This window comes from Thalassophryne amazonica, chromosome 13, assembly GCF_902500255.1.
Source record: "Thalassophryne amazonica chromosome 13, fThaAma1.1, whole genome shotgun sequence".
Lineage (NCBI taxonomy): Eukaryota > Metazoa > Chordata > Actinopteri > Batrachoidiformes > Batrachoididae > Thalassophryne > Thalassophryne amazonica.
The window spans coordinates 72,115,595-72,259,773 of record NC_047115.1 but is presented as its reverse complement, the minus strand read 5'-3'; the positions used below and the strand labels follow the sequence as shown (position 1 = coordinate 72,259,773).

The 144,179-nt window shown below is 41.9% G+C and overlaps 1 protein-coding gene across 1 annotated transcript; it reads left to right on the top strand.

Annotated features, from left to right (window-relative positions):
* Positions 1 to 64,983: 64,983 nt before the first annotated feature.
* Positions 64,984 to 143,592, top strand: pik3ap1 (phosphoinositide-3-kinase adaptor protein 1). Its single transcript, XM_034185179.1, has 18 exons — positions 64,984 to 65,222; positions 69,255 to 69,668; positions 81,545 to 81,732; positions 83,410 to 83,554; positions 83,653 to 83,795; positions 85,358 to 85,490; positions 100,262 to 100,458; positions 100,564 to 100,741; positions 100,887 to 100,955; positions 101,037 to 101,297; positions 101,403 to 101,459; positions 104,570 to 104,775; positions 104,857 to 104,929; positions 107,182 to 107,349; positions 120,127 to 120,294; positions 126,493 to 126,563; positions 135,440 to 135,543; positions 142,530 to 143,592. Exons 1-18 carry the CDS (start codon positions 65,195 to 65,197, stop codon positions 142,645 to 142,647), a joined length of 2,721 nt encoding a protein of 906 aa, XP_034041070.1. The 5' UTR covers positions 64,984 to 65,194; the 3' UTR covers positions 142,648 to 143,592.
* The last annotated feature ends 587 nt before the right edge of the window (positions 143,593 to 144,179 follow it).

Below are 144,179 nucleotides of genomic sequence, written 5' to 3'. Positions count from 1 at the left end.
GTCTTACAGACCACTTACACACATACACACATATAGCTGAACACCACAAAGTAGCCTACATTAATATTTTTATTGCATATGGCTGCATGCAGCATGTGACACTTTCTCACTGCAGTTCATACAAATAAAGTGGTCAGCTCGAACAACCCTCTCTCACACAGTCACGCAGCCATACCAATGCACATTGCACACACAGACAGACAGACCACACACACCTTAATCAAACATGGTGTAACGTCACAAAATTTCAGACGCATCAGTGCCCTCTTCTTCCCAATAAAGAAAACCTGTCTAAGTTATACAAGTTAATATCATGCGTGGACACTGCTTTACATTTACCCAGTTTAAAATGGGTGATGGACTTCTTCCTCACATTAGACCCTGACCACTGGACACAAATTTGTAAAAACACATTTTCAGTGACAAAAAGTACCAACCTTCAGCTCATCCAACACAAAATTCTTCATAGAACACACATTACACAATATAAGATGTATAAAATGGGCTTCTCAGACTCTGATGTTTGCTCCCAGTGTAAGCTAAATGCCACTGATACCTATGTTCATGTCCTTTGGCTTTGCTCACCTGTCCAGTTTTTTTTGGTCAAAAGTCGGTGAAAAATTGTCCTCCATCTCGGGATATAGAATTCCCTTATCTCCTAATTTATGTTTACTTGGAGACACTAGTTATTGAACTGCCAACTAAACAATCTAACTCTATACTTGTAGCACTGACTATTGTCAAAAAAAAAAAAAACAGTGTTGCTGACACGGACGTGTTTTTTGTTGTGCGCCATTGGCAGCTCCATCCCGACGCGCGAATTCCTCCGCACGTCTTTCATTACAAAATCTCCTGTAACAGTGGAATGTGCCACAAAAATGCTGATGTACACCTCTTCCACAATTTCTCTGGTAGTCAGACGACGTCCCGGATCAACACAGACTTCACTTTGGAAATGATCTGGTCGTTTCAGCCTGTCGACGGCCGCTCAGAGCGCGGCGTGCCCTGCGCCGCTGTCGGCCGTCTTTAATCCGGTTGGAATGATCCTTAATCTGTGTGACGCCCAGAGTATCTTCACCGAAAGCCGTCTGAATATTCCAAATGGTTTCCACCTGGCTGTCCTCTCACAGTTTCTGGAAAAATTTGATTCAGTGCTGCTCCAATCGCTCAGCCATTTTCCTGACAATGAAAATCCGATGAGGGGGGTGGACCAGTGCTCACTCAAAGCCTGCCCACAGGCGAATGACGCAACCGACAGGCGTGAAAAAACTCACGCATGCGCACGAAGGTTCAAGCTTGGCTGAGGCAAGCGCACATGATTCAAATCCATATAGGTTTTAAAAAAAATAAAAAGGTCGGATAGTTTTCTAACAGACCTCGTATTATACTCAACAAAAATATAAACGCAACACTTTTGGTTTTGCTCCCATTTTGTATGAGATGAACTCAAAGATCTAAAACTTTTTCCACATACACCAATATCACCATTTCCCTCAAATATTGTTCACAACCAGTCTAAATCTGTGATAGTGAGCACTTCTCCTTTGCTGAGATAATCCATCCCACCTCACAGGTGTGCCATACCAAGATGCTGATTAGACACCATGATTAGTGCACAGGTGTGCCTTAGACTGCCCACAATAAAAGGCCACTCTGAAAGGTGCAGTTTTGTTTTATTGGGGTGGATACCAATCAGTATCTGGTGTGACCACCATTTTGGCCTCATGCAGTGCAACACATCTCCTTTGCATAAAGTTGATCAGGTTGTCAATTGTGGCCTGTGGAATGTTGGTCCACTCCCCTTCAATGGCTGTGCGAAGTTGCTGGATATTGGCAGGAACTGGTACACGCTGTCGTATACGCCGGTCCAGAGCATCCCAAACATGCTCAATGGGTGACATGTCCAGTGAGTATGCCAGCCATGCAAGAACTGGGACATTTTCAGCTTCCAAGAATTGTGTACAGATCCTTGCAATATGGGGCCGTGCATTATCCTGCTGCAACGAGGTGGTGTTCTTGGATGTATGGCACAACAATGGGCCTCAGGATCTCGTCACGGTATCTCTGTGCATTCAAAATGCCATCAATAAAATGCACCTGTGTTCTTCATCCATAACAGACGCCTGCCCATACCATAACCCCACCGCCACCATGGGCCACTCGATCCACAACATTGACATCAGAAACCGCTCACCCACATGACGCCACACACGCTGTCTGCCATCTGCCCTGGACAGTGTGAACCGGGATTCATCCGTGAAGAGAACACCTCTCCAAGCGAATGTGAGCATTGCCCACTCAGGTCGGTTACGACGACAAACTGGAGTCAGGTTTGGACCCCGATGAGGACGACGAGCATGCAGATGAGCTTCCCTGAGACGGTTCTGACAGTCTTGTGCAGAAATTCTTTGGTTATGCAAACCGATTGTTTCAGCAGCTGTCTGAGTGGCTGGTCTCAGACGATCTTGGAGGTGAACATGCTGGAATGTGGAGGTCCTGGGCTGGTGTGGTACACGTGGTCTGCGGTTGTGAGGTTTGGTTGGATGTACTGCCAATTTCTCTGAAACGCCTTTGGAGACGGCCTTATGGTAGAGAAATGAACATTCAATACACGAGCTAAACAGCTCTGGTTACCCTTCTGCTATCAGCATGCCAATTGCACGCTCCCTCAAATCTTGCGACATCTGTGGCATTGTGCTGTGTGATATAAAACTGCACCTTTTCAGAGTGGCCTTTTATTGTGGGCAGTCTAAGGCACACCTGTGCACTAATCATGGTGTCTAATCAGCATCTTGCTATGGCACACCTGTGAGGTGGGATGGATTATCTCAGCAAAGGAGAAGTGCTCACTATCACAGATTTAGACTGGTTTTGTGACAATATTTGAGGGAAATGGTGATATTGTGTATGTGGAAAAAGTTTTAGATCTTTGAGTTCATCTCATAGAAAATGGGAGCAAAAACCAAGTGTTGCATTTATATTTTTGTTGAGTGTATTTATGATTTCATTAAAAACTTCCAAGTACCCTTAATGTTTGTTTTATTTTTTTCCAATAATCACCATAATACTGCCTTTTACAAGATCGCACTAATGTTCATTTGTTTTTATATGTCTTATATCTTTTCTCAGCATCAAATGTTCTTAGTTTTAAGAAATGCTTGTATAGAAAATTCTTCTTTTACATGCATTTTGCAGTCCTTAGTAATCCAAGGGTTTGTCAACATTTTGCTTATTTCCAGCTTTTAACACCAAAGGGCAATGTTTGTCATATAAATTGGAAATAACACAAATAAATGATTCATAAGACTGATCAATGTCCTTAATATAAATGTCACTCCAGTTTTGATTCCTTAAATCCATTCTAAAATTTTCCCAAAGTTTCCTCTGTTATTTTCCTTTTGAAATTTGTTATTTCAGTATGGTCAATTTTATCAAGAATTGAAACTACAAAAGCTGGCAAATGATCACTGATGTCACTAATAAGTATTCCCCCCTCTAAATTCCCCATGGTAATGTTGTCAATCAATTAGTGTCAGTGTGTTTGCAGTTATCCTAGCTGGATGGGTTACAATGAAATTACCCATCTAAGTAGGATGTGAATGGATACATTCCCATACAAAATGCAGAATTCATAAGTTTTATTTATTTGACCATGAGGATTTAAGAAGTCTATGTTGAAGTCTCCACAAACAAATAAAAGCTTATTATGTTTAATAAAGTTGTACATCTCAGTCAGCTTTTCCCACAACATTTTTTTATGTTTGATGGTGGTGCTCTGTAGACACAGCTTATAATTATATATATTTTTTTTTTATTTTTTGTATTTAATTTCCACAGTAATGCATTCCATATTTTTCCAAGAAAAACACATATTCTGACAACTCACAGTGATAAGTAGAACTAACATAAAGTGCCACACCACCACCCTGTTTGTTCATCCTCTTCATAGCAAAAAAAAAAAAAAAAAATCAGAACCCTCAAATGGACAATGTCAATGTGCTCATCTTTTAACCACGTCTCAGAAATCGCAATAACTGAAAATGTTTATTTGCATTATTTAAACAATCCTGAATTTTTGATGAGTTCATGGAAACACTTCTGCTATTAAAATGTATCATGGAGAATGCCCCATTTAACACAGAAAATTCTTAAATTGTTCTTCAGAAAAATAATTGCAATGACGAGTAATATTTTAAGAAAAAAGCAATCCGGATCTATATTATATTCGATATTATGAAATCTATGTTCAGTGTAATCAAGTTGAGCTCCTGTGCAGGAGTAAATTGGTAAGAATCAGATGACATAAAAAAAAAAAAATGTCAGAATCCACAAACCAAAGATGAGGCTAAATACAGTCTAACTGCTAGATATAATTAAATACGTTTATGCAAAAATTTGTTCCATAACAAAGAAGAAAGACCAAACAAAAGCAGCAATCATAACAGAAATCACCCCAAATAAGCAAAAAAGAACCAATGATGAGCATTGTCCTCCGTAAGAAGCAGTCACTTAAAATTATCCAAATCCGAGAGCTCTCTTATCATCATGAATTTTGCTTCCTCCGAAGATCCATTTAATTTAATCAACAGTTTACAGTTTCTAGTCCAAGTTGATTGTATTTTTTTTCTGTTTTCTTAGAGCTCTGGCTTCTCTTTGCAATATCTGCATTTTTCTTTGTCAAATGTTCCTTTACATAAACCTCAGTTCCTCTCAACTTTTGTGTTTGCCTTAACAAATCGTCTTAAATTTCCTGTTTGCAAAACCGGATGATAATAGTAGGTTTAGACTTTTTGTGTTTTTTTTTTTGAATGGAATGGCAATCTGCAATATTATTACTGTTAAGTTGCGAATGTAGCCGGCAGCGTTGAGCCACTAAAGCTAAAGCCGCTAATACCCTACCTGGTGTTAGCTGATTAGCCACCGCTGAAGTGCCACCCACGGGCCCGATATTAGCTGGTTAGCCCCCACTGGAGGCCGGACTTGGCCCAATGTTAGATAGTAAGCCACCACTGAAGACCGGTCCCTGCCCGAAGTTAGCTAGTAAGCCACCGCCGAAAGCCGGTCTCAGCCCGATGTTAGCTGGTAAGCCGCCGCAGGAGGCCAGGCTCAGCCTGATGCTAGCTGGTTAGCTGCAGCATTAGGCCGGTCTAGGCCTGAAGCTAGCTGGCTGGCTGCTGAAGCCTGATCCCAGCCCGGTGGGGGGCGACAACCAGACCACGACACAGGCAAACAAACAGCACCACGGCGCTGATCCAGTCGAACACAGTGGCGCTGCCCCGTACGTTCTCCTCAGTCACTGACACTGTGCTCAGTCTCTGATGCGCTGCTTAGTGGTTAGCACAGCTGCCTTTCAGCAAGAAGGTCATGGGTTCAGTTCCCACCTGAGGCCTTTCTGTCATCAGGGAGAGACATTAATCCTCCTGTCTGGTTCAGGGACTATGTTCCTAAGTAGAACAGTAAATCTTCCTTGACATATAAAAAAGAAGTAGGGAGGAAAAAAGAGGGTAATGTTGTAAAAGATATGTAAATGTTTTTTCTGAAAGATAGTGGTACCAAAGAATTGCAATAAGCAGCCATAAGTATTTTTTATGCATGTTTTGGTTGTGGACACTGCGGTGAGTATTTTCATTTTCAATAAGGACTGATCTTGTTTAAAGCTTTAACATATTGGGGGAGATGTGATGTATTTGTGCCAGTTCTCACATTATCCACTGGGGGTCCCTGTTACACTGAGCATTTGCTAGAAGTGCTGATGATGTTAGAAGAAGAACTGCTAGACTAATAGCTGAGCATGTCATTCTGGAGTTTATATGTGTTTGAAAAGGTTAATAAAACCAGTTTAACTGAACAAAGTCTGGGTAGTTCATGACAACACCATTCTAATCTTCAACCAAAAAAAATGTCCTTATGGCCACGGCCATAGTGGGGTTCAAACACCAGAGGATTCACACTTGAGACCAAGGCTCTACCAGATCAGCCAAAGGGGGAATTCCCCACTAGCAGGAACATTTTTTCAGTCTGGGCTTTACCTTGTTACATATTTTCCCAACATTTCTTACCACACCCCCAGGTGACAGGTGCATTTAAGCATGTTCTGTCACTACCCGATCACCTGCCACATGCTGCCAACACCGGTGGTTTGAAAGCAGATGGCAAATCCTTGTAGCCATGGCCACAATGGGGTGTGAACACCAGCTTGTTTGCACTTGAGACCAAGGCTGTGCCAGGTCTTGTTTACGGAGTGGATCAGGTTTAAATCTTACTCTTGTAGCACTCTTGGGCAAATTATAATTCTGTTTTGTATAAATAAATTCAATTGAGGATCAGTTGCATTGTGAGGGAGTGTCAATGCCATTTTGGCCATGTGATGCATTTGTCTGCGCATGACCCCGCACACAGTGCTGAGGACCCAAGTGGCTGGAAATGCACAAGAGGACGCCCACATGTCACCTGGCTGTGGCAGATACCGTTACTATCAAAAGGCGGGGATGGATCGGGTATCAGGCTGGGTGGTTGGATATGGGAACTCACAGCCTTAGCACATACTGCAAGACCTGACCTATGGAAATATAATCACTTTTGTAAATTGTAAGAGTGTTCCATGATGCATAAAACAAAATGGCTGACGCACATCCAAAATGTCCTTGTAACTATCTGATCTTAACCTAACTGTTTTTCAAAATCGCTGACGCACAAAATGTCCTTGTATTTGATAAAATACAAATAATATAAATAATAATAAATAATACAAAATACTACTGGTGGTTGGCTCTCACTGCGGTATTGTATTACTTCCTGTTCCGGAGCACAGCGGTGTTCTGCTGTATCTGTTAGCTGTTTAATCTGCGCAGTTAGATTGATCTAGTTATCTAGATTACGATTTGTTTCCCAGTCTAATCTTCACGTGCCTTAACTAAAGCACTCCTTCTGCTGAATCACCTCTAAATTATTTACACATTATTCACTTTGCGTGTTTTTAGGAATCCGCTAGCTTAGCGCAGCTACTAGCTCTTAGCCGATTTAGCATGGCGGCTTCTCCTGTCACTCCCGCACTTTTCTGCTCTGGGTGTGAAATGTTTAGTTATTCCTCGGCCTCCTTTAGCAGTAACGGTACTTGTAATAAGTGTAGCTTATTCATAGCTTTGGAGGCCAGGCTGGGCGAATTGGAGACTCGGCTCCGCACCGTGGAAAATTCTACAGCTAGCCAGGCCCCTGTAGTCGGTGCGGACCAAGGTAGCTTAGCCGCCGTTAGTTCCCCTCTGGCAGATCCCGAGCAGCCGGGAAAGCAGGCCGACTGGGTGACTGTGAGGAGGAAGCGTAGTGTTGTGAAAGTGACGTGACACGGACCCACAACAGGGGGCGTTAATGAACGGACAATGGATAAGCCAAAAGTAACAATTTAATGTTGTGAATCGCACAACAACGTACAGACAATAACAATATGGTGGACTGTCAATCATACACCAGGTGACGTGTGGGCAGGCTCGACGATAGAAGACGCCTGGAGAGAGAAGAGCTGGATCCCCACACAGCTTCCACCACCAACGGAGCTGAAGAACACTGGAGCCGCCAAGCCCTGCGCCCCAGGTGGCCGCTGTCTTCAGCAGTCAGACCCGGTACTGCTGGCAGAAAACAGAGACAGTCCAGATGAGTGTGAGTTCGCACACTCAGTAATCCCACAGTCTGTATTAAGTAAAGGAGGGAGAACCTCCACCTCCAATCACACACACTCGTGCAGCTCCTGGTCAACCACTTATCTGAGTTGGGATGTGAGGCGAAGCCGTCGCTGTCACACCAAACGCCAATCCTCCAGATAAGGAAACACTCCAGGAAAACGGCTGCAATAGAAGTTCAGGTTAAACACACAGTGTCAGGCAGCAGAGAAATTACCTGAATGGTAGTTGATTTCTCGGCGGGGAGGTGGAGTTGCAGTCTGGCCTTTATGGTGGTGGTGATGAGAAGTGAATGAGTGACAGCTGGTATGGATGATGAGTGACAGCTGTCACTCCTGGTTGCTCCGACGCCCTCTTGTGCTTGAAGCCCGCACTTCAAGCAGGGCGCCATCTTGTGGTGGTGGGCCAGCAGTACCTCCTCTTCAGTGGCCCACACAACACGTAGTCCTAAACAGAAGCCCCGTGTACACCGCCAACCCGTTCACATTTCTAACCGTTTTTCCCCACTCGACGACACACCCGCCGAGGATCAAACTCTGGTTATTGGCGACTCTGTTTTGAGAAATGTGAAATTAGCGACACCAGCAACCATAGTCAATTGTCTTCCGGGGGCCAGAGCAGGCGACATTGAAGGAAATTTGAAACTGCTGGCTAAGGCTAAGTGTAAATTTGGTAAGATTGTAATTCAAGTCGGCAGTAATGACACCCGGTTACGCCAATCGGAGGTCACTAAAATTAACATTGAATCGGTGTGTAACTTTGCAAAAACAATGTTGGACTCTGTAGTTTTCTCTGGGCCCCTCCCCAATCGGACCGGGAGTGACATGTTTAGCCGCATGTTCTCCTTGAATTGCTGGCTGTCTGAGTGGTGTCCAAAAAATGAGGTGGGCTTCATAGATAATTGGCAAAGCTTCTGGGGAAAACCTGGTCTTGTTAGGAGAGACGGCATCCATCCCACTTTGGATGGAGCAGCTCTCATTTCTAGAAATCTGGCCAATTTTCTTAAATCCTCCAAACCGTGACTATCCAGGGTTGGGACCAGGAAGCAGAGTTGTAGTCTTACACACCTCTCTGCAGCTTCTCTCCCCCTGCCATCCCCTCATTACCCCATCCCCGTAGAGACGGTGTCTGCTCCCAGACCACCAATAACCAGCAAAAATCTATTTAAGCATAAAAATTCAAAAAGAAAAAATAATATAGCACCTTCAACTGCACCACAGACTAAAACAGTTAAATGTGGTCTATTAAACATTAGGTCTCTCTCTTCTAAGTCCCTGTTGGTAAATGATATAATAATTGATCAACATATTGATTTATTCTGCCTTACAGAAACCTGGTTACAGCAGGATGAATATGTTAGTTTAAATGAGTCAACACCCCCGAGTCACACTAACTGCCAGAATGCTCGTAGCACAGGCCGGGGCGGAGGATTAGCAGCAATTCATTTGAAAGCTTGACTCTTAGTCTTGTCCATCCAATTTGGAAGTCCCAAAAACCAGTTTTATTTGTTATTATCTATCGTCCACCTGGTCGTTACTGTGAGTTTCTCTGTGAATTTTCAGACCTTTTGTCTGACTTAGTGCTTAGCTCAGATAAGATAATTATAGTGGGCGATTTTAACATCCACACAGATGCTGAGAATGACAGCCTCAACACTGCATTTAATCTATTATTAGACTCTATTGGCTTTGCTCAAAATGTAAATGAGTCCACCCACCACTTTAATCATATCTTAGATCTTGTTCTGACTTATGGTATGGAAATAGAAGACTTAACAGTATTCCCTGAAAACTCCCTTCTGTCTGATCATTTCTTAATAACATTTACATTTACTCTGATGGACTACCCAGCAGTGGGGAATAAGTTTCATTACACTAGAAGTCTTTCAGAAAGCGCTGTAACTAGGTTTAAGGATATGATTCCTTCTTTATGTTCTCTAATGCCATATACCAACACAGTGCAGAGTAGCTACCTAAACTCTGTAAGTGAGATAGAGTATCTCGTCAATAGTTTACATCCTCATTGAAGACAACTTTGGATGCTGTAGCTCCTCTGAAAAAGAGAGCTTTAAATCAGAAGTGCCTGACTCCGTGGTATAACTCACAAACTCGCAGCTTAAAGCAGATAACCCGTAAGTTGGAGAGGAAATGGCATCTCACTAATTTAGAAGATCTTCACTTAGCCTGGAAAAAGAGTCTGTTGCTCTATAAAAAAGCCCTCCGTAAAGCTAGGACATCTTACTACTCATCACTAATTGAAGAAAATAAGAACAACCCCAGGTTTCTTTTCAGCACTGTAGCCAGGCTGACAAAGAGTCAGAGCTCTATTGAGCCGAGTATTCCTTTAACTTTAACTAGTAATGACTTCATGACTTTCTTTGCTAACAAAATTTTAACTATTAGAGAAAAAATTACTCATAACCATCCCAAAGACGTATCGTTAGCTTTGGCTGCTTTCAGTGATGCCGGTATTTGGTTAGACTCTTTCTCTCCGATTGTTCTGTCTGAGTTATTTTCATTAGTTACTTCATCCAAACCATCAACATGTTTATTAGACCCCATTCCTACCAGGCTGCTCAAGGAAGCCCTACCATTATTTAATGCTTCGATCTTAAATATGATCAATCTATCTTTGTTAGTTGGCTATGTACCACAGGCTTTTAAGGTGGCAGTAATTAAACCATTACTTAAAAAGCCATCACTTGACCCAGCTATCTTAGCTAATTATAGGCCAATCTCCAACCTTCCTTTCTCTCAAAAATTCTTGAAAGGGTAGTTGTAAAACAGCTAACTGATCATCTGCAGAGGAATGGTCTATTTGAAGAGTTTCAGTCAGGTTTTAGAATTCATCATAGTACAGAAACAGCATTAGTGAAGGTTACAAATGATCTTCTTATGGCCTCGGACAGTGGACTCATCTCTGTGCTTGTTCTGTTAGACCTCAGTGCTGCTTTTGATACTGTTGACCATAAAATTTTATTACAGAGATTAGAGCATGCCATAGGTATTAAAGGCACTGCGCTGCGGTGGTTTGAATCATATTTGTCTAATAGATTACAATTTGTTCATGTAAATGGGGAATCTTCTTCACAGACTAAAGTTAATTGTGGAGTTCCACAAGGTTCTGTGCTAGGACCAATTTTATTCACTTTATACATGCTTCCCTTAGGCAGTATTATTAGACGGTATTGCTTAAATTTTCATTGTTACGCAGATGATACCCAGCTTTATCTATCCATGAAGCCAGAGGACACACACCAATTAGCTAAACTGCAGGATTGTCTTACAGACATAAAGACATGGATGACCTCTAATTTCCTGCTTTTAAACTCAGATAATACTGAAGTTATTGTACTTGGCACCACAAATCTTAGAAACATGGTGTCTAACCAGATCCTTACTCTGGATGGCATTACCCTGACCTCTAGTAATACTGTGAGAAATCTTGGAGTCATTTTTGATCAGGATATGTCATTAAAAGCGCATATTAAACAAATATGTAGGACTGCTTTTTTGCATTTACGCAATATCTCTAAAATTAGAAAGGTCTTGTCTCAGAGTGATGCTGAAAAACTAATTCATGCATTTATTTCCTCTAGGCTGGACTATTGTAATTCATTATTATCAGGTTGTCCTAAAAGTTCCCTAAAAAGTCTTAATTTAATTCAAAATGCTGCAGCTAGAGTACTAACGGGGACTAGAAGGAGAGAGCATATCTCACCCATATTGGCCTCTCTTCATTGGCTTCCTGTTAATTCTAGAATAGAATTTAAAATTCTTCTTCTTACTTATAAGGTTTTGAATAATCAGGTCCCATCTTATCTTAGGGACCTCGTAGTACCATATCACCCCAATAGAGCGCTTCACTCTCAGACTGCAGGCTTACTTGTAGTTCCTAGGGTTTGTAAGAGTAGAATGGGAGGCAGAGCCTTCAGCTTTCAGGCTCCTCTCCTGTGGAACCAGCTCCCAATTCAGATCAGGGAGACAGACACCCTCTCTACTTTTAAGATTAGGCTTAAAACTTTCCTTTTTGCTAAAGCTTATAGTTAGGGCTGGATCAGGTGACCCTGAACCATCCCTTAGTTATGCTGCTATAGACGTAGACTGCTGGGGGGTTCCCATGATGCATTGTTTCTTTCTCTTTTTGCTCTGTATGCACCACTCTGCATTTAATCATTAGTGATCGATCTCTGCTCCCCTCCACAGCATGTCTTTTTCCTGGTTCTCTCCCTCAGCCCCAACCAGTCCCAGCAGAAGATTGCCCCTCCCTGAGCCTGGTTCTGCTGGAGGTTTCTTCCTGTTAAAAGGGAGTTTTTCCTTCCCACTGTAGCCAAGTGCTTGCTCACAGGGGGTCGTTTTGACCGTTGGGGTTTTACATAATTATTGTATGGCCTTGCCTTACAATATAAAGCGCCTTGGGGCAACTGTTTGTTGTGATTTGGCGCTATATAAAAAAAAAAAAAGATTGAATTGATTGATTGATAAAACTATCTGATCTTTTTACAACTGTCTAATTGATAAAACCATCTGATGTTTTTATAGATGTTTAATTGATACAACCAATCAGCTTGATGGAACACTGTTTTATTGTTACTATATTGTTACTATATTATTACTATATTACAGACATAAACACACACTATAAGACTTTTACAAGATTTTTTGAACGCAACGTGAACAGACGTCCGCCTATTTTCACCTCACGTTGCAGCCATCTCACATAGCCGCTGATTCAAGCCAGGTTAAGGACTGACCATATGGGGGTGGCTTAGGCTGAAGGAACAAAAGGTAGTGTAGAGTGGAAATCTGGGCTCTTTTTCTGTGTGATCTGTTCTATGATTTCCTGTATCAGTGTAACAACGCTTTACAATACAACATCTAAACTTTGAAGTCCGTTTCCTGTCCAATTCTTTGAAGATCACTCACCGTGATAAAAGAACCTAACAGAATCCTCTGATTTCAAAATTCTGTCAAGTTACAATTTGGGCAAAACAGTTCACACATTATAATTCAAAGTCGACTCTCAGAAACATTTTGTTAAATGCTGATTAAACTGTTTATCAGTTACAGATGGAGTAGTTGGATTTACAAAAGAACATTCCACACTGCTCCACATTATTGTCAAAGTAGGTTTGAAAAGTTTTGGAGTTCATTTCTTACAAAAAGAATACAATACAAATGACTTTCAGATGCTGCAAAATGGGTTCGACTCCACTGTGATTGGGTCTTTGACTTGATTCTACATTATTATCTGTACTTTGTGGAGGTCTGTTTGACATGTTACCTCAATAGTCGTCTGTGTGTAACTCTGGTACTGCTTTATGAAACAGTCTTCTAACTGCAGAGCTAAATTGGAAACTGCGGCGAGACGGTTCTCCTGTTCCTGGGCATTTGTTATCACGCTTCATAAATCTGTATAACGGTCTGATCATTTAGTGCAGCGCTGCTTTGAAGATCCGTTTTCTGCTTTGTTATTGTGAAATTTAAAAGCTTGACTGTCACATCATTAAGATGACCAGGATCATATATGTGGAGCTTGAGAGCAAACATCGGGCTTTGAAACGATCCTTCTGCACTGCTGCTTCAAAACCTCTATGGTTCACCACCAGCTCTTAAACTCCTCATAACCAAGCCACAATTTGGTTTTCCTTATTTATGATAATGAAATGTAATTCTCCTCTTTATTGACATGCCGCGCTTGAGTAAATTATTTTCTTCTTACCATTGCTTCCATATTTTAAAACCATTACTTAATCACATTGTCAAAATCCCCATTTCCTTTCATCAGTCCTACACTGAGCTTTATTTGCAATCCTCTTTTGATTTTGCCCCCACCTCTTTTATACACTCCATTTCTCTCGTTCAATTTCTTCCACGCCAGTGTTTATTTTCCTGAGCATGAATGGATTACCCTTACTGAAATAGCTGTGACTCAGATTTTAGGTCATCTACCAAATCCATTAGGGGGGAAATATACAAATAACCCCACTTTTCTGTGCCATCTTTAGTGGCTTGCCGTCTCCCATCTTGCAGCCGCGGAGCCTTACGGTGCTAATAATAGGAGGTAATCTGTAATAGTTTGCACCTATTGTGCAAAGTAAATGCTTCTCAATGCCAGTGTAACGACAAAAATGTTAATTCATGGAGAAAATAATGTACAAGGCCACTGTTTGCCATCAACACTTCAAATAAAATCAGCAAAAAAAAAAAAGTGTGTGATTTGAAGAATCATACACTCTAAAAACCGTTACTGTGTTCTACTCTTTTTTTGTGAAACATTTTTACACTAAAAAATACAGAGTAAATTAAAAAGCTGTGAAATCGTATAAATATACTTGATGATCTTGGTAAATCCAAGTAAAAATATTAAATTATATTAGTCCTTTCCAAATATTCTGAATTAAATTTACCAAACAAATTAAGTATATTTCAAAAAAATATAATTTGTTAAGCAAATGCCAATTTATTTCAATGACATTAACTGAAATAAAAAAAATGTAAAGTAATAATAAAATTAACTGTTAAATCTTTAGGCATTTCATTTGGTATATCCAACTCAAACAATCAACAGAATGTGTTTCAGAGATTTTATTAAGTCAGCGTAGTTGTTTCTTACATTGATATATGCAAAGCCATTGAAATACTTCTTAGAGTAGCTGCTTGTACTTGGATGATTGCTGAGTCACAGTATGATTAACTGCAGCAAGTCTCATAAAATATAATATGTTAATTAATAATTTTAATGACATTGATAATGCAGTATTAGTTATTAGGTGTCCAGTTTTAGCAGAAACAAACCTGCACATTCAGTACAATAAAAGTAGCCACATGAAAGAAATAAAGTGAAGAAGCAAAGAGCATTGAAGCTAACGAAGTGTATTACACACTTATTAAAGTAATTTTCACTTTGCCTTCCAGACCTGGCCAAAAACACTTTCATATTCACATTGTCCTCCCAGTTAGGCTATGTGGAGCTTTTTTTGCCCCCCGCTTGTTAACTTTGAAGTAAGCTGGAACACGTATAGGTAGACAGGGGTGGCATCAAATAATCAGCAACTTCAAAAAGCATGCTGCCACTTAGCACTCCTAAAGCTAATATCCCCGAGACATCCGGGATGGAAATTATTCAAACTCATTTAGTGGCAGCAAATTGGTCGAAGTTCAATCAGAAAACAGACTGACACTGAACAAGAAGTGCAGCCTAATTATAGTTGTTTGTCAAATGAAAATTTCATTTGGGCAGAAATGAAACCTTCAAGCAACTTCTTTTAAGGTGAGCAGCTAGTTGTATTATCAGCTAAATGCAGTAAAATCCATAATCATACGATGATAATGAAAATGGAGCCAATGTTAACATTCAGGCTTCCACTGCCCCGGGCGCATGGCGATAAAAATTAAGTACCCATAGTCCTCTGCCAGGCACGCTGATACCCGGGCTGGTCTTTAGCCTCTTAGATGCGTTTTTGCATTTTAAAAACTTTATCAAAGCACTGTTGCAATGTGGAAAATGTCAACGTGAAATGCACTGAAGGCAAAATGGAATTTCATTAATAGTAAAATTATTGCTTTTGACTGATGTATTACTATGCTTGTTAAGAGTCGGAGAGTGGAACGCTTGTCTGTCTGGTTGGCAGTCTTGCCTCCTCTTGTGCCGTGCCATTTGCTGAAAGTTACAGATCTATTTTACAGCTGAAAATGGAAATATGAAGTCGTTAAAGTAGTAGAAAGTGGCGAATATCTGGTTGAAAATATTCATTTATAATATAGTATGGGCATTAACTCTCACAGCTGGAATTCATGAAAAGCTTATTAAACAGAAAACGGCAAGATGGACAGGATAACAAGGGTTCTTTTAAATTCGATAACATCAACAGCGTCAACTGCTGAGTCATAGTGGCTGTACCTCTTACTTCTTTAACACAGAGGTTAAATAAGATTTCAGTGGACATACAACTAACTGTACACAAGCTATTATTTCACTCACACCCATGCTATAGTGTTTTGACTTTGTTGTAGTCTGTCTCTGTGCGAATGGTGTCAAATGGAGGACATTTGGTGACAGCCAAGCTAACAGAAGACTATCTTTAACAGGGTATATTTATTGTTGCTCTCATGTGGCCTTTGGACAGGGTTTTATATTTGCTCTTGTCTGATTCTTGGGAAGAATTAAAAAACTGTTGGGCCAATGGGATGCTCTTTATCATTGTCCAAATTAGTGAATTCTTGATGTTCTCCGCACAGAAGTAAGTTACAGAGACGGTTCCATTGTACATCTGATATTAACATCTAACAACAAAGCAACTTGATGCTCAACTTTCTTCAGGAATCTTTGGGACATTCCTCTAGAAGACAAGAGACAACTCCTATACTGAGGTAATTATGAAACTATTGATTGATTATGCACTCACACTGCCAATCTGAAGATGGAATTTGGTCAAAATTTGGGCTACGTCCGAGGCTAGCAGCGGCTACGTTCGAGGCTAGCAGCGGCTACATCCGAGGCTGGCGGCGGAGGCATTGGTGGAGGCGGTTCATCCAGGCCGAGGCATCGGTGGCGGCGATACATCCAGGCCCGAGGCGTCGGCTACGTCCGAGGCTAGCAGCGGAGGCATCGGTGGAGGCGGTTCATTCAGGCCCGAGGCATCGGTGGCGGCGATACATCCAGGCCCGAGGCGTCGGCTACATCCGCGGCTAGCAGCGGCTACATCCGCGGCTAGCGGCGGCTACATCCGCGGCTAGCGGCGGCTACATCCGCGGCTAGCGGCGGCTACATCCGCGGCTAGCGGCGGCTACATCCGCGGCTAGCGGCGGCTACATCCGCCGCTAGCGGCGGCTACATCCGCGGCTAGCGGCGGCTACATCCGCGGCTAGCGGCGGCTACATCCGCGGCTAGCGGCGGCTACATCCGCGGCTAGCGGCGGCTACATCCGCGGCTAGCGGCGGCTACATCCAGGGCTGGCGGCGGCTACGACCGTGGCTGGGGCGGCTGTGAACGAGGTTAGCAACGGGGAGGGTTGGGGTGCGGCTACCGGACCTGTGGTGGTGGAGGCTACTGGTGAGAATTGTTTTTGTAATCAATAGTGGCCATACTGAGCCACGACAGTCGGCATGGCACCACCCAGGAAAACAGATAAACTCGAGCAAGATATAGAGGAGATAAAGACCTCATTAAACCATATATCAAAAGACATGTCTAATCTAGACAAACTGATGGTGGAAATTAAAGAACTCCAAAATCTGGTTAAAGAGAAGGACAAGATCATTAAGAAACTTGAGCAACGTGTAGATGAACTTGAACAATTTACTAGAAAAGATGACGTTATAATATCTGGACTAGAAACAAGGCATCGGACATATGCAAGGGTGGTGGATTCTGGTGGAACCAGTGGGGAGAATGCACCACCTGAAGAAAGACAATCATTGGAACAACAAGTTACAAACTTTTTATATCAAAAAGGTGTTGTCATCCATCAAGATACAATATCAGACTGTTATACTATTCCAACTAAAGATAGAAAAAATAAACTATCTAACATTGTTATACGATTTACAAGCAGAAAATATAAATATGAGTTATTAAGACAGGCAAAGAATTTGAAAGGAACGAGTGTCTATATAAATGAGCATCTAACAAAAAAAAATGCAGATATTGCTAGGGAAGCAAGACTACTAAGAAAACAGAAACATATTGTTGCTACATGGGTCTGGAATTGTAGGGTGTGGATTAGAGTGAAAGAAGGAACAAACGGTATCCAAATCAAAAACATGGAGGACCTTACGAAATACAGACCTGAATAGACAATCAAATATAACATCTGTTGGTAATTGGACCAACAAAAAATCAGATCAAACATGGAAACAGAGGATAAAATATATGACATAGACACTAATATTGATGAAAGTATATTTGACTTAAAAACGATTGGTTGTGAGTATTATACAGTAGAACAGCTGAATAGTGAAAAAATTGCAGAAGATACCCTGTCACTCATACATATAAACAGTCGAAGCTTGTATTGTAAAATGTCACAAATAAAAGATTATTTAAATCAGTTTAAAAATAGATTTAGTATTGTTGCAATCACTGAATCTTGGCTTAATGATGATCTCATGGATGAAGTTCAAATGGAGGGATATGAGCTGTATTTTGTAAACAGAAGATATAAAAAAGGCGGTGGTATTGCTCTGTATACAAAAACAGATCTGATGTGTACAATTGTTGAAGAAATGACAATTATGAATGATGTCATAGAAATTGTAACAGTGGAACTTGTACATGAAACATCTAAGAATATTTTAGTTAGTTGTGTATACAGAGCACCAGATTCTTGTGTTGTGAAATTTACAGATAAAATAATTGAATTATTCCATCAAATTAAAAACAAAACGCTTTTTATGTGTGGGGACTTTAATATTAACATAGAAAGCTCCAGCTGCCAAAGATCAAGTGATTTTGTGAATACAATGTATAGTTTGGGGTTATTCCCCTTGATAACAAAACCAACCAGAATTACATCGCAAAGTGCAACGGTAATTGATAATATATTTACAAACAGAACAGATGAAATTATCAAGAATGGGATCTTCATGACAGATATTAGCGACCATTTACCAATTTTTTCAATATTTAAATATAAAAATAGGTACAACAAAAAAACTGATATAAACTTTAAAAGAGATAAGTCAGTAAAAGCCTTAGAGGCATTAAAATATGACCTTAAAAATCAAAACTGGGAAGAAGTTTATGTCAGTGATGTTAATGTAGCATATAACTCATTTATGAAAATATTGATGAAATCATACAATAAAAATTGTAAATTAATTGAAATTAGTAAGAAAAGAGTAAATAAACCATGGCTGACAAAGGGAATAAAAAATGCTTGTGCAAAGAAAAACTATTTATACAGGTGCTTTTTAAAATTGCAAACAAAGGAATCAGAACATAAATACAAAAAATATAAAAATAAACTATTAACAATAATTAGGAAACAAAAAAAAGATTATTACAGTGAAAAACTAAATAAGAGTAAAGATAATATGAGGGTAACATGGGGAATTATAAAAAGTGTGATTGATAGTGATGGAACGAAAGAAACTATTCCAAATTACTTTGTTAAGGAAAATAAAGAGATATATGATATAAAAGAAGTTGCAAATGGGTTTAATGATTATTTTTCAAATGTAGGGTCAAGTCTGGTGGGAAATAAACCAATAATAGAAGATAAATTATGTACATTGGTAAATACGGTCAATAGTATTTTCCTGGACAATGTGGAAAAAGATGAAATAAGAAATATTGTAAAAAACTGTGTAAGCAAAAGATCAACTGACCATGAAGATTTAGACATGATGACTGTAAAAAGTATAATAGAAATTGTTATTGAACCATTTACTTATATTTGTAATCTGTCTCTGTCAACTGGGGTTTTTCCAGATGAAATGAAAATTGCTAAGGTAGTCCCATTATATAAAAATGGAGACAAACATAATTTTTCTAATTACAGGCCAGTATCATTGCTTCCACAGTTTTCTAAAATTATGGAAAAAGTTTTTGTAACAAGATTGGATAAATTTATTGAGAAACATCATATTTTAAATAATGCTCAGTATGGATTCAGAACAAAACATTCGACAGCTATGGCAATTATGGAACTAATAGAGAAAATATCAACAACAATAGATAATAAGGATTATTTTGTAAGTATTTTTATTGACCTGAAAAAGGCTTTTGATGTTATAGACCACTCAAGATTGCTCCACAAGTTACAACAATATGGAATAAGAGGTGTTGCACATCAGTGGGTAAAAAGCTACTTAGAAAATAGAAAACAGTTTGTTCAGATAAATAATACCAAATCAGAATTGTGTAACATTATTTATGGAGTACCACAAGGATCGGTACTTGGACCCAAACTGTTTATTTTGTATATCAATGATTTTGTGAATGTATCCAATGTGCTTGGCAGCATTTTATTTGCTGATGATACAACGCTGTTTTACTCTGGATCAGATATACAGGAAGTAGCACAAGTGATAAATACAGAGTTGGAAAAAGTTAAACATTGGTTTGATATAAACAGATTGTCACTAAATATTAATAAGACAAATTTCATATTGTTTAATGATAGAGCGAAAGAAAATAATGTGTCATTACAAATAGATGGAATGGATATACAAAGGGTAAAAGAAATGAAATTTTTAGGAGTCATGATTGATGAAGATCTTACATGGAAGTCACACATAAATTACATAAAAGGAAAAATAGCGAAAGCCATTGCTGTTTTGCATAAAGTAAAATATTCATTAAATAGTTATGGTTTATTAACATTGTACAATTCATTGATTGTCCCATATTTAACTTACTGTGTAGAAATCTGGGGATCAACATATACAACCTATATACAACCTTTATTTATTTTGCAGAAAAGAGCTTTAAAAGTGATTAGTAACAGTGGTTTTAGAGATTCATCTAATCCATTGTTTATTAAGTATAGGGTACTTAAATTTCATGATTTAGTTGATTTGAAAATATTACAAACGATGTACCAAGTTAATAAAAATACTTTACCAACAAACATTCAAAATATGTTTGAAAAAAGAGTAAGTAGTTATAAATTGAAAGGAATAGAAGTCTTTAAAAAACCAAGATTTAGAACCAAAGTAAAGGAAAGGAGTATTGCAGTAAATGGTGTCAAATTATGGAACAATCTTAATAAAGAAATTAAAGAATTAAGGTCGCTTAAATTATTTAAAAAACATATTAAATTAGATGTATTAAGTAAGTATGAAACTATGAAGTAAGTCAGTGGGCTGCAAGAAAGTCAAAAAAAAAAAAAAAGTAAACTGTTAATAATGTTTGGAGTGTCTTAAGTTTAAATGTAACCTGTCAGTGATGTAATCTATTAATTAATGGTCATAATTATGAAATGGGTCAGTGGTATGTGACAAGTTAAAGAAATGCAATCTGTTAAATAATGTTGACTATGATGCTGTATATTGAAAGATTGTATTGTTAAAAGGGGCAGAAATCATAAGACTTGTTCTTCTTTCTGCTCCTTTTCATTCTGGTATTGTGGTGCTTTTGTTTTTTGCTTTTCTGTTTTTCTTTTAAATGAATGAAATAAATATTAAAGAAAAAAAATATATATATATTAGCAAAGAATACACAAGAACACAGAGAAGTGATGGCACTTGTCATAGCTTCAACAAGTCTCCCAGCCAGTTGCTTCTGCAAAAGCTTCATTATTTGAATCCTCATTTGACAACTTACCACCAGAAATGACATCTTCTGGTCAAATCATATGTAGCACACTTACAGACTCAAGGTCACATTGCATAATTTCTGAAGACAAGTACTGCAAGCAATACTATTACTGTTCATAGATAGATAGATCTCAGAAGCTAAGCAGTGTGGGTCCTGGTTAGCATTTAGATGGGAGACCTCATAAGGCCAGGGGCTGTGTGTATTTCTCTGGGAGTTGCATGAGAAAGGGCTTCTGTGGTAAAATTTGTGCCAAATTCCAATGCGGATCATGGCAGATCAGCTGTGGTGACCCTGAACACTCGGGAGCAGCCAAAAGACCACCACCAATGTGGATGTCCTGCCATTGGAACTCTTTCAAAGGAAAATTGCATTTACATAGCCAACTTTATTTATCCATCTAATGTTGTTTTGTTAAAATTTCATTTTCAATAATTATGAGTCAAAAGCAGCAAAATGTAGCAAATAGGTCCAACCATAGCACACAGCACATATGCAGCTAAAACTTTGACATGGCATTACAGATATGATAAAAAATAGTTGAAACTGGCAACATAGTTCTACATAAATCAGCAAAGAAATGTATATGATACATGTTAGAGATGGCTAAAGCAGTGGAAATGCATTTGTTCAGAACAAGTCAAAAACTGATATTTGAGTAAGTTTCATTGTTTTGCTCAGAACTGCTTAAGGATTTTGCACAATAATATAATTTATGTAGCAGTGGGGCTGTTTTTTTTTTTAACATTTTAACCTCTATCTCCTGTGATATTTGTCTGACTGATGGTAATATTTTATGCAAGCTATGGTGTTACCTGCTAAAGGTTCAGGACGTAATGGAATCCAAAGTGGAATTGTTCTGATGAGTGAATCCACATACACATAGTAACACCCTTCGGCTGCTCTCTTGTTTGCACTTGGGGTCGCCACAGCAAATCCAAGGTGGATCTGCATGTTGAATTGGCACAAGTTTTATGCCGGATGCCCTTCCTGACGCAAATCCACATTACATGGAGAAATGTGGCAGGGGTGGAATTTGAACCGGGAACCTTCTGCACTGAAACCAAGTTCATTAACTACTTGGCCACCACCCCTGAATCCATATACACATGATCATTAAAAATGACCAGATCGACACAATTCATATGCAATATGATCAATAAATTTATCTTGCTCATACAGTTCTGTTAAAATCTCCAGCAAAATAGATGTTTCAGCAGATGGATACAGGAAAATGCTCCCATCCATTTCTGAGCATCTGTGATTTGCTTGGCTGATATTACGTCGCTACACTGAAGTGATGAGCAGTGTGCATGCACATAAAGTTATGCCTGTAGAGGGCAATCTGAGCATTTACATAGCTAATAGGTGCTCATATTTTCTGATCAAATTAATTATTAAAGGTGGATCTGGACCAGGATTGTAGAATTCTTTATAGGTGCCTTTTTGATCATTTAATTTTTTATCTCAGATAATATGTCTATTTCTGAAATAAACATGAAATGCCTTCACTGACTTTCTTTCAAAGTTCTTTTTATTTGAAAAAGAAAAAAAAAAAATCAATAGTAATACAGAAAAAAAGTTTGGTTATAAAAGGCAATTTTTTTTTTCTCCCATCATAAAAACATTTATCACAAAGGTGAAAAGAAAAACAGCAAAGTGTAATTATAACGGCAAAGCATAATTATGGTGATAAGGTACCCACCTTCCCACCCATCCACCCAAAGGTAGTAAGAGGCAAAGCACTATAATCAAAATAAATTAGTCAATAATTAAATTAGAAGCAAGTAAACAAAACTGACAGAGCTATACTGAAAGAAAGTAGATGCGCTAATAATAAACATAGATTTATAAAAATACATTCATATCAACATATGTGAAAAAAAAAACATCTGGAAGCTACTCAGAAATGACAGTTGTGGGTTTCTGAAAGAAAGTCAGGAAGGGGCGCCTGAGATTGATTTTCTCTAGATTTAAACAGTTCATTGTGTCTCTGATCCAGTGCAAAAAAGAAGGAGCGGGATCCCTCCACCTTAATAAAATAAACCAGCGAGCCAACAAAGTGGTAAAAGCTAAAACTTCAACTTTTTCTACTGGTAAATCAGTCTGGAAATATACCAAAGATCGAATTCACAGGGTTTGGTACAATTTGATTGCCAAGTATTTCTGAGACAGTTTGAAAATAAGATACCCAATATTTAGTTAAAGTGGGACAGGACCAGTAGAAGGGAGCCAGGAGCAACTTTACATTCATCACAGGTGGGGTCAACATCAGGGTATATACGAATTATCTTAGTTTTAGAAATATGAATGTCATGGACTAATTTAAATTGTAAATGAGCGTGTCTAGCACAGATAGAAGAGGAGTGTACATTTTTGAGGGCCAATTCCTGCTCCAGAGCAGTTCTAATAGCAGCCAAAGGAGGGAAGGATAGCTTAAAAATGAGGTTGTATACTGTAGTTTGGACACAATACCTTTGGATGTTGGATTGCTGGACAGAAGTACATCCACTGGGCAAATTCGAGGTTTGTGGGGAAACTTTGGTATTAAATTTTAGACATAATTCCTCACCTGTAGAAACCTAAAAAAAAAAAAAAAATGTGTGCTCAGGATACAAAACATTTGGCTCAGTTGAGAAAAGGAAACAAAATTTTGTTCTAGAAACAGATCATCAAAGCACTTAACATTTTTTTTGTCCCAAATCTTGAAAGCACTATCAATTATTGAAGGGACAAAGAAATGGTTAGTGACAACCAACATTTTAAGTGGAAAATTTTACAATCCAGAATGTTTTCTGAATTGAGCCCATACGCAAAGGGTATTTTAACACAAGATTACTGCAGTAGCTGATAGAGGAGAGCAGAAGCGCAGCACCCAGAAGAGCAGGTAGGGAAACTGGACTGGCTGCACAGACCTCCACTGATAGGACAGGATGGGTCAAGATGAAAAAACACCCAATGTAGTAAACAACATATATTTGCAGCCCAGTAATAGTATTGAAAGTTAGGTAGATCCATACCACCAACCTGTTTAGGTCTTTAAATAAATACTCTGCACAGTCTAGTCTTGCCATTCCAGATACAGGATGTGATCAAAGAATCAAGAGCTTTGAAGAAAGATTTTGGGATGAAAACAGGGAGGCACTGGAAAAAGTACAAATATCATTTTGATCGAGTTTATTCTTTTGATAAGGGATAAAGAAGACCACTTTGAGAGAATTGACATCTCTGACTTTCTAAAAACTGTATAAAGTGAAACTGAATCATTTATTTGGATCTGGTTGTGCCATAAAAATTGACCAATCATCATGATGTTTTCTATTTTTGTAACTGATTAAGGGCAAGAGTCTCAAATTTCTGAGTGCTTGTATTTCATTGTATTTTACTGTTAGCCCAGTTTTCACATTTGTATAATTACATACTTGGTCACACTTTATCTGATGTATGTATGCCTTTTTATTTAAACTTTTTTGCCTATCTTTTTTTTATTTGCATTTTATTTTGTGTTTAAAAGTTTGTCGCAAAGTACATTACATTTTTTAAAGGAGCAGATACAAATTTTAGGTTACGTTACATAACTTCATGTGAATGGACATAATTGTGAATATTTTTTGTTTGTTTGTTTTGATACTTATGAGTATTCTTGAGTAGTTTGGCAGTTTTTCTCACAATTAAAATACACAAAATAACCCAAATCAATCAAGTCTGAAAATTACCCGATAAACCAGACTTATTAAACCAAATTTAAACATAATCAGTAAGATGTATGCCCCTCTTCTAGCAATTAAACACACTCCTGGCATTGATATGGCATACTACTGATAAATCTGTCAATAGCACAAAAACATACTTGCTCCTTTAAAATATGTGAGTACTATATATAGAGTCACAGTGAAGACTCCAGATGGCAACCAAGCAATCAAAGATATATAGCATATGGACCCACAGACATAAATGCTACTGGCTGTACTTCAATTTAAAATAATTCAGTTAAACAGATTCAATTTTTAATAATACCCAGTGGTTAAAAAAACACAATAAACAAACAAAAGACAAATGAAGAATCTGTATGGCAACATGAAATAAAGAAAAAAAATGCTGCAGTCAGATTTCCAATTTCAATCCTTTTTCAAGAACTTGTATCATCCATCTTAATGAGATTAAAAGACAAACCCTTTCTTTCACTTGATCATTACGGTAAGATGTAGGATAAAAATTTGTAAAAAAAAAACAAATGACTTCCTGAGACGTATAATATAATGCAATTTAGTGCCAGGAAGGATGCCAGCTCACTTTCACAATGTATCACCAGGCGACACCTACAACTAAATATCAGTAACTTTAAAATGTTTTTAAAGTTAATGAACTTCAATAAAAGATTTTCAGTTTTGTGAAATTAGTTAGGCTTCAATGTTGAAAGTGACGACAGCAGCCCATCACAATGCTGAATGATTTCAATGACCTGATGGTTAATTACATTTTCTGTTGATCCTCTTGTGGCATAAAAGATTGTAGGATTGTATTTTTGTGGTGTTTTACACAAATATAAATATATCATCAGATGTTACTGTGACTGTTAATATAGTTGATGGTGAATAAAATTCACTCACATACAAAATTAAACTGTAAAGGCTGATAACTTATTGTGATGGATTTAAAAAAAAATCAATTTGGGAATTAGGTGTAATTTAACAAACTCTACAGCAGTACCTTCTTCAACAATGTGTCTACATTTCAACATCACTGAAGTCACAGTGCTACCTCGTGCTCTGCTTTAGGCTATCTGTAATTTCAAATGGCACAATGTTGTCAGTCTTTTTATCTACCTTAATGCCACTGTTAATTGGATTTGTAATGGTGTTTCAAGCAAACTTATTTCAACATATCTTTCAGGCGCTGGCTTTCATAATTTTGAATTGTGCATGTCTAGAACAGAGGAATACTGGTTGATGCCGTTGCATATCATTTGCAGGGGAGCTCTGACCTCTTGTGCCATATTGTGGAAATGCATCTTACAGTGGCAGTGGTGGGAATGCCAAGCTTCAAGTGCAAACCTTTTGTGAAGTATAGACTTTAATTTAAAAATGAAAGCATTTTCAATGGTGCGTTTGAGCCTCTATATGTATGCAGTAAATTGGAGTCCTGAAACCCCTCCCTGTTTGAACAGGTATGGCGATGTCCTGAAAAACCCAAAGAAATGTTTGGTAAGGATCCATTATAGGATGTTCATGCTGGAGCTGTGAAGAAAGCTTTTTGAGTTTCTCAAAGGAGCCACTACAATATGTCCCTGCATGGCTACTTTACCGGCACATGGTCAAATAAAATCAGGGTTTATGACATAAAGTGTGTGCTTAACTTAAATTGAATATGACCTTGTGGCTCTGTTCTTACAGATGGTTTATGGAATTTGTTATTTAACATTCCAAGACTGTTCTGTCAGTATTGTCACTTACTGTCAAATTAGAAATGCCATAAATTAATCCCCAAGCCCTTTTATGGTGTTGCTTTAAGTCCTCTCATATGAAACACACAATGAAGCACAATTTACCATTTGCATTCTGCGAGCTACAATGTGGATTTAACCCCCTTTCACACCGGGCCTGCATAAAGTTGCATTGTGCTGTGTATCTGTTACGCAGGAATGACTGCGTGTGTTGCACAGGGTTGGGGGGGGTTGGCTTTGGGCCACCTCTTCTTCTTCTGTAGTTTTGAAGCTTCACTGCCAGCAAAGTTCAGTAGAGTCCAGCGGGATGAATAAAATCTAGCAATGCAGGTATGTACTGATAAAAAACCTAAAGGATATTTCGCCAGACTGGCGTAGGGTAGCGTACAATTGCGGAGGCTTGGTGTACAGTAGTGCAGTGTTGCATAGACTTGCGTAGAGCACAGGAAAAGTGTGTGATTGAGTTGACTGGCCTGCTGTCTGAGACATCCTGAGTATTTGTAGGATCTCCAAGACCTTGTCTTGAAACAGGTACAGAGAGAGTTGTATGGCAAGAAGGCAGAATCTCTGAATTTTGCCCAGCAAATACTGGCATTCATAAGGGATATATTTTGATTCCTACATTGTTCAACATTTGTGTGGATTGGGTTTTGGGTGGGCTTGTGGAGCGTAGGTGCCTTTGTTGGTGAGTAAGGGTTGACTGACCTTGATTTCACAGACAATGCTGAGATCTTTGCAGGGTATGTGATTGCAGCAATTGAGAAACTGAATGAGGAATCAATGAGCCTGGGTTTGTGATTAACATGGGTCAAGACAAAAAGCGACGCTTTCTGTGATTTCCTGGATTTCTTCATAAATAAATTCAATTGAATTGAATTGGACTTGACCATCAAAAGTGTATCTCTGTGTGTGTGGTTTAAGTGTGGAGACAATATCTCTGCAGTGGCATTGATCTCACTGGGTCTTCACTCTGTGAGATGCAGAGATGCTGTTGCTGGACAGAAGTGTTTGGTGATGCCAGTTCTTTTGCAGGAGAACAATGGTCAACAAAAGTCTTGAGGGTCCTGGTGCTTCCTGTCTTACTGTATGGTTGTCAGCATTGGATGCTAACTGTTGACCTCAGGAAGCAATTGGATGTCTTTGGTATTAGGTTTGTTTAGTGGGGTTCTATTGGATTGCTGCACTGATTTTGTGTCAAACAACGCCTTGTGAGATAATGTCAGTGCATATGTGAGATATGTGCATTGTGAGACAATGTCAGTTGCAACATTTTGTCCATGTGGCTCATTTCTCTGATCATGATCAAGTATGGGCATACCTCTGTGTTGAATACCCCAGTACCTGTACAAGGCCAAGGAGATGCCCATGTTTCACCTGGTTGCAGCTAATAAATGGTTGCTTTCAAGAGATGGGAGTGGACTGTTTGTCTACCTGGGTGGTTGCTATTGAGGACAGAAGGCATTTCGGTAGTGGATGTGACAATACGAAGCACCAATGGAGGCTCCCAAACCTGAACTTATCTAACATAGAAGTTGTTGCCATTGTGGTACCTACTGTGACTGCTGTTTGCATACCCCCTGATGCTAACATTAGCACAGCACTTGGCCTGCTTCAGATTATAGTGTCTAAACAACAGAGGGCTCATCCAGATGGTGTTCACATCATTGCTATGGACTTTTTAATAAAGCATGCCTCAAGACCGTTCTCCCCAAATTCCACCACCACGTCAAGTGTGCAATGAGGGGAGAAAACACAATCATGTTTATTCTAACATAAAGCATGACTACAGACCGACTCCCCTCCCCACCTTGGACAACCAGACCACCTTTCTCTGCTCCTCCCAAACAAAACCAGCCAACCAGATCATCAAAGCCTGGCCTGAAAATGTCCATGCCCAGCTGCTGGACTGCTTTGCCTGCAGAGAGTTGAGCATTTTTGAAGATCAGGACCTGGACACCTTTCTACAATGCAAAAAAGAAAAAAAATGAAGGCAGCAGTGTGGCAAGGGACGCAACAGAACGCATACATTAAAAGCATACATATGCAGCTGCAAGCAAATCTAATGCAACAACACTCTAAAAACACTGAGTAACCGCCCATTTGATATTTGAGAGATTTGAAAATTTTTTGCCGTGTTTGGAGTGTGTATTATTTTGGTGGAGTATTTAGCATGTGTGGTTAGTGTGGTGGTGTTTTTTTCTTTGTTTGTTTGTTTTGTAAATGAGGCATCTTATGAATGTTGAACAAGCACTTCAGGTTTTTTTAATTGTAGCAAGACAGAGCATGCAGCACGTTATTAGTCTGAACCAGACAGTGAGGATTCTGATGATGAAGGAGATGATCTCTCTTTTGTTCTGTACGAGTAACCAGAGCAGGTGGATCCACCGACGTGTGTGCAGATCTCCACGGTGGGTCAGATCGCGTGCTTCTCTTTGCAGCTTCTCCAGGACTCAAGTGCTACAGAGCTCCATCCCAGTGCCTTTTGCACTCTTGATTCACAGGCTATTCGGTGATGGTAAAAGTTAAATGCTCATTCGTCCACCTTTTCTCAACGATATGTGATGACTTTTTTTTACTTTTTTCCCTTCATTCAGGGTATCCCGAGGGCGGTGATTAAAGTATTTGCAGACCAACTGGCAGGGATCCTCATCAAACTTTTCAACCTCTCCCTGACACATGCCACCGTGACCACCTCTGAGGGCCTCCACTATCGTCCCCATCCCCAAAAACCTGCCATAGATAGCCTGAATGATTACAGAGCGATCACCCTGACAGCACTGAGCCACCTGGAGAACAAGAGCTATGTGAGGATCCTCTTCGTGGGCTACAGCTCAGCATTTAACACCATCACACCGAACATACTCATCACCATACTGGTGAAATTGCAAATCCCCCTCCCCTCCTGTAACTGGATTAAAAACCTTCTGACCAGCTGCCCACAGTCTGTGAGACTCAGCCTCCACCACTTCTCCACAGTCAAATTCAGCACTGGTTCCCCTCAAAGCTGCATTCTGAGTCCTCTACTGTACGCCCTGTAAAGCTATGACTGCTCTGCAACCCATACAACCAACCACATCATAAAATATGTGCTGTATTACATTTTGGAAGTAACTTTGGGCCACAGTGATTGGACGTGTCTGTGATGGGGTCGAAACAGCATACAGGGGCAGGTGGAGAAACTGTCGCTCTAGTGCTCAGAGAACAACCTGACAATGAATATTTATAAGACAAAATGACTAATCATGGACTTCAGGAAGAACAGACAAGACGACCTTCCTCCTCATAAATGGAGAATGGGTGTAAACTGTCCCCAGCATCAGGTTTCTGGGTAACCACATCTCTGCAAACCACTCCTGGACCTCCAACATCAGGGCTCTGGTTAAGAAGGCTCAGCAGCAGCTACACTTCCTGCATGTCCTCAGGAGGAACAACCTGGACATGAAGCTGCTGATGTTGTTCTATCACTCCTTGGTGGAAAGCATAATGACATACTGTCTGGGTGTGTGGCACACGGCCTCCACAGCCGAAGACAGAAAGCTAGAGCAGAAGGTCATAAACACCGCTCAAAAGATCATTGTCTGCCATCTGCACAGCCTGGAAACCATCGACACATCTTGCTGCCTGAGGAGACCCAAGGCCATCACAGGAAACCCCAGACACACTGCCCACCCCCCGTTTGACCTGTTGCCCTGCGGGAGACTCTACAGGTCAAAAAGTCCCACACCAGCAGGCTGACAAACACCTTCATCCCCTGGGCCATGCGTACTGCAAACACCCATACACACACACTCACCCATAGACCTACTCCCTTAAACACAGCTCTCCACCCCCCCCCCCCCCCCCCACCCCCAGACAATAAACAACCCATTCTACATCCACCCCCGCCCCCGGAGAACAAACAACCCAACATACCTGCTCCCACCTTTAGCACCTTAAAGACACTGGCTTTTGTGCCCCAGTGTTCACAATCACTGCCCTAAATGTGCCCCCAGTGTTCACAATCACCGCCTAAAATGTGCCCCCAGTGTTCACAATCACCGCCTAAAATGTGCCCCTAGTGTTCACAATCCTTGCCCGAAATGTGCCCCCAGTGTTTCACAATCACTGCCCTAAATGTTTACAATCATTTTTTAAACTGTACTTTATTCATGTTTAGTTCTGCAGGAGCACTCCCAATTTCATTGTAAACCCCCGTACAATGACACTAAAGACTATTCTATTCTATTCTATTCTGTTCTATTCTTGGCAAAGTTGTATCCAGGACATATTGCAGGGTACACCTTTAAATGACATCCATGACAGTAGGAGGACCTCTAGCCTGCAGGAATTGGTCACATGATTAACACTCCAGCCAACAAAAAAATGCCTTGCAAAGCTTGATACGGGAAAAGCAGATAATTGTTTCTGCAGTCCATTGGAGTAACTTTTCACAGCTTTTTAGCGATTGCTGGCATGGGTCATGAAATACAGTAGTTGAGGGAAAGCCAAGTGGCTCTTCCTCTCTGGACAGAAAAGCCCTCAGAGAGTACCAAGGACTGTGTCTCATGAGGGTGATGACACACACCTACAGACAATGTAAAGTTTCCAGTCCACCTAACCTGCATGTCTTTGGATGTGGGAGGGAGCCGGAGCACCCATTGAGAACTCACGTAAACATGGGGAGAACACGCAAACTCCACATAGAAAGGCCACAGGTGGGAATCAAACCCATGACCTTCTTGCTGTGAGGCAACAGTGCTAACCACTAAGCCACTGTGCTGCCATATTTAAAGTCTATTAAACACAATTCATATTTACTACAACAGACCTAGAGCTCATTATAATGCAACCTATAGTCTAATGCCATGACAAGATACACACAGTCTTTTTCTTTTCATTTCCATTCTTTTATTCTCTTTCAAGACATTCACAGCACAAAACTAGCATGCACAAAGCTGGAATAATGGACATACAGTTATGGTCAAAACATTGCATACCCTGGTAGAATTTTTGATTTATTGGCCATTTTTCAGAGAATATGAATGATAACACAAAAACTTTTTTTTTCACTCATGGTTAGTGGTTATGTTATGACATTTATTGTCAAACAACTGTGTTTACTCTCTTTAAATCATAATGACAACAGAAACAAATCAAAATCAAAAGTTTACATACCCTGGTGATTTTGGCCTGATAACATGCACACAAGTTGACACAAGCAGGTTGGAATGGCTTCAAAAGGTAACCATCCTTACCTGTGATCTGTTTGCTTGTAATCAGTGTGTATGTATAAAAGGTCAGTGAGTTCCTGGGCTCCTGACAGCCCGTTGCATCTTTCATCCGGTGCTGCACTGATGTTTCAGGTTTCTGAGTCATATGGAAAGCAAAAGAATTAGGGATGCATGATCCTGATACCAGTATTGGGTATTGGCCCAATAACATATTCATTTACTTGTAGTCATAAAACTTCTCTGATACTACGACACCCAATACCCCTTTACAGCAGTGTGATGTCAACTTCTCAATGGGGGATTTTCATGCACACACTCCATAATTTCCGGACTATAAGCCGCTACTTCTTTTTTATACCTTTTGAGCACTGTGGCTTAAACAATGATGTGGCTAATTTGTGGATATTTACAGGCTTTCATGTAATTTACTCATGAATCAAAATACATCCATCAATGCTGTCCATTGATTGGCTAAAAGTGACAGGACAGGCGGGTGCCAGGCACCCAAAGCGGCTGGACCTGCAATGTAGACTCCCAGATCAGGTTTATGTGTAAAAGAAGTCATCGTCTTTATTCCAGGCTGAGGAACAGTACACGGGTGATCAAGCAGTGGAGCACAGGTACAGTGTCAGACAAAAACGCAGTCATATTCAAGCAGGGTTCAGAGGCACAAGCAAACACTGACATCAGGGATGAGGTGAAAGGCATAGTCAGAAACACAGAGCAGATTTCAAAGAACACATCTAGTCAAAACGGGTCTGAATACAAGAGCTAGGATGTGTACAAATGACGACAAACTGGCGGGGAAGTGGTGGCTGGGAGGTGGTTAAATAGGACAGGAGTTAACAAGGTGCACATGAGGAACAATCTAGAAAGGGGGCGTGGCTAGTGAACAAAGATAATGCATGGCGCAAGAAGGTGAGGAGGGAGAGCACAAGGTGGAGTGAGGTAAGACACAAAGATGTGTTAACAGGTGCCAAGAGTGTGAGTGAATGGAAATACTAAACAGACTGAATCAAAGTGAGGGACAAAGACATAATGGCAGGTGCAGGGCATGGAGTGAACATAATAAGCTAGGTGTAATACATTCAGTATAGGAATAATGAACAGAGCTAAAACAGAATTTAATACTCCTAAAATCAGACATGAGCATGAGAACAAAAAGAAACTCCATGAGAACTGATCAGAAAATAGGAAATCAATACTAAAGCAAAACTAAACTGGAAGTGACTAATAAATGGAAAGGAAAGCCTGATATAAAAGTACAACAGAAATGAGAACAGCCAAAATAAACAGATAAAAGCTAAATGATAAACAAAGAAAACCCAAACCAGCTGAAAAGAAGTAGAACGGAACTGGCTAACATATAAAAAGTAACAAAGAAAAGTGACAATGTAAAACATAACAGAATAAACCAAGATGAAAATGAACAACTAATAAATCAAAGCTGGGGCAGAACGAGAACAACAGAAAGGGGGAAAAGGGGCTCAACGCCCCGATCAGGCCAGAATTATGACTAAATGCTGTAGTCCATCAGTGTGCAGAGTAAATTCACACACAAAGTAAATATAGTCTTACCTGTTCGTTTCAGTGAAATTCATCTTCACATGAACCTGAAGAAAAGTATCCACATACAGACTCCTGAGTTTGGAAAACAACATTTGAAAATACTTTATTTCCTTGTTGTGGCTGAAAAAAGTTCCTCTGTGACTTCAGCACTCTGCGCCACAGTTCCTCCATCAGAACTCAGATCACAGTTTCAGCGGCAGCGATTGTTTATCAGGTTGCTGAGTTTCAGCCTTTGGTGTGACTGTCCAGGCCAATAGGAGACCGGCTCATTCCGCTACAGGGGTGATCCATTTGTTGAATGTCTTTGGTGCTGCAATCAGAACCTCCTCTCCTTCCCACGGGTCGCACTTTTGCATCAGAAGTTGACAGAGTCACTGCGCCTTGTTAACGTCTCAGTTATCACAGGCAACAGGCTATTCTGCCTGCACACAATGAAATTATCCCATGAACCACAAAGAAAAGAAAAAAAAATGTTAAAATTACTCTGCTTTGCCTCCATGTGTAGACGGCGCAACAACGCGTGGGCATGTGCGCGCGACACCATGCTCCATCATGCTCCATCAAGCTCTGCCAATATTTCCGTGTTCCACCTTTTTGGGATAAAACCATTTACCTTATGTATTTGTGTATGCTACCTGTATGTATTTACCATGAAATCATGTGACTGCACAAAGTCTTCTTGCCATAACTGTGGAGTTTCAGCCAGCTCACATGTACATGCTCGATTCAGTGGGCTCAGACAAAATGAGTCAAAACCAGTCTTGGTTTCAAAGTCATTATGGTTCAAATTGCATTACTTTATTCTTAACTATTACCACTACTACTGCTTCTACTACTACTGTTACTACTAGATCCATAAAGACATGGTATAGACTAATGACAATACTAATAATAACAATAATAAATATATTATTTTTTCAAAGTCGAAGAATCTGGCTGTTATTGTTATGTGCAAAAAGTGTCTTTAAAATGTCTTCAAAAGCAAACCTTTAAGGGGTTTGGTTGAGGGGAGCTTTCCTACCCTTCAGCCCTGTGGGTCTGCCTCTGTATGGTCTGTGTGTGAACTGCAGAACCGATATGAAGAGAAAGAGGGTGCACTGGTTATTTTTAAATGGCAGTATCGGCTCCACAAGTCAGCGCAATCAAATAGTGACACAGATGTCCTCAGTTGATAATCAAAAAAGACTTGCACACTTGAGAAGTCGTGTGTTTGTCAATTTTTTAAGAAACACACAGTGCTGTTTGTTGATCCATGCAACAAATAGTGGCTGCTCGCTCCACCTCACAGACAAAAGCTAGAGGAGGTGCACATTTTTTTAAGTGAATCAAGTTTAAAGTCACACCAAAATCATAGCAATTTAGATTTAGGCTGTTAGTGACCATCCAGTGATCCACCAGGATTACTTTGTGCACTTCCGTGACCGGTTTCAAAGTATACGGCATTCGCAAAAAACAGCTATGGAGACGTTCGAAAACAAAGTACTCGTGAGTACTCGGGTGTTTCAGACAAGTGATGTTGCTACTAGAAGCGTCCCAGTGTGCGCTTCAATGGAATGCAGTTGCTAAAGTTAAGAACCGAGGCACAGATCAATTCCAAAGTTTAGATAAGTGTGATGTCATGTTATGATGACTCATTTTTAAGTGATAACTGTTAATTTTGATGTAGTCAGTGTAAAAGCTGTGGCTCCAAGAAAGTTGATGTGCACCTGCAGCCACGAGTCATAAACGCAGCCTGTCAGTAACAATCTATGCTTGAGGATCAGTTTTGTGCACAATTAATTATGTGTTGTTATCAATAAAATCTAAAAAAATACATCTGCTGCTGCGGGAAAATGAGCGTGTCATCAGCTGCACAGCGAGCGTGGGCGCACACGCACACACACACACATACACACACACACACACACACACACACACACACACACACAAACATACAGCAAGCTTTGCAGCACACATACACACATTTAGGGGAGGTGAAGGTCTAGTGGTTAACCGGTGGGTTTGAGACCAGAGGATCCTTGGTTCAAATCCTAGCCTGACTGGAAAATCACTGAGGGTCCTTGGGCAAGGTCCTTAATCCCCTAGTTGCTCCTGGTGTGAAGAGGACGCCTTGCATGGCAGCAGCCTCACATCGGGGTGAATGTGAGCGATTGATGTGCAAAGCACTTTGAGCATCTGATGCAGATGGAAAAGCACTATACTGCATTTAACCCATCCTAATTGCCAGTTAGGAGCAGAAGTCGCCTTTAGGCACCCGGGGACCAGCTCCAGATGTACTTCCCTGCCTAGGTCAACAGCAGCGCTGAGCAAACCATGACCAAATGCTGTCCATTTACCATTTACCTTTCCAGCTCCAAATTCACTCTCTAAGTAAAAAAAAAAAAAAAAAAAAATCTAGCCACAAAACACAAATCCTGAACATGCCAGACTCACTGTCGTGTTATGTATTAATTTCCAAATGTAAACTCCACCTGATCAAAGGTGCATGCGTCCGAGATTGCTGGCTGCAGCTCTGCCTTGATTGTGGCATGTACCATCCATTAATTCCTGGAAATAATGTATTCTGACTTTTCCAGTGTAACAAATCCATCTCTATGTCCAGACAGTCTGTTAAAAACAGTGTCAAATGTCCTGACGTCCACATCGGCTTCAGTAACCAGCATCCACACAAACAGCACGTCACCACACTTTAGGCTCCAAAATCCGACACTCTGAAAAAGTTAAGAGTTTCGGGGTGAAGTGTGTCATCTCCTCTCTGTAAATCTGAGCCATCACTTTGGAACGGCAGCTCAGAAGCTTCGTTTTCAGATGGAGCAGGTTCATTTCCCTCTGTCAGTCAGTCATTGGGATGTTTCTGTTTTGCTAATTAGGACGTCACACACTGAAAAATGCCAAGAATTGCCAAGTGAAACGTTTTCCGGAAATGTACCTGCTTACACTCAGAGTGAGAAGAATAAAATACATCAACGATCACTAATTAGCACATGTGTGCGGAGACACTTACAATCATGAGTACTTTTATGTTGTCTTGCTAACTGGGATGTTAAAAAATGTGACACATCCTTTAATTGGTTATTCAAAAAAATTGCCTTTATCAGGCTGATTATTAATGTTTTTTAATAAACAAAAAAAATTATAATTTTAAAATTTCAGGTTAAAATCAGTGGTAATGAGCATATAATGGTAATGAAATGCAATGAGTATAATATTACTGAAAATTTTATTGTAATCATTACATTACTGTGTTACAGAAAAAAAGTAATGCATTGCTGTGATTTTTACTTTAGTAATGTGTTACTCCTAACACTGGATGTCAGTGGGTAGAATACCCCTAATTCTCCAGTGGTCAGTGTACTGGATTGGTAGCTGCTGTGGCAAACTGGCTCATTTAGATGGTATCAGATATCACCTGTGTTGAAGACTAGATTAAGAGGCTCAGACTTTGGCACTCTTTGGGTGTCTTATCTGTTGTGTAAGTGTTTGCTTCAACTGCACTGAGTGATTGCAACAAATACAGGGATATTGCACTGCTCTCTGTGATGGACAAGTTACTTACAAGGGACAACTGCTCATGCTGACTGCGGGCTCTTCAATTCACCCTATTGACGTATCCCATAATCTCTTGCATGCCAGAGTCGCTGCAGTCAAACAACATAGAGAATCCACATGATGACAATTGTAAATGAATATTATACTACAAAAATGTATTTTTTTAATGCTTTTTGTCACGTTAATAAGAAACTGCGTGCATGATACCCTGAAAACTTGCTAAAACAATTATAACAAATAATCCGTGTCTGCTACATTTAATCTGCATGGAATTTAATAAACGCAAACTGAATTTCAGACATATTATATATATTAGTCTGGAACAAAAAGGACAAACAGTGTTGTGAAGAACAATAATCAAGACGTTAAAGAGCAAACTTCACTTTCTCCCAGAACAACATGATCAGGAACCGACTGTAGCTCACAGCAGCTCCCATTGAAGATAACGGAGAGACAACCTGTAATTCTCGCATGTTTACATAAAACAAATGCAATAACAACGTCTATAAACCCAGAGAATATATTCATGAGAGTTTTAGGAACAATATAAAAATAGCTTTATGTTGCGATGTTAATGGTGTTGTCTGTGTGCAGCAGTTAAAGTGAAGCCCGATCAGAGCGTCTCAGTGCAGTTCTCAATGTTACTGAGATCTCACAGAGCGGCGAGGTTTTGCGGGATTTGAAACGTCAATAGGGCGAATAGGTAGAGTAGTCTGGTCAACCATCTTACGTAGATGTGTGTATACTCACTGACACAAGTGTGAATATTGGCAAAGCTGAATTGTGGTATACGAGGTCTATTAGATAATAAACCGACCCTTTTATTTTTTTTTTAACTATATGGATTTGAATGACGTGCGATTACACCAATCATGCTTGAACCCTCGTGCGCATGCGTGAGTTTTTTCACACGTGTCGGTGTCATTTCCCTGTGGGCAGGCCTTGAGCGAGTTTCACACGCTGCTCGAGACGATGCGCGTTGCTTTATCAAAATTTTTTTGGACCTGTGAGGAATATCCGAGTGGACACTATTCGAGAAATTAAGCTGGTTTTCGGTGAAAAGTTTAACGGCTGATGAGAGATTATGGGGTGTTTCTGTCGCTGTAAGGACTTCCCACGCAGCGGGACGTCATGCAGCGCTTCCAGGCACCGTCGTCGGCCTGTTTCGACCTGAAAACATCCTAATTTAAGGCTTAATTCACCCAGGACGTCGTGAGAAAACAGAGAAGATTCAGAAGAGGCCGGCATGAGGCCTTTTGGAGACATTCCACTGTTTAAGGACATTTTGTAATGAAAGATGTGCGCGCAAATTCGCAGTCGTTTCCGTGACGACTCGACAAATCTGTGTGCGCCGCGACAGGAAAAACACCTCCGTGTTGAAAACCATTTGTAAAATTCAGGCGGCTTTTGATGGCTTTCAACAAGTGAGTAACTGACAAATTGTTTAACAGCTTGGGCATGTTCCAACTTGCCCGTTAAGGTTTCCAACAGAGGTGTTTTTCCTGTCGCGACCCCCCGCGGTCGGGTCCAGCCCGACATGCGACTCTGCCCGCACGTTCTTTCATTACAAAATGTCCGTTAACAATGGAATGTCCGAATAAACTCCTCATGCTGACTTCTTCTGAAAGTTCTCTGTTCTGTGACGACTTACTGGGTCAACAGAGCCTGAAATGTGGAAGTTTTCAACTTGAAACGGCGAGACGCTGCCGTCTCGAAGCACAGATCGCCGTCAGGCACCGTGGGCCGTCCTTACGGCGACACTACCAGACCAAAATCTCTCATCAGCCGTTAAAATTTTTACCGAAAACCAGCTGAATTTATCAAATGGTGTCCACTCAGTTGTGCCTTACAGTTTTAAAAAATTTGATCAAACAAAACAGCAGTCTCTGAGCCATTCCTAAACAATGAAAAAATCGACGAGAGGGTGGGCCACTCCTCACTCAAAGACTGCCCACAGGCGAGTGACGTAACCGACAGGTGTGAAAAAACTCTCTCATGCCCACGAGGGTTCAAGCATGTCTGATGTAATCACACGTGATTCAAATCCATATGGTTTTTGAAAAAATAATAAGGTCGGATACTTTTCTAATAGACCTTGTATTTTAATTTTTTTTTTCAAAAACATTTGCCTTGGGTGATTGAGCAACTTTTTAGTACATCCTGAGAATTCATGGGGTCTCCAATATACGCAATCCCTGTGAGTGTTCGATGGTGTGGGGGCAGAGTCTCAGACTTTTTCCTCAGTAAATTCTGGGTATCATCAGGAGTGTTTTCTGGTTCTACTCTTTCAGTACCTGCATGGAATGGGTGTTGGGTACTGTCATAGACTCCTGTTACGCCCTGGTCTCGGGGTGAACCACGGCATAACATAAAGGTGACTCCCCCTCCTTCCTGCTCCCAAGAATGACCAAACTCCAGGGGTCTGCAGTCCAAAATATAACAAAGTTATTATTCTTAAACAAAAGACTACAGGGTGAGAAAGTCCTGTTTGTCAAAATAAAACAACCAAAAGACAGGCATCTTACCAAAGGCCCCTCAAACATAAACCGGAGGAAACATGATCCAAAACAGGCTTGCAAAATTGCAAGGCTGTTTTGATGCTACAGATTGGTCTGTCTTTCCATCTGAGGATCTGAATGAATATTGCGAGACTGTTACTGGATATATAAACTTCTGTATTGACTCTTGTATTCCAAAGAAAGTTGTGAAACAACGGGGAAGTCAAAAACCATGGTTTAACGCAGATGTGAACATGAAGTTAAAGAGACGTGCTCGAGCCTTCAGCTCTGGTGATGTCGATGCCTATAAGCAGGCCAGATACTCTTTTGAGAGATCAGTTAAAGCTGTTAAGCAGGCCTATGGTGATAAGATTGAGAGTTATTTTAGAAAGGACAATCCACAACAGATGTGGAAGGAATTGAGTGCCATCACCTCTCTCCCTTATGATTTATACAAATTTTATTGTTGCTTTGAAAGCAACAAGAAACCTTGGAAAGGGAGCGAGTGGACGTTTTGGTGAGCAATGAGGAAAATAGTCTCACGATTTTACAGGCGGATGTAAGGAGGGCCCTGTCCAGGTCTAAGGTCAGGAAGGCGCCTGGGCCGGACGGTATTCCTCCTCGTGTTTTAAAGCTGTGCTCAGAGCAACTTGCACCTGTTTTAACTGACCTTTTTAATATGTCTCTGAGGTGCTGTACTGTTCCACTCAGTTTTAAAAGGTTAGCTGTCATTCCAGTGCCTAAGAAGTCACCTATTACTTGCTTAAATGATTATAGTCCAGTCGCGCTTACATCTGTGTTGATAAAAACCTTTGAATATCTTGTGCTGGAGCACATTAACCCCTTAACGCCCATTGTCGCATATATGCTACAATCCCTGACTCAAATATGCAACTTACCAAATTGACCTGTATGCCCGTTGTCGCAAATTTGCAACATACCATCATTATTATTATAACATTATAACATAAAGTCATTACCAGAATACCCAATATTACTATCTAGTTTTTGTGCAAAAGTGAAATTAATAATGTCAACATTATTTACCATCTACTTAAAGGCAAAAACACACACAAAACATTTTTTTATATACAGCTATATATAAATTCGGGCGTTAAGGGGTTAAAGCCCAGATCCCTGTGTCTGTTGATCCACTCCAGTTTGCATACAGACAGAACAGAAGCGTGGACGATGCTATTTCATTTGCCTTGAACGCAGTGTACAAACATCTCGACAAGGAAAAATTCCAGGCTAAAATGCTTTTTATTGACTACAGCTCTGCTTTTAATTCTCTTGTCCCTGCAAGGCTCATCCAGAAACTGAGACCTTTGGGTTTGAGTGATGCCATTTGCAAATGGATTTTTAGTTTTTTAACTGGAAGACCACAAAGAGTCAAGATCAATGTTGCGTCTCTGATGAACTTATTGTTAATACTGGCTGACCACAAGGTTGTATTTTAAGCCCATTGTTGTACACTTTGTACACTTACGACTGTGTTGCGTCCTTTCATAATAATTTGATAATTAAGTATGCAGATGACACAACTATTATTGGTTTGATCTCTTCTCATGATGACTCTTTGTATAGATCTGAAGTGCAAAACGTGGTTTCCTGGAGGGAGGAAAACAATTTGAAGGTAAACACTGCAAAAACTTTTGAGTTGGTTGTTGACTTCAGTAAAAATAGACCTTATGCTCCCATCATATTAAATGGCACTGAGGTGAAAACAGTTGAAAACTGTAAATTTCTGGGACTGTTTTAATCTGATGAGCTGGAATTATAACACCAACGAAATTGTTAAAAAGTCTCGACAACGGCTTTTTTTCTGCGTAAGCTGAAAGAATTTACTCTGAACAAGAATATTCTCTTAAATTTTTATCACAGCTGCATTGAAAGTCTTCTTACAAACGTTATAACTGCATGGTTTGGAAACACCACTGCTAAAGAAAGGAAGGCTTTCAATAGAGTGGTTCGTTCAGCTAGTAGGACTATTGGTGTGGAACTGTCTGTCCTGGAGGACATTTACAAAAAAGGCTTAAGTCCCGGTCTTTAACTATTACTAAAGATCTCCTGCATACCGCCAGGGACCTGTTTTGAGCTTCTTCCTTCGGGTATGGCGCTATCGGTCTATTAAATGTGGGACATCACGTTATAGAAAAAGTTTCTTCCCACAAACCGTGGCAATGACCAACACTCTTTGATTAGTTTTAAATGTATCTTAAATTATTTTGTGGCTTTGTCGTTTTTATGGCATTTTTTATGTTCTTTTATGTCTTTTATTATTTGTGTATGTCTTGCTAGTGCACTTTTGAGCTCCTTGCACCATTTTTCCAATGTGGTTTTAATACTGCAAATGGCAAATAAACTTGAACTTGAAATAAAACAGCTTGTCACCCCTACTGGAAAAATAGTTGGACTGCTGTCCAGTCTCACATTTGCCAGTCTCACATTTTTTTTTTTTTTTCATGCTCCTGTGACGAAATGAGTCAAATTTTCGTGATGGAGCTTTTTTTTAACTCACTATTCCTAACCCTACTCCCACCCCCAACCTTAACCTTAACCATAACCTAATCTTATTCCTTCCCCCCACCATAACCATAACCACCCCCGACCCCCCCCCCCCCCCCCCCCCCCCGCTTCACTTTAATTTCGTGCAGCCGTCACGGAATGAAAGAATGAATTTGTGCTGCCGTGAGACCAGGTTGGACTCAGAGACACGCAGCACCAGGTTTGGAGCAGGATTAGTGCAGCAGATAACAGAATATTTACAGAGGAATACTTCAAATGGTGATACAAGCACCAAATTTGGCAAAAGTACACCTTAGGTATTACTCTTTTGAAAAAAACAAAATGGGCCACTTGAATTTGATTTTCACTTGAATTACATAAGGGTCAAAATATAAAAATGCTCCAGTCATATTGAAAATTATACCACATTATTTGTCTGATTGTAAATATTCCAAAAAGGTATAGTTTGGTCTATCTATGACTGAATTCTATAGAGTTATGGGGTAAAAACAACAAGAATGGTTACAAAGTTCAGTTTCAGTTTGTACAGGGGTCAAAAGTTAGAATTGCTCCAATTTTGTTCAGAGGTGATGCAAATTATTGGTTGAGTTAATAGGGTTTCAAAAAGGAATAGTTTGCACCATGTGTCATGCTTAGTTATCACGTTATGGGGTAACATATGTCATATGTCATAGAATTCAATGGACGTCAACATTATTTGACCTTTACTTTAGAGACCAAGCATTCATCACAGTCAAAACTATTCTATTTATTAATCCAAGTAGCTCAATCAACAATCTGCACCATTTTTATGAAAATTGGAGCAACTTTAACTTTTGACCCCTGTACAAACTGAAATTGACCTTTGTTGTCACCATTCTTAAGGTTTTTACCCCATAACTCCATAACATTCAGTCACAGATTGTCCAAACTATACCTTTTAGGAATCTTTATGATCAGACAAATAATGTGGTATAGTTTTCAATATGATTGGAGCATTTTTATATTTTAACTCCTGTGTAATTCTTCAATTGACCCCTACCTGGCCGCCTATTTCAAGTGGCCTGTCGGTTTTTTCAAAAGAGCAACGTCTAAGGAGAATTTGTGCAGGATTTGGTGCTTGTATCACCATGTGAAGTATTGTTTCATTTATTTGCTGCACTAGATGAAGGTGGAGCATTGGATGTTGGGCTCAGCCCTCCTTTCACACCTGGAGCCTTCATTGTTGGGTCAATCAGCTGGTGGCATCTGTACAAGTTCACCTGGAAGAGGAAACTCACACACACCGCAGACGGGATGAACAGCCTTTCACATAGGTAGGGAGGGTAAGCACCACTAAAATACTAAATATGACCCCAGGGTCCAGTGTGTCTGTCAATGAGGAAAGGTTTTACACACATTGACATGCAGATCAATCAAACAAACAAGGAGGTACATTAAAACAGTGGACACTGGCAAAATAGTTTTTACTTCTCATTGGTGGTGACCTGTGATCTACAACCATCAAGCTGTAAAAGTTGTTAAAGTTATTCCAATGGGATCCACACACACTGCTTTTACTGTTGCTGCTTTGCCATATTAATCCATCTTTTTCAGTCTGATGAATCTTAATAAAGCACAAATCAGTCACATTTACTTCACAATGAGGGCAGCCGGCAAACTTTCCTTAGAAAATGAAACTATTATCTTCAACTAGAAAATGCACGGGGCTCAATATAAATAAATAAAGCTGTGGTTATCTACTGGCCAGTGTGATTACTGCAGACAGAGGTGACATCCAAATTGACTTTGTTATCGTGGTCATGTGATTTCGGTTCAGTGGAGACTGAAGATGAAATCAAAATCATGTTTAAACAGTCGTTAATGATGGATGCTTGATAAGTTGTTCCTCAATAGTTTTGATCAATGAAGCATGCATTCAATATATTGCCTATTTAGATATGTGAGATTAACTCCTAAATGGTTCCTAAATTATATTTCCTTCAGCACAAGGTAATGACTTTATGGCCTTTGTGAATTCATAATGTTGGCACGTATTGTCGATGCTTCAGTGAAATTATGAAGGGATACACTGTAAAATATATTGCTTGTGTCTTGTATAAACCCACAGGTAGCATCGCCTTCACAGGTAGATTTTTTTTTTTTTTACTTTACAGTATAACAAAAGATTTTGTTACATATTTCTTTGTCTACCTATTCATAAATCACTCATGGAGATGTTGACCAAACATGGAATAACTGAAATTGTGCCTGAGGCAGCATTTCTAGGAAAAAGCTTTGACTACCTCATATGTAAAAGCTCCTATAATTGAGTTTACCATCTCCTCATACGACAAATCTGTGAGAATGGAGCTCCAGCGGACGAAAATGTCAAAGCTATTTCCCTCTTTACTAGTCAATGCAGTGCTTGTTTAATAGTAATTGGAATCTTATCCTGCTGTTTGCTCATCATTCCCTGCACCTAGTTATTCTGCACCTAAACTCCATTTAAGTTTTTAATAACATTTTAGAATAGTTCCCATTCAGGTAAACAGAATCTGATTGAAAATGTGTGTCTGAAAGGGGTTTATTTGATTTATTTATTCAAGGGGCTGAACCGTTTGATGGAGGCAAACAAATGGTTGCCGTAGCTTTTTAACAACACCAGTTTACAGGAGCTATAAGATTTTACCAACACCAAAGAGGCCACCTTTTAGCCAACATCTGTTTGTTAGGTGTTTGTTAATTAGTTTTTAATGGGATAACTCAACAACTAATAAACAGATTTTTTTTTCTCTATAGTGAGTAGTCTAGGTGTGGTCTGGAAGAGAAACCATTAAACCTGGGAGCTGATCAACAAAAATAACCAGGGCTTTGAAATATAACTTTTTTTTTTAGTTCCTTTTTTCCCTCCTGAGAATCAGGTAAAAGGTTTGAGCTGATCATCCATCACAGCTCCCTGAGGTGAAGCATTTGAGTGGCTTCTGCAACTCTTTCTCCCTCTACTCTGACCTAATTTTATTCATATTCCACCAGGCAGAGACACTGCCTCCTTCATCCCTGCTGCACCTGGAAACTGTAGCAGCTGAGTTATTAAAATCTTTGTATTTTTCCTTCTTCTCCTTCTTCTTTCAGATGCTCCCATTAGGGGTCACCACAATAGAGCAATTGTTTACATCTCACCCTGTCCTCTGTATCTTCCTCTGTCACACCAACCACCTGCATGTCCTCCCACACCACATATGAGGTCTATTAGAAAAGTATCCGACCTTATTATTTTTTTCAAAAACCTTATGGATTTGAATCACGTGTGATTGCGTCAGACAAGCTTGAACCCTCGTGCACATACGTGAGTTTTTCCACACCTGTCGGTTGTGTCATTCGCCTGTGAGCAGGCTTTGAGTGAGGAGTGGCCCACCCCCTCAGCGGCTTTTTTTCCATCAGAATTTTTTCAGAAACTGTTAGAGACTGGCAGCTGGAAACCATTCAAAAAATTTATCTGGCTTTCGATGAAAATTTTACGGGCTTCACAGAGAATAAGGACTCTTACTACAGCTTTAAGGACGGCTTTAAGGACGCTCAGCGCGCCGCGCTCCGTGCCGCCATCGAGAGCCACAAACCACCAGATCATTTCTAAACTGATGGCTCTGTGGAGCCGGGACTGTCGTGTGCACTTTCTCTGGTTATCACAAGAGCTGGACATCAACCATTTTCTGGCAGATTTCACTTTTAACAAGAGATTTTGTCATGGAAAGCCGAGCGGAGGCTTCGCGCGTCAGGACCGATTCGCTGATCGAGCGAGACAAAACCACCTCCGTTTTGGTCTCACAGGACGGCTTTGAGATGGCATTCAGACAGCTGTCAGTGGTTTTTCCATCGAGTGATTATCCGAGAAATTGTGGATGTGCCTGGACATGCCAGAACATGTCCCGTGAGGCTTCATCATGGTGTTGTTTTTCGCCATGCGGCACCGCCGCAACGCGCAGAATTCCTCCTCACATCTGTCTCAATGTGCCGAAAAAGTGCTGATGTCCACGTCTTTTCACAATTCCTGTGCTAGTCAGACGACGTCCCGGATAAAACACAGCGTCCAGTTTGGAAATGAACGGCACATTCCACTGTTACAGGAGTTTTTGTCATGGAAAGAGGAGCGGAGGTTTCGTCTCTACTGGTGGTTGGCTCTCACTGCGGTATTGTATCACTTCCTGTTCCGGAGCGCAGCGGTGTTTTGCTGTATCTGTTAGCTGTTTAATCTGCGCAGTTAGATTGATCTAGTTAACTACATAACGATTTGTTTCACAGTGTAATCTTCATGTGCCTTAACTAAAGCACTCCCTCTGCTGAATCACCTCTAAATTATTTACACATTATTCACTTTGTGTGTTTTTAGGAATCCGCTAGCTTAGCGCAGCTACTAGCTCTTAGCCGGTTTAGCATGGCGGCTTCTCCTGTCTCTCCCGTACTTTTCTGCTCTGGGTGTGAAATGTTCAGTTATTCCTCGGCCTCCTTTAGCAGTAATGGTACTTGTAATAAGTGTAGCTTATTCGTAGCTTTGGAGGCCAGCCTGGGCGAATTGGAGACTCTACTCCGCACCTTGGAAAATCCTACAGCTAGCCAGGCCCCTGTAGTCGGTGCGGACCAAGGTAGCTTAGCCGCCGTTAGTTCCCCTCCGGCAGATCCCGAGCAGCCGGGAAAGCAGGCCGACTGGGTGACTGTGAGGAGGAAGCGTAGTCCTAAACAGAAGCCCCGTGTACACCGCCAACCCGTTCACATCTCTAACCGTCTTTCCCCACTCGGCGACACACCCGCCGAGGAACAAACTCTGGTTATTGGCGACTCTGTTTTGAGAAATGTGAAGTTAGCGACACCAGCAACCATAGTCAAATGTCTTCCGGGGGCCAGAGCAGGCGACACTGAAGGAAATTTGAAACTGCTGGCTAAGGCTAAGCGTAAATTTGGTAAGATTGTAATTCACGTCGGCAGTAATGACACCCGGTTACGCCAATCGGAGGTCACTAAAATTAACATTGAATCAGTGTGTAACTTTGCAAAAACAATGTCGGACTCTGTAGTTTTCTCTGGGCCCCTCCCCAATCGGACCGGGAGTGACATGTTTAGCCGCATGTTCTCCCTGAATTGCTGGCTGTCTGAGTGGTGTCCAAAAAATTAGGTGGGCTTCATAGATAATTGGCAAAGCTTCTGGGGAAAACCTGGTCTTGTTAGGAGAGACGGCATCCATCCCACTTTGGATGGAGCAGCTCTCATTTCTAGAAATCTGGCCAATTTTCTTAAATCCTCCAAACCGTGACTATCCAGGATTGGGACCAGGAAGCAGAGTTGTAGTCTTACACACCTCTCTGCAGCTTATGTCCCCCTGCCATCCCCTCATTACCCCATCCCCGTAGAGACAGTGCCTGCTCCCAGACCACCAATAACCAGCAAAAATCTATTTAAGCATAAAAATTCAAAAAGAAAAAATAATATAGCACCTTCAACTGCACCACAGACTAAAACAGTTAAATGTGGTCTATTAAACATTAGATCTCTCTCTTCTAAGTCCCTGTTAGTAATGATATAATAATTGATCAACATATTGATTTATTCTGCCTTACAGAAACCTGGTTACAGCAGGATGAATATGTTAGTTTAAATGAGTCACACTAACTGCCAGAGCGCTCGTAGCATGGGCCGATGCGGTGGATTAGCAGCAATCTTCCACTCTAGCTTATTAATTAATCAAAAACCCAGACAGAGCTTTAATTCATTTGAAAGCTTGACTCTTAGTCTTGTCCATCCAAATTGGAAGTCCCAAAAACCAGTTTTATTTGTTGTTATCTATCGTCCACCTGGTCGTTACTGTGAGTTTCTCTGTGAATTTTCGGACCTTTTGTCTGACTTAGTGCTTAGCTCAGATAAGATAATTATAGTGGGCGATTTAGAAGATCTTCACTTAGCCTGGAAAAAGAGTCTGTTGCTCTATAAAAAAGCCCTCCGTAAAGCTAGGACATCTTACTACTCATCACTAATTGAAGAAAATAAGAACAACCCCAGGTTTCTTTTCAGCACTGTAGCCAGGCTGACAAAGAGTCAGAGCTCTATTGAGCCGAGTATTCCTTTAACTTTAACTAGTAATGACTTCATGACTTTCTTTGCTAATAAAATTTTAACTATTAGAGAAAAAATTACTCATAACCATCCCAAAGACATATCGTTCTCTTTGGCTGCTTTCAGTGATGCCGGTATTTGGTCAGACTCTTTCTCTCCGATTGTTCTGTCTGAGTTATTTTCATTAGTTACTTCCTCCAAACCATCAACATGTCTGTTAGACCCCATTCCTACCAGGCTGCTCAAGGAAGCCCTACCATTAATTAATGCCTCGATCTTAAATATGATCAATCTATCTTTATTACTTGGATATGTACCACAGGCTTTTAAGGTGGCAGTAATTAAACCATTACTTAAAAAGCCATCACTTGACCCAGCTATCTTAGCTAATTATAGGCCAATCTCCAACCTTCCTTTTCTCTCAAAAATTCTTGAAAGGGTAGTTGTAAAACAGCTAACTGATCATCTGCAGAGGAATGGTCTATTTGAAGAGTTTCAGTCAGGGTTTAGAATCATCATAGTGCAGAAACAGCATTAGTGAAGGTTACAAATGATCTTCTTATGGCCTCAGACAGTGGACTCATCTCTGTGCTTGTTCTGTTAGACCTCAGTGCTGCTTTTGATACTGTTGACCATAAAATTTTATTACAGAGATTAGAGCATGCCATAGGTATTAAAGGCACTGCGCTGCAGTGGTTTGAATCATATTTATCTAATAGATTACAATTTGTTCATGTAAATGGGGAATTGTCTTTACAGACTAAGGTTAATTATGGACTTCCACAAGTTTCTGTGCTAGGACCAATTTTATTCACTTTATACATGCTTCCCTTAGGCAGTATTATTAGACAGCATTGCTTAAATTTTCATTGTTACGCAGATGATACCCAGCTTTATCTATCCATGAAGCCAGAGGACACACACCAATTAGTTAAACTGCAGGATTGTCTTACAGACATAAATACATGGATGACCTCTAATTTCCTGCTTTTAAACTCAGATAAAACTGAAGTTATTGTTCTTGGCCCCACAAATCTCAGAAACATGGTGTCTAACCAGATCCTTACTCTGGATGGCATTACCCTGACCTCTAGTAATACTGTGAGAAATCTTGGAGTCATTTTTGATCAGGACATGTCATTCAATGCGCATATTAAACAAATATGTAGGACTGCTTTTTTGCATTTGCGCAATATCTCTAAAATTAGAAAGGTCTTGTCTCAGAGTGATGCTGAAAAACTAATTCATGCATTTATTTCCTCTAGGCTGGACTATTGTAATTCATTATTATCAGGTTGTCCTAAAAGTTCCCTGAAAAACCTTCAGTTAATTCAAAATGCGGCAGCTAGAGTACTGACAGGGACTAGAAGGAGAGAGCATATCTCACCCATATTGGCCTCTCTTCATTGGCTTCCTGTTAATTCTAGAATAGAATTTAAAATTCTTCTTCTTACTTATAAGGTTTTGAATAATCAGGTCCCATCTTATCTTAGGGACCTCATAGTACCATATCACCCCAATAGCGTGCTTTGCTCTCAGACTGCAGGCTTACTTGTAGTTCCTAGGGTTTGTAAGAGTAGAATGGGAGGCATAGCCTTCAGCTTTCAGGCTCCTCTCCTGTGGAACCAGCTCCCAATTCGGATCAGGGAGACAGACACCCTCTCTACTTTTAAGATTAGGCTTAAAACTTTCCTTTTTGCTAAAGCTTATAGTTAGGGCTGGATCAGGTGACCCTGAACCATCCCTTAGTTATGCTGCTATAGACTTAGACTGCTGGGGGGTTCCCATGATGCACTGAGTGTTTCTTTCTCTTTTTGCTCTGTATGCACCACTCTGCATTTAATCATTAGTGATTGATCTCTGCTCCCCTCCACAGCATGTCTTTTCCTGGTTCTCTCCCTCAGCCCCAACCAGTCCCAGCAGAAGACTGCCCCCTCCCTGAGCCTGGTTCTGCTGGAGGTTTCTTCCTGTTAAAAGGAGTTTTTCCTTTCCACTATCGCCAAGTGCTTGCTCACAGGGGGTCGTTTTGACCGTTGGGGTTTTTCCGTAATTATTGTATGGCTTTGCCTTACAATATAAAGCGCCTTGGGGCAACTGTTTGTTGTGATTTGGCGCTATATAAATAAAATTGATTTGATTTGATTTCCAGCTGCCAGTCTCTAACAGTTTCTGAAAAAATTCTGATGGAAAAAAGGCCCAAATCATTCCGCCATTTCCTGACAATGAAATCCGCCGAGGGGGTGGACCACTCCTCACTCAAAGCCTGCTCACATGCGAATGACGCAACCGACAGGCGTGGAGAAACTCACGCATGCGCACGAGGGTTCAAGCTTGTCTGACGCAATCACACGTGATTCAAATCCATATGGTTTTTGAAAAAAATAATAAGGTCGGATACTTTTCTAATAGACCTCTTTGGCTTCCCTCTTCTCTTCATGCCTGGTGGCTCCAACCTCAGCATTCTTCTCCCTATATACCCTGGGTCCCTCCCCTGCACATGTCCAAACCATCTCAATCTGACCTCTCTGGCTTTGTCTCCAAACTGTCCCACCTGACCTGTCCCTCTGATATGTCCATCCTCATCACTCCCAAGAGAATCACAACATGTTCAGCTCTGCCACTTCTAGCTCTACCTCTTGTCTTTTTGTTAGTGCCACCATCTCTAAGCATATAACATAGCTGGTGTCACTACTGTCTTGTAAACTTTCCCCTTCACTCTTGCAGATATTCTTTGCTTACAAATCGCTCCTGCCACCTTTCTTCACCCACTCTACTCTACCTGTACACTCTTCTTCACCTCTCTACCACATTGCTTTGGACAGCTGACCCCAAGTAAATAAATGCATCTACTTTCACCACCTCTACTCCTTGTAACCGCACTATTCCACTGGGTCCCTCTCATTCACACACATGTACTTAGTTTTGCTCCTACTGACTTTCATTCCCCTGCTCTCCAGAGCATATCTCCACATTTCTGGCTATGCTCAACCTTCGCTCTACTCTCAGTACAGATGTCATCTGCAAACATCATTTGTCCATGGAGACTCCTGTCTGATCGTATCATGAACCTGTCTATCACTACTGTAAACAAGAAAGGACTCAGAGCTGATCCTTGGTGTAATCCCACTTACACCTTGAATGAGTCTATCATTCCTACTGCATATCTCACTGCTGTCGCACTATCCTTGTACATGTCCTGCACTACCATCACATACTTTTCTGCCACTCCAGAGTTCCTCATACAATACCACAACTCTTCTCTTGGCACCCTGTCATAAACTTTTTCTAAATCCACAGACACACAATGTAAATCCTTCTGGCCTTCTCTATACTTTTCCATTTGTACTCTGAGAGCAAACATTGTATCTGTTGTGCTCTTTCTCGGCATGAAACCATATTGCTGCTCACGGATGTTCACCTGTTTTCTTAGCCTAGCTTCTCCTACTCTTTCCCATAACTTCATGCTGTGGGTGATCAACTTTATGCCTCTGTAGTTACTACATCTCTGCACATTACCCCTGTCCTTAAAAATAGAAACCACCACACTTTGTTTCCACTCATCAGGCATCCTCTCACTTTCCAAGATTTTATTAAACATTCTGGTTAGAAACTCCACTGCTATCTCTTCTAGACATTTCTATGCCTCCACTGGAATGTCATCTGGTCCAACTGCCTTTCCACTCTTCATCCTCTTCATAGCTGCCCTCATCCTTACTAATCTCTTGCACTTCCTAATTTACTTTCTCCACAACATTCAGTCTTTCTCTCTGTCATTTTCTTCATTCATCAGCTCCTCAAAATATTCCCTCCACCTTCTCAACACATTCTCCCCACTTGTCAGCACATTACCATCTGCATCCTTTACCGTCCTAACTTGCTGAACATCCTTTCCAGCTCGGTTCCTTTGTCTGGCCAATCGGTACAAGTCTTTTTCCTTACTGTTTAACCCAGTGGTGTCCAAAGACATTCCACAAAGGGTCAAGAGGGTGCAGGCTTTCTTTGCAGCCACTAATTCCACAGGTGATTTCACTGACAAACTCATCCCATCTGTTATATGGCTGGGGGGGCCTGGCTGCCGGTTTGTTTGTCGTTTGGTTTCCTCCCAGGTGGCGTGCATTTGGGACTGAGTGGCTGTGTTGCTGAGACTGTCAGGACCTCACCCTGATCACCTGCGACTCGTCAGGACTCACAGCTGAGGTGCATCTGGATGGATTGGAGCATGTTGGCATTTAAGACTGGAGTGCACAGTGTGTATTTGCCAGAGACTCGACCTTGTGACCAGACGGGTGAGATCGTCGTCTTGGGAGCCATCTCATCAGCAGCGGACGCTGAGAATGTCCAGGTTTGATGCACGGTCTGTGAAAGAGGAGGGGGTGAGGTCTCACGCTCGTCAGCACACTTCCTGAGGTACGTTGGATTTTGTGACTAACAGTTATACAGTCAGTAAATGTGGTGTCCCTCACACCTTATTGTATTGAGCTGTATGTTAGTCATGTATCAGCTTCCACTGCGGTGGAGTTTTGTGAACGGATGTTCCATGCCTGCAGGTTGGGAAGCTGATCAGTAATCAAGCCAGGAAGTGTTTGCTGTTTGTACACCTTTAAGTGTTCTGTGTGTAGAGTGTGGACTCACATAATGGTTCCTTCTTTCACAGACTCGGTTGTTGCGGCCACCTGGGGGGTGTCGGCGGGGTCCTTGGGTCCGAAACAGCTTCTGGCTCCGGACCGTTAGCGCTGCTGGGAGCGCACCACGCCAGACCGCACCTTTTTGTTATATTATCTTTTGTTATTATCACTGTTATGTATTAAATTCAGTTAGCCTTTGTACCGTGCTCTGCTTATTTCATACTGGGTCCTTCAAACGCTGGTCGGTTCTCCGAGCTGCGTCCGACACATAACACCATCTGCTCAAAGTGATATTAATCAGTGAAGTCACATGCTACAATCAGTGGCTGCAAAGAAAACCTGCACCCTCTTGACCCTGTCTTTTGACACCACTGATTTAACCTCTTATACATATATATCACTATATGCTTTTTCCTTAGCTTTTGCCACTTCTCTTTTTGCCTTATGTCACATCTCCTTGTACTCCTGTCTACTTTCTTCATCTTTTCAACTATCCCAGTTCTTTTTCTCCAGCCTCTTTCTCTACCAAGTCTCCTTGTTTATCTTCCACTGTCCAGATGTCACACAAAATACCTCACTTGTTGTCTTGCTCACCACATCTGCAGTACTTTTCTAGATCTCCAAAATTGTTTCTCCTCCATCCAGTGTATCTCTCACCTGCTCAATGAATTTCACACAACAGTCTTCCTCTTTCAGTTTCCCACCCTCTGATCCTTTGTTGAGTTCTCACTCTCTTCTACTTCTTCAGTTTTAAAGTCATCCTACAAACCACCATCCTATGCTGTCTAGTTGCTGTGTATCCCCAACCCTAACCTAAGAGCACCAAAAAACAAAACAACAAAAAAAAACACACAAGATTGGGCTACTCTCCTGCCACCACCTGATGGTCTCCAATTTCTTTTAGCTTGCATCTCCTACAAAGAATGTAGTTCACCTGTGTGCACCTTCCTCCACTCTTATAGGTCCCCCTGTGCTCCTCCCTTTTCATAAAGTAGGTATTCACCACAGCAATTTTCATCCTTTTTGCAAAATCAACTACCATCTGCTCTTCCACATTCCTGTCCTTGATACCATAGCTACCCATTACTTCCTCATCACCTCTGTTCCCTTCACCAATATGCGCATTGAAGTCCACTCCTATCACCACTGGGTGATTCTTAGACTACGGGCACTTATGTCCTTTGATCATATTGTATGAAAAACAGAAAAAAGGGGAAATTTCACACTTTTATAGTTATCTTTACAATGAAAGTGTGTTAAGAAATTTGTTCTAGTAGTCTATGATGACTTTTTCACCTTTTTTCAGCATCATTATATGCAAATATTGCTGTTTGTGCTTGTCCCACACCCAGACTTTTGATCTTCAATGATAAAAATGAATGGTAAAGAAATGTTTTTTCTAATGTTTTAAAATATCTCAATAAAATATCAGTAAAATAATCAAAACATAATTGGGGTATTCAATGTCATACAACTGTTGAGATTTTTTTAAACAAAATGTAGTTGTCCCACACTATTGCCGTAATTTCCACCACAACACTGTAATGTCCCTTTAAACACTTTGTATGAAAGATTGTTTGGGTAGTTTTTATGGAGATAAACAGTGACATCAGAGCACATGTATATAGCGCCAAATCACAACAAACAGTTGCCCCAAGGCGCTTTATATTGTAAGGCAATGGTGTGGTGGAAATTACATTTACAAGGCCAATAGTGCCCGTAGTTAAAGAATCACCCCACTCTTTCATACTTGGGCACACTCTCCACCACCTCACCTAAGTTACTCCAGAAATTTTCTTTCCCCTTCATCTCACAATCTATCTGTGGGTCGTATGCACTGATGATATTCATCATCACCCCTTCAATTTCCAGCTTCACACTTCACACTCATCACCTTATTGGACACCCACTTAATCTCCAACACACTCTTAACATACTCTTCCTATCCTCACCATGATACAATAACTTGAGCCCACTACCTATGCTCCTGCTTTTACTTCCATTCCACTTGGTCTCTTACACACAACATTATGTCTACCATTCTCCTCTGCATCATGTCAGCCGGCTGTCTCCCTTTACCAGTGATACAGCCAACATTCAAAGTCCCGACTCTCACTTCCACCCTTCTGGTATTCCTCTTCTCCTGCTGTCTCTGGACATGTTCTCCCCCTCTTCTTCCTTCTTTTTCTTCACCCAGCAGTAGCCCAATTTCCACCACCACCTTGTTGGGCAACAGCACCGGTGATGGCCCTTGTTAATATGTGCCTCGATCGATCCAGTATGGAAATTTGATTTGTACTCTGCATCGTGATTTTGGCTTTTTTGACGTCGGATTCCATTCTTGACGCAACTCTTCTCATTTATCTGGGCTTGGGACTGGCACTCAGTGTACTGGCTGCACAGCCCATGTGGCTGAGCTTTTGTATTTTTATTAGTTTTTTATTTAGTTTTAATTTTTTATTCTAATTCAGTTTAATTGTAGCTTGATGCACTATTGTGCATCTCTCTCTCTCTGTGTATGTGTGAAGACTTTACTTGGGTCATGAACCTGCTTATGCAAGTGGTTAAATAAGTCCTATATAGGCCATGAGGCCCGTTTGTACCAGTGCCAGTCACAGGGTACTTTCCCAGCCAAGGCTGGTGTCCATTTTTTGTATGCACTTCTCTGTTCTACTGTGAAGAATTAAAAAAAATTATTGTCATAGTTTGTAATGAAGTATTTTAAAGGCCAGCAGAATGAAGAAAGAGATTGTGTGTGGTGTAGTAGTATATGTGTCCTGATCCAATATTAGTAAAAAGGAATACATGCAAACTCTGTGCCAAAAGTCAATGAGCACAGGTCTAAAACTATTCTGTGATAGTTTTGGATTTCCTTCTCTCCAAAAGCCTCTCATTGTGCTGAAGGACCTGCTTTGTACAAGTGCTTGCCAGCTGCTTACCAAATGAGGTTATAGTGTTTCCCTATGAACTGTAAATTTCAATAATTTGTTGAAGGGGCCTCTCACTGTCACTTTTTATCATATTATCAATGACGACTCAATTTTCCTGTGCCACTCCATCTCAAGCACTGACCCCCGGCCCTATTACAGCCCTGTAATGAAGTGCGATGGAGTGGTAATTGGTCCACATTATACCAGATCAGGTAACATTAGACTTATATTCTTATCACAATGAGTCCTGCTGGTGACTCTCAATGAGAAACCAAACACAGTTCCTTTCTTACGCGGGCTATCATTCAAATAACATTTCAGCTCCAGACCCTTTCCCGTTTCAGTTTTCCATTTCAAGATTGCACTCCTTGTCCTTGGATTGTGCTTTGTTTCTGGCTTCCTCTACTTTAAACAGTCTCTCAAACAGCCCCAGAGCTGGTGCAGATATGAGGTAGGGTTTTCCTGGGATGGGGAAGTACAGTAAGTGAGACGGTAACATGACCATGTTGTCGGCAGTATTAGATGTACATTGCAGCTTCACCAGTTTTCAGCCATGCTGCATGTTTTCGACTTCTTAATGCATCAGATTTCCCATTCATACCTTGTCCAATCAGACTGTGTTTTATTTTATTTTTGTATTTATGTATTTGAATATTTACAGAATTACTCAAAAATAAATAAATAGAGGCATTTATAAATGTCAGAAATGCATTATTTTGGGGGATGCAGAGTTTTTAATCTCCCAGTATGCATGTATGTATATAAATTTCAGTTTTGAAAGTTTTATGGTTCTTGAGTTCTTGAGATACGACAACTTACCAGAAGGATGTACGGAAGGATGGAATTTCTCCTGACAAGCACAACTTACAGTTGTGAATAAATTTGCATGAAAGCAGTTGCAAAGTTGGGTTGTCAAGAATTTGTGAAGTTTAGGTGTTGATGCACCTCAGATTGTAGCTCCAGAATTTAATCACTCATGTTGTTGCTGGTAGGCGGCCACAACACTTCCAAATTAAGACAGTTGCATCAATTCAACAGCAGGTAGTTGCACCAAAAAAAAAATGTCTTGCAAATTGGACAAAAAAAAAAACATGCAAACATAGAGATCACAAATGTACACTATTTTCCAGACGGTAAGTTGCACCGGAGCATTAATTGCATCTGTCCAAAAATGTGACTTTAAGAGAGGGAGGTGATGGTCTAGTGGTTAAGTGTTGGGCTTCAGACCAGAGGATCCTCTGTTCAAAACCCAGCCTGACCTGAAAATCACTAAAGGCCCTTGGGCAAGGTCCTTAATCCCCAAGTTGGTCCCAGTGTGTAGTGATCGCCTTGTATGATAGCACCCTGAGTGTGTCTGTGTGAATGGGTGAATGTAAGGCATAATTGTAAAGTGCTTTGAGCTTCTGATGCAGATGGAAAAGCGCTATATAAATGCAGTCCATTTAAGAGAGTAGAGGGGGAAGTAAGCTCTCACTGAACTATACTGTAGGTTGCATGCTAACACTTTATGCAACAAGAACTGAAATTAATTTAATCAATGCATTATTTATTTATAATGTAAACACCGCATTAGAAAACACGTTGAGCTAATTAATGTTACTGTACAATGCACAATATGTGAGTAAAGTGCTTCTTGTGTGCCACCGGACAGAACGTCATAGATAAGGTAAATGTGGAATGTAATTAAATGTTTGAAAACTCAGTGTATTTATGTATATTGTATTGTATATGTATGTATGGTGGTGGCCAAGTGGTTAATGCACTAGGTTTCAGTTCAGAAGTTTCTGGGTTTAAATCCCACCCCTGCCACATTTCTCCATGTAATGTGGAGTTGTGTCAGGAAGGGCATCCGGCGTAAAACTTGTGCCAATTCAACATGCAGATCCACCTTGGATTTGCTGTGGCGACCAAGAGTGCAAACAAGGGAGCAGCCGAAGGGACTTACTGTATTTTATATGTATGTATATTGTATTGTACAGTGTATTTATGTATAATGCAAAAAAGTAAAATATACTGTAATAGATGCAGTTTAGCTGATTTGACATTAGGCAAGTGTTGTTCTAAAAGTTGTACTCCCTCTATTTAAGCCAGAGAGTGGTTCTTTCAGTTTGAGAGCATGATTTCTTAAATTTACTTTTTCTTGTGTCTGAATTGATTGTCAACAATCAATTTTCAATCAACAATGGATGTAGATAGATCCAAATCTGATATTTGCATTCTGTATCTCTCTCCACAGGTACAAAATGCACTATAAAGAGTGTTCCATTAGTTTATCTATTAAATCATACTTTGATGTAAAAAAAAAAAAAAATCAGAATCAGAAAAATCAGAAATTAAAATTCAAAGTGCACTCAGATTATTTTCTGACAGAGACATGAATTTAAACTTGAGCATATAAGGTTACTGTGCAACATTTTTACTGTAAACTGTAAATCGGTGTGATGCTATAAAAACAATTTTTGACATGTTGGGTAAGAAAGAAAGAAAGAAGACTATATAATGTAATTTTAATCAGGTGAAAACTGCTGTAGGTGTGCATACTAATGAGTTCTGCAGTAGGTTTTCTATTATTTATACATAACACGAAGACAGAAATATATGGTCACAGAAATGTTGCTAGAAAATTGCTGGAATTCATTTTTGCATATTTAGTAATATATTTACACTTCTTATATTAAATATTTTAAAAGTAGTTCACACATTTTAAACTTATTTTTTTTTAAATAACATGCTTAAAGTTTTAATAAATATGCTGAAAAAGTTGAAGCCCACATAAAGCGTCCTGAGCTGAGGCAGACTGAAGCTATGAATGAACGGCGGCTTTGATCCTGTGCAGCAGAACAAAGTGTGTGATCGAAACTGTGATTTCTGATGTCAGACTCCTTTGTGAACTGACTCCAGCTCTCTAGCAGAGTCACATCTGTGTGCTGAAAACCCACCGAGCACTAAAACACAGGATATTGGATAACAAGGTTAAAATATAGGAGCAAAATATTCCCTTATTAAATGCAGACAGCGGGGATTTGGTTTGAGCCACCTAATAGATAGTGGTTTCTAGGGAGCCCAAACAAAAGGTAACGGGCCGGTCATGCTTATGGGAGCTAATAAGAGAGCTACAATTAGGCGAAGTTTGTTTGACAGGAAATTGTACTTAGAGATGGGTCATGGATCACTGTGCTCGTCACAGGCAGCTTCAGAAGTCAGAAAGTGAACTTTGGCTGCGATCATTCTAAGGTCAGCTGGTATTATTGGACACAGGCAGTGCTGCAGAAACTCACTTTATGGTAAGACAACTGTAGAAATTCTGTCACATGATTTTGTAACTAATTATGAGATTTAAACCTTGCACAAGCAAAAACAAATTAAACATGACTCAGATTCAACATGCATCTGCTTGTTCTTTGCAGGAATTTTGCACAAAATGCGATGGTTTGACTTGCAAAAAAGGATTTGAGAAGCTCAGCTGACCTCTGATCAGCTTCATCGCCTCTCATAGAAACATACATAATGTCCAATAACTACTTTATGTGTATTGGCTTTCACTGGATCATGTAATAGGTGAAATGTAGGCCAGGAAAATGCAGCTGCAGCCTTCTTTGCTCAGCAAGACAGTTTATGAAACATGTTTTACCACTGGACCAACTGCCAAATAACAGCCAAGAAGCTTTCAAGACAAACAGAGCTCATGTTTCTGCCCCAATTATAAAAGTAAATTACTGAAATAATGTGTTGGTGTAGGTGATGTGTCTCTGGATCATGTAGTGCTGGACTGTCTGGCCTGTTTTCTCTGTTCTATCTGGTAGGTTTGTTGGCCCGTGTGAGTGATTGCATGCTGCCATCTAGTGGCTATATCAATGTGGTGTCCTGTGGTATTGCCTGAATACATAAAAGAACATTTTTTGACATCCTCACCAAATTCTCAGAAATATAATGTACATATATTCCTATGGTCATTGAATGCACTATGTAATCTATGAAGGCTCAGTTCTTGCATCTCCATGGAGCTTTCAACCTTCTTATTGTAAACATGATGTGTCTGCTGTCAGTGAGTTTGGCATCTGTTCAGTTTATCTTCACGCTACCATGTACACCAGGAATGTAACGACTGACCTATCAGCCAGCAGTATCTAGTGTAACATTCAGGTTTCACCAAGTGAACATGACTCATAAAGGAACATATTCAGTGGCAGGTTTACCATCAGAGAGCCTCGTCCATAACTTCCACAAAAGACTCCAAGCTGTCATTGATGTTAAAGAGGGCAATACACTGTATTAAGAACAGGGGTATGTAAACTTTTGATCAGGGTAATTTGGGTAGTTTCTATTGTTATTATGATTTAAATGGTAAATGGACTGCATTTACATAGCACTTTTCCATCTGCATCAGATGCTCAAAATGCTTTACAATAATGCCTCACATTCACCCTGATATCAGGGTGCTGCCATGCAAGGCGCCCACTACACACCAGGAGCAACTAGGGGATTAAGGACCATCCCCAGGGTCCCTTAGTGATTTTCCGGTCAGGCTAGGATTTGAACCAAGGATCCTCTGGTCTCAAGCCCAACGCATAGCCACCAGACCATCACCTTCTCTAAAAGAGTAAACACAGTTGTTTCATAATAAATGGCTTCACCCAACCACTAACCATGAGTGAAAAAAAGTTTTGTGTTATCATTCATATTCTCTGAAAAATGACCCAAAAAAAAAAAAAAACTTCTGCCAGGGTATGTAAACTTTTGAGCACAACTGTACGAGGTCTGTTAGAAAAGTATTCAACCTTTTTTTTTTTTTTTGCAAAACCTGATGGATTTGAATCATGTGTGCTTGCATGAGCCAACCTTGAACCTTCATGCACATGCATGAATTTTTTCACGCCTGTCGATTGCGTCAGTTGTTGGTAAGCAGCCTTTGTGTGAGGTTGTGTGTAGTGCTCTATGCGGTTTTTCATTGCAAGGAAAATGGTGGAACGGCTGGAGCAGCACTACTGCATCATATTTTGCCAGGAACTGGGCGAAACCATTCGGATGATTCAGACGGCTTTCGGTGGCTTTTCAGTTGTGTGACTATCTGAGAAATTGAAGAGATGGGCATCATTTTTCAGAGTCCAGCATGTCCTGAGACTTCAACACGAAGGTGCTTTTGCTCCGTCAGCAGCTTCGGCACGAATTTCACCGCCACTCTTTTCATGGCCAAATCTTCTGTCACAGTGGAATGTGCTGAAAAAGTGCTAATGTCCACCTCTTCCGCAATTTCTCAGATAGTCACACGACGGTCCCGCATCACCACAGCGTTCACTTTGGAAATGATCTGGTTATTTCAGCATGTTGATGGCCGACCAGAGCGTGGCTCGCTCTCCACCATTTTGCGGCCATCTTTAAACCGGTTGTACCACTCCTTAATCTGTGTGATGCTCATAGGATCGTCACCGTAAGCCACCTGAATCTTCGGAATGGTTTCCACCTGGCTGTCGCACAGTTAAGAAGCCTAATTGAGTCCACCCTCTCCACCTCTTCACTGCTGATGTGCAGTGGGAGCTGTAAGACTCTCCTGGTCCACATGAAGTCTATGATGACCTCCTTGGTTTTGGTGGTATTGAGGACCAGGTCATTGTCTGCATACTACTCTGTCAGGTGTTTGACCGCTGCCTTGTACCAGGTTTCGTTGTTGTCCCTGGTAAGGCCTACCATGGTAATAAACTTTATCAGGATGTTGGAGGAGTGAGTGGGGACACAGTCCTGGGTGAAGAGAGTGAAGAGTCCCTAACTGAACACACACCCCTGTGGTGTGCCTGTGTTCATGGTTATGGTGTCAGATGTCTGGTTTGTTGGTCAGGAAAGCCATAATCCGTGGAGAGTCTGAGGTTGGTGAGTTTATGGACCAGTTTATGGGGGATTACATTATTAAATGCACTGCTAAAATCTGCAAAGAGCATCCTGACATATGTGTTTGGCTGCTCCAGGTGGGCCAGGGCTGTGTGAAGTGCAATGGAGACAGTATCCTCTGTAGATCTGTTCACCCAGTATGCAAACTGATGGTTGTCCAAGTCTGCAGTGATGCTGCTTTTGATGTGTGCTAATGCCATCCTCTCAAAGCACTTCATAATGACCGGGGTGAGGGCTATTGGCATTGAGGGTTGTGACAACAGGCTTTTTGGGGCACAGGAATAATAGTCATCCTTTTGAGGCAGATGGGTGCAGCAGCTTGTCATAGGGAGAGGTTAAAGATATCCGTGAACACCCCAGCCAGCCTGTCAGTGCAGGTCTTCAGTAAGCAGGCTGTCACTCCATCTGGTCCAGCTGCTTTGATGGTGTTGAGCCATTTCAAGGTGGATCTCACCTGGCGCTGCTGGAGGAGAGAGTGTCGGCTCCTCCTCAGGCTGGATTCTTTCAGCAGGCTGGGCTCTTCTCTGCTGCTTATGGAAGCAAGCAAGGAAGAGATTGAGGGTGTCGGGAAGAGAATACTGGACAGAAGGTCCTCCAATTACTAGTTTTCTCAACTACATTTGTTTCTTTTTAAGAAATTAGCAGTCTTTTCATGGAGTTATGGCCTTTGACATTGACTACATTTACATGCAGCCAATAACCCTTTCATAACCGGAATATTAGCAATAACCCGGTTGCGCACGGCCAGGTAAACACCCGCAAAAACCCGAATATGCTCATATTCCAGTTTTTAAAAAACTGAATATGACCGCTGGGTTACTCCTTTTCTAACCCGAATATCAGGTCATATAAATGCGCATCGGGATATCCCCATAGAAAGGAACATTATTTTGTGTTCTGTTCATGTCCTATCCGCAAGGAATCTTGGCCTTTTGAGTACGGCAACTACTTGTATGCGGCGCGTGCAACCCACAGGACACCACAGAAGCTGAGGTAAACAAGCATGGCGAAGCACAGCACCACACTTTTGGAGCGAGGAGGAAACCAAATACTTCATTAGTATCGTGAAAGACATGAATATAACGTCTTTTATTGACGGTAGAAAGAGGAAGAAGAAACGGAAATGACGCATATTTGCGTCATGACGTTCTCCGTGCGTCTGGATGTTGTCCATGCATCGCTGTTTAGATGGGGATATTCCAAATGATACCAGTGACCATGTATACAGGAGTAACTCTGTCTACTTAAGCATGTAAATGGGTTATTCCTAATGATTCAGAAACCGGAATATTGACCTTAACCCGAATATTAACGGCATGTAAACGTAGTCAGTGTCCCTTCATCATTACTGCAGACAGCAGCAACAGGACAAGTATGAATGAATGAATTTTGATTAAATGTATAACTGAATTGTCATATATTTTAATAACTGTACTTTCGGAGATTTCTAACAGTAATCGGGGATAATTCTGCATTAAACCATTCAGTATGTTAATATAACTGTGCAGAGAGATTCTTTAGCTTTAGTTAAATTTGTGCCCTCCTTTGAACTTCTGGTATCACTGTTGTGATTTTACATCATGAAACCCCCCCGCACACACGCACACACACACACACACACACACACACACACACACACACACACACACACACACACACACACACACACACACACACACACACACACACACACACACACACACACGCCACCTTGTTAAGGAAGTGGAAAAACAGAAGCATGCTAGCGACACAATAGGTAAACTGACATGGTTGGGCCTGTGTGTATCTTTGTGAGAATGAGAGAACCCTGAATCTGTTTTCTGTGTTGAAACAGACTTCATGTTAACTCTGTACGACACCATAAACTTCTGTGATGATGGGAGTAACAACCATAGCGCTTTGATACCTTGGGATCTTTTCACCCATTTGTTTGCTTGTTTGCTGGTGGGATAACTCCAAATCTAATGAACTAATTTTTATGAAACTTAATGAAGAGGTGGAGTATGTGCTCAGGAGAATGCAGTTTTATTTAGTTTCCTTCAGCCACACAATGTATCCATAAATGATACCAATTTCATAAATTATACCAGTTTCATCAAAGATATCTAACTAGGTAGTTACACCAATAATTAAACCTACTGTGTAATTGTTTAAACTGTTAATTTCACCCAGTTCTTATTGTAAAATTGTCCCTTACAAACTCAAACTAGTTCTCAATTTAAATTTATTCAAAGTCACAGTGGAAAAACAGGCCTGGATTCTGAAGAACGTCTCTCTCGTAGGAGATCCATCTGTTCAGAACCTCAAACAAAGGACTAAAACACTTTTTATAAAACCTAACATGGGTCTGACAAAGGTGGGCCATATTTCGCAAAATCCCTTATTGGTCCCATGGGCATTCAAGGGAGGTACCGCCCCCTGCCCATATCCCGCTTGATAATATCAGTTATCAAGTTGTTCACCAATGAATATGGCTTTTTACACCCTGTAAAGAGCCTCAGGGTGTATGGTTTTCTGAAGGGTGTATAAAGCCATATTCATTGGTAAAACAACTTGATAATGATTTTATCATATACAGTGGTCCCTCGTTTATCGCGGGAGTTACGTTCTAAAAATAACCCGCGATAGGCGAAATCCGTGAAGTAGTCAGCATTATTTTGTACAATTATTATAGATGTTTTAAGGCTGTAAAACCCCTCACTACACACTTTATAGACTTTTCTCAAACAGGCATGAACTTTTTCTCACTTTTCTCTCCTGTGTAAACACTCAAAGTTCAAACCTTAGTAGAAAAAAAATAGAACATTTTCCTATAAATAATTATGATGGCTTTTAGAACTAACAAATTTAATTTTAACGATCAACCTACGAGGTTGGACATGTGACTCACCAGTATTTCACAGTTCCTCTGACCACGCCCCTTTGTCGTGGCACCGCTCCGCTGTTCGGATTGGCTGATTACTCAGGTGGTATGAAAAATATTACCTGTCCACGAAAAGGGTGTATTGCTATTTATTCTTTAGTGTTTTATCCAATCATATTGGCGTATCATTTATAGGTATATGATAACGGGACATATTATGATTTATATTGTAACTTGAATCTCTTTGTTCTAAGTGGTAAAACCAGTTCAACATGCACATTTAGACAAATAACAGACTAAAAGTATATCAAACTAAGAAAATAACCATTTAACTAAAGTAATTACTTAATACCAAAAGAAATAGCAAAGAAAACAAAATAATAGATAAGCACACAAATATATCTAACAAAACTATGAACAACTAAGAATAATGTTCTTACCCACTTTGAATAAAAGCAAATTGTTTTAGCCACATGACATTTCTTTAATCATTTGGCGCTAGCCCATAACAGGCCCCGTGTCAAGGAGGAGGTGATAAAATGACCTGTGAAAAGTGAAGAAAGCAAGTGAAAAAAGCAGCTACAAAGTATTTTTTTTTTTTTTTAATTCACGCTTTATGTCTGCCACTGCTTTTGACATTAAATGTGGTTTGGTGAAACAGTGCCCCTAGCTGTCCTTCAGCGTCTTCATGAACAGACAAACAGGACTGTTGACCCTCAGCTACAAGTTCCTTTTCACTTTTCATTGTGAATAATTAACCGTCATATCCTTAGCTTTTGGATTAATGAGTCCCGCTGACACACTTCTCAGGGTGAGAACAGAAGTGTTGCACACTCAGACATAATGTGGCGCATTTTCTTACTTCTTCAACTGTTTCAGGAAGTGGGGCAGAACCACCAAAATCAGGAAACTAAGTGTTGCTATTAATACACGAGAGCAAAGGACTGTAGATGCTAAAAATTTCAGTCCATCGAAGAGGAACAAGTAAATGTGAGAAACTAAAAGGAGGTTTTTGGGCAAATGAAGCTCTTTATCAGGTGATTCTTTTTTTTTTTTTTTTTTTTTTTGAAGGGGGGCAATTTTTCCAGACTTCACAGCCATGGAAGAAACGGCATCAAGTGAAACAGGTAAAAGCAGCTCTACTGCAAATGAGTTTATTGCGCTGAAAGTGTCCCTGCTTCAGAAGAACAGGTTAAAGATTAAACTTCAGGAATCGCTTTTATATATGTTTTTAATAATACTATCAGGTCCAAATGTATTTGGACACTGGCATCATTTTGGGTCCTTTTGCCTCTGTTCTACAATCAGCGTGAGCTTGTAATGTAAACAGTTAGCTTCAGTTCAGAGGGTTTTACAAAATATCACATTAACCACGTTATTACACACAGTCAAGAGCAACTGGATAAAGTAATATCATACTTAACAACTAAATCATCAGCTTTACAGCCAGTTTTCTTTAAACAAGTCAGGGGATGGATACATGTACATGTAAGTTGATGTGGCGACAGGTGTGAGACATTTCTGCCCATACCCAATGAGCAATGAGTACGAGACCCTTCACACACTGAGCGGCCATGATAGAAACATGAGTGTTAAAAGACATAAAATATTAGCTCACACCAGCAGCCGAGTCACCATTATCACAACTGAGCAGGATGTGCTTAGTGTGTCAGAGTGTCTCACACTCAGTACAAACATGGTATATGTTCCACATTCCGCCAGTTCAGTCCTGAAGAAATATAAGCATCAGACTACTGTATGGTACCATGAAACTGTGACTGGTGTTCTAACAGACAAACGTTGCTCTATGCAGAGTTTATCCAGTCACAGCCACAGAAGCCTATAAATCCTTCAGTGTTGTTTTGGTGGCTTCCCTCACTCGTCTCCTTACATGGTGATTCAGTTTTTGAGAACTGCATGCTCCAGACCGATTTCACATGGTCCCATACAGTTTGTATTTCTGAATGATTGAGGCAAATGAGGGCAGCACAGTGGCTTAGTGGTGTGAAGTTAGCATGTTCTCCCGTGTTTGTGTGGTTTCTCTCCACATAGTAAATGTTGCAGAGTAAAATTTACTCTGCTGGGATGACATTTGATCCCAGTCCAAATAGAGTTAAATATACGCTATCACAGTGCTAAATCAACTCTATCACAGTGTAAAATCAACTCTTATTGGAGTAGAAATACTTGATTTGATAAGATGGTAGATTATTTCACTCTATATAATTAACCTCTGATTAAGAGGTTAATTTATTTAAGATTTTATTTAAGATATTTAATTAAGAGGTCACAGATTAAGAGTGTATTTTACTCTATTTACGAGGTCTATTAGAAAAGTATCCGACCTTATTATTTTTTTCAAAAATCATATGGATTTGAATCACATGTGATTGCGTCAGACAAGCTTGAACCTTCATGCGCATGCGTGAGTTTTTTCACGCCTGTCGGTTGCGTCATTCGCCTGTGAGCAGGCTTTGAGTGAGGAGTGGTCCACCCCCTCGTCGTTGTTTCATTGCCAGGAAATGGCGGAATGATTTGGGCTTTTTTTCCATCAGAATTTTTTCAGAAACTGTTAGAGACTGGCAGATGGAAACCATTAGAAAAATTTATCTGGCTTTCGGTGAAAATGGTACAGGCTTGGTAGAGAATAAGGAGTGTTACTGTCACTTTAAGGACGGCCCCCAGCGGCTGTGGGGCGCGCCGCGCTCCGAAGCCGCCATCGACAGGCTGAACAACCATTTCATTTCTAAACGGATGGCTGTCTGGATCCGTGACCATCGTGTGCCATTTCTCTGGTTATCACAAGAGCTGGACATCAACCATTTTCCGGCAGATTTCACTTTTAACAAGAGATTTTGCCATGGAAAGCCGAGCCGAGGCTTCGCGCGTCACGATGGATTCGCTACTGGAGCGAAACAAAACCACCTCCGTTTTGGTCTCACAGGACGGCTTTGAGAAGGCGTTCAGACGGCTGTCGGTGGTTTTTCCATCGAGTGATTATCCCAGAAATTGTGGATGTGCCTGGACATGCCAGAACATGTCCCGTGAGGCTTCATCACGGCGTTGCTTTGCGCCATGCGGCACCGCCGCAACGCGCGGAATTCCTCCGCACGTCTGTTTCAATGTGCCGAAAAAGTGCTGATGTCCACGTCTTTTCACAATTCCTGTGCTAGTCAGACGATGTCCCGGATAAAACACAGCGTCCAGTTTGGAAATGAACGGCACATTCCACTGTTACAGGAGTTTTTGTCATGGAAAGAGGAGCAGAGGCTTCGCGCGTCGCGGCGGTGCCGCATGGCACACAGCAACGCCGTGATGAAGCCTCACGGGACATGTTCTGGCATGTCCAGGCACATCCACAATTTCTGGGATAATCACTCGATGGAAAAACCACCAACAGCTGTCTGAACGCCATCTCAAAGCCGTCCTGTGAGACCAAAACAGAGGTGGTTTTGTCTCGCTCCAGTAGCGAATCCATTGTGATGTGCGAAGCCTCCGCTCGGCTTTCCATGACAAAATCTCTTCTTAAAAGTGAAATCTGCCAGAAAATGGGTGATGTCCAGCTCTTGTGATAACCAGAGAAATGGCACACGATGGTCACGGATCCAGACAGCCATCCATTTAGAAATGAAATGGTCGCTCAGCCTGTCGATGGCGGCTTCGGAGTGCAGCGCACCCCACAGCCGCTGGGGGCTGTCCTTAAAGCGACAGTAACACTCCTTATTCTCTGTGAAGCCCGTAACATTTTCACCGAAAGCCAGATAAATTTTTCTAATGGTTTCCAGCTGCCAGTCTCTAACAGTTTCTGAAAAAATTCTGATGGAAAAAAAGCCCAAATCATTCCGCCATTTCCTGGCAATGAAACAACGACGAGGGGGTGGACCACTCCTCACTCAAAGCCTGCTCACAGGTGAGTGACGCAACTGACAGGCGTGAAAAAACTCACGCATGCGCACGAAGGTTCAAGCTTGTCTGACACAATCACACGTGATTCAAATCCATATGGTTTTTGAAAAAAATAATAAGGTCGGATACTTTTCTAATAGACCTCGTAGACTAGGACCAAATGTTATCCTGGCAGAGTATATTTTACTCTGCAAAATTTACTGTGCAGGTGCTCCGGCTTTCTCCCACATCCAAAGACATGCGTCTTAGGTGGACTGGAAACTTTAAATTGTCCGTAGGTGTGAACATGTGGCTCTGTGACAGACTGGCGTCCTGTCCAGGGTGTACCCCGCCTCACACCCTATGACTGCTGGGATGGGCTTCAACCCCCCTTTGACCCTTAACTGGATTAACTGGATTATAGAAAATGAATGGATGATGTAAATGAATCTCAAGACATATTTAATGACTTGGAATTGTTCACGTATTCAACCTTTGACAAACGGTAAGAACTCCTAAACAGTTAATGCAAAAAAAAAAAAATGTTTATTGGACTTTTTAAAATGAATTAAAACTGAAAGTCTACACGGCAACTACGTGTTGTTTGGTTCATTTTAACTCCACTGTGTCACTGCTTATGAACAGCGAGGTTGATTTGGTAACAGTTTGGTAACAGTGATCTCGAGCATGTCACTCTTCTCGTGCTGTTAAAACTCACCTGGTAGAATTTCTTCCTCACACTTTTAATCCTGTGAAACTTAAACCATTAAAAACAAAACAATAACATAAAAAATGACCTTTCTGGCCGATGAAGTGGTAAAGCTGAAATATCCATGTCAGGTTTCCTTCCCAGTTAGCATGTAGAGAGATGAAGTTGGCCTGATTAAATACTGTAATGAGTCAAACTAAATCACTGTGACTGGTGTTGACACAGTGCCGTGTTTGCACAACTCCACGTTGGCTCCACGCTGAAATATCAAACAGATCGGGCATTTGTTCTCTAACCACACTCACCTAGACATTCCACAGTTGAGATAGTGGTGGAGCATTCTCACCGCAAACACGACACAACGTGGAAACTAACACATAATATCCCCAGTGTCACACTGTTAGTGGGACCTTTCAGCTGGAAATAGGATTCTGATTGATTTTACAGTGGTCACTGATGTTTGGGTGAGGTTTGTTTTTCCAGGTGTGTGCGTGTTTTGGTCAGACAGTCCTGATGTTTTTGAGGACGTCTTGCTAATCATGCAGTGATATCTTCTGTTTTTCAGATGGTTCCGTGTACGAGCTGATAATTCTTCACACTTCTGAGGCACAGGAATGGGCAACATATTTGCGGCAGATGTTGAAAGCGTCTCAGATGTTTCGCAAAAGGTCTATTTTGTTGTACGCAGTGGGTCCGGAAGATCAGCTCCACGGGTACAACTTTGAGAATTTCCAAAGCAGCAAATGCATTGTGCTGATCCTCACCAGTGCATTTCTGGACATTCTTGGTGACCCCAAAATGCAGGGAGCGCTGCAGAGTCTCCTGCATCCTCCGCACAGGGTGGTGGCGCTGTTGTGTGGCGTGTCTGAGGACGACGTGGTGACCGACGGTTTTGAGGACTGGCCCAGCTGGAGAAAGCTCTACACTGAAGACGAGCCTTCTCTTTACGTCTCAATCATCCTGGAGTCCATGAATGACAGTAAATCCCATTTTAGCATCAAACACAATACAATCTGTTGCTCTCAATCATGACATTTTATAACATGTCTCACAACACTGAGGTATAGTGCTACAGGTATACACTTAGGTCCATAAATACTGACAGCAGAGAGATGTAGGAAGTCTGGCTTTGTATTCTCATTTCTCTTAAGATGAAAGAAGCAGAATAAAAAACAAAACAAAAAGCTATCTCACAAGAGATCATAAAACCTCTTCCCTCTTGGCAGAGGTGATACAGTGCATCCAGAAGGTAATCACTTTTTCCAGACTTTATGTTACAGCCTGATTCTAAAATGGAGTAAATTAATTTTCCCCTCACAATTCTACTCACAGCACCCCATAATGACAACATGAAAAAAGTTTTTTTTTATTTTGTAATTTTTACAAATTTATTAAAATAAAAAAAATGAAGAAATCATATGTACATAAGAATTCACACCCTTTGCTCAATACTTTGTCGATGCACCTTTGGCAGCAATTACTGCCTTGTGTTCTTGAATATGATGCCACAAGCTTGGTGCACCTATCTTTGGGCAGTTTTGCCCATTCCTCTTTGCAGAACCTTTCAAGCTCCATCAGGTTGGATGGGGAGCGTCGGTGCACAGCCATTTTCAGATCTCTCCAGAGATGTTCAGTCAGATTCAGTTGTGGGCTCTGACTGGGCCACTCAACGACATTCACAGAGTTGTCCTGAAGCCACTCCTTTTATATCTTGGCTGTGTGCTTAGGGTTATTGTCCTGCTGAAAGATAAACTGTTGCCCCAGTCTGAGGTCAACAGCGCTCTGGAGCAGGTTTTCATCCAGGATGTCTCTGTACATTGCTGCATTCATCTTTCCCTCAATCCTGACTCGTCTCCCAGCTCCTGCCGCTGAAAAACATCCCCACAGCGTAATGCTGCCACCACCATGCTTCACTGTAGGGATGGTGCCTGGTTTCCTCCAAACATGATGTTAGGCATTCACTCCAGAGAGTTCAATCTTTGTCTCACCAGACCAGTGAATTTTGTTTCTTATGGTCGGTGAGTCCTTTAGGTGCCCTTTGACAAACTCCAGGTGGTGCCATGTGCCTTTTACTAATGAGTGGCTTCAGTTTGGCCACTCTACCAAGCAGGCCTGATTGGTGGATTGCTACATAGACTGTCCTTCTGTAAGGTTCTCCTCTCTTCACAGAGGAATGCTGGAGCTCTGACAGAGTGACCGTTGGGTTATTGGTCACCTCCCTGACTAACGCTCTTCTCCCCCAATGGTCAGCTCTAGGAAGAGTCCTGGTGGATCTGAACTTCTTCCATTTATGGATGATGGAGACCACTGTGCTCATTGGGACCTTCAAAGCAGCAGAAATGTTTCTGTCCCCTTCCCCAGATTTGTGCCTTGAGACAATCCTGTCTCAGAGGTCTACAGACAATTCCTTTGACTTCACGCTTGGTTTGTGCGCTGACTGTCAACTGTGGGACCTTAAATGTAGACAGGTGTGTGTCTTTCCAAATCATGTCCAATCAACTGAATTTACCCAAGGTGGACTCCAATTAAGCTGTAGAAACATCTCAAGGATGATCAGTGGAAATAGGATGTACCTGAGCTCAATTCTGAGCTTCATGGCAAAAACTGTGAATACTTGCATACAGTAAATGTAATTTCTTAGTTTTTTATTTGTGATAAATTTGCAAAGAGCTAAAATACATAAATAAAACAACTTTTTTCACATTGACATTATAGGGTGTTGTGTGTAGAATTTTGAGGGAGAAAAATTAATTTCATCCATTTTGTTATAAGGGTAGAACATAAATATTGCAGATCTATACTTAAAAATATTAGTGCAACACTTCTGTTTTTGTTCCTGTTTTTCTTGCATTGAATTAAAATATATAAGAAGCTCTACCAAAGGTGTATTTCTCTCAAAATGTGGGTATAAATTTCTTGAAATCCATGTTAGTCTGCACTTCACCTTTACCAAGATATCCCAGACACCTGGAAGGTGTGGCATATCAAGATGCTGATTAAACAGCATGATTATTGCACAAGTGTACTATGGACAGGTCACAGGAAAAGGCCACTCTAAAATGTGTAGTTTTATGATACAACACAATGGCAAAGATGTCACAAGAGTTGAAAGAGCGTGCAATTGGCATGTTGACTCCAAGAATGCCCACCATAGTTGTTGCCCATAACGTAAGTGTTCATTTCACAGTTCATTTCAAGTCACCTTCAGTGTTGCCCAACTAGTTTTACAACTGTAGACCACCAGTAACCACACCAACCCGACTACCACCATCTAGTTTCTTCATTTAATGAAGATATTTTTTCAAGAACAACTGAACATTGTCGAGTGCCCTTTTATTATGACCAGTTCAAATAACATCTGTGCAATAATCATGCTGTTTAATTAGCATCTTGATGGATTTGTGAACAAAATTTGAGGAAAATAAATGTTTTGAGTGCACAGAAGAAGTCTAAAATCAGTTACTGCAACTCATAAAAAATGAGAGTAAAGATGACTGCTGCGGTTTGATTTTTGTTGGTATCATTTGCAGCCAAACACAGTAACACAATCACCATGGTGTTACACAGATTACGTTTCAGATTATAAGCAGTTTCTTCTGATTCCTTCTTGTCATTCTGACACCAGTGGACCTTTAATGCTTATTTCCACTTGAACTGAAATCCATAATTCATACTATATCAGCTCTTGTAATTCTGATGTTATGTAGGAATAAAGGATGAGGTCATTTATACGGAAAAAAGTCACTGTTTTTCCTCAGACTCCTGACCTGGTATCAGATTCAGAGCTCTTAAAATACAGATTAAGTGGGATCCGTTGTTTGACATGTAATACAATAACTTTGTAAAAGGTGAGACTGTAGCTGTGTTGTAAGCAAAGCACTTTTCAGATATCTGTATTTGAAAGAATAATCTTAGAGAGCAATAGAATAGAATAGAGCCTTTATTGTTACTGTACCTTTATACATACAGTGATCAGTGGGATACAGAGATACACTAAGTGTCATTTTTGCAAGTCGCTTGGTTCTTTCCCCTTCTTGTTTAAAAAGACATTTCTCATACCCTGGTGTCCATTGTCATGTTTCTTTGTCATGTTGCTTTCCATCTCTAAATCATGATTTCAGAGCCCACATATCTGAAATGTGGGAGGAGACGAATACAAAAGTGAGACCTGACATAAACTTGATGAAATGTCAGATCTCTGTCCTTGCTGGGTAGACCGTTTTACATATACCTAATCAGTTCTATGTAGAAACCAGCCTTTTTTGTCATCAGATAGATATTTTTGTTGGATTTAGATAATGCTTTCTTGTTTCTGGGGTTTACATTTTATGGTAAACCCTCCTTAATTGAGAGACACCTGGGAAGAGTTTATGAATCCATGACGTTGCTGGACAGAGGCATTTAACAATGCTGATATGTTTGGTGGAGAATCAAGGTCCAAGTCCTTATGGTCTAAGTGCTTCCTGTCTTAGGCTAGTATCTCACTGATGCACAACTGGTGGAGAGGAGGCAGAGAGGCAACACTGCGCAAAAACAGGCAAAAAGGCAGTAACTTTCTCATGTGATTTACAACCCCAATTGTAATGAAGTTGGGACGTTGTGTAAAATGTTAATGAAAACAGAATTTGATGATTTGCAAATCCTCTTCAGCCTATATTCAATTGAATACACCACAAAGACAAGATATTTAATGTTCAAACTGATAAACTTTATTGTTTTTGTGCAAATATTTGCTAATTTTGAAATGGATGCCTGCAACACATTTCAAAAAAGCTGGGACAGTGGTATATTTACCACTGTGTTACATCACCTTTCCTTCTAACAACACTCAATAAGCGTTTGGGAACTGAGGACACTAATTGTTGAAGCTTTATAGGTGGAATTCTTTCCCATTCTTGCTTGATGTATGACTTCAGTTGTTCAACAGTCCGGGGTCTCCGTTGTTGTATTTTGCGCTTCATAATGTGTCACACATTTTCAATGGGCGACAGGTCTGGACTGCAGGCAGGCCAGTCTAGTACCCGAACTCTTTTACTACGAAGCCACGCTGTTGGAACACGTGCAGAATGTGGCTTGGCATTGTCTTGCTGAAATAATCAGGGACGTCCCTGAAAAAGACATTGCTTGGATGGCAGCATGTGTTGTTCCAAAACCTGGATGTACCTTTCAGCATTGATGGTACCATCACAGATGTGTAAGTTGCCCATGCCATGGACACTAACACACACCCATACCATCACAGATGGTGGCTTTTGAATTTTGCGCTGGTAACAATCTGGATGGTCTTTTTCCTCTTTTGTCTGGAGGACACGACGTCCATGATTTCCAAAAACAATTTGAACTGTGGACTCATCAGACCGCAGCACACTTTTCCACTTTGCGGCTGTCCATTTCAAATGAACTTCGCCCCGGAGAAGGCAGCGGTGTTTCTGGATGTTGTTAATGTATGGCTTTTGCTTTGCATGGTGGAGTTTTAACTTGCACTTGTAGATGTAGCAACGAACTGTATTAACTGACAATGGTTTTCTGAAGTGTTCCTGAGCCCACGCAGTAAGATCCTTTACACAATGATGTCGGTTTTTAATGCAGTGCCGGCTGAGGGATCGAAGGTCATGGGCATTCAATGTATTACATGTAGAAAGTTCTCCAGATTCTCTGAATCTTCTGATTATATTATGGACTGTAGATGATGGAATCCCTAAATTCCTTGTAACTGAACGTTGAGAAACATTGTTCTTAAACTGCTGGACTATTTTTTAATGCAGTTGTTCACAAAGTGGTGATCCTCGTCCCATCTTTGCTTGTGAACCACTGAGCCTTTTGGGGATGTTTGTTTTATACCCAATCATGACACTCACAATTAGTGTCCTCCAGCCCAGTCACACTTTTTTTTGTTCATGCTCCCGTGACAAAATGAGTCAAATTTTTGTGACAGGGTTTTTTTTTAACTCACTATTACTAACCCCACTCCTACCCCCAACCCTAACCTTAAACATAACCTATTATTACTCCTTCCCCCCACCCTAACCATAACCATCCCGCTTCACTTTTAATTTCATGCAGCCATCACAGAATGAATTAGAATGAATTTGTGCTGTCATGATGAAAATGAGGTGCTTTTCGTCACAAATCACAAACCAATAGATTAATGTATATTTTGTGCTGCTGAAGCACGACTTGCCATGAGACTGGGTTGTGTCCTCAGTTCCCAAACACTTATTGAGTGTTGGTAGAAGGAAAGGTGATGTAACACAGTGGTAAACATGCCACTATCCCAGCTTTTTTGAAACTTGATGCAGGCATCCATTTCAAAATGAGCAAATATTTGCATAAAAACAAAAATCAGTTTGAACATTAAATATCTTGTTTTTGTGGTGTATTCAGTTGAATATAGGTTGAAAAGGATTTGCAAATCATTGTATTCTGTTTTTATTTACATTTCACACAACGTCCCAACTTCATTGGAATTGGGGTTGTCGTGGTTGGCACTGTCTTGTCAGAATGTGACCTTCTGACTTCTTAAAATAGGTCAAGGTTAGCCATTTTTGAACTTGTCCACGGTCTGTGTCTGAATGTTCCCTGTTAATTTGAAGACCCTGGCAGTAATAGGACTGGACTTATGCTGAACTGTTGTGTGGGCCGCTGAAGAGGAGGTACTGCTGGCCCACCACCACCAGAGGGCACCCTGCCTGGAGTGCGGGCTCCAGGCACAAGAGGGCGCTGCCGCCTCACAGGAGCAGCCGGGGTGACAGCTGTCACTTATCACCCACGACAGGTGTCACCAATCATCTGATCTTCAGTTGTATATCAGCAAGACGACATCTCCACCTCTTTTCCGAGATATCGCTCTACCTAGAAGGTAACGTACTCAGCTGACTGTGTTTTTGACAGTAACCCTTTATTACTTTTGTGTGTTGAATAGCAGACATTCTTCCAACGAGAGGTGGAGGTGGTTTTCTCTCCATACGGATTGCTGGGTGCGAACGCACCCACATTTAACTGTTTTTGTTCCTCGCCAGCAGTACCAGATCCGACACACGGAGGCAGTGGCCACCTGGGAGTTCGGGACTTGGCGGCTCCAGTATTCCCGGGGTTCGGTGGCGGAGGAAATCGTGTGGTTCCGGTTCTGCTTTGGACAGACGTCTCTTATCTTCGAGCCTGCCCACTTGACACATTCTTGTGAATTGACCTCTTTGTCTATTGTTGTGATCCGTTGTGTTTGTTGTGCCTATTCACAACAGTAAAGTGTTGTTATTTGACTTCCTCCATTGTCCGTTCATTTGCGCCCCCTGTTGTGGGTCCGTGTTCCTACACTTTCACAACAGGATATCTCGGCCAACGTCATGGACCCCGAGGGGCGTCAACCGGCTGTTGAACGGCCAATGGAAGAGCAGGGCGCACAGGCATCTGTAGGAGGCATGATCAGTGAGTTGCAGCGAATCCTCACCGCTTTTACGGCTCGGTTGGCTCTAATGACCGAGCAGAACGTCCTCCTTAACCGCAGGGTGGAGGCTCTCGCCACGCAGGTGGAAGCGCGCCCTCAGGGCGCTGCTGCGGCTCCCCCTCCTGTCGATCCTGTGCGCAACAGTGACGTTCCACAGGTCGTTCAACGACCCCTCCCACCTTCCCCTGAAGCATACATAAGCCCTCCGGAGCCGTACGGGGGTTGTGTGGAGACGTGCGCGGACTTTCTTATGCAATGTTCGCTCGTCTTCGCACAACGTCCCGTTATGTACGCGACTGATGCTAGTAAGATAGCTTATGTGATTAATCTGCTTCGCGGTAAGGCACGCGCTTGGGCTACAGCGCTCTGGGAGCAAAACTCACGGCTCCTTCTGATGTATGATGGGTTTGTGAGGGGATTCAGAACAGTGTTCGATCACCCAAATAGAGGAGAAATCGCTTCAGCCGTGCTGCTGTCAATGAGACAGGGGCGACGGAGCGCAGCTGCTTATGCAGTCGACTTCCGCATCGTGGCTGCGAGGTCCGGCTGGAATAGCACTGCCCTCCGTGCCGCCTTCGTAAACGGACTATCGTTGGTCCTGAAGGAGCACCTGGTGGCTAAGGACAAACCGCGGGATTTGGACGGGCTTATTGATCTCGTTATACGATTAGACAATCGGTTAGAGGAACGCCGTTGGGAGCGAGGCGAAGGACGTGACCGGATACGCGCCGCCCCTCTCCCTTCCGGGTTCGAAAAGGGGCCGCCCTCCCCACGCTCCACAGCCGCAGCGCTTTGTGGGGCAACAGCTCCCCCTGTTGACGTTGTTAGGGAAACGCACAGGGCCAAAATGGGGAGGCTGATCCGTGGAGAGTGTTTACTCTGCAGCTCAACAGAGCACACACAGAGAGACTGCCCCAAACGGCCAAAACGTCAACACTCGCCCTTAGAGACTGGGCTAAGGGGGGGTCAAGACATTCAAGTGAGACGCACACAAATTGCCACACGACTCCCAGTCACAATCCTGAGCGGGGATTTAACCCTTCAAGCCCGAGCACTGGTGGACACGGGGTCAGAAGGGAATCTGCTAGACAGCAGATGGGCAAAGGAGGTAGGGCTCCCTCTGGTGGCGCTTCCTTTGCCATTGCAGGTGCGGGCACTAGATGGCACCCTACTCCCTTTACTCACACACAAGACACAACCGGTAACTCTGGTGGTGTCTGGAAACCACCGGGAGGAGATTGAGTTTTTTGTAACTCCTTCTACCTCCCACATGATTTTGGGCATCCCATGGATGTTAAAGCACAATCCCCGGATCGATTGGCCGTCTGGGGTGGTGGTTCAGTGGAGTGAAACCTGCCATCGGGGGTGTTTAGGATCCTCGGTTCCTCCCGGTTCCCAGGCTAAGGAGGAGGTCAAAGTCCCTCCCAATCTGACGGCAGTGCCGGTTGAGTACCACGATCTTGCTGACATCTTCAGCAAGGATCTGGCACTCACCCTTCCCCCGCACCGTCCGTACGATTGTGCCATTGATTTGGTTCCAGGCGCTGAGTTCCCGTCCAGCAGGCTGTACAACCTCTCACGACCTGAGCGCGAATCAATGGAGACCTACATCCGGGACTCATTAGCTGCCGGGCTGATCCAGAACTCCACCTCCCCGATGGGGGCAGGTTTCTTTTTTGTGGGCAAGAAAGATGGCGGACTTCGTCCATGTATTGATTACAGGGGGCTGAATGAGATTACGGTTCGCAACCGATACCCGTTGCCATTATTAGATTCCGTGTTCACCCCCCTGCATGGAGCCAAGATCTTTACTAAGCTGGATCTTAGAAATGCGTATCACCTGGTTCGGATCCGGAAGGGAGACGAATGGAAGACGGCATTCAACACCCCATTAGGTCACTTTGAGTACCTGGTCATGCCGTTCGGCCTTACCAACGCCCCCGCGACGTTCCAAGCCTTGGTTAACGACATCTTGCGGGACTTCCTGCACCGATTCGTCTTCGTATATCTGGACGATATTCTCATCTTTTCTCCGGATCCTGAGACCCATGTCCAGCATGTACGTCAGGTCCTGCAGCGGTTGTTAGAGAACCGGCTGTTTGTTAAGGGCGAGAAGTGTGAGTTTCACCGCACTTCTTTGTCCTTCCTGGGGTTTATCATCTCCCCCAACTCCGTCGCTCCTGATCCGGCCAAGGTTGCGGCGGTGAGAGACTGGCCCCAACCCACCAGCCGTAGGAAGCTGCAACAGTTCCTCGGCTTTGCGAATTTCTACAGGAGGTTCATTAAGGGCTACAGTCAGGTAGTTAGCCCCCTGACAGCCCTGACCTCTCCAAAAGTCCCCTTCACCTGGTCGGATCGGTGCGATGCCGCGTTCAAGGAGTTGAAACGGCGCTTCTCGTCTGCACCCGTTCTGGTGCAGCCTGATCCTAGTCGCCAGTTTGTGGTTGAAGTGGACGCCTCGGACTCAGGGATAGGAGCTGTGCTATCCCAGAGCGGAGAGACCAATAAGGTCCTTCACCCGTGTGCCTATTTCTCCCGCAGGTTGAACCCGGCCGAACGGAACTATGACGTCGGCAATCGAGAACTCCTTGCGGTGAAAGAGGCTCTTGAAGAGTGGAGACATCTGTTGGAGGGAACGTCCGTGCCGTTCACGATTTTCACTGACCACCGGAACCTGGAGTATATCAGGACCGCCAAGCGGCTGAACCCCAGGCAAGCCCGCTGGTCACTGTTCTTCGGCCATTTTGACTTCCGGATCACCTATCGCCCCGGGACCAAAAACCAGAGATCGGATGCCTTGTCCCGGGTGCATGAAGACGAAGTCAAAACGGAGTCGTCGGATCCACCGGAACCAATCATCCCGGAGTCCGCTATCGTGGCCACCCTCACCTGGGACATAGAGAAAACCGTCCGGGAGGCCCTGGCATGGAGTCCGGACCCCGGAACCGGGTCGAAGAACAAACTATAGGTCCCACCAGAGGCCAGAGCTGCAGTCCTGGACTTCTGTCACGGCTCCAAGTTCTCCTGTCATCCTGGGGTGCGAAGAACTGTGGCAGTTGTCCAGCAGCGCTTCTGGTGGGCGTCCCTGGAGGCCGACGTCCGGGATTATATCCAGGCCTGCACCACCTGCGCCACGGGCAAGGCTGACCACCGCAGGGCATCGGGACTGCTCCAGCCGCTGCCTGTGCCTCATCGCCCCTGGTCCCACATCGGCCTGGATTTTGTCACGGGCCTCCCACCGTCCCAGGGCAACACTACCATCCTCACGATAGTGGACCGATTCTCCAAGGCGGCCCACTTCGTGGCCCTCCCGAAGCTCCCGACTGCCCAGGAGACAGCGGACCTCCTGGTCCACCACGTCGTCCGGCTGCATGGGATTCCAACAGACATCGTCTCCGATCGCGGTCCCCAGTTCTCCTCGCAAGTCTGGAGGAGCTTCTGCCGGGAACTGGGGGCCACGGTGAGTCTCTCGTCCGGGTATCATCCTCAGACCAACGGGCAAGCAGAACGGGCCAATCAGGAAGTAGAACAGGCCCTACGCTGCGTGACGGCCGCGCACCCGGCGGCCTGGAGTACCCATTTGGCCTGGATCGAGTATGCCCATAACAGTCAGGTGTCTTCAGCCACCGGCCTCTCCCCTTTTGAGGTGTGTCTGGGGTACCAGCCCCCGCTGTTTCCGGTGGTTGAGGGAGAGGTCGGTGTGCCCTCGGTCCGGGCCCACCTGCGGAAGTGCCGTCGGGTGTGGTGCGCCGCCCGTTCTGCTTTGCTAAAGGCCCGGACGAGGGCAAGAGTCCATGCAGACCGTCGGCGGTCCCCGGCCCCTGCGTATCGACCAGGGCAGGAGTTATGGTTGTCGACGAAGGACATCCCCCTCAAAGTGGACTCCCCCAAACTGCAGGATCGTTACATCGGTCCCTTCAAGATCCTTAAGGTCATCAATCCGGCCGCAGTGAGGCTTCAGCTTCCGGCCTCACTGCGGATCCATCCTGTTTTCCATGTGTCCCGGTTAAAGCCACATCACACCTCACCCCTCTGTGCTCCGGGTCCGGCACCGCCTCCTGGCCGGATCATCGATGGCGAGCCGGCTTGGACAGTGCGCCGGCTCTTGGATGTCCGTAGGATGGGCCGGGGCTTCCAGTATCTGGTGGACTGGGAGGGGTACGGACCCGAAGAACGCTCCTGGGTGAAGAGGAGCTTCATCCTGGACCCGGCCCTCCTGGCCGATTTCTACCGCCGCCACCCGGACAAGCCTGGTCGGGCTCCAGGAGGCGCCCGTTGAGGGGGGGGGTCCTGTTGTGTGGGCCGCTGAAGAGGAGGTACCGCTGGCCCACCACCACCAGAGGGCACCCTGCCTGGAGTGCGGGCTCCAGGCACAAGAGGGCACTGCCGCCTCACAGGAGCAGCCGGGGTGACAGCTGTCACTTATCACCCACGACAGCTGTCACCAATCATCTGATCTTCAGTGGTATAACAGCAAGACGACATCTCCACCTCTTTGCCGAGATATCGCTCTACCTAGAAGGTAACGTACTCAGCTGACTGTGTTTTTGACAGTAACCCTTTATTACTTTTGTGTGTTGAATAGCAGACATTCTTCCAACGAGAGATGGAGGTGGTTTTCTCTCCATACGGATTGCTGGATGCGAACGCACCCACATTTAACTGTTTTTGTTCCTCACCAGCAGTACCAGATCCGACACGCGGAGGCAGTGGCCAACTGGGAGTTCGGGACTTGGCGGCTCCAGTATTCCCGGGGTTCGGTGGCGGAGGAAATCGTGTGGTTCCGGTTCTGCTTTGGACAGATGTCTCTTATCTTCGAGCCTGCCCACGTGACACATTCTTGTGAATTGACCTCTTTGTCTATTGTTGTGATCCGTTGTGTTTGTTGTGCCTATTCACAACAGTAAAGTGTTGTTATTTGACTTCCTCCATTGTCCGTTCATTTGCGCCACCTGTTGTGGGTCCGTGTTCCTACACTTTCACAACACTGAACACAGGCAGGTGGACAGACAGACAGACATAAGGCCTTCTCAATGCCGATGGCCATATTCTGGCCTCGGGTAATGAAAGAATGAGGGCGTTAGCATTAGACGCGTGACCTAGAAACAACTTTTCTGAAACTAGTCCAAGTATGTTTTGTGCCTTTTTAAAAAAGGGAGTGTTGTTGAGCTTTAAGTGCTGTGATGAACACAATGATCTCTGAATTTGTGAGAAAATGTCATCAAATGAAATCTTAGTTTGCTCTTCAATATTATTGTGAAACTTTCCACTCTGATATACTGTGGCAGTTCTTGCAAGAAGAAGAACTAGATTTAACTGTATTTCCTGATAGAAGCCACTTATCCAGAACTCAGATATGCAGTATTGTGTAAAGAACACTGTCATGACAATTAATCATTTTCATTTCTAAGGCAGACGACATGCAGATGAATGTGAAGAAACTGCTGCTCCAACAGTAGAGACAGTGCCTGAAGAAACCAAAGACACTGTCATGAGCCCAGAAAACCCTGTGAGAACAGAAAACTCAACAAGCAAGAAGACTGGTTTAGCCACACCTGTCAGCTGCCTGACTGTTCAACCTGACAGAGTTCTGTGTGGGGTAAGACTAGAACGTCTGGAGACTTGTAAAGATTACACTTTGTTTGTTAAGCCAGATTGTCTAGAAAACCTTTTCAGTGTTGTGAAATACTAACAAAACTAAACATGTTGCTGCTTTTCGTATACCATGGCGAAATATTCTAACTGATCCTGGAATTGATATAGCTTAAAGAAACTAAGACCACATATTGAGCTTAGCCCAGAGGAGTTTGTGGCATAACCAAACATCACTTACAACTCTTGTAGGTTGGAAGGGTCTGTAGAAGTGCCCAGCTTGTGAACTCTGACCACACACTCATTCTGGCTTTCCTCAAGATCCAGGTGAAATTGTCTTCTTAGTGTCCCAGATTTAATCTGGGTAGGCTTTAAGATCAGACTGTTTCACAGCACCAAATCACAACAAAGCTGTCACAAAGCGCTTTACAAGGGTAAGTTTCAACCTTACCAACCTCCCTGAGTAAGCACATAGGCGATAGTGGTAAGGAAAAACTCCCTCTGGCATTTTTGAGGAAGAAACCTCAAGCAGACCAGACTCAGAAGGGTGACCCACTGCTTGGGCCATTCTAGCAATCATAAACATTTTACAAAAAATTAACAAAATGCAAAATAAGCTATTTGTATAGAGTCCATCTCAGAGGCAGAACCCGTAGAGTGTCTAGTTCTTGATTAAATAATCATGTAATCATGATCACAATCACCTGCTGACATCACCTATTGGAAATACCATCATTATTTTATATTTTAATTTAATTCCTCACCTTAAATTGCCCCTGTTCCAACCTTTTTTTGTGGAATGTGTTGCAGGGCTGGAATACAGGAATGGATGTATATGAACAAATAAAATTAAGTTGGCCAGAAAAAAGATAAAATATCGGGTTCATCCCGTTTGCAATGAAATATAAGTCAAAGTCAATGTAAAGAATCGCTGCATGGTTTTTTTTTTATTATTATTATTTCATTTTCATTTTCCATACATCCCAACCTTTCCTGGCATGGGCTTGTAAATGAATAAAAGATTGTCAAACACGACACAACTGGAAAAACTGAAAAATCTCTCTGTTCCAGTATTCCTGTTGCAAAAACAAGGAATCGTCTGACAGAAAAGAGGTTCTGTTGTGTGTTAACATATCTAGAGAAAAGCTAAAAATGTTAATGTTTCTTCCCATATACAGCTTATTATAAATTCATAAATCCAAATCTTCAGTGTATTGCAAAAATGGCAGTGTTCTCATTTCAAATATCTGTCTCTATCTTTTTGTCTTTCTATCTGTCTGTCTGTCTGTTGTGAAATTATTGTCTTGAAAGTCTTGCACTATGGTATAATGTTGTGATTGATATGTACAACACTTAAAATAAGAAACACTTAAAACACTTAAAATAAGAAATTAACCCTTAAACAATCTAACACTTCTAAATCTAACAATCTAACACTTCTAAATCTTAAGTTGTTTTTTATTGATCTTAGTACGCTGCAAATTATTTGGTTCTTACCATACATGCTTATTTCTAGATTTAACAATCTTAAATCAAGACATCTTGTCAAGTGAAATTGTCTGTTCATGCAGAAATATCATTTCCCTCAGATTTACTGTTTTTATCTTGTTTTTAGACACCACTTTTTTGCAGTGTGACTTTGCCAAGAAAAATTAACATTAATTCAAAGTTTTCTTTATTTTAGGAGCACAAGAAGCTTTTTATTATCTTAACACACAAAGTGGATGATCAGTCAGTACCAGAGGTGGAGTTTTCCTGTGAGAATGGAACTCCAAATAGAGTCCCTGGCACTGTGGAGAATGAATACACCATATGTGTCACTGCTCCTGGTAAGTCTCCTTAGGAAGTCTTTTTCAGCTGTGGTTGATGGTGAGCTGATGGTGATGTTTTAAACTGGACACTGTTGCCTGTTTGTGTTTCCACATAGACATGCCTGCTGGAGTGGCATTACTCACTCTGCACACTCACCAACTGTGTGTCAGCTTAAAGCCTGTTACGTACTATACACACATGGAAGAAGTCAGTCATCATCTAACAAATGCTGTCGACCCCATCAACTTCATCTGCCAGGTGACGTGTAGTATGACACAGCTAACGGTAGTGATTCCTGTTTAGCAGCTGCAGTGCCAACGAGGACAATCTGATAATTGGTATGTGTGAATGTGCATTGACACCATTCAGGGCCCCTTCACACATAGTACAAATAAGTACAAATCAGGGCGAATCACGGCGAAACAACTCACATGAGTGAACCACGAAAACATCGAGCTGAAGTCGGGAGGGACATATGGTCAGGCAGGCGTGAACGATCCCGCTGCGACGGGAACACAGTGCGAGCAGCTGGAGCAAGTGTAACCACATCACGCAGCTGCTGTGAAAAAAAAATACATGCCACCCATTGGATTCGAACCTGCAATTTACAAAAGCTCTGATTGCCAGCCAGAAACTTTACCACTGCCCTTCCATCGCTGTCCTATAAAAGGTGTGGAAAAATGCCTGAAATCAACAAGGAGATAAACATATTTAAAAAAATAAAACCACACACCATAAAGAAACAACGCATTTATTGAATCCCTCTTATCAAGCAGACAAAACAAGTATGAACCATCTGTTCCTCTGAAGATGACCCATGGTCACAGACGTACAGTCATGAAATGACGAGTGGCGCAGTGTGCTCTTATCATGTACACATGTATTGACCTGGTGTGTCCAGCCAGCCCTGAACGCGCATCTGGCCCGAAACGCGTGTCCTGTGGACGGCACGCCACAGGACAGACACCGCGTCATGTGAAACAGAGCTCACGTGGGTGACGTGACATTCAGATCGCCATTATTATGATCTGATGGTCCGTTTCACCTGGGGTAACCTGCCAATGTGCGTGCCGTGTGCTCCCTCGCTGCTGCCCATTGCACCAGCGATATTTTTTTTGTATGTCCATATGAGGACAGCAAGCAGACACATGCGCCTCACAGTGGACAGTTGTTAGTTCATTTCCATCCAAACACGGTATGTGTTCCCATCTGTGACGTCCAGAACCAGAGATCTCAACAGCTGTGGCTGTCGACGGCAATTCCCCTCCAACGCTTCGTACACTTGTTGCTACAACTATTTGTGCACACCAGCGGCACATTCGCCACATGTGATGCGGATGGGGGGACGCAACACACGCGTCGCATGATTCACATGCACGGCACATGTGTTTCGCGGGGTTAGCTGACACTCTGGTATGCCACATGTACATGCTGTTTTGCAACGCTACACTCGTGGGGGCACTTAAATAAATTTCACAGCCAGCTCAAAAGTGATCGTCCGCTCACTGTTTTTGTGCTAACAGCATGAATGGCCACACATTTTGTGTCAAGCAAGCAGTGTTAGATGTTCGCGTGTGTCACCTGGAATTTGGCCGACACCTATCACAAGAGGGATCAAATGGGCTCTCACACGGCGCACTCTGTCTTTCAGCTGCTGGTGTGTGCAAATAGTTGTAGCAACAGGTGTACGAGGCATTGGAAGCAGCTCCGAGTTTACACGTATTGCATACGATTCCTGCTTCGTGCTCGGTTCAGCCACATTCATACTATATGTGAAGGGGCCCTAAGAAAGGTAGGGATAACTTATTTTGAACTTTCAGGCCTTCAACATAACAACCAACTCAAGAGAATCACTGGACAACATGTTGACTGAATCCCTAAAGTCCAGAATGCCGGCTAATGGATTTCAGCTGATTGGAATCAGGCAGATTGAAGAAGACAACATGGCAGCATGTGAGTACCGTACTTTGGTCACAGCTGTAATAAGGAATTTTTTGTAAATCACAAAGCAAATTGTCCAACACGGCACTTCGATGTGATCTTAGATAAGATTAGTTTAGATAGAACTTTACTGATCCCTTGGGAAGACTCCCTCAGGGAAATTGAGGTTCCAGCAGCATTGTATAGCAACACACAGGGTAAGAAGCACACAGAGTATCAAAAGTGAAAGTATAAAAGAAAAACAGTTTACAAATATAAATACACAATATAAATACCAGACATACTGATCTATACTGGTTTATTGGCTACTACTGTTGCTCTCATTCCCGTCCACTGTCTTCCTGTTACTTCTCCTCCCTCTGAGTGAGGAGTTGTACAGTCTGATGGCCTGAGGGACAAAGGAATTTTTCGGTCTGTTGGTCCTGCACTTTATGGGTTTAATGCCTGTAGATGTTGTGAGGGACTGGGTACAATATCTTTTAAATAGAAATATTATAGTTGTACAGCCAGTTTTAATATTTTCTGACTTAAAGTGTCCTCTGTCAGCAAAATCAACCCACACTGATAGAAAGAAACATGACTTTTAAATATGTGCAACCACAAATCAGAAAGTTTGGGACAATACGAAGAAGGCAAATAAAAATAACTGCAGTGATTCTTACATTTACTTTGTCTTCTATGTCATTGCAGACTGTATGGTCAATCTGTGTAAAGTAGGCAGCTCTCAAAAATTGAGTACCCAGTGAGGGAAACCACCAAGACACCCATGACAGCTCTGAAAGAATTATAGGTTTCTGTTGATGTGAGACAATTTGAATGGTGCACAATTTCCCTATTGCATCACCATTCACAGTTTCATGTTGGAATGGGGAATAGAAGGACTGCAAAAAAGGTAGACAAATCAAATATAGGCTCCTGTTTCCCATGTGCCTTCTGGCAAAAAGAAGCTGAAATTGTACATGTTCTTTTTAACAAAATCCTCCCCATACCACTTCACCATGAAGCTGTATAACTGGTGATGCAACTGACAAAAATTACATCCTGCACAGTTTCTCCAGCCACAACCACAGCTGTATGTAATTCCTTCAGAATTGTCAGGGTGTCTTGGAGGCTTCCGTCACTAGTGTCCTTCCAGCATCATGACATCAAGCATCAAGTATCAAGTCCAATATATGTTGATTGACTTGGAAATGTTCATGTATCCATCCCCTGACTTGTCTCAATGGAAACTGGCTGCAAAAGGTGATGATTTAATCCTTATATTTTAAATAAATTGCCCCATCCCAACTATTTTGATTGGAATGTCTTGCAGGGACATTAAATGCAGGAAATGAAGTTGATCACACAAAACATAATGTATCTTGGATTCATACTGTCTGCACTAAAATGAAATTCAAAGTAAATGTAAGGTTTACTGCATTATTTAATTTGCATTTTCCACATCACAATTTGTCCAAATAACATCATTTTCTTATGTCTGTCAAGTAGAAACATTAGAAAAGCTTATTTTATACACATTATAACCATGTGCAACCCATGTACATATTTAAATCCTGTAGATCCAACAGAAGCTTGTTCTGTATACTTCACAAACCAGCTTCCTCTATACTGATTCAGTAGTTTTTGCATTTTGCAGTCGTCACAGTAATAAATGGGAAGTGAAGTCACACAGGCTGCAGCTGTTGTCACATGTGAGCAGTCATTCATGCTCTCTGTGCAGTTTTGTGAACTTCACATCCTCACGTAGACATGGAGCAATTGTGTCTCTTGTCACTGCACTAAAAAATAAGTTTGTTGGATTTGCATGATTTAGGGCCCCTTCACACATAACACGATTTAAGTCGACTACCACACGAAGGAATTGCATGCCAATCGTGACAAATCGGAGCTGCCTCCAACGCCTCATACACTTGTTGCTACAACTATTTGTGCATACCAGTGACTGAAAGACAGAGAGTGCCCCATGAGCAGTGGTGGGCACAGATAACCAAAAAATTAACTTCAATAACAGATAATCAGATAACTGAAAAGTTATCTTTGATAAAGATAAACCACCCAAAAATGTATTGGAAGTTACAGATAACTGATAAATTCCAGTATTGTCTCTGGTACATTTGCAACTACTAACAAGCTGAATTTGAGTTTTAACACCACGATCGCTTTTGGAAGCATCAAAAGCGACAAAAGACCCAAACAATGAGCCTGCACTTCTATGTTTGAACACGCTACCCCCTGCTGGAAGCTACACAGCTACAGCACAGAAGCACCGTGAGAGTAGCCACAAAGCCTTGAAAAATATAGTCATACTGACTTATGGTTTGGTGTGAATACCGATAGAATAACTCCATTAATGTTAATTCTGTCATTTGTACAAAGATAAAATATAACATATATCTTTTAATGTTGAATAATGCACTAATTCTGAGGTTTCGTAACAAACACAGACAAAAGTAAAAGTGCCTCTGCTAAACACTGATTGGTTCAGTCATTCATTATGTAAACCAACACGTTAATGTGACGTGTGTCGTGTGTTGGTGTTTGCAGATAAATGTGCTTTTGTAAAATATTCCATTTTTTATTTGTAAAAACAGGCATTTTTACGGAGCCCTGGAAGTGTAATCGCAAAATGTTTTGCATGTGGAGAGAATGTGCGCACGTTTTATTATGTTCTAAAATGTGCACTCAATATTGTCTTGACACATAATCGTTGGCTTTACACTGTGCAAGTTTTGGCCCTTTTTCAGATGATTTTTCAATTGTGCGAGAATTTTTTGTACCGAGTTTCAGGTTAATTGCGCATCCTGCATCGTATAGTGTACATGGAGTAACAAGCTGCGTTCAACATCTCACGACCACCTCCTGATCGCCGATCGTATGGTCGAAAACTTGTTTGATATTATTCTGTATCCTGCTGCTGAAGAGCTAAAAGCGTCCAATCGCTCGCACTGTGCATGTGCAAACACCACAGAGCTGTCTTGTAATTTTTTTTGCTGTTGTTGTTTTGTTTTTTAACTTAATTTGTAAAAAAAAAAAAAAAGAAAAAAAAAAGCCATTTGCAAAACCAAAAAGTTGATTTGACAACCATCTGATATAACCGGGGTCAAAATAAGTAGAACACTGCCATCTACTGGTGCCCAGATGCTTAGTACTTAGGGCGAATACTGCCATGAACACTACTGGCCAGTAGATGGCAGTAGAGGCCTTGAAAACTTGCCAAAACAAAATTCCAGATAATCCGTGTCTACTACATTTAAGTTGCGTGGAATTTAAGAAACGCAGATACAATAATCAAATCAAATCAATTTTATTTATATAGCGCCAAATCACAACAAACAGCTGCCCCAAGGCGCTTTATATTGTAAGGCAAGGCCATACAATAATTACGGAAAAACCCCAACGGTCAAAACGACCCCCTGTGAGCAAGCACTTGGCGACAGTGGGAAGGAAAAACTCCCTTTTAACAGGAAGAAACCTCCAGCAGAACCAGGCTCAGGGAGGGGCAGTCTTCTGCTGGGACTGGTTGGGGCTGAGGGAGAGAACCAGGAAAAAGACATGCTGTGGAGGGGAGCAAAGATCGATCACTAATGATTAAATGCAGAGTGGTGCATACAGAGCAAAAAGAGAAAGAAACACTGCATCATGGGAACCCCCCAGCAGTCTAAGTCTATAGCAGCGTAACTAAGGGATGGTTCAGGGTCACCTGATCCAGCCCTAACTATAAGCTTTAGCAAAAAGGAAAGTTTTAAGCCTAATCTTAAAAGTAGAGAGGGTGTCTGTCTCCCTGATCTGAATTGGGAGCTGGTTCCAGAGGAGAGGAGCCTGAAAGCTGAAGGCTCTGCCTCCCATTCTACTCTTACAAACCCTAGGAACTACAAGTAAGCCTGCAGTCTGAGAGCAAAGCGCTCTATTGGGGTGATATGGTACTATGAGGTCCCTAAGATAAGATGGGACCTGATTATTCAAAACCTTATAAGTAAGAAGAAGAATTTTAAATTCTATTCTAGAATTAACAGGAAGCCAATGAAGAGAGGCCAATATGAGTGAGATATGCTCTCTCCTTCTAGTCCCTGTCAGTACTCTAGCTGCAGCATTTTGAATTAACTGAAGGCTTTTCAGGGAATGTTTAGGACAACCTGATAATGAATTACAATAGTCCAGCCTAGAGGAAATAAATGCATGAATTAGTTTTTCAGCATCACTCTGAGACAAGACCTTTCTAATTTTAGAGATATTGCGCAAATGCAAAAAAGCAGTCCTACATATTTGTTTAATATGCGCATTGAATGACATATCCTGATCTAAAATGACTCCAAGATTTCTCACAGTATTACTAGAGGTCAGGGTAATGCCATCCAGAGTAAGGATCTGGTTAGACACCATGTTTCTAAGATTTGTGGGGCCAAGTACAATAACTTCATAATAATACTATAATAATACTGCCTAAGGGAAGCATGTATAAAGTGAATAAAATTGGTCCTAGCACAGAAACTTGTGGAAGTCCATAATTAACCTTAGTCTGTGAAGAAGATTCCCCATTTACATGAACAAATTGTAATCTATTAGATAAATATGATTCAAACCACTGCAGCACAGTGCCTTTAATACCTATGGCATGATCTAATCTCTGTAATAAAATTTTATGGTCAACAGTATCAAAAGCAGCACTGAGGTCTAACAGAACAAGCACAGAGATGAGTCCACTGTCTGAGGCCATAAGATCATTTGTAACCTTCACTAATGCTGTTTCTACACTATGATGAATTCTAAACCCTGACTGAAACTCTTCAAATAGACCATTCCTCTGCAGATGATCAGTTAGCTGTTTTACAGCTACCCTTTCAAGAATTTTTGAGCGTTTATAAATACTATAATAACGTCTATAAACCCACAGAATATATTCATGAGTTTTAGGCACTAGAGTTTAATGCTGCTGCCTGTGGAGCCTGAACAGAGTGTCTGAAATGCATTTGTCCTGTCGTGAACGTACTGAGATTACCCTATCCTACCCATAATGTACTGCTGGGCACGGCATGTGCTCACAAAACCTTAAAAATTAGCACATTACTTTAAAACTAAAACATATATCTGATATTTTCACTTCATAAAACCTCAGACATGACAGTAATTTTAAATAACTTGTCTAAAATTAGTTTGGTTAAAATTTGAACCATAAGTTAAAAATGTATGCCTCTGGATGACTTGGGTGATATTGCCAGTGAATCAGTATGGTGTTAAAAAAATGTTTTTTTTGTGACCAGTTCTCTCTTGGCTGCAGAGGATAGAGTGGTTTCTCCTGGAAACAGCTCTCTTCTGTTTGCAGAGTGTGGAACTATACATCTCTTAGGAAACTTTTAACAGGTAGGTCTCAACTGATTTTAAATTTTAAAAATGTTTGCCGCTGTCCAGCTTGGCTTACTACATTATCGGTTTAAAAGTTATTGGACGACAATTTATTGTAAGATAATTAGCCCGATAATGGTTTTTAAAGTTATCTAAAAAGATAATCCAATAATGAAAACATTATCTTCGATAATTATCTGTAACTGGATTATCGGAAGTGTGCCCACCACTGCCCGTGAGAGGCCATTTGATCCCTCTCATGGCAGGTGGTGGCCAAGTTCCTGATGACACACACGGCCTTCTAACACCACTCGCTTGACACTTAGAAAATGTGTGGCCATTCGCGCTGTTAGCACGAAAACAGTCAGCAGATGATCATTTTCAAGCTAGATGTTAAATTTGTCTTAGTGCCCCCACGACAGTGGCTTTGCAAAAAGCAACACACATGTGGCCTGTATATGTATCGCATGTGTGCGCGTGTGTCGCGTTCCCTCCCTCCGCTCTGCCCCTGAAACACATGTGGTGTACGTGTGGTTTCACCCCCCCGCGCGCGCTTCTCCCAACACATGTGGCGTGCTGGGGGGGAGGACCACACTTGCTTATATGTATGCTGCACAGACATGATCACATGGGGGCCAGACAGGCAGGTCTGAGCGCATACAGCACAGCGAGGTGCCTGTCAGCTGCTGACACTCATTGACAGCTCACATAACACAGACATAGAGTGACACGTTGGTGTGTGTGCTGGACGGACAGGGGGTGTGTCCGCAGACAGCAGCAGTTGTTAAGATCTCTGGTTCTGGTCGTCACAGCTGGGAACACGTACTGTGTTTGGACGGAAATGAACTTCCGACTGTCCACTGTGACGCGTGTGTGTCTGCTTGCTGTCCTCACATGGACATACATAAAAACATATATCGCTGTTGCAATGGGCTGCGGCGAACAAGTGCATGGCGCGCACATTGGCAGGCTACCCCAGGTGAAACGGACCGTCAGATCATAACACGCAGTGTATGATCTGAATGTCCGAATGTCCAGCCCATCAACAAAAGCCCCAAAACATTCCCCAGTACAATCACACAAGAAAAAACACAAAACCCACCCAAAACCTCCCCAGGGGACCGTCCCATCAAACCCCGGGAAGAAAAGAAAAACTCCCAAACGAAAAAAACACAACACAGCCCCACAAACACAATACAAACATAAATGCATAAAAGAAAAATAACAAACAACCCCCCCAGAACGACCTGCAGAGCCCAACCCCCCCCCCCCCCCCCCCCAGAAGGCCTTTAACGCCAGTTCCAGGAGGAACAGCCAGAAACAGAATCCCACACAGGTCCCCAGGTATACATGGAGCAAACGGCACCCCCCAGAGGACCATACCATCAACCCCAGGAGGTACCCTCCCCACAACCCCGGAACCCCAGACCCGGCCACACTTGGCTAGTTGGCCCCAAGCCAATTCCCCCCCAGAGGACCGTCCCATCAACCCTGGAGGTGGAACCCGGAAGGAAACAGAACAAAATCAAAACTCAACCCCTGGAGGACTACCAAAAACAACCCCGGGGGGATATAAAACGACCGTAAACCCTGTTACCCTCCCCGGCACCCCGAAAGACCCCAGGTCCCTCCCAGAGCCCCTCGGCGGCTCAATCTTGGCGAACGGCTCAAAACATTAAGCCGGGGAAGGGAACAGGAAAAACTAACCCAGCCCCAACCCCAAGGCGCAGTGGAGAACCGGAAAGACGTCCGGTGCCCCAACTCGACCATACCCCAGCCTCTCGGGAGGGGTGGAACTACCAAAATGGCGAACGGCAACAGATCGGCCCACCCCTCCGACTGAGGTATGTCTCCGCTGCAGCACACCCCGGCAACACCAATGACGAACGGTACAAAGGCTCACCGAGGCTGGAGTGGAACCGGGCCCTAACCAAACCAAGAAAAACGCCCCTGACACCCCCCCCCCCAGGTGCAGAGGTCTTCTGAGAATGCTCAGCGTGACCAACCTGCACCACCCCACAACCCACAAGACAAACAGTCTTGGGGCAAGTGAGGTTGGGGTTAGGGATGTAGGGAAATAAAAAACAACAAAATAAAACAACCCAACAACCCAAACAGAAAACACCTAAAAACACAGAAAAATTAACAATTAAGTGAGCCCAGACGGGCTTCTAACCGCCTAACATGCACTCCACCAGACACGCCTCTGACTCACCAAACAAATTATAACCCCTATTTAAAGAAAACAAAACATTAACCCGTACTAGATTTTTTTTTTTTTTTTAATGTGTGTTATTTTGCCTGTCCCGGAACACCTGGAGATACGTCACCATTATTTTTCTTGACGTTTCTATGTCGGGGCAATACAGTAATCTCTGCTCGTCCGAGCTGCATGGGCTCGTCAACAGGAGGAGCCAGTGGTCCCGTCGGAGGAGCCTCAGTGGGGCAAAGAAGAGGCGGCCCAGATCTGTGTCGGGGAAAGCCCCGAGACGAAAAAACCCGCTCTGATGGGCGTCCTCTCTCACGTCCACGCTCCTTCATCCGATTATCTAGACGAATCACCAACGATATTAGCTCATCTAAATTGTTTGGCTCGTCACGGACTGCCGGCTCGTCTTTTAATGACTCATTTAACCCATCTACAAACATTCCTTGGAAAGCTGCGGCGTTCCAACCTGACTGAGCAGAAACCAGAGAACATTGCATCAAAAACGAAGCACAGGCTTCAACGTCTCCCGCATAAGGCTCCGGACGACAAACAATCAGTTCGGACGCCGAATCTCTGGGAGACGGAGTTATCTGCACCAGTATCGATGGTGCCGCAGCTGGAGCAGCAGGAAGCGGAACGGCTTGCGCTGCGAGCTCCGTAACACGGGCGTCTGTTTGTTTAATTTGGTTTGCGAGAAGCTGTAATTGCTCCCATATTTTCTCCAAGTGTTCTAGAACTTTTTCGGCAAAAGGAACCGCCTCTGTCGCTGGGTCCATTATGGAATGGCCGGGAACTACTGTTATGTGTCGACGCGGGTTGAGGAGCGGACCTGCGTCAGACGGAACCCAGCGCTACAAATAACCAGAAAAGCGGTTCCAAAAACAATATATTTAATTCACCCACTAGTGCATAAAAAGTGTAAAAAACAGAAATAGCGTCCTTCTGGTGGAGTGAAGGCTGGCACGCTCTCCAGCGCCCAAAAGGATCGAAGCCCGGCGCTCCTGGACCCACTACCACCGCCAAACACCCCCCAGGTGGACACGACAAACCGAGACTCTGCGAAGCATAGAAGAGGTGAGGTAAGTTAGCAGTTACAACTAATATCCTTCAAAAGACACACACTATCAGCAACACATACAGGTCTGTATTTTAAGCTTTATGCAAATAAGCAGCTTCTCACAACAGGTGGAGGACCACTTGTCCGCATGCCACAGCAGTGAGAAGCGAGCTGCACAATCCTCATCACAATTCAAGTTTACTGCGTAACAAAATACCAAGTTACTATCAACAATTAGTCAAACACTTAATCACCTTTGATGTGTGCTGACAGCATGTGTCCCTCACCCTTCCTTGCTTCACGGGCTCGATGTGTCAAACCCAGGCGCGGTCCTCAGCGTCTCACAAACGAACATCACAAGGTCGAGTTCCCGGCAGTTCTGCTTGAATCACACATGACTTAAATGCAGAACGCCATCCAATTATCTGCTTCAGCTGAAAGTCTTTAAGGTTGCATGTGAGCACCATTCACAGGTGCTACACATGATGTTGATAAGGGTGAAGGATTCTTCAGCCAGCACCTTCTCCACAGACAAATCAGTTCTCATGCCACCTGGAGAGCAAAGAAAAGAAAAGAACACCAAAATATCCAGCCACACCCCCCAACACACAACAAATACTTCATTAATTTGCTGTCAAATGTCAATATAATACTAGCATTATGTTGCATAACTAGACAATTAGGTAACAGCTCAAAAACGGTTTTAATAACACTAACCCAAATCAATATCGGATTGGATCAAATCGAACTGAATCAAATCAAATTGAAATAATCGATTCTGAATCTTAAGAATCGGAATAAAATCTATTCTTGAAATTTGAATTGATACCCAGCTCTAGTCGTTTGTATCACTTCAGTGAGATACCAACTGTAAATTTGTGTGTTTGGTCGCAAATCCGTGTCTCTAACTACTCTCTGACACTCTGTGCTACATCACATAAAAACACATTCCGCCGCGCTTGTTTCTTTCTGAACAAGTCCTAAAGAAGAAGCATGTTCCTCTGAAGCTGCAGTTTCAAAAGAAACGCACAAAGAATAACAGTAATCTTGATTACACCAGCTCACAAATCCATTGTTTATACGGGCGACTTCCAGGTACAACTCATTTGCATGTCACAAATGGCAGATGTCACAACGCAAAGCATTATGGGATTGCTCGACTGACTGAATCGGATCATAATCATGGTGCATGTAAACACGCACAGCAAGCGGATCACTTTAGGGCATGTTCATGTAATCAGGACAACCTGATCCATCAATTGGATAGAATTCAATCAGATCAATAATAAAGTGTCCATGTAAACGTAGCTAGTCGCTAGCCCAGTGAGAGTAGACCCTTAGGAAGACTCAGTTGAGGTGTATCACTGCTTAGTGAGTGAACATCAGCTTTGACATTTTGGCCATGTGGCGTGTTTCTCTTGGTGTGATCCAGCACATAGGTGCCTCAGTGTGGAGGACTCCAGTACCTGCAGAAGGCCAAAGGGATACTCAAGTTTCACCTACCAGCAGCAGATGGCTGGATACTTTTTAGAGATGGAAATGGACCAGTTGTCTGCCTAGGTGATTCCAGGACCCAGGGTGGTTCCATGGTGTGGTAGAATGTTGTGCATAGAGCATAATGCAGCTGTACATAGCGCATATTGTTTTATTCAAAATAGCTTTAAATAATCTCTATTGTAGTGTTATATCAACTGTACTGGTGTGTTAAATCAAGTTGAGCAACAGTAATACAGGTAATTTACACAAAATAGAGGAGATTTAACATGCTTTTTGAATAGTGCCATATGCGCTTTCTGTAATGTTCGTTTAAAACTGCAAAGTTTACTGTGAGACCTGTCCTGGGTTTTGTCTGCAGTTATCTCAACATGTGCTTACACGACCATGCAGTGTCATATTTATACATGAAGATGAACAACCTTTCAACTTCTTCTGAACATCTCCCATGCATGTTCACACACATGCAGATGGAAAACCTTGTAAAAGCTGTTTAACTGTTCTGCTCAGCTGAGCTTGAAGAAAAGATCGCAGAAGTTATTAGTGGTTGCAGCCACCTGTCGCTCTGCAAAAACTCGGAGTACTTGAATAGCTACTGACCAGGACTTTTAGGTCTGCCCTACGTTCCACCCAACACAAAGTAGCACACAATGTAACATAAGTGTTATTAGTAGCGAACAACTGATGCAGATGTAGTTTTTATGGCCAGTGCTGATATCTTTTCAGTCAGGGGTTCATGTGCTCATTTGTGCATGCATTGGCATGTTATAAATATGAGGTGTGGTCAGGCCTAGTGCAGGTGAGTTACTGTTATGAGGCAGCATATAGATGAGCATAAACCTGTTCAAAGGTCAAGTGCAGGGTATTTGTTTGTCTTAAATGGTGACTACACACACAAGAAATTTTGCAGAGTAAAATTTACTCTACTGGGATAGCATTTGATCCCAATCCAAACAGAGTGAATTATACTCTATCACAGAGCTAAATCAGCTCAAAACAGTGTAAAATCAACTCTTATTGGAGTAAAACCACTTGCATCAAACAGATGGTGTCGCAGACTGAACGGTCCTCCATCCTCCTACGCTTACATCATCAGCCACAGTTCACTTATTATACCCCGTTTCTGCTTAAAACTGCAGTCCAGTCATCATCTACCTCAGCGACAGATATCTGAAGCTTTTGTACAACAATCCTGTCCGCATAAATTCAGCATTATTCCATAATAACAGACGGAGGAAGGGATCAGAGCGGAGCGGCTGCTCAAACTGTTAGCTGGTGCGATCATTGCACGTCGGACATTTCAATGCGTCACCATTTAAAGCCTTGTTTCTGCTTAAAAGGGCATCGTTTCTGCTTAAAACTGACTTTAGAATGATTTAAGAGGTTTTACCTTGTCATCTGATGGTTAATAATCCCATTAATCCATTTGATCGCTTTGGGTGGAGAGACTCTGTGTCATATGGGCGGCTGGGCTCCAGCATGACACATGTACAGTGGAAGCAGGGCGGATCACTGTTTCGGGGACGGACCGTTCAGTCTGCGACAACTGTCGAGCTGATTCACTCTATGATAGAGCGTAATTTACTCTATTTAGACTGGGATCAAATGCTATCCCAGCAGAGTAAATTTATTCAAAATTTACGCAAAATTTCCTGTGCACATATGACCTGATGATGGACAGTACACAGTGAAACTGAGCTGAAAACTAAAATTGCACAAAATAAAAGTCAACATTCATGTCAAAAACAAACAAAAAGAACTCATTTTAATGCTTCACTGGTGGCACAGATCCATTAACTCACCACAAATCTTCTCATTTGCGTTTGCTGTGTAAATAGAAGTGCACTGTACGCCTGCTGCACTGAGGCGCCGAAGCCGGTCATATGTCGTATCTGTAATTTGTGCATGTTATTGCATGTTTCACAAGCCGTGATTACAACATTGACAATGAACTGTAAAAAAAAAAAAAACACTGAATTGCAGAAAAACTTGCAACAAATGCATGCACACAATGCAGAACCAATAACTGCAAACTGTATGGGGTTTGCACTGCATATTAACAGCGTGTCTGCCTTCAGTGCGACTGCACAATTTGCAGTAGCATAAACCCAAGGCAGATGGAACGCATACTGTATGGTTGGTTTAAATGAGATGAGAATGGCTCTCTGACAGGTTTATTTCCTGTTATATGACCAAAACATGTCCATGACTCAGAGGATTAGTTCAACACTTTTGCACCGTGTGTCTTACTGTGCTCTCAGAACTGAGTTTGACATAGCACAAATGCATTTGCACTCTCCATTTTAGACCATGTGGCCATCGTCAAGGTAGAGCCCTTTTAGTTCTATCTTCCACCTGGACCAAAGCGGCACACAGTAAGGCCAGTTTCATTGTTAGTTTCCATCCAGCATTGCTGTCATTTTAACACCCCGTGCACACGTTCTGTAAATAACCTGAACTAGTGTGCCTAGATAGAGATGAAAAAAAATCGGTCACGTGACTCCTGGTGCTATCTTGGGTTCAAAATAGCATTCGCTGTTAATCTATCTGCATGTAAATCCAGCTATTTTATTTATTTTTGAGGCTGAAAATGGCAGGTTGTTGTGCATTTGGAGGCATAAATACACACAACAAGGGATTCAAGATGTACAGATTCCCTTCAGAGTCGATCAGAACAAAAATTTGGGAAAATAAAGTCAGCCGTGTGGGATGGAAGCAACTTCATCATCAAAGCTTTGAGAGGTAAATTTATTGTTCAGTCCCACTAAACCCTCATCATATAAACCAGATATTCGCAGTCACCATACAAAAAAAATCCCAAAGTTGTTGTATTGTTTCCCACGTAATAAACACGTATATAACTGATTTTGTATAACGGATTTTCTCTCACATCGGATAAAATGTCCCGTCCGATCGCAATGTATTTCCATTAAACCCCTCGCATGTACGACCGGAGTCATTTCCGTGATTAAAAGTCAGACCGTTTATTTTTTTCAAACTGTGCTGAGACTTGGAGCCACAACCTGACGTACGCGTCACCCTGCAGGCTGCACAGTGAAAGCAGCAAAGAGTCAAATCACAGCCGGCTACAATTTGACACTTTGCTGCTTTCAATCTTTCATCTGCCATCATATTATAATAGTTTTTGCAGTGTGCACGGTGATTCCAAATGGATCAGAAAAGTCCACAACCATACAGCAAGTCGATAAAAGAGGAAAATGTACAGTTTACCTTTGATTGGGAGGTGATGATTGTAGAAAGAAAAGCTTGTTGAGGGTCAAATTAGTCCAGAACAAAGCATAATCCAGAGACGGAGAACTTTAAATTGTCACACGTCATTGCATGACATGGAGTTACAGAGCTGCAGCTGCATAAATCAGACTTTAAATTAGTTAAATAAAACATTATAAATTGTAAATTCACGTAAATTTGATAGCTTAGCTATTTTTATATTATTCTGATAGCACCTGTACCTGGATGTGTTGCTGTATGTGGTTAAATGATTTTAAAAAATGTTGAAAACATTAAAGGTTCATTCAGTAGTTCAGCACAGTTCGGCCCAAAATGGTGCTATGTTCTGAGTTGACACCACTCTATCTAGCTAGGCACACTAGTCTGAACCCTTGTGTTCACATGGGTGTGTTTGTCTGAAAATAAGGTGTGGTTAAGCACAGATTTGGTGGTTTGGTTCACAATGTCCATCACAAAAAAACAACAAAAAACACAACTGTTTGTGTCTTAGGACACAAAAAACTACAACTGAAGTCCAGATGTGCCTTACATAAGTGGGTTCATAATGCACATACAGATTGGTTGTCTGGACACAGAGTTGCACTCAAATCTCGTTGCAATGCAGATTACAATGACAATAAAGGCAATTCTGATTCTGACATACCATCCCCAATCATCTGCACTGGTATTCTAGTATCCTCTCTCTCTCTCTCTCTCTCTCTCTCTCTCTCTGATATACGTACATGTCATGAACACAGGTACTGTTCAGACAACATAAATAATATGACAATATTACCCTGTGATGTGAGGTTGCAAAGTGGAACAATAGGGAAAACCGGCTATTTCAGTCACACACACACACACACACACCGCCAACACAGCTTACATTATATACGTAAAATATACAATGAAAGTAAACTAAAAACAGCTATTAAATAAAATAAAATAAACATCAGAAAAATGCAAAACTTCACCTTTCCGTTTCACTGCTTCACCTCAGGGAGCTTTGGTGGCTGCTAGCCTCTATGCACTCTCACGGGTTGGAACTACTCTGTTAACCTTCCAGAAATCCTTTCACTTGTGTCCACAATGTCCACCACAATGCTGTGCACCAGATACACTCTGGTTTAAAGGGAATGACAAACCCCACTTTGATTGGTTGATAATGTGTTTGGAATACAACATGCCGATGTCAAAATGGACACATTAAGTCCAACCCCTTTGCACCCACCACCCTGGTTTGCACTGATATTTGTGATATTTGCCACTGCGTAATGAGCAGTGTGCACTCAGACATACCCAAAATTCATATACTGCCCTCTTTGGCACTTAATTTGTGGCTTCACCATGATAGAGATTTTCATCTTTCCTTGTGAGCACAGCAGCAACAGCTTTTAGGAACCAGAGTACAGTCATACTCATGGCTGCATCTGATTGTCGTCGGTTCTTTAGATCAGCGTAACGAAGAGCTTCCCACGCTGCTGCACTTTGCTGCTAAGTACGGCCTGAAGAAGCTGACCACCATCCTGCTTCAGTGTCCTGGAGCTCTGCAGGCTTACAGTGTGATGAACAAACATGGAGACTACCCAAACACATTGGCAGAGAAGAACGGATTCTCTGATCTGAGGCAGTTCATCGATGAATTTGTCGTAAGTCCAGTTGCACTCACTCTTGGTCACTTTCTTCTGCCAGTTGTGTCATTTGTTCGCTCAGTGACAACTGATAACCAATATCATGTGTTGACGTGAGTGTAGGAGACAGCAGACATGCTCAAGACCCACTTTGAAGACTCCTTCAAACCTGAGGAGGGAGAAGATGTGTATGAACTGATGTCAGCTAAATCTCAAGACATGATGATGAAGTACTCAGGTTGCTCAGAGGATATTTATGAGTCAATGCTGGGGATAGACCCTGATTGTGCAGAGGACTTATGTAAGACAAAAAATAATTGAACTGAGCTCATTTTACAAAAAAAAAAACATATGGCAGTTTAAGAATAAAATACAGATGTTTTGTGCTGGTGATGTCAGAATGATGGTTTGTGGGTTTGTTTGTTTTTTGTTGTTGTTGTTTTTAGATGAAGCAATGAGTGCTGTAGAAGAGTGTCAGAACCCAGAGGAATTAATCCTTCGAAAGTTCTTCCAAGGTATGTTACTAAATACCTTCCAAATGAATAACCAGTAATGTCGACATTGTGACGATAACTATATCGTGTCATGTCCTGCAGCAAAACCCCAATCGGATGTAAAACAGGATGAAAATGAAAACCTTAAGAGTGAAGAAGAGGAAAACCGAGATCAGAATCAGAATGATGCAAAGGAAACTGAAGAAGTGGAGGATCCATACAGCCTCTACCCAGAGGATATTTATGATACTGTGGATACCAATGCAACCTATAATTCAGGAATTTTCAACCGCCCACCAGCACCCATTCCTAGACCTGAGTCCAAACCTGAACAGGAGAAGCCTGTGACCTATATTTCCAGGGGTACTGCACTGTCTGTACTTTCTTAGCACAAAATGTTCTCTCTGCACATCAGATTTTATGAAGCTCTTCTCTCAACAATCATAAATAACTGTAACTGTCTGGCAGTATTTTCAGATAAAGGTACACCTCAGAGTAAAGCAGTGGAAATTGGATCGCCTGCAGGTAACAACATTTCACAATTGCACATCATTAGGTAATGTATATTATTATGTTGTAGTTCTTCTAGTACAGCCACTGTTCAGAGTCCTGAATTGGAAATATATTACACTGTAATATAGAGCAGGTGACTCAGTTGGATAAAAGCTGGAGTACACATATATAGACTAGAGTCAATTCTAAGTCTGTACATAAAGCTAACTGTCTGTGTCCTTGGAAAATACATTTCATCTGCGTCTAGCATCCCATCCAGGTGGAGTTATGGACTGTCATACACTTCATACTTCAGTAGGGGTATAACGGATCACAAAACAGTAACAGATCTTATCAGTAAAAAAAAAAAAAAGAGGGTAGACAAATGTAACTTTGAAAAAATAACTTAAACATCAATTAAAACAAGGAATTGGCCCACAGTCTATGGTTATTTAATAATATTTTAAATAAAATTTTTATAATTTCAAATAATTATTTTTCTTCAAAAAATAAAGGATTCCACATTGCACAATCATAATGCTAACTTTATTCATGTAGCACTTTCAGGATCAATACTCCTGAGCAGACACACCACTCGAATAATTCTGGAAAAGTAATTTTTTGGTGGAAATCAGTGGACTACCAGCACTCGGGATGGCACAGCCCACAGTCACTGATCTCAATGAGATCAGTGTGCACATTCCATCCTTAACTGCTAATATTTGGACCCCAATGTCCATCTTGCCGGCAGCAGGCTGACTCTAGCAGAATGCAAGGCAGCAGAGCCTACTCACCTAAATCCACACCTGCTTTTTCCACACACGCTTTGCTTTCACTGCAACTCTTCATTGACAATTACACAGCTATTACATTATAAACAAGTTACAGTGACAAGGCTGTATTGGTATATAAACTTCGGAATTGATCTGCAATTCATATGTGTTCCAAACTGTGGTAGGTGGTCTGTACACATCAACTGTAATCTCTTACATCAGTAGCATACAGGAATATTCATCCTGGGCCTCATGGACTGTATAGGACTTACTTTTTCTTTGACATTAACCCTCCCAGCTTTAATGACACTCTCCTGCATCCTTGTCAAATTTTAATCATATTTCTATTAAAAGATCATATCTTCACATAGTGTTCCAGACAAATACTTGTCTTACATGCATTTTGATGTTTGACACATGGGCATGATACTAAAAGAAAATATATTAATTGGGGAATTTCTTAAGGTATAGAAAAGTCAAGAAAATACCCATAGGGCTCTTAGAGTTACTATGACTACTGTGATACCTTTTATCAGTAACTGAGATTGAATCCTGTGTGCAATGAGGTAAACATACATTTTTGAGCACTTTATAGACAATGTCAACATGACTGGACTGCCTGCCTAACTTCTACAGTATGTTCTTGCCATTACTTCTAATTTAATGCCCACCAACTGAAATTAGAAGTGTAGAGCTTTTCTGTGCCCGAAAGAAAGCCATCTCAGAAAGTAGCAGAGGTTTATCAACGCCATTTTGTGGAGAACTGGTCTTTGGGTCAAACATAGCACTTCTAGATTTTGTTGGTGGTAACAATCTGCCACTTTCTTTAAAGGCCCCTTCACACACACGCGACTGTTCAACTCCAGGGCGACACCCATCGGAGCAGCTGGTATGTTCGCACCATGAAACAATGCGCCGACAGGCAGGTGTGCACGATGCTGGTGCGACGGTTCATGCATGCAGGAACACAGTGCCACCAGCTGTACGATGTGGTTAGTTACACATCGTGCAGCTGGTGTGAAGAAAAAATAAATAACAAATAAAAAAATACATGCTGTGACGGTTCCGTGCATGCGGAAACACAGCAGCTTTTCCCCAGCAGAAAAAAAAAAAATATATATATATATATATATGTCATCCACGGGACTTGAACTCATGCATTCCAAAAGCTCTGATTGCAGTCAAAAACTTTACCAAGGAAGCTACCATCACTATCCTGTAAATGGTGCTGAACACTGCCTATCAGGAAGCACATGGACTTATTAAAAAAAAAATAAAAAAACGCACCATATAAAAACATTATATTGTATTAAATCCCTCTCATCAAGCGGGCAATACAAATATGATCCGTCTGTTCCTCTGTAGATGACCCATGGTCACTGACGGACAGTCATGAAATGACATGAATTAGGAGCAGTTCACTCGTCTCATTCATGTCCACATCTGCTGGCGCGTGTCCTGCCGACCCGCATGCGTCTTTCTGACACACGTGTCTTGTGGATGGCGTGCCGCAGGATGCCGCGTCATGTGGAACAGGGGTGACATGACAGTCAGATCGCCTGCTGTGTGTTATGATCTGATGGTCCGTTTCAACCTGGGGGCAGCCTGTCCATGTGTGCGCTGTATGCCCACATTCGCTTGCTGCAGCCCGTCGCCACAGTGATATATGTTTTTATTTTTGTCCACTTGATGACAGCAAACAGACACACGCGCGTCACAGTGGTCAGTTGTTAGTCTGTGTCCGTCCATGTCATTCTGTCCAGCTGGGATGTCCAGAATAACAGATCTCCATAGTCGCTTCTGTCATAGCCACACCTCCTGTCAGTTCAGCGCACACACCAAAGCCACACTCATGGGGAACTTAGACAAATTTCACTGTGAGTATGACAGTGACTGTTTGCAGTCTGTTGTCGTGCCAAGAGTGCGAATGGCCACACATTGTCTAAGTGCCATGTGAGCGGTGTTAGATGTTTTTGCGTGTCAGCTAGAATTTGGCGAAGACATGCCGCGAGAAAGTTCGATGGGCTCGTACAGTGCACATTCGGTCTTTCAGCCACTGGTCTGCGCAAATAGTTGTAGCAACAGGTGTACGAGGCATTAGAGCCAGCTACGAAATTACACAGTTTGCATACGATTCCTGCTTCATGCGCACTTAATGTGCAATGTGACCAAATTCGCAGTATGTGTGAAGGGGCCCTAACTTTTGCACTTTCCGACTTCACAAATTTCTGATGATCAGTTGGCAGAGCTAATTAAGGTTGACTGTATACAGTATGAACTCTGCATATAAGAGAGGTTTTAACTCATGTTAAGTGACCGATTTCATGAGTTAAAAGTGCATGATCTCCCCCTGATTTTCTTGTGTGACAGAAGTTTCTGCAGGTCCCGTGACAGATGTTGCCCCAATATCTCTTTATGACCCTTATGCGGGGATGAAGACTCCAGGACAGAGGCAGCTTATTTCCCTCCAGGAGAGGGTGAAAGTTGGAGAAATTACTGTTGATGAAGCTGTTGAAGAGTTTAAAGCCTGGAAATTTGACCATCAGCAGAGGACAAATTCCATGCGCTATCAGCAGGTAAAGATTCACCCTGTGTGGTCTCTGAGATGTTGATGAGAACCTGCTGTAGCATGTGTTCTTGACATTTTTTTCCTTTAGGAAAATCTGAAGAAATTACGAGACAGCATCACCAGGCGTCACAAAGAGAGAGAAAAAGGTGGAAAGGAACTTGGTAAACTTATATTAAGTTTGTTCAACAAATAATGTTAATCGCATTAATCTAAAATATGCATTGTCAAAATATATGTCGCTGCATCAACCGCATTGTGGAATTGCCTTGGATCCTGGAAGATAAGTATTATATTTTAACCTGAGATATTTATCCAAGTCAAACATTTTGAGGAAACCTTTTACAAATCAAAAAGTGCTGGAACAACAAGGAAAATGCAAGTTCAAGAAAGATTTTTTCCATTTACTTTGACTTTGACTTTTCCATTTACATGAACCCAAGATGTTTCATGTTATTTCCCTTCAACTTCACTTCACATGTTAAAATAGCATACATCCATTCATGTATTTCAAGCCTGCTGCAACACATTCTAAAAAAGTTGAAACAGGCACAATTTATGGCTAATAATGAGGTTTAAAAAGGAAATTAAATATCACTAATATAGCCCCAATTCCAATGAAGTTGGGATGTTGTGTGAAATGTAAATAAAAACAGAATACAATGATTTGCAAATCCTCTTCAACCTATATTCAATTGAATACACCACAAAGACAAAATATTTAATCTTCAAACTGATAAACTGTATCAGTTTGAACATTAAATCATCAATCACAAATGTTTTTCTGATCAATATAAACTTTAAATCATCTCTCTGGCCCTATTGGTTCTGGAGATATAGTAGAAAATGTGTTTCCCACCATGGTTTTGTGGGTTTTGAATCAGAAGCTTCAGAGAATCTGGAGAACTTTCTACACATAAGCGACAAGGCCAAAAATCAGCATTGAATGCCCGTGACCTTCAATCCCTCAGGCGGCACTGCATTAAAAACCGACATCACTGTGTAAAGGATCTTACCGCGTGGGCTCAGGAACACTTCAGAAAACTATTGTCAGTTAACACAGTTTGTCGCTACATCTACAAGTACAAGTTAAAACTCTACAATGCAAAGCGAAAGCCATACATCAACAACATCCAGAAACACAGCCGCCTTCTCTGGGCCCAAGCTCATTTGAAATGGACAGACACAAAGTGGAAAGTGTCCTGTGGCCTGATGAGTCCACATTTCAAAATGTTTTTGTAAATCATGGACGTTGTGTCCTCCGGAAAAAAGAGGAAAGATACCATCCAGATTATTACCAGCGCACCTACAAAGCTTCAACAATTAATGTCCTCAGTTCCCAAACGCTTATTGAGTGTTGTTAGAACGAAAGGTGATGTAACACAGTGGTAAACATACCACTGTCCCAGCTTTTTTGAAACGTGTTGCAGGAACCCATTTCACACTCATCACTCACTCATCTTCAACCACCTTTTTGGGTTCGGGTCGTGGGGGCAACAGCTCCAGCAGGGGACCCCAGACTTCCCTTTCCCGTGCCACACTGACCACTTCTGACTGGGGGATCCCAAGGTGTTCCCAGGCCAGTGTGGAGATATAAAAGAGCTGGTCAGTTGTTCCACGACCAGGACGGAACCTGCATTGTTCCTCTTCAATCAGAGGTTCGACTATCGACCAACCCTCCTTTCCATCACCCTGGAGTAGACTTTACCAGGGAGGCTGAGTAGTGTGATGCGCCTGTAGTTGGTACACACTGTCTGGTCCCCCTTTTTAAATATGGGGACCAACACCCCAGTTTGCCACTCCTTAGGCACTGTCCCAGACCTCAATGCAATGTTGAAGAGACGTCTCCATTTCAAAATGAGCAAATATTTGCACAAAAACAATAACGTTTATCAAATTGAACATTAAATAGCTTGTCTTTGTGGTGTATTCAATTGAATATAGGCTGAAGAGGATTTGCAAATCACTGTATTCTGTTATTTACATTTTGCACAGCATCCCAACTTCATTGGATTTGGGGTTGTAACAGGTCTGTGAGAGCCAGAATTCTTGCTGATTGGTTAGTGATCAAATATTTATTTCATGCAATTAAATATTTTTTTAAATCATGCAATGTGATTTTCTGATTTATTTCATTATTTATTTATTTTTTCTATATTCTGTCTCTCACAGTTTAAGTATACCTATGATAAAAATTGCAGAAATCTCCATTCTTTGTAGGTGGGAAAACTTGCCAAATGTACAGTGGATCAAATACTTATTTGCCTCACTGTATGTGGTAACTCTGTGAATGAGGCATGTAGGGGTGTATGTAGCAAGCACTCGAGTTGTCTGCCTGAACTGGCTCATGGGTTTACTGCATTTTCAGGCTGTACATGAACATTCTGTTCAATTATGATAATCTGTCCTGTTTTAGACTATGAGATCAGTGCTCCCCTGCAGAGGAACCTATACTGGGGCTCGAGTACGCCACTACAATGTGCTCTGTATGAGTCTACACCCCAAGTGGAGGCCCCACCTCCTCCAGTGCTTCACAATATCCAGAGAGGCAGCTGGAAGACTGGCATCACATTGAGCACATCCAGTAAGTCTTTATCCTCTTTTTCATCATAATATCATGTTTGTCAATTTGTCAAACAACACTATGGACCTGATTTGTCACAGCAGAGCAACAACCAGAGCACTCCATCCCAAGAAGATGATATTTTCATGATCTGATATTTTGATATTAAATCAGAGCACACAGCTCAGAAGTGGGAGCATATCTTCAAATCTGAGTGGTTCAATCATAACAAATAAATTTTTGTGGTCTATCTGCTACCCAGAATAAAGCAACGCACAGCGTACTGCGAGTTGCATTGACAAAGGAACCATTTTCACATCATTCACCGCATTCTTTAAATAGTGCCTGTGCTTGTGCTCATCTGTGTGCCTTTGGGTGTGTTGTTCTAAAATTGAGGTGCACTCAAGTGAAGTTTTGGAGCTTTACTGACATGAGGCAGCAGAATGCAACTACACCGTAGCACATTAAAAACTATGGCCCGTATCCACGAAGCATCTCAGAGACCTCTCAAAGAGCTCCTAACTTAGCCTTAGAGTGATCCAGGAAGTATCTGAGAGCAACTATGAGCAAGGAGGGGACAGAAACTTTGATCTTTGTGAGGAGGTTGGCTTGACCCCCTTGATGGGGTCTTCTTAGAGCTGTTTTTGGTTGTCACAAAGAGGGAAAGAGGAAAAAAAAAAACAAATGTGCTCTGCACTCCTAGTTATGAATGGAAAGTAAAATTAACCAATCTTATAACCTGAATTGTGTTCAGAAATGTGTCATCTTGAAAATAATTGCATGTCATAAAACTCAGCAACATTAAATGAATTGTTACACAGCTTCAAAATATTTGAACATACCTCATTCACATGCCAATTATTATATTGATTGGCTTATTGTTATGTTTACTCGCTGTGCTGGTAGTTGCATAGAAGTGATGAGTGTGAGATGCACTGGTACGTGCTGCAATCCAAGCCAAGAGTGGAGATTGCAGCACAGAAGCCAAGTTCTCCTCAAATACGTGACTTTAGGCTTTTGCTACTGGCATTCCTTACTTTGATCTTAATAATTGTGTGAATGTTATAGAATAGAATATAATTCCCTGTATACAAAATATACAATGAGATTGGAGAGAGTTTCAGTGAAAACAGATAAAGTAAAAAAAAAAACATAAAAAAATTTATAAGTATAAAATCCTACAGGACAGTGCAATGAAAATCTCTCTCTCTCTCTATATATATATATATATATAGAGAGAGAGAGAGAGAGAGAGAGAGAGAGAGAGAGAGAGAGAGAGAGAGAGACATTTTTCCCGTAGCCAGGTATCGAAATGTTGTGATGACCTTCATCTCATCTTCATTCCTGATGAGGTCAACCACAAACATTATCCTTGCACGATCAGGCCGGTAGCGTGCAGGGCCGCTGCTAAGGTTTTGGAGGCCCTAAGCATAACTGGTCAGGGAGCCCCCCGCCCACACACACACACACACACACAAAGGTTCTACTCAAACCGTTACTATGACTATGACTAACCATTGAGGTGGTACCTGAGACTTGTATAGCTTCGGTGAAATGCAAATTCTGCGTTTCAATGATTACAGATAACTTTGCTTTTCTCCAATGCGCCATCCTCAGGGCTGAATCCAGAGTGAAAATCTGACAGATGCATTTTTGCCCAATGATAAAATAAAAATCATATGCATCTTGTTATTCAATAATCCTCATTCTTTTATTCGTGTGCAACATACACTGTCACACTTCTTTTAATATATTTATTATACTTCATGGACCATAGTGAACACTTCTTATTAGTATAAATATGAAAAAACAACACTATAACAAAAATTGACTGCAAACAGGATCAAATTTATTGCCCAGATCTTTCAATTATACCTGAATCTATATATGATTTTTTTCAATTGATAAAATCAATAAAAATATGACTGCATATATTCTTAATAATAATATATTGAGATACAGACAGTTCACAGAAGACATTTTCCATTGATACCAATCAAAATTAGAAACAGTCCAGCAGGTAACAATATTCATGTCCATGACTAAATATACTAAAACAAATACGTCACAATTGTACATATACCACAATATGATATGTGTACAATTGTGATGTATTTGTTTTAGTATATTTAGATTTTGTTGTGATTTGGTACTTTATAAGCCGATTAAATTGAACTGAAATTGAACATTTTATTGAGTCTTAAAGTAAATAAATATGAAATTGGTCACTGGATCCTTAAACTTTGGACATAATAAACTCTACATGGTGGATCCTTGATCTCTGGACAAATGGGAATAAACAAAATCTGTAGTTTTTGTCAAAAGCATTTTCGTTCAGACATTATTGGCATGAATGTCTTACAACACGTTTCATTTTGGGAGAAAAAACGTTTTAGTCGATTGTTATTTCTTGTCTGTATTACAACGTTTGGAAAGAGGTGTCATTTTATTTAAAGCGCGATTCATTTTGAAGTTATTAATTCCGACCGGAACCTGTCTCACCCGCACAGCATTTCGAGCTGCGTGAACACGGAGAATGATTCTCTTTTCTTGACAGCAACAAGACAAGAGTCCCAGTTAGTGACTTTAATCCACACAAAAGTGACTGATGATATTTTAATGGTTTTCAGAGGGGTTAAGAAGCGGACTTACCGTTAGTGCAGTGAATCAAAGAACCAACGAGCGCTGGATCGAAGCATTGCTTCAATGGTTCACGGCTTCAAAGCGGAGCGGAAGCGGTTGATTACAGACCAAACCCTGAATATTCGACTTTATTTGTACGTCGCATGACTGAAACTCGGAAAAGTCCGTATAATTTACGGACTATAGGTTGACATGAAAAGCTGTGTTCAACTTCAGCAACATAAGCTCGCTCCCGACTGACGCTTTCAAAATAAAAGGCAACGAACAACAGGCTTAAAAGGCCAAAAAAAAAAAACAACAAAAAAAACGCAGCGTTAATAAAATTGTCGGCGATAATGACCTCAATAATTAACAAACGTTAACGCGTTAACGTTGCCCAGCCCGAGTAATAATGTAATAATTTCAACACATTTTTCAGTCAATTGGAGGCCCTGCAAACTAGTGCAACATGGTTGGTGACCCACGCAGGCTGCGTAGTCTGCTTATGCCGAACGGCGGTGCTGGTAGCGTGTTGCTGAATCATTGCCATTCAACAAACGGAGAATATCTCTCCTTCCACTCTGCCTTTTTGCCACCTTGTCTGCTTAAGACACTCTTATACCCCCGTCACACATAGGCGAATCACACAGAGTGGCATCGGAATTATGAATTGCCACACATCCGAAAAGTGTCAGATTTCAGTTCCAAAACGTTCTGACAGCCATCTGCGGAAGTCAACACGGTCAAAATCGGCCAGTGGCCCTGAAGCTGTTCAACATGTTCAAAACTCTCCGGGTACGGTCGAGATGGGATACCTATCCGGCAGCGATCTATGTGTAATCTAAAGACCATCTGATCACAATTTACATATTCCGATGGCGACAAAAGAGGATGCGAAACGATTTGAGTGCATACGAGGAAACCTCGAGATGGATCTGGCACCGCAAAGCCTGCCGGTATGACCTGCACATGCCACGTATAATAATGTCAACCCCCGCCAAGTGCAAAGGAACTGTTGAAATGTATGTGGCACGCTTCATCATGATAATAATTATGAATTATTATCATGTACAGTGAACGTGAACAGTGGCTATCAAACCGAAAGTTCTGTGCACTAGTGTGCGCACACAGCCGCAAATCTGAACAGGCTGTTATATCCACAATACAGATATTTGTCCATTCCTTCCCATGGGCGACGTAAATAATTGAACTATTGTCTCCATCATAACACAGGCAGCTGCATCTCTCTGTCGTGCACAGTAACACGTCATTGCATGCAACAGGCTCGGAGCTGAACAGATCTTACGCTGTAATAAATGATCACCTTCTAACTCTGTAGGAGATACGACATGGAACTTGTGCCAGGCCGTTACACTATTAATAAACATGAATCTCCAACAGCAGTCCATTAGTGTTTCATGGTGCCAACGTGGACATGAAGCCGGGACACTGATCTGTATATATTATTGGATAGCTCATTGGCCCACACACTCCATCTTGCCACTCCCAATTTACACAGACCACACATAGACAGCTTATTAGAACGTCAACAATTTCAAGTAATAACTGAGCTGATTCTCTCATTTACTTATTTTTGTTCTTCGGATAATGTAAGATTCATCGCTCCGAATCCATGCCTGTCATGATTAGCTATTTCATTTATTTTCTTTCTTTCTTTTATTACTTTGACACTTTCTTCCCTTCTATTCTCACTCATATCTCACTGGGACAAATACTCAATTCTAAAAATTATCATTCTTTAATCAAAGCTTATAGAAGTGTTGTGGAATCATCAGCACGTCGAAAGGAGCCAGCTGAGGTGGCTCGGGCATCTTTTCCGGATGCCCCCTGGGCGCCTCACTGGAGGTGTTCCAGGCACGTCCCATTGGGAGGAGGCCCCGGGGAAAACCCAGGACACGCTGCAGGGACTACATCTCTCGGCTGGCTTGGGAACGCCTTGGGGTTCTCCCAGAGGAGCTGGGGAGGTGTGTGTGGATCTGGGGTCTAGGCAGCTTTGCTATATATTTTTTACAATATATAACAAATACAGCATATTACAAATATAACATATTTGTAATATATATATTACAAATATAACATATTTGTAATATATATATGTGTGTGTGTGTGTGTGTGTGTGTGTGTGTGTGTGTGTGTGTGTGTGTGTGTGTGTGTGTGTGTGTGTGTGTGTGTGTGTGTGTGTCAACCTGGTCTCACAGCAAGTAGTGGATTTTTTTTTTTTAAATAGTTGCACAAAAAAAATAAAACACCACTTAACTAGCTACAGGAGAGTTCCTTTTCCCTGCAATGACAACATTTATTACACACAGCTCAATGAGCTTCAGCCTAATATAAGTAATAATATAAGTAATAAAGCTCGTAGCAACAATGCCTAAAGCTCCAAAACTATGCACAAGTAGACCTAATAAATGTCTTAAAATAGTTTGTCCAACACAAATCACAACATGTGGCTACACATGTTGAGTTAATAAGCCACTTATTATTATTATTTTTGCCTACGTACATTTGCTCCGAGATGGTTTCCAATTTACATCGGAGTTCAAGGGTTAACGCAGTCTGAGACTGTACCACCTTGGCCAACTCATTAATCATGATGGACAGGTGAGGGGTCGCGGTTCTGGTAACAGCCGTCTTGCCAATTCTCCAGTAGGTCAGGGCAGCACATAAACCGATAAGCACCTGCCCTCCCATTATAAAACCAAATATAAATAAATCTTCGACATCCTCCACAGAGAGTGGTACCAAGCATGCATCGCTCCAAAATGGTGTCACTAGCGTTCAGAGATGATCTGATCAATACCATGGTTATTCCAAATATAGTTTGAAGAATTCAGTCTGGTGAAGTAGGGACTTTGAAGGTTGGAGCAGAGATAGAGGAGAGAGGAGGAGATGCGACCACCTTCACCAGAGTCCCAAGGCTGAGTGGTCTTTTATGGCCATCTGACAGCAGTCTGTGTCATCTACATACGCTCTGGATGCAATCTGACAATATAAATATTATAAATAATTACGTTTGAGATGATTCCAAATGCGTTTCCCCACCTCATGAAGCACACGAGAAAAGCTGCAGCTGTAGATAATTTCTGTGTGATTCTGGGAGCGATTAGAGATGTTTCATCAGCCAAGTTCCAAGAGCAAATGCGTCATCTGCTACAAAATAATTATTTTATATAATGCGCGGAATCCAGCGGGACAAAGCAGGTCGCATTGGCACGATGAATTGCATGGCAGTGCGGGGATTAATTTTGTGCCAAGCTGCCTTTAGGCTAAAATTACTTGCCAGGAATTTTTAGGCTAAGTTAGGAGCTCTCTGAGAAGACTCGGAGATGCTTCGTGGATACAGCCCCTGATATTCTCCTCTGTTTTTGGCAAATGGAATTCATGACACAGAACAAATACAGTGATACGGCTGTGCAAAAAGCAGGCATACCTGGCTCCATACCAGTTATACAGCTTCATGATGAAATGGTATAGAGGAGGATTTTCTTAAAAAGAAGAACTGCAAGTTTAGCTCCAAATTGCCAGAAGGTACATCTGAGATGCAAGCCTGGATTTGATCTGTTCTGGTGAAAGAATATCCTTCTCTGCTCTACTCCACTATGAAGCTAAGAGTGGTGATGCAAAATGCAAAATTTGCACTGTGCACAATTTCTCCAGTCACAGCCACAGAGGCCTATTACTTCTACTGGGTGTCTTGGTGGCTTTCCTCACTCTTCTCCTTCTTGCACATTCACTCAGTTTTTGAGAACTGTCTACTCCATCCAGATTTACCATAGAGTGCCAAACTGTTTGTATTTCCTTGTAAATGATGTAAATAAAGTCCAAGACATATTCAGTGGCAGCTTTACCATCAGAGAGCCTCGTCCACAACAACCACAAAAGACTCCAAGCTGTCATTGATGTTAAAGGGGACAATACATGGTTTTTTACGAACAGGGGGATGTAAACGCTTGATCTGGGTCATTTGGGTAGTTTCTGTTGTCATTTTGATTTAAAAAGAGTAAACACAGTTCTTTGATAATAAATAGCTTCACCCAACCACTAACCATGAGTGAAAAAATGTTTTTGTGTTGTCATTCATATTCTCTGAGAAATGGCCCCCAAAAAATCTAAGGGCCCGGTCCCACTGGGGAGAGGATTAATTGCACATGAATTGAGTACACAAATTACGAGCATTCGTTGTTGTCCGCAACAAAAATGGCCAAAAATGACAAATGTCCCAGTATGAATTACAGATATATTAAAATGTATAGTGAATATATGATGAACAATCACGGTTGTATAACGCATGTAGTGAGGAAATGGATCCGACGCATTGCGATTATCATGGCAGTATTACGGGTGTATTATGAATGCATTGCGCACGTGTTGCACGTGCACGGCATCTGCACTGCGGTCATAAAAGAAGCGCACTCGGGCCATCGGCATCACTATTCACACCAACAATACAGGCTCTGGAGCATTTGCTGGACTTGGACAAGTTGATTGGAGTAAACAAGCAGTGAACAGGGCGAGTGGTGACGTCAGCGAATCGCATCAGAGCGCAGCTTATGTGAACGATTATAACAAGAAGTTAAATCTGTTATAAACACGGGAATAAATACTGTAACAGCTGCAGACAAGAAGGAAAAAACACGCAACTGTTTTATCAAGCCTTGACAATGTAAACAAGTCAAATAACTACCTTTTTAGATGGTTCAAAATGCTTTCTGCAGCTTGTTAGCATACGCGCAAACGGCCCAGCTGCAGCTTCCTCTGTGATTCAGGAGGTGATTAGAGCCGTTTTCAACAGCCAATTTGCAGAATAAAATGATTAATCCGCCACAAAATAATTATTTTATATACGTAGCATCCAGCGCAGAGTGCGTGTCAGCCGGTAGAACAAAGAACGGCATCCAGCTGTGAACACAGCGTGTCTGATTTGCATCCGCCGCAAATCAGCTGCAAAGCAGATGTAATAAAAACGCTTTATTTGCAGCCAATCTGTATGCAGTCGCTACAGCTTATTTTAGTTCATGATGTGGACATGATGGGCATGCAAAATATCCCTTTTACACGCTATCCCAGTGCGCTGCCAAGCCGCAAATCCCCGTCAGTTGCGGATATCAGCAGATGATGGCGAATATACAGCGCATAGATTGTGTATGTATTGAGTATGTATGGAGTATGTAAGGCGGATGTCATCCGCAGCCAAAATTTTGTGCAGCTCAAAAATCCTGGCAACGGAAAAATGTGCCCCTGCAGATAATTGCGGACGTGTGCGGGTGTCAGCCGACTCATACAAGCATGTTTCACGCATATTGCAGATGTTAAGTGAATATGAGCCAACAGGACTGGGCCCTAAAACATTTTGAGGAAAATAATGCTATCTCAAAACATTTACAACCTCAAATAAAAAAAGCTGGCACGATAAGCAAAATGTGAGTTTAAAAAACAAAAGCAAAAAAAAAACAAAAAAAAACTGTGATTCTTCCATTTACTTTCACTTCTATTTCATGGCAAACGGTTTCATCGCATTAATAAAAAAGATGCATTGTCAAAATATACGTCACTGCATCGACCACGCTGTGGAATCACCTTGGGTCCTGGATGATATGTGCTACATATAAACCTGAGATATTTGTCCAACTCAAACATTTTGAGGAAAATGATGTTATCTCAAAGCATTTACACTAAACAAAACAAACACTAAAAAAAACTGGACGATAAGGAAAATGGAGATTTAGAAAGTGTTTCTTCCATTTACTTTGACTTCTGTTTCATTGCAAACGGTATGAACCCAAGATATTTCATGTTATTTCCAGTCAACTTCACTTCATGTGTTAAAATACTGTACATCCATTCATGCAACACATTCCAAAAAGTTGAGACGGGGGTAATTTTTGGCTAATAATGGGGTTTAAAAAGGAAATTAAATAATAGTAATATAATAATGTTATCTCAAAGCATTTACACTAAACACTAAACAAAACAAACACTAAAAAAAAAAAAAAAAACTGGACGATAAGGAAAATGGATATTTAGAAAGTGTTTCTTCCATTTACTTTGACTTCTGTTTCATTGCAAACAGTATGAACCCAAGATATTTCATGTTATTTCCAGTCAACTTCACTTCTTGTGTTAAAATACTGTACATCCATTCATGCAACACATTCCAAAAAGTTGAGACAGGGGTAATTTATGGCTAATAATGGGGTTTAAAAAGGAAATTAAATAATAGTAATATAATTATGTTAAATATAATAATGAAGCTGTGGCTGTGTCTGGATGTTTTGGATGTTGGGTAGGCCTACTTGGGCAAGTATCTTGTTCTGCCAATTGATGTTGAACAATCTTCTAAGGCAGGTGGTGTAGAGGTGATTCTGGCACCCTGCATGACACCGATAGAGTGTCCCTGTTTGACAAGCGTACAGTGGAGTGGGGAGAACAGCTTCTCCACACAGCATCAGCTTTGTCGACTGAATGATGTCTCTTCTGTTCCAAACACTGGCATGCTAAAGGTTGTACTTGCTCAGCAGCAAGTATCTGACTGTTGGGAGTGACAAAGATAGACAGGATTACCAATGAACACATCAGAGGGACAGCTCAGGTTGGATGGTTTGGAGACAAAGTCAGAGAGGCCAGCTTGAGATCATGGCTTGGACATCCAGGGTACATAGGGAGAAGGATGCTGAGGATGGAGCCACCAGGCAGTAGGAGAAGAGGGAGGACAAAGAGAAAGTTCATGGATATGCTGAGGGAGGACATGCAGTTAGGTGGTTGGGGTGACAGAGGAAGATGCAGAGGACAAGGTGAGATGGAAACAACTGATCTTCTGTGGTGACCCCTAATGAGAGTAGCTGAAAGAAGAGGAAGAAGGAAGAAAACTGCCATGCTGGACTCAATGTAAGGGTTTACATTCCCTTGATGAGTTGATACAGTACTCCCCTCTTCTCGGCACTTATGGTAAGACCGAAGTTAGTACAGGTGGTGGAGAACTTGTTGTTACATGTCAGTTTCTGAGCCAGCACTAAGGGCCCAGTCAGTCTTTGATTGGAACCACCTGAGAGTGAACAAGTTGCAGTTTGTTCTGATTCTGATGTTGATGCCAACATCTGCTTCTCTGAAGTTGTCAGTCAGCATTGCAGAAAACATGATGCTGAGCAGTGTGAATGCCAAAACACAGTCAGAGGTGGGCAATTAAGACTTCAGTGAGTTGAAGTCTGACCACATATTTGTTCCATCTGCCCACGGAACAAGTTGATTCTAATTAGTTCGACCCCTCAGGCAGGTAGATGAGTTTATCAGTGAAATTACTGCTTTAGGTGCAAAAGTAGAAACAATACATAGTGGGACTTTTATTCACGGAAGCCAGGGTTACCCACCTCTGAACACAGCCATGCATCTCTTCATTTGTGACAGGAAATGGATCAGACTCAGGCATACATACATAAGTACTCAGGGATTAATCCACTGTCTGTCTTGATCATGAATAATGTGCTCCACAAACTGAGCCACCATCACCAGTGGTCACATGTTTTGTTTTGTTTTTTTGTCAGGTGTCTCTCTCTCTCTCTTAATTACTTCCATTTTTGGTTCACTGAAGCACATGCAGGTGACGCATATGCTGAAAATAAGTAACAGGAAATAGTGTACAAATGAAAGGCATCAGATGGCTGATGCATACCCTGCACACTCTGCACACTGAAATATATCCATATCAACTATTTCATGTTGCATAATCAATCACAAATGTTTTGTTGATCATAAACTTTAAATACATTTTCTCACCCTATTGGCTGTGGAGATATAGCAGAAAATGTGTGTTTCCAACCATGATTCTGTTGAGTTTGACCTTGACCTTTTGTCCCATTTTCTCCAAAGCTTAATCATCTTGACATATAATATGAATGCCAAGTTTGCTGAAAGTCCTAGTTGTTTTTTTTTAAGTTATTTGGCTCACAAACAGACACACACAGGACTGATTACAATACCCTGTTTCAGCAGCCACAAGGTAATAAGGAACATTTCTGAGTGCAGTAGTAAGAACATCTGCATGAGTTAAAATATGGAATGTTCCATTTAACTGGGCTTTGCCTCATTGAATTGTGTAAAATTCCATTTTCAACAAATGGAAACATTATTTCCATTGCACAAATGGAAAATATCCATTATTTGTTTTATACAACACAAAAATAGATTCTAGTCAAGGCAAAGGCCACACGCTATAGATAATGTCCTTGTATCATTTCTCATGAATGTTAAGTTTTGACTCACTGGGTGCAATGTTGAGAAATGTTGGTTTGTCAGAATGCAAAAATGAGAAAACTACACACTACTTTTTCTGGGTCAGGCTCAAAACCTCTTAAATCGCCCCTCGTACAACAGCCTGTGGTTAAACAAGGAAGCTGGTGGAACAGTTCGCAAGTGATCCTCTCCATTAAAATGTCTTGGGGAAAGACACTACGATCGAGCCCAAACATCTTCAACTCCCAACCTGAAAGTTGTAAATTAAATAAGACAGAGGACGGACTCCTTATGGTCATGGGGAGTAGTCTGCCTTTACTAAAGATGATAAGAAGTATTGGGTTTTATATATTGGTATACAACTACATGACAAGAACCAATGCAAAATACCCCGTTTTAAGTATTAAACAAAATTTTAACCCAACACAAATTCCTTTAACACAAAGTATATTAGACAGGCCTGTGTTGTGAAAAGTGTGATGACACGGACCCACAACAGGGGGCGTAAATGAATGGTCAATGGAAATACGAAGTAACAATTTAATGTTGTGAAATGTGCACAACGGATACAGATACAATTCAATACTACAGTCAATTATAAAGTTGGTGTCGTGTGGGCAGGCTTGAGGATAGGAGACGCCCGTCCAGAGAAGAGTTGGGACCCACACGATTTCCACCGCCAACGGATCTGGAACACCCCGGAGCCGCCAAGTCATGAGTCCCCAGGTGGCCACCGTCTCCAGCTCAGATCGGGTACTGCTGGCAGGAAACAGAAACAGTCAAGAGTGGGTGTGTGTGCACACACCCAGTAAAACAGTCAGCAGATTATTCCTGGTGGAGGAAGAAAACACCACCTCATCTCACTACTTCCTCCAGTTATCCGTGCAGACTCCACTTAACAAGTGTAAGAGTGAAGAGTGGAGAACGCCAACTCTTACCACTCCCTCCAACTCGGCAGTCAGTGGAGAAGCTGCAACCTCAAAAGGTACAATAGCTACCAGCTCAGATGTGAAAGACGTCACAACTTAACTTAGCTGAGTCAATAATTACGGCTGAGTGTCTACCTGAATGGTTTAGACGATTTCTCGGCAGAGATGTGGTGTCTTCTCCCGGCCTTTATGGGTGAGGTGTGATGGTGATGAGTGACAGCTGTCAATTCCAGTTCCTGGCGGAGACTGCGCCCTCTGGTGCCTGAAGCCCGCCTTCAGGCAGAGCGCCCTCTGACGTTGGGCCAGCAGTACCTCCTCTTCGGGCGGCCCACACAACAGCCTGCCTAGTTTGTTATCACAAGGTCATCAGTTTCCTCAAACTTTGAGTTGGATGAACTTATTAGACTTTACACTGATCCAACATTTGAATATTCTGTTCACAGATGAATGCATTCTAAAGAAATTTTAACTTTTTACTTGGACTAAATTGTACAGCTGAATTAAATTCCTTGTACAATGTAAGGATAACCATTAAATACACCTCAACCAGACAACTCACGCAGAAGAATATTTATTACAGCAGCACATAGCTTTGAGACTCCGATCACATGACTCCCTGCAGATGCTTGCTTGACATAAAGGGAGTAATATTAGATGCTGTATGGCCATTTTTCTGCGATCGGCGCCCACAGGTGGATGTTGGGGTGGAGGCAGAGCTGAGCAGCAGCAGTGACGTGTTGCAACAGGCAGCTTTCGACAGACACAAGGGGAGCTGGGAAAATTTTGCATCATAAATGGAATGTACAATTTAGAGGGGATTTTAGGGGCGCACATGATCATCTGTTTTCTTCAGAGGTATGTGGTAATGATGTGAATGAGGCATGTTGGGGTGTATGTAGCATGAACCTGAGTTGTCTGCCTGAACTGGCTCATGGGTTTACTGCATTTTCAGGCTGTACAGGAACGTTCTGTTCAGTTATGATCATTTCTCCTGTTCTAGACGTTGAGATCAGTGCTCCCCTGCAGAGGAACCTATACTGGGGCTCGGGTACACCACTACAATGTGCTCTGTATGAGTCTACACCCCAAGTGGTGGCCAAGCCTCCTCCATCGGTTCACAATATCCAGAGAGGCAGCTGGAAGACTGGCAGCACATCGAGCACATCCAGTGAGTCTTAATCCTCTTTTTTGTCATAATATCGTGTTTTTCAATTGGTCAAACAACACTATGGGCCTGATTTGTCACTGCAGGGCAACAACCAGAGCACTCCATGCCAAGAAGTTGATATTTTCATGATCTGATATTTTGATATTAAAGCAGAGCACACAGGTCAGAAATGGGAGCATAACTTCAAATCTGCGTGTTTCAGTCATAACAAATTAATTTTTGTGGCCAATATTCTACCTGGAATAAAGCAACTCACAGCGCATTGACAGAGTCGCCATTTTCACATCATTCACCGCATTCTTTAAATGGCGCCTGTGCTTGTGCTCATCTGATTGCATTTGGGTGTGTTGGTCTAAAATTGAGGTGCGCTCAAGTGAAGTTTTGCAGCATTTCTGACGTGAGGCAGCAGAATGCGACTACACCGTAGCACACTAAAAACCAGGTCGAATGTTGAGTGCAGTTTTTATGCAGTTTTTTCCTTCACATTTCAGATGTTGAATGAAATATTCATGTTTGTGACATATGCACAGTCTGATTGTATACATAATGAAACTGAATTTAAAACAATTGGATGGAAAAATAAATAAATAAAACATGGAAAAATGCAAAAGCTCTCGCTGAACTGCATCACCTCATGGACCTGTGGTTGTTATTTTCTGCTTGCATGCTTTAACATAGAGGAGAGCTGTTAACTTGGCAAAAACCTCTCACTTGAGTCCAGGGTTCAAAAAAACAACAACAACAAAAAACAGTGCGGCAGGTTCCAGCGCACCATCCTGCAAAAGTGGACAACAGAGCACGATCCTACTGTTTGATCCATATGTCCCAGGGGAAGAAATTTTTGAAAGTGATATTATGAGACTCAAGGAGATATAAAGATCAAGAAAAATGTGTACTCACAAGTATCCGAGTCGCTAAATCAACAAATCAGGACTCCCACAAAAGTATAAGGCTTTGCAATACCAACTAAGCACCTGTTTAGTGATGAACGATCAAGAGAGAAACAGCAACACTGTCAAGATACACATGAAGACACATCCAGAGATGTACCACTTGTAGAGCACAGCTGGATAGTGTCAGTAGATGAAACAACAGCAGAACTGAATGTGAAAGAACCATCATGAAAGAAGTAAGAGACATAAGGAAGCCACAAGCTGGATAGCTGCCTGGACACTCCACTGTACAATACAAGATATCCAGGAAGTGTCCTTTACTATTAAGGAAGTTATTGCAGCTGTTGAGAACAATATGGAAAAAGGTAGGGACCAGAATGCTGAAAACAAGCAGAAAGATGTTTCATCCCTTCTCCCAGAGGAGAAGAATTCTGAAACTATAAAGTCATTTTGATCAGTAGTGTTGCAACGCGTAGAAGACAAGATCTTCTCTATTTTGGCAAGCGGAATTCGTGATACAACAAATGCAACGATACATCTGTGCAGGAAGGACACATACCTGGCTTTTCTGGATGTGTGGAACACAACATCACTAGCCCATTTATCAAAGAGGCAAAAAAGAAAGGAAAGGTGATCTTATTTGTGTTTGGCTTGACTTAACAACTGGTTCTATTCTACATCAGGTTTGTAAGAAAATGATGGAACATTATATGTCCCAAATAAAATCAAGTTACTGATCACCAGTTATTTCCAAGGGATGAAATTGAAGGTCAGCTATTTGTTTGCAACAACAGAATGGGTGCATCTTGAGAGCAGAACTGTGACAGACTGCACTATTTCAGCAAGATCTTTCATCATGGGAACGAATCATCAAAGCAGCACAAAGAGAGACCGGAGGCCCAAAAGTGCAGTCAGGGATCTACTTACTAACAACCTATGTACAAGCTAGATCATCAGCTTCAGAAGAATCAATCACTTGGGCTAGGATGGAATTTAAGCTGAGAACGTTATGCTACAGTTCATCCAAGCAGGGAAAAAGGCAAAGTCCACACTCACCCACTCAGTCAGTATCCTCGATGGTACAGCATGGGAGATGCAAGTGGATCTTGGAGGACTTTGGTATTTCCACCCACTGTACAAACAATCGTGTGACCAGATGTTGCGATATAGTCACCTCAGCAGAAATCAGAAAATCCTTATACAGCTGACTGTGCCAGTGGGAGGAAGCATGTGAGGAAGGACATCAGAGGAAGAGCTCCAAGTAACTGAAACTGATTGAGTCATGTAAACAACAGGGCTGGAAACCATTTTCATTTCCAATAGAAGGGGGCTGCTATGGATTTCATGGGCAGTCAGTGTGGAAATTGTACCTGAAACTTGGTATAAGAGGAAACTAGAGATGAGCAGCTGTGCCTTGGTATAGGGGAACAGACTGAACATGGTGGCTTTGGCATTGCAGAGAGGAGAAAGCCTGGAAACCACTAAGCAACAGACAGTGACTGAGCACCACTGTGGACCCGCCAGATGAAGGATGTAGTGGTTATCTGGGCTGAAATATCCAGTGAAAGTTAGGAACCACCAGAGGATATCGCAAGCAGTCCAACTAGAGCCATTGTGGCTGTTAGAGTTGAAACGTATGGAGAAAGTTGGGAAACACTTGAAGATGTTAAGAACAGTACAATTAGAGCCATTCTTAGGAAAGAAATGTTATAATTTAGAAGCAGGACCCAACAATAGCAGGTAGTATATCTGTGAGAAAATCATGGAATTAAAGTAACAAAGTATATAAAATTTCCAAAAAACAATAGCTAACTATTTTAGTCGGTTTCTTTAGTCATAGTATTTACAAAATAAGAGTTGATAAATAAAATATACTTCATTATGAACACAGTATTACATTAGACTATATCTGTTGAATAATTAGTCTTTCCTGAGAGCAATAATTGGAAAAATACTGAGAAATATGTTTGAAGGTCCTTCGAAATTATACATACTGTATTTAATCCAGTTGCAGTTCATAATTGGTAAATGTATCCTTATTTTAATATGTTATATATTATAATATGTTGCATCATTGACTTGGCGCTAGCTTGTTGTTCAATGCAGAGTCAAGGTGCTGGCATTGCATGTAGCATGCGCTGAGTGGCTCCATGGCTTCGGACAGTGGACTTATCTCTGTGCTTGTTCTGTTGGACCTCAGTGCTGCTTTTGATACTGTTGACCATAAAATTTTATTACAGAGATTAGAGCATGTCATAGGTATTAAAGGCACTGCGCTGCGGTGGTTTGAATCATATTTGTCTAATAGATTACAGTTTGTTCATGTAAATGGGGAATCTTCTTCACAGACTAAAGTTAATTATGGAGTTCCACAAGGTTCTGTGCTAGGACCAATTTTATTCACTTTATACATGCTTCCCTTAGGCAGTATTATTAGACGGTATTGCTTAAATTTTCATTGTTACGCAGATGATACCCAGCTTTATCTATCCATGAAGCCAGAGGACACACACCAATTAGCTAAACTGCAGGATTGTCTTACAGACATAAAGACATGGATGACCTCTAATTTCCTGCTTTTAAACTCAGATAAAACTGAAGTTATTGTACTTGGCCCCACAAATCTTAGAAGCATGGTGTCTAACCAGATCTTTACTCTGGATGGCATTTCCCTGACCTCTAGTAATACTGTGAGAAATCTTGGAGTCATTTTTGATCAGGATATGTCATTCAAAGCGCATATTAAACAAATATGTAGGACTGCCTTTTTGCATTTACGCAATATCTCTAAAATCAGAAAGGTCTTGTCTCAGAGTGATGCTGAAAAACTAATTCATGCATTTATTTCCTCTAGGCTGGACTATTGTAATTCTTTATTATCAGGTTGTCCTAAAAGTTCCCTAAAAAGCCTTCAGTTAATTCAAAATGCTGCAGCTAGAGTACTGACGGGGACTAGCAGGAGAGAGCATATCTCACCCGTGTTGGCCTCTCTTCATTGGCTTCCTGTTAATTCTAGAATAGAATTTAAAATTCTTCTTCTTACTTATAAGGTTTTGAATAATCAGGTCCCATCTTATCTCAGGGACCTCGTAGTACCATATCACCCTAATAGAGCGCTTCGCTCTCAGACTGCAGGCTTACTTGTAGTTCCTAGGGTTTGTAAGAGTAGAATGGGAGGCAGAGCCTTCAGCTTTCAGGCTCCTCTCCTGTGGAACCAGCTCCCAATTCAGATCAGGGAGACAGATACCCTCTCTACTTTTAAGATTAGGCTTAAAACTTTCCTTTTCGCTAAGGCTTATAGTTAGGGCTGGATCGGGTGACCCTGGACTATCCCTTGGTTATGCTGCTTTAGACGTAGACTGTGGGGGGGTTCCCATGATGCACTGTTTCTTTCTCTTTTTGCTCTGTATGCATCACTCCGCATTTAATCATTAGTGATCGATCTCTGCCCCCCTCCACAGCATGTCTTTTTCCTGGTTCTTTCCCTCAGCCCCAACCAGTCTCAGCAGAAGACTGCCCCTCCCTGAGCCTGGTTCTGCTGGAGGTTTCTTCCTGTTAAGAGGGAGTTTTTCCTTCCCACTGTTGCCAAGTGCTTGCTCACAGGGGGTCGTTTTGACCGTTGGGGTTTTTCATGATTGTTGTATGGCCTTGCCTTACAATATAAAGCGCCTTGGGGCAACTGTTTGTTGTGATTTGGCGCTATATAAAAAAAAAGTTGATTGATTGATTGATTGTGAGCAAATGGATTTATAATGTGCTTTAGAAGACCTACTTAGTTACAGTTTTGCCTAGAAAAACCTTACTGCCCATCTTCAGGTAATTTACCTGAAAAAAAGACAATCTATGTGTGGGGTTTTTGACTTTTTTGCCGGAATGAATTAGCATATTGACAGACACGCAGATAGTGACCTCACAAAATTATGGTATAAAGTTTATCACTCATCATCACCCCAGAGTTTATGTACTGAAACACTCCTTTGACTAAAAACATCCAATTTGTGCTCTATACCTTATTTTGCACTCCTTAAAAACCAAAGTGGAGTTGAACACACTACTTATGCAATATAAATCATCCAGAATTGGCCCTTTGGTGTTTGGTTAGAAAAAATGAGTCTTAGACTTTGCACAGAAGATACAACTCTCACAACCACAACACAAGTTCATTTCCTCATAAAGGAGAGTCTGTCAACAAACTGAATGCTTGCTGTAAACATTAGCATTACTAGCTATTAGCGAATGATGAAAAGTGTAAACAAACACTTTCCAGGCCTGCCAGTGCAACAATATTTACACAGAGCAATGACCAGTGCAACCCCCCATTCGTGAAATTTGACAGAGTTAAACTACTTTCACACGTTGATGGTAGAAAAACAGTCGCACGGGTTGTTACAACAGGATTACTGTCACCTGCAGCTGCAGATGGTATGTCATGATCACATAAGTGGTAACTTTGCAGAGTTTCGTGTACAGACCACAATTTACTAAATCAACACATGCAACAGCATTGCATCTTTGGTATTTAGTGTAACATTATGTAAAGAACCTCTGCCTTTGGTTATTGCTTAAAGAGCAAGTTTTTGTGAGGTTACTGCTCAATTTCTGTCTCGAATGTGAGTCTGTGTTCCTTCTGTTTATCTGACATGAAACTGCATGTCTGTACTAAAATAAAATACTGAATCTCACCTTTTGCCTTTGACCATACTGAAGATAAATTAACATCCAATTTGACCTTGCAGTTTTACCATCTGCTGCAAACCACCAACGTTTTAATACAGCATTAGCTTGCAACTTTGCGTAATCTTTCACACAATTTTTTATGTTCCTTTGTTGATTAAATAATACATTTTAGACCAAAAATACAACTCCACATCAAAAAACATTGGGGTGATTTGGAAAGTGAAAATAAAAGAACCTTTCATTGGTTCGTACATTTATTTTAAATTCTTTTTCTTTGCTGACAGTATAAATACAAGATCTTTCATCTTCTGTGTGGTCACCTTCATTTGATTTGTTAATATCCAGTGCGTCCGGAAAGTATTCGCAGTGATTCACTATGTTCACAAGTTGTTATGTTACAGCTTTATTCCAACATGGAGTAAATTAATTATTTTCTTCATAATTGTACACACAACACCTCATAATGATAACATGAAAAAGCTTTTTTTTGAATTTTTCAACTCCCAACCTTAAAGTTGTAAATTAAATAAGACAGAGGACGGACTCCTTGTACTGAATAATTTCAGAAGACTACAGACTCACTTGTTTTACTGCCACATTAACCATTTTTTTTATTATTTTCTCCAAGGCACAGAGAGCAACAGACTGAGCACTCACAGCACATTAAGCTACAGCAGCGGCACTGAACCTGATTTTGAGGTGAGCCTGAACTGTTCTTTGTGGAATACTGAGTACCTTATTATCCCGGGCTGTGTGTATGTGTGTGTGTGTGTGTGTGTGTGTGTGTGTGTGTGTGTGTGTGTGTGTGTGTGTGTGTGTGTGTGTGTGTGTGTGTGTGTGTGTGTGTGGTGTGTGTGTGTGTGTGTGTGTGTCTAACTGGATTTTCACCAAATTTGATAAGAATATTACAACCCCACTTCCAATGAAGTTGGGACGTTGTGTAAAATGTAAATAAAAACAGAATACAGTCGGGGAAATAAGTTTTTGATCCCCTGTCAGTTTTGCAGGTTTTCCCACCTACATTTCAAAATGAGCAAATATTTGCACAAAAACAACAAAGTTTATCAGTTTGAACATTAAATATCTTGTCTTTGTGGTGTATTCAATTGAATATAGGTTGAAGAGGATTTGCAAATCATTGTACAGTGGGGGAAATAAAGATTTGCTCCACTGTCAATTTTGCACATTTTTCCACCTACAAAGAAAGTAGAGGTCTGTCATTTTTATCATAGGTACACTTCAACTGTGAGAGACAGAATATGAAAAAAAAAAACCCTGGAAAATCACATTGTGTGCTTTTGAAGTAAATAAATTACATTTTATTGCATGAATTAAGTATTTGATTACCTACTAACCAGCAAGAATTCTGGTTCTCTCACAGACCTGTTAGTTTTTCTTTAAGAAGCCCTCTTATTCTGCACTCTTTACCTGTATTAATTGCACCTGTTTGAATTCCATCCATCCATCATCCATCCATTTTCTTCCGCTTTATCCAGAGTCGGGTCGCGGGGGCAGCAGCTCAAGCAATGCCGCCCAGACCTCCTGATCCACACACACTTCCCCCAGCTCCTCCGGGGGAACCCCAAGGTGTTCCCAAGCCAGCCGAGAGATATAGTCCCTCAGGCATGTCCTGGGTCTTCCCTGGGGCCTCCTCCCAATAGGACGTGCCCAGAACACCTCTCCAGCGAGGCGTCCAGGGGGCATCCGGAAAAGATGCCCGAGCCACCTCAATTGACTCCTTTTGACGTGGAGGAGCAGTGGCTCGACTCCGAGCTCCTCCCGAGTGACCGAGCTCCTCACCCTATCTCTAAAGGAGCGCCCAGCCACCCTGCGGAGGAAACGCATCTCAGCCGCTTGTACTCGCGATCTCGTTCTTTCGGTCATGAGCCAAATCTCATGACCATAGGAGAGGATTGAAAGTGAGAGCTTTGCCCCCCTACTCAGCTCTCTCTTCACCACGACGGTCCGATACAGCGACCGCATCACTGCAGATGCTGCACCGATCCGTCTATTGATCTCACACTCCATCCGTCCCTCACTCGTGAACAAGACCACGAGATACTTAAACTCCTCCACTTGAGGCAAGGACACTCCACTGACTTGAAGAGGGCAAAGCACCTTTTTCCTGTCGAGAACCATGGCCTCGGATTTGGAGGTGCTGATTTTCATCTCGGATGCTTCACACTCAGCTGCAAACCGCCCAAGTGCACGCAGAAGGTCCTGATTTGATGAAGCCAACAGAACCACATCGTCCGCAAACAGCAGAGACGAGATTCTGTGGTTCCCAAACCAGACCCCTTCTACACCCTGGCTGCGCCTAGAAATTCTGTCCATGTGGACTCTACACACACCCGATGGAGTGTGTAGAGCTGGTCCAGTGTGCTGCGACCAGGACGAAAACCACACTGCTCCTCCTGAATCCGAGGTTCGACCATCGGCCGAATTCTCCTCTCCAGTACTCTGGAATAGACCTTACCGGGGAGGCTGAGGAGTGTGATCCCCCTGTAGTTGGAACACATCCTCTGGTCCCCCTTCTTAAACAGAGGGACCACCACCCCAGTCTGTCAATCCAGAGGGACTGTCCCCGATCGCCACGCAATGTTGCAGAGGCATGTCAGCCAAGACAGTCCCACAACATCCAGAGACTTAAGGTACTCAGGACAGACTTTATCCACCCCAGGAGCCTTGCCACCAAGGAGCTTTCTAACCACCTCAGTGACTTTGGCCTGGGTAATGGATGAGTTCGCCTCTGAGTCCTCAGTCTCTGCTTCCTCTTCGGAAGACGTGACAATGGGATTGAGGAGATCCTCGAAGTAGTCCTTCCACCGCCTGACAACATCCCCAGTCAGGGTCAACAGCTCCCCACCCGCACCGTAAACAGTGCTGGTGGAAAGCTGCTCCCGCCTCCTGAGGCGGTGGATGGTTTGCCAGAATCGCTTCGAGGCTGACCGATAGTCCTCCTCCATGGCCTCCCCAAACTCCTCCCAGACCCGAGTTTTTGCCTCTGCGACCGCACGGGCTGCGGCACGCTTGGCCTGCTGGTACCTGTCAGGTGCCTCCGGGGTCCCACCTACCAACAAAGATAAGTAGGACTCCTTCTTCAGCTTGACGGCATCCTTACTTCCGGCGTCCACCACCGGGTTCGGGGATTGCCGCCGCGACAGGCACCAAAGACCTTTGCGACCACAGCTACGATTGGCTGCATCGACAGTGGAGGTGGAGAACATGGTCCACTCGGACTCCATGTCTCCAACCTCCCCCCGGGATCTGGGAGAAGCTCTCCCGGAGGTGGGAGTTGAAGAACTCGCTGACAGAGGGTTCCGCCAGTTGTTCCCAGCAGACCCTCACGATACGTTTGGGCCTGCCAGGTCTGACTGGCTTCCTCCCCTCCCAGCAGATCCAACTCACCACCAGGTGGTGCTCAGTCGACAGCTCTGCCCCTCTCTTCACTCGAGTGTCCGAGACACGTGGCTGAAGTTCAGATGATACGACTACAAAGTCAATCATCGACCTCCAGCCCAGGGTGTCCTGGTGCCATGTGCACTTATGGACACCCTTGTGCTTGAACATGGTGTTCGTGATGGACAAACTGTGACTAGCACAGAAGTCCAACAACCGAACACCACTCGGGTTCAGATCGGGGAGGCCGTGCTTGCTGATCACCCCCCTCCAGGTCTCACTGTCGCCGCCCACGTGGCCGTTGAAATCCTCCAGGAGAACAATGGAGTCCCCAGTTGGAGCGCTATCTAGTACCCCTCCCAGGGACTCCAAGAAGGTCGGGTACTCTGCACTGCCGCTCGGCCCGTAGGCCGAGACAACGGTGAGAGACCTGTCCCCGACCTGAAGGCGTAGGGACATGACCCTCTCGTTCACTGGAGTGAACACATGGCGACTGAGCTGGGGAGCAATAATCAATGCAACCCCAGCTCTCCGCCTCTCCCCATGGGCAACGCCAGAAAAATGAAGTGTCCAGCCTCTCTCCAGGAGTTGGGTACCAGAGCCCAAGCTGTGTGTGTGTGTGGAGGTGAGCCCGACTATCTCTAATCGGTATCTCTCAACCTCCCGCACAAGTTCAGGCTCCTTCCCCCCCAGCAAGGTGACATTCCACGTCCCAACAGCCAGGGGCTGTGAGCATGGACCGGGCCGCCGGGCCACCCGCCCTCGACCGCCACCCAATCCTCTCTGCACCCGACCCCCATGGCCCCCTCTGCAGGTGGTGAACCCACAGGAGGGCGGGCCCACACCGCTCTTTCGGGCTGAGCCCGGTCGGGCCCCATGGGCTAAGGCCCGACCACCAGGTGCTCGCACACGAGCCCCAACCCCAGGCCTGGCTCCAGGGTGGGGCCCCGGCTCCGCCATACCGGGCGACGTCTCGGTCCTTGAATTTTTACTGGTCATGGAGGCTGTTTGAACTTGTTACCTGTATAAAAGACACCTGTTCACACACTCAATCAATCACACTCCAACCTGTCCACCATAACCAAGACCAAAGAGCTGTCTAAGGACACCAGGAACAAAACTGTAGACCTGCACAAGGCTGGGATGGACTACAGGATAACAGGCAAGCAGCTTGGTAGAAGACAACAACTGTTATGATTATTTATTAGAAAGTGGAAGAAACACAAGATGACTGTCAGTCTCCCTCCGTCTGGGATTCCATGCAAGATCTCACTTTGTGGGGTAAGAATGATTCTGAGAAAGCTCAGAACTACACAGGAGGACCTGGTCAATAACCTAAAGAGAGCTGGGACCACTGTCGCAGAGATTACATTAGTAACACATGATGCTGTCATGGTTTAAAATCCTGCAGGGCAGCAAGATCCCCCTGCTCAAATCAGCACATGTCCAGGCCCGTTTGAAGTTCACCAGTGACCATCTGGATGATCCAGAGGAGGCATGGGAGAAGGTCATGTGATCAGATGAGACCAAAATAGAGCTTTTTGGTATCAACTCCACTCACCGTGTTTGGAGGAGAAAAACACCAAGAACACCGTCCCAACCGTGAAGCATTGGGGTGGAAACATTATTTTTTTATGCAAAGGGGACAGGACGACTGCACCGTACTGAAGGGAGGATGGTTGGGGCCATGTATCGCAAGATTTTGGCCAACAACCTCCTTCCCTAGGGGAGGTGATGGTCTAGTGGTTAAGGTGTTGAACTTGAGACCAGAACATCCTTCGTTCAAATCCCAGACTGACTGGAAAATTACTAAGGACCCTTAGGCAAGGTCTTTAATCCCCTAGTTGCTCCCAGTGTGTAGTGAGTGCCTTGTATGGCAGCACCCTGACATCGGGGTGAATGTAAGGCATTATTTTTAAAGTGCTTTGAGCGTCTGATGCAGATGGAAAAGCGCTATATAAATGCAGTCCATTTACCGTTTACCATTCCCTCAGTAAGAGCATTGAAAATGGGTTACGGTTGGTTCTTCCAGCATGACAATGACCCAAAACATACATCCACGGCAACTAAGGAGGGGCTCCGTAAGAAGCATTTCAAGGTCCTGGAGTGGCCTGGCCAGTCTCCAGACCTGAACCCAATAGAAAATCTTTGGAGGGAGCTGAAACTCGAAACCTGAAAGATCTGGAGAAGATCTGTATGGAGGAGTGGACCAAAATCCCTGCTGCAGTGTGCAAACTTGGTCAAGAACTACAGGAAACATCTGACCTCTGTAACTGCAAACAAAGGTTTCTGTACCAAATATTAAGATCTGTTTTTCTGTTGTATCAAATACTTATTGCATTCAATAAAAAGCAAATTAATTATTTAAAAATCATACAATGTGATTTTTTTATTTATTCATTTTTATTCTGTCTCTCACAGTTGAAGTGTACCTATGATAAAAATTACAGACCTCTCCATTCTTTGTAGGTGGGAAAACTGACAGTGGATCAAATACTTATTTACGTCACTGTATATTAGTTTCAGTGTGCAGAGTGCACAGGATGTGTGTCAACCCTCTGATGACTTCATTGTTAAATGAGTGTCAATGGCCCATATTGCAACTTTATAGTTCAGGATGTTTGTCCATATGCTCGGTACATGTGTCATCCTACTTCATGGATCACACACTCTGTAAGCAAGAAAGGTACATAGAGCCATCATAGATATATTCTGCTAAAATATGAATGTGTGCAAGGGAGGATATTATACTGAAATAAATTTGCAAAAAGAGACTGCAGAACCATCTTTCTGTTTGTTGTGCAATCGCTGATGCTCAGGACTTTTTCTCTGTGGTTTCTCCGAGTGAATCTTTATCTGCACTTTCATTTTGACACACTCCCACAGAAACACCTGCTGATACTCCCATGATCAGAATTGGTGACACCCGTAAATTCTGCAGAATTGAAAAAAAGTTCAAAAATAAATGCAAATAACTACTTTTGTATAATTACAATGTAAAATACCCAAAGTTAATGAACATTAGCTACCAAAAAAAACAATAAATACACATGCATGACAATAAATACACATGCTAAAGATATGAATGATGAAGTTATTTGGTACACTTCAAATAATTATTTATCTTTCTTGCTGCCCCTGTTTGCTCAGATTAAGTACAGATCCGCATTGGGGTTGGGCACAAGTGCTACCACAGATGCCTTCCTGACACAACTCCAGTTTCACCTGGAGAAGTGAACATGGCCCCTAGTCATCTCAGGAGATTTACTATTCACTAACCAGGATCATCTCTGCTTAGCTTTGGAGATCTAACAGGATCAGGCATACACAGAGCAAACTGGCTGCAATTTTACAGCCAATTTTCTTCAGACAAGTCAGGGGATGGATTTGTAAGTCACTGAATATCATAAGTAAGTCCCTTCAGATGCTCCCTTGTTTTTCACTTGAGGTCTCCACAACAGATCCGAGGTGGATCTGCATGGTGAATTGGCACACATTTTACACCGAATGTCCCTCCTGACACAACTCCACATTACATGTAGAAATGTGGCAGGGGTGGGGTTTGAAACAGGGACTTCCTGCACTGAAACAAAGTGCACTAACCACGTGGCCACCACCCCTGCTAAGCCACTGAATATAATAAATAATAATCAGACATTTCTGATGTCCGCTGATCTGGATCCAAATCACCTCAAAAATGCAGTGGAGTCTTTTCCCTTTTTGCATAAAGGGAAATCTTGATCCAGATCCGGATCACCTTCAAAATTCAATGGAGTCTTCTATCCCCTAATATCTATCTGTGGTGCAAATTTGGTGAGAATCTGTGAAGTGGCTTTTAAGTAATCCTTTAAGCCTGCTTAAAAGGAAAACTTGATCCAGAATCTGGATCCAGATCAACTGCGAATTTGGTGAGAATAAATGAAGTAGTTTTGTCCAGATTCAAGAATCCGGATCTGGATCGCCTCCAAAATTTAACCCCTTAAGCCCTAGAGCCTATTTCACCAAACTCACATACCCATTATGATTTATTTCTCAGCTTGTACAAGGTCAGAAAAGCAAAAGTTTCGATCGGCTAAAAGACAGGTCCTAGGGGATGTTGTGGATGCAAAAAATTGAAAGTAAATAATACTTGGTAGGAGTAAATGAGGTTTTTTTTTTCCCAAAAAATGAATTCTGATTTATGTCTTTATTTGCTTGGCGTTTCAGCTGTGGTTAGTTGATATGTGATTTAAGTGGATACTTTTGTAGAGAAGACTTCGCTTGACATTTTTATGTATAATAAGTGTATGTTGGCGTCAGCATTGGTTGGTTATGAGTGTTCAAATGTTCCAAAACAGGGCAAGTCCCCAAATTTGGGGACTTTAGGGTTTAAGAGGTTAATGGAGTCTTCCTTGGTCTAATAATATCTATATGTTGTGAAAAGTTTATCAAACTCCCTGCAGTAGTTTTGATGTAATCATGCTAACAGACAGACAAATAAATAAATAAACACCAATGATTTTATTACATCCTTGGCAGAGGTAATAATAATTTCTCCAACACAGCCACAAAAGTATATAATGCCTTCAGAGCTGTCATGGTCATTCACTTTCTAAGAACTGCCTATTGCTGACTTGAAACACTGTTTCAAGTCTGCAGTAGGCAGTTTCAATTTCCAGCAACTGGAAAACACCAACACTCTTGACTGTGGCAGACAGATGAGTATTTCTGGTTGAGTGGGGCGGATGGACCAGTTGTCTGCCTCGGTAGAGTTGCCAATGAGGATGCAGGATAGTTGTGTAATATTGTGAATGTGATGACACACTACAATAGTGCATGATGTTGAATCCCAAATCAATTTCCAAGACATATTTTATGACTCAGAAATGTTCATTTATCCCTCCCTTGATAGAAAGAAAACCGTCTATGAAATAGACACACCGGGACAACTAGGCCCTTGCCCTTAGTGATTGTCCAGGCAGGCTGGAATTTGAACCGAGGATCCCCTGGTTTCAAGTCCAATGCTAGACCATCACCTCCCCTTGTACTGAAACCACTCCTTTGATATCTTGGCTGTGTGCTTAGGGTCATTGTCCTGCTGAAAGATGAACCGTTGTCCCAGTCTGAGGTCAAGAGCGCTCTGGAGCAGGTTTTCATCCAGGATGTCTCTGTACATTGCTGCATTCATCGTTCCCTCAATCCTCACTAGTCTCTCAGTTCCTGCTGCTGAAAAACATCCCCACAGCAGATTTGTGCCTCGAGACAATCCTGTCTCGGAGGTCTACAGACAGTTTCTTTGACTTCTTGCTTGGTTTGTGCTCTGACATGCACCATCAACTGTGGGACCTTATATGTGGACAGGTTTGTGTCTTTCCAATTTATGTCCAATCAACTGAATTTACCCCAGGTGGATTCCAATTAAGCTGTAGAAACATCTCAAGGATGATCAGAGCTTCATGGGAAAGGCTGTGAATACTTATGTGCATGTGATTTCATAGTTGTTGGGGTTTTTTTAAATAATTTTGCAAAAAAAAAAAAAAAAAAAAACTTTTTCACATTGCCATTATCACATTGTTATCATCATGATCTCTCTAAAGTCTACACAGAATAATGTGTGTAGAATTTTGAGGGGAAATAAACTAAATTCCATTTTGGAATAAGGCTGTAAAAACAAATGTATTAAAAAAAATGTGGAAAAAGTGCAGTGCTGTGAATACTTTCTGGATGCACCGTACCTGGAGAACAGGCACAGGTGGACTTTAACTGTGAACCTTCTGTTTTGGAAGCAGTGCCCTCACCACTTGCACCACTCTGCAAAACTGGTTAATTGGCATTTATTTCTGAGCATATTATAAAATGCAGAGGTGTCAGTAATTCTCACCAAGACTGTGCAGTTAGTTTCTTAAGTGGGATGTTGGCACCTTACAGACTGGTGCCAACATTATTTAATTTGCAGAGAAACTACCAAAGTACAAATGAACAATAATATGTGCTACACAACACAGACTTGTTTGTCTTTTGTCATGTTTTGTTGAAGAATTCTGCAGATGTTTTCAGTCTTAGAAAGGTCATTCTCTATATTTGTTCTACTGTAACCTTTGAAGGAGTGCCAGAAGCACACCTTCATGTTCAGTGGTCACACGCTATGCAGGCTGGCAATCACTGAGATGTTCACCATGTGTTATTTTATGTTGAAGGACCAAATGGAAAGCCTCCCTCCTCCTCCGCGACCTCCTCCACGGCATTCTGATGCTCCATCTGTCATGCCTCCACCCAGGATACCGCCACGAATCCCAGAACGGTCAGTCCAGACAAGAGTGCTGATTCAGTTTATGTGATCTTCAAGTGCGGTGAAGTGCCTTAGCTCTGTGGATTCATTGTGGGGTGCTTTAATGAGCTTCTGCACTGAAGGAAGTAAGGAATGTGAACAGGTGTGGGGTGAACTCATGTTATACCATGTCAGAATCAGATTGTACTGCAGTAAGATGTTCATTCATTAATTTTTTTGCTGCTTATCCAGGTCCACATCAGTGGCAGTAAGATGTGTGCACTCTATAGTGGAACTTCTGAACATGACAAGTTCTTTGAGAGATGTTCTTTGAGAGATCACTAGGGATGGTGTGAGAACCAGGCTATTACCCAAGATCAGTGACTGATCTGGCGCCAAAGGGCAGGTGCCTGAAATGTTATTTCCGACATGTGGTAGCAATAAATTTAGAAGTAATAATAGAAATAATTAGCATCTGGTGTGCAGGCAGTGTGTTTCTCCATTTATCACATTTATCACACTTACAGTTTAATACTTTGGATGTATGTGCATTTTCCAGTTTGATCTTGCATAATCAGAATCACTGACTCATTAATTACAGTCCATTTTACTATAACCATATATAGTCCCATGTAAAATGAGACTGTATATGTTTGCTTAGCAGTGAGATTTCTGTATTCGCTTATTCTGACTATACTCTGGTTTTCTTTGTTTTATTTCATTCATATGGCCTTTGCAGATGGTCACCTCATTAAGTCTGGTCTGCTTGAGGTTTCTTCCTGTAATCAAAAAAAAAAAAAGAAAAAATGCCTGAGGAAGTGCTTCACTGCCACTGTTGACAATTGAGAGAAGGGAGCTGAGTAGGATAAGGAGTTGGGCTACCGATAAATAGACCTGGGTTAGATTCCTGCTCACACTACTATGTGTGTGTGTTGGACAAGGCACTTCATTTGCATTGTTTAATTCCATCCAACTGAAAATGGGTACCAGGCATGGCTGGGGAAGTAACCTATGTCAGACTGGGATCCCATCCACAGGCAGTGTTGCCATAGTTACTTTGAAAAGTAATCCAATTACTGATTACTCCTTGAAAAAGTAACTTAGTTACTTTACTGATTACTCAATTGTAAAAGTAAATAAGTTAGATTACTAGTTACTTTTTTAGTTACTTTCCCCAGCTGCCGACAACAACCCTCTGCCACCTCAACATGACAGTGTCACCCTTTCTTGACTTCAATGAAAATAAATACTTGTTTTATAAAACGTAAAATAAAGACCTCTTTCTTGACCACATATTTAACTGCTGACAGCACTGTAACAGTAAAACTTGCAATTTCTAACCTACATTTTTATAAATGTAACTATTAAATTCTTTTTAACATTTTTCTAACATTTAAATTCTCTATAAACATTTTACTTGTCAAAATTATTATTATTATAAGTAGTATTAGTAGTTGTAGTAAAAAAACGGCTTCAAAACTGGACCTTTAATCTAGGGGTGTTGTGGGGGGCACATCCTTGCCCCACGCCCCCATTCCATCTGGATTCGCCCCTGCTTTGGTGTTTGAGCACAAAGAATGGATAAGATTTATTTATGCAGAAAACATGACCAGATTTACAGGTAAGAAAGTTTTATTGCATTTTCACATTATGTGGTCCTCAGAAAGAGAGTTTAGGTGCATTTGAGTGGAAAAAAGTGTTAGTTGTTGACACGTCATGGAGGATCAGCTGTTTTTAGTGAGCAGATACAGAGTGGCTCAGCTCAGAATTCTAAATAAAGGAGAAAAAAAACATAAAAATGACTTTGTAAAGCTCAGTGTAGGTGTACTGTTGTCATCGCGTCGTAGCTGCTGCAGAAAACCGTGGATGAAATGCACAGCTCACTTAAAGTGGGCAGTTCAGTCGAACCCCGACCCCCTGCCCACGGACCACGTTTAATGCTGCTATCGAACCACAATGCAAAAATAATAGTAACGCACAGTGACTTGGAGAAGTAAGTTTAATCTGATTATTGATTTGGACAGATTAACACGTTAGATTACTTGTTACTAAAAAAAAGTGGTCAGATTAGAGTAACGCATTACTAAGTAACGCGTTACCAGCATCACTGTCCACAGGGAATCGTAGACTCTCATTGACCTCATGTGTAAGAGTCCAGCAACATGCAACCAATAACCACTGGCCTCAGGGCCTACATAGTTCTTGCTTTTTCTTCTTCTATCACCAATGTTTTTAGAATGGGGTGCATATAGTCATTTTAATATGATACAGAATTTCAAAGTGCTATAGCGAATGTTCTTTGATGACAACACCCCTGAAAGCTACTGGGGACTGCATGGGAATCACCAATGCAGCTCTTCTCTTTTATTGTTTTTCATTTTACCTACAATGAAAACAGAAGACGATATGGAGAAAATGTCAGAAAAAGGCATGAAAGAGAATTAATGAAACATGAGCTACAGACGAGTGAAAGTCAAGCCCACACTGCCTGTCATCTCTGAGTGAGAGAGGATGCAGATTGTGACAGTGATACTGTGAAAAACACCTAAACACGTCACCCACACAGATACAAGTGTGCACAGGCATTTGAAAATGAAACAGAAAAAGTGTAAAAGTGGCTTTGTTTGTTTACTACAGTATAACTGAGTGGATTCCTGTAAGTCAAAGTCAGGTTTGTTGCATTTGAAAGATAAAGGTGGTTTTCTGTCTCATCTCTTTAATTACAATGTGGGTAATGTACTGTACAGTAGCACATCTGCTTTAAATAGAAATGCATTCAGCTTTTGCATATATTGCAATACTGTCGACACTAATACATACCTGTGCACTAACAAGCATCATTCAACTGAGCTTTTTGTCACTTTTAAGTTAAAAACAAACCAAAAAAAAACTTTAAAAGCACTGAGTGCAGGCTCGTTTGAATTAGAAAGCTGCATAGAGACACTGTATTTAATTACATTACATTTTATTACGCAAGGTTGGGTAGGATTACTTTCAAAGAATACATGTGGATTACATGTATGTATTTACACTCAACAAAAATATAAACGCAACACTTTTGGTTTTGCTCCCATTTTGTATGAGATGAACTCAAAGATCTAAAACTTTTTCCACATACACAATATCACCATTTCCCTCAAATATTGTTCACAAACCAGTCGAAATCTGTGATAGTGAGCACTTCTCCTTTGCTGAGATAATCCATCCCACCTCACAGGTGTGCCATATCAAGATGCTGATTAGACACCATGATTAGTGCACAGGTGTGCCTTAGACTGTCCACAATAAAAGGCCACTCTGAAAGGTGCAGTTTTATCACACAGCACAATGCCACAGATGTCGCAAGATTTGAGGGAGCGTGCAATTGGCATGCTGACAGCAGGAATGTCAACTACAGCTGTTGCTTGTGTATTGAATGTTCATTTCTCTACCATAAGCCGTCTCCAAAGGCGTTTCAGAGAATTTGGCAGTACATCCAACCAGCCTCACAACCGCAGACCACGTGTAACCACACCAGCCCAGGACCTCCACATCCAGCATGTTCACCTCCAAGATCGTCTGAGACCAGCCACTCGGACAGCTGCTGAAACAATCGGTTTGCATAACCAAAGAATTTCTGCACAAACTGTCAGAAACCGTCTCAGGGAAGCTCATCTGCATGCTCGTCATCCTCATCGGGGTCTCGACCTGACTCCAGTTCGTCGTCGTAACCGACTTGAGTGGGCAAATGCTCACATTCGCTGGTGTTTGGCACATTGGAGAGGTGTTCTCTTCATGGATGAATCCCGGTTCACACTGTTCAGGGCAGATGGCAGACAGCGTGTGTGGCGACGTGTGGGTGAGCGGTTTTCCGATGTCAATGTTGTGGATCGAGTGGCCCATGGTGGCGGTGGGGTTATGGTATGGGCAGGCATCTGTTATGGACGAAGAACACAGGTGCATTTTATTGATGGCATTTTGAATGCACAGAGATACCGTGACGAGATCCTGAGGCCCATTGTTGTGCCATACATCCAAGAACATCACCTCATGTTGCAGCAGGATAATGCACGGCCCCATGTTGCAAGGATCTGTACACAATTCTTGGAAGCTGAAAATGTCTCAGTTCTTGCATGGCCAGCATACTCACCGGACATGTCACCCATTGAGCATGTTTGGGATGCTCTGGACCGGCGTATATGACAGCGTGTACAAGTTCCTGCCAATATCCAGCAACTTCACACAGCCATTGAAGAGGAGTGGACCAACATTCTACAGGCCACAATTGACAACCTGATCAACTCTATGCGAAGGAGATGTGTTGCACTGCATGAGGCAAATGGTGGTCACACCAGATACTGACTGGTATTCCCCCCCCCAATAAAACAAAACTGCACCTTTCAGAGTGGCCTTTTGTTGTGGGCAGTCTAAGGCACACCTGTGCACTAATCATGGTGTCTAATCAGCATCTTGATATGCCACACCTGTGAGGTGGGATGGATTATCTCAGCAAAGGAGAAGTGGTCACTGACACAGATTTAGACTGGTTTGTAAACAATATTTGAGGGAAATGATGATATTGTGTATGTGGAAAAAGTTTTAGATCTTTGAGTTCATCTCATACAAAATGGGAGCAAAACCAAAAGTGTTGCATTTATATTTTTATTGAGTGTACATACATTTGGATTACTTGTAATCTGATTACTTTTGGATTACATTTCAAAGTAATCCTACCCAACCCTGTTATTACGTCCACCAAGGACATAATAAAATCATTAGCGTTTATTTATTTGTCTGTCTGTCTGACTGTTAATAAGATTATGTCAAAAGTACTACATGGATTTTGACAAAATTGTCACCACAGATACATATTAGGCCATGGAAGAACCCATTCAATTTTGGAGGTTTATATATGCTTTGTAGGATTACTTCAAAACTACTTCACAGATTCTCACCAAATTTGCACCACAGATAGATATTAGGGCATGGAAGACTCCACTGCATTTTGGAGGGGATCCAGATCCAGCTTGGCGGATTTCAGAAATCTCTGTTTGCTCTTGTTTTATTTTGATTTTCATTTTGAGCAATATTCCTTCAGTGTTTTCAGTCTTCGAGTCATGTTTTATTCACATTAGTGACTGACAGCATACACTTTACTTTGTGTATTAAAAAGGGAAGGGCTGAAATTTTGATGCTGCAACAACTGTGTTGTCAATGTGGAGCTCATGTGTCAAACCACTAACTGGGTAGCAGGCTGATGTTACATGATGAGCACATCATAAACTGAGAATTAACCAGGTGCAAAAAAAAAGGGAAGAAGAGCAGACCTGATGAGTGCCTTCCCAAGTTTCCTTAAAAGTAAATAAAAACACCAATTTGATAACCCTTGACCACAATATATGAGCTGGTCTTCACATAGAACATCAAGATTTGGAGCATACACTGGTGCTACATGTAGCTGCATCCTCCACACTATGGAGCTGTTGTGATTCCTGCATGCCAAAAACTTAGGCAGGCAACTGGTCCATCCCTGCTGCTCATAAGTAACCATCTGTCTGCCACATCCAGGTGAAACGTGTGCATCCCGTTGACTTTATAGAGCAGCTGGGGTCCATAACACTGTGGCACCTACCTTCTGAGTCATGCACAGAGAGATGCGTAGCATATCTAAAATCTCATAGTTGATGTTCCATCATGATGCCAGTGTCATCTGTGTCAATCAACTCTTCATTTGAAGCAAAGTCATTTCAGCTGTACCTATGGGTCCTCCAGGGACCAACTATTAAAGACATCTAGTCTTTGGTCACTGGTTAGGGTCCAAGTCCCACTAACATACAGTACTGCAGGAAACACCAAGACCTGAAACACATTTTTGGCCAAACACCTCTGTCCTGTGAACTCATGTCTCATAAGTTCCCACAACCCTTCACTGTGAATAGATAAACTTTTGATGACCGAGTACAGGAACCCATTAAAAGACTGGATCTAGTCTTGATCCAGGTCAGTCAGAAATGTAGACATGCCAGTTCCTCACTTAGCTTATCAGGTACTACAATTGGGGCATCCATTGAGTCTGTAAAGATCAGATCATTGACCACAAATTCAAGATCCATAAACTTTCTAAGCCAAACAAGGCACCAAAGCTACTGGTTTCCACAACCATACCCAACAAGGAGGACATGCAAGCGCTGAACAGGCTTAAGCTGAGACACATCTCTCAAAAGCACTCATAGATCCTGTGTCAGTTGAGCTCATAGCACTTGGTTTTACAATTCCATGTTGTAATTGGCAGTCGTGGTCATCAAGTAGTCAGTCTTCTTCCTTGGTGTTTCAGTGGTAGGCCTATGACACCACGACACCTCCAGTTGCTACAACAATTCACGCACACCAGTGGCTGAAAGACTGAGTGTGCGCTGTGCAAATCCATCGACACCTCTCGCGGCAGGTGTTGGCCAAATTCCAGGTGACACACACAAACATCTAACACCGCTTGCATGGCACTTAGAAAATGTGTGGTCATTCGCACTATTAACACGACAACAGTCTGCAGACAATCATTGTCAAGCTGGCACGAACTCTCGCATCGGGACTGAATCTGCCCGTCAGCGCGACGTTTTGTGGTGCACTAATTAGAACTGTTTTGTGCTGTTTCGCCATATTTGACCAAACTTTGCACTATGTGTGAAGGGGCCCTAAACACAGAAATGCTTTGCAAAGCTTCTTAATACAACAGAGGTACTAACAGCCAAATGGAAGTACTTGCAAAAGTCTGGAGGATTTTAACTGGCTTCTTCGCTTCAGTGCATTGCAGATATTAAAATGCGAAAATATGGTTCATTGAATTGATTCTGATGATGATATCTGATTTGAAAGTGCTTTCTCCTTTTCTTCATGTTGGTATTTGTTGAATTTGAAATCCATGAAGTCAATTTTTTTAATTGAACTGTGGCTGATAGATAATTTATTAGTTTTTGATTTATTTATTTTATTTGTTGTTTGGTTTTGTTTCAGCAGAGTATTGTATTTGCCGTTTCTTGCAGGGTACCTGAGAAAATGCTCCATGAGCATTACACATCCTGCCCAACTCGAGCACTTCCTCAAAGACCCACTCCCAGAGCCACAGATTCTGCACCCCCTTTGCCTCGCCGTATGCGGTGACGACACACATTCACTGTGAGGGCGATTTGTCTCCTAAAGTCATGCAGCTTTTATAGTGGCAAGTTTTTGGAAGCATGTGAAAGACAGTGTGTCCTTCTGGAAACATCACGAAACAACAAGTTCAACCTCAGCTGAGGACATGACAATTTTTACTCAATGTTTGATTTTTTTTTTTCCTTGTTTACAAGGATTATTGCTTCAGTTGCTTCCACATAGCATTTATTCTCTGCATGCGTGCCTGTGGATATGCGTGTGCCCAGGGCGGGCAGGCGTGCGTGAGTGCAGCAGAGGGAAGACAAGGGTGTGACATTAATTTTTGCAGTTGCTGTTGAATGCAGGAATTTTTTAGGCGTTTTTGTATTATTTTTCTGACATTTTGACCTTAATGTATGTATGCTAGACTGTTCATTCTGGGGGGTATAGTTTGAATTTCAAAACAGACGGCTGATGATGTCTTCCGGTAACTGTTGTCCCGTTTACACCAGACTGAGACCTGTATAAGACCTACAAGATTGTGACATTTTGTCACTCTCACAAGTCTTGGCTGGTCTCTGCTGGGATCTGTTATTTCCATTTACACCGAGCTTGCATTGCAACTGAATTGTGCAAAAAATATGTTAATATCCGCGATCATTGATGCAACCCCATGCAGAGTCAATTGAGAGTGTATTACGACCCACAGGATCAAGCTGAGAGTGAGTTGGGACATGTGAGACTGATTATGAGACCCATGTATCTGTTAACTGGTTGCACAACTTGTGCAAGTGTTTAAAATGGTTCAATACACTCACGCAGCTGCTGGAGACCCATGGGGAGTGATGGCGACCAAGAGGGATCTTTGATGCGACCATGGAGACACCATTGTGACCAGCCTGAAGCCCCAGTGGGAGTCAGTGAGAGTGATGGCAAGCAGAGGCCATTGTTCGATCGCAACTCGGTCGTGGACTCGGTGTAAACGGGATGTTTTGTCAACATGATGCCTGTTGTTGAATAAGAAATTAATTTAGTCGCATGAGACATTTTTATTTGGCATGTCGGGAAGTGTTGCTAAGACAATTTTTAAAGACCTTGTTTCATTTAAGTGTGTCGGTAATTTATTTTGGCACCATTATTATGTACATAATATGGGCAGAGTGGAAGGTTCTCAGTTCAGTACCAGCCCTGCCAATCCTTCATGTAATGTAGAGTGGCATCAGGAAGACTTCTGCCAAATCAACATGCAGATCAGATCTGGTGTGGTGACCCTGAGGAAAAAGACAGAAGACAAAAGGACTTATAGTACTATACTGTAGATAATGTATTATTACACATATGCAGCAGTACACTGCAATGTCACTAATGCAGAGAGCGCATTCCACAGGACCAGGGCACAATAAGAGAAGGCTCTATTTCCCACAGACTTTTTATTCACCCCAGGGACACAAAGAAAATCTGCATCCTGTGAATGCAAAGCCTGGGCCGGTACGTAGGGTTTAAGTAAATCAGTCAAATAGGACAGTGCCAGTCTGTCAACAATTTTATAGGCCAGTAGC

Bases quoted from the DNA above. Each gene is read 5' to 3' on its own strand.
- pik3ap1 (XM_034185179.1), top strand. From the start codon at position 65,195: ATGGAAGAAACGGCATCAAGTGAAACAG. The intron at 81,733-83,409 runs GTAAGACTAGAA...TCTTTATTTTAG, and splicing joins CTGACAGAGTTCTGTGTGGG to GAGCACAAGAAGCTTTTTAT. The intron at 120,295-126,492 runs GTGAGTCTTAAT...ATTTTCTCCAAG, and splicing joins CAGCACATCGAGCACATCCA to GCACAGAGAGCAACAGACTG.